The sequence below is a fragment of the Anas acuta genome, chromosome Z, assembly GCF_963932015.1.
Source record: "Anas acuta chromosome Z, bAnaAcu1.1, whole genome shotgun sequence".
Lineage (NCBI taxonomy): Eukaryota > Metazoa > Chordata > Aves > Anseriformes > Anatidae > Anas > Anas acuta.
Genome location: NC_089017.1, coordinates 20964591 through 21108769, shown reverse-complemented (window position 1 = coordinate 21108769; position 144179 = coordinate 20964591). Strand labels below are relative to the sequence as shown.

General features: G+C 36.3%; 1 protein-coding gene across 3 annotated transcripts; it reads left to right on the top strand.

Annotated features, from left to right (window-relative positions):
- The first annotated feature begins 25178 nt into the window (after nucleotides 1–25178).
- SV2C (synaptic vesicle glycoprotein 2C) lies at nucleotides 25179–131999 on the top strand. Of its 3 annotated transcripts, none has more exons than XM_068667216.1 (13): nucleotides 25179–25351; nucleotides 49754–50445; nucleotides 72900–73080; nucleotides 80543–80694; nucleotides 105849–105982; nucleotides 106201–106290; nucleotides 111594–111704; nucleotides 113337–113425; nucleotides 114179–114343; nucleotides 117552–117685; nucleotides 119276–119479; nucleotides 120352–120511; nucleotides 130007–131999. In XM_068667216.1, exons 2-13 carry the CDS (start codon nucleotides 49866–49868, stop codon nucleotides 130188–130190), a joined length of 2184 nt encoding a protein of 727 aa, XP_068523317.1. In that variant the 5' UTR covers nucleotides 25179–25351; nucleotides 49754–49865; the 3' UTR covers nucleotides 130191–131999. The 3 variants fall into 3 exon arrangements, with proteins under 3 accessions (XP_068523317.1, XP_068523318.1, XP_068523319.1); XM_068667217.1 differs by lacking the exon at nucleotides 25179–25351 and adding an exon at nucleotides 25374–25515; XM_068667218.1 differs by lacking the exons at nucleotides 25179–25351; nucleotides 49754–50445; nucleotides 72900–73080 and adding an exon at nucleotides 66933–67092.
- Nucleotides 132000–144179: the final 12180 nt, after the last annotated feature.

Below are 144179 nucleotides of genomic sequence, written 5' to 3'. Positions count from 1 at the left end.
GTAAAAGCTTGTCCTTACCTTTAAGACACTCTTTTATCTATTCTTTTGTGATATGTAGATTAGTAGGGTAATGAAGTGACAGAAATTGCTCTCCTTAGACATAATGGGATGGGCATCAGTATAGATAATGTCCCTGCATACAGAAATAGGAAAGTCTTCAGTGAGAATGTAGGAATGATTGCAAAGATTTGCCTGCTCTTGCCTGAAGTATAAGCTGTTGTGCAGATGTGCAGCAAGCAAGAGAAACTATGAAAAGTTAGCAAAAGTTATCATTGGAAAATTTCTTATATCCTTGATCCTCACAATGCATTGTAACAAAAGGAAGAATTCTTCTCTATGCCATGGTGTATCTCTTGGGTATGTCAGCAGACAGTAATCTGAAAATCTTCCAGTCGTCTATGCCACACTGCAGATAATGTTGGAATGGCATGTAAATACTGTGGTGGTCAGTGCATCCTAAAGAAATACTAGCCAAATGCTATTTGATTATTAGGGTATGCACAGTGAAGTTCAGGAAGCCACTGCTTCAAAAGACAGAGCCTTCCAGAAGCTGGAATTGGTTTACTTTGAAACCATTGATGTTCTATTTCTTGTGTAGTTTTGGTGGGCCTGATTTCTGCTGTGTCTGTGGCTTATCCTAGTGTATGCGTCAGTTTTTATGTTAAATGAGACAATTAAAGGATAATGGCAGAATGTGCTGAAGGAAGATTGAAAGCAAGGTGCAGATCTCTGATCAGTAATACCAGTTCAGTGACAAATTAGCAATTATAATCCCCGTCTGCTGTATTTTGCATAACATATATAAAACTAATTCATTTTCTGCTAACATGCTGTATTTTCAGACAAAAGCCAGGAAACTGGCTTTTTATTTTGATATTGATATTCATGAACAAGTAGAAAAAGCACAAGAACCTGAAAATGGAAAAGAGGATTAAAAAGGCCTCATAAATTTGTACATTCCTTAAATGTCGATTTTATTAAATACATATATATATACATATATACATATATGAGTTCCATGAAGTTTGAGTTAGTCACTAGGAGAAAGAAGGTAATGGAGACATAGGCCATATCCTTGTGATTCATTGTGTTAACTTATTAAGTTTTCAGAGAGTTTTGGCAGACATAATGTCAAACTTTAGTAATCACAATAGGAATAAAATTAAGTTTCTGAAGAGGTACACTTCAGATTTCACTTAAGATTTGCTGCAGTCACTTATTTCTCAACATGTTGCTGATTACAGTCCTCTAATTCAGAGAGGACTTTTAGGTTTGGAAGACCTATGAACTCTGTTTCCATGGGAATTTTCCACGGTAAATGGAAAAAAAAAAAAAAGTGAAAAAGTGATAAACAGGATGATGCACATTTTTTCCTTATTTTGAGTGTATGGAGAGAATATTTTCCCCAGCCCCCACAGGGGCTGTTTTTTAGATTAACATATTTATTATATATTTATGATGATTAAACCAAATCCATGCAAAATCTAAGCTTTCTGAATGTGTATAAGAGAGATGTTGAAGGATTAATGCTAATATAATAGGTACTGCCAATTTCAAACAGTGAATAGAATGCAGAATGTTGATTATATCTATAAATGTATTCTCTAATTAAAAAAAAAAAGATAAAATACAGGTGATTAACTAGAAAGTTAGTGAAAAATACCTTTTATTTGAAGGTATTACTGAAGCAATTTTTGCATTCATCATCAGACAGATATACTCTGAACCATTGGAGGAAGAGAATTTGGAATTAATTCCTTTTGCATTTTTTACAGCACTTGAATAGCTTGTGAAATAGCTCTGAAAAGATTAAATGTTTCTTGCGAGTAAACTCTAGCTATTTACATATATCATTGCTTTTTCTATTACCAAGCATCTACATAAAGGAGCAACTGGCAAAGATATAATGAAGCTAATTTCAATTTTGCTTTGTGCATGCTTGTTCAGAAAAGCACACTGGAAAATTCAATTTAGATTTTTTATTATATTCTTCTCAAAAATTCAATGGTAGGGCAACAGTAGGAAAGTATAATGTCTCCTTCATTGTGACTTTCTTGGTTTTCCAACTCTGCTGTATTGGTATTAGCAACAAGACCTCCAGAGCTATGGTGATGAAGTAAATCATAATGACATACTGTAATATGCAATTGGGATGGAATGATCTTAGGAGCTATTCCCCACTTCCAGGTCTATACCCTCCTGCCTCCTGATGGAACACTGGGAGGAGACCTGGATGGGAGATGCCCTGTGCCTGCCTGATGTTTTCCACGGAAAAGCCTCAGACAAAGAACTATTCTATGCTCAGACAGTACCTTCATTGTCTACCTCGGGGCCAGCAATGCTAAACATAATTGCCTCACAATTTTCTCTTAACTTCATTTTTTTTGTTGTTTTGTTTGTTTGTTTGTTTGTTTTTTATTAGTAATAAATGATGCAGCAGACAAGTGATAGCATTACTATCATTATTATTATTAATAATACTTACGTTGCCTGGCAACTTTAGTCAAGGATTAAGCAAGAATGCATTAGTAAGTATTTTGAGTCTTATTTTGAGATGTAGGGGATGAAGAACCTGATGTGTAAAGCATGAACTCTATTTGAAAGAGTGGGCTAATCTGACATAGGAGAAAAATCCAGGTAAACTGTCTTAAATAAATGGAAAACCAAAAAAAAAAAAAAGAAAAAAGAAAAAAAAAAACAAGTAGGGAAAAAACAAATAGGAGCTACAGTGAATAATGGCAGGTGGTAGGGGTAGTGGTATTCTTGTTTTCCGTGATGTGATAAGTCTTAAGATTATTAATGATAAAGTGAAATTTTGTGCTAAGATGGGTGTGATGACATTATGAGGAAGGAAAAAGTCAAAATATGAGTCGGAAAGTAATGCTGTTTTCTGTGTAAGTCCTTCCTGTATGCATGACACATATAAGTGCCTCTTTACAGTGCCACAACAAGAATTCCCAGTATGACCTCTTCTTCAAAAAACAGTTGGACAGATTTGAGAAGGAAACATCTCTCAAAGCAACCATCCACAAAAAGGCAAAAAGGCAACCTCTAATTCAAGATGCCTAAACCACAGATGGCTTAGAGTGGGAATTATCTTTAAAAAGGACATATAACCATACTTTTGTATATTGCTCCCCCACAGAATCACAGAATGGTTGTGGTCAGAAGGGACCTCTGGAGATCATCTGATCTAACCCCACTGCCCAAGCAGGGATACCCAGAGCATGTTGCCCATAATCACATCCAGGTGGCTTTTGAAGTTCTCCAAGGAGTAAGACTCCACATCTTCTCCAAGGAGTAAGACTCCACATCATCTCTGGGAAACCTATTCCCATACTCAGTCACCACACAATTTTTACTTAAAAAAATAAACAAAATTTCTAAAGTTCCCAAGAGTCCACTTCTAACCACTGCCCAAATTAGTGGGTTTAGATGCATCTTTGGTCTGACAATTACATATTCTGCTTTGTTATGTTTTGTGATAGATTTTTTCTTTGCAGTGTAAAGAAAAAATACAACGTGTTCAAAGAAAAAAAGAAATCTCTACAGAGTCTTCTAATCAAAGCTCTTCAGTACTCTAAAACTGATCCTCTTTTTCTCATACATCATGCTGCCCCCTAATCTTGAATGTCTCTGTGATATACTGTGTCCACCTTTTCTCTCTTGCATGCGATTTACAGATCAAATACAGAACTGTTTGTTTATTTATTTATTTATTTATTTATTTCAAACTCACTATTAGCTTATCAGAAATCACATTTTAGAGCAGCTTTTTGGAATAATATCAAATTGTGTTTAATACTGCAATAATCTGATACTGTGGAAAAAAATTGTCTAGACCAATAAAGCTGCAACTTCCATGTATAAATTGTGCATACAGTTATACGTACATAGAATATTGAGTTACTGTATCTGTGATAACTATGTAATACAATTTCACCAGTTAAAACTGATAAAAGAGGCTACAATTTCCTTTAGCTTCCTATAATCTTTTTCTCATAAATTATCATGACTGTAAACAAAACTATCAAATGCATGAATATAGCTTCAGTTTAATACTTCAATAAATCACAGTTCTAATAGTTCTCCAATGACATAAATGATAGTTCTGTTGTAAGCAAGTAGCAAGTTAGGAAGGTCTCTTAAGTGACCTACATCTTAGAGTTCAGAAACCAGCTTTTCTTCCTTATATTTCCAGCACTAACCCTCCCCACTTTGACAGTAAAAGATCATTAGCAAGTATGAACTTTTTCAGTTTCTGTCATTGTAGAAACCAATCAAAATTCTGTTCTTCACGACTCTAATCAGTGCTTACAGTTTAATAGTAAATACATGTGGCACTCTCTGATGGATAGCAACCCCATTTAATCAGTGCTCTTGTAATACTTTGGGTTAATGCGTTGTGACAGTACTGCTGTTGCCTAACACTTAAAAGCATAAAATCCAATTGAAGAGTGACTATGCAGAGTTGGCAGCTTCTTAGATCATCTCATCTGCCCCTTCTGTATATTCTGAGTTATAACTTCAGGCTTTAAATATTAAGATGTGTGTTCTTTCCTTTTTTTAACCCACTGAAAAGAACATAAATAACATCATTGGGCTTTGCATGGTTTTAGGTCTATCAAGAACATTAATGAAGGGCAAAAGAAGAGCAACTGTGTTGTGTAGCTGTGAATATTTCTGATGATGATGATACTGCTAGTGGGAAGACTACAATCTGCCTCAAGGGTTCAATATTTTTATAGCCAGCATTGTCTATGTATTATCTAGGCCTTTTTGTTTGATTCATAGAACATTTATTAAAGGCAATTAGAGGGATGCAAGAATGACCCCTTTGGTTTTTGATTGTTGTACTGTTTTTGAAAGCCTGGTAAATTTCAAGTATACTGCAAAATTATTGCATGTTAAATGGAGGGCCCAGCAATAGTGTTTATACTCTAGTTCTGAAAGTCCAATGTCAATGACTTTTAGTGATTTCCCTAGAGTGCTTCACAGTACATCAGACTTCATTATAAATTTAAAAAGATCAGGCTAAATGTTCTTTTCTGAGTTCTGCATCATTGTTATAATTATCATTCCTCTGCTTATGTATTACATTATATTATTTTTATTTTACTTCAGAATTATATTATTTCTTCCAGTATTTGTAATCTGGCATGGTGTTAGAGGTAAATACATTTTCACAATTACATAAAATATTTTTAAAGCTGAATTGTTACAAAGTTTAAACTCTTTTTGTATGTGTTTCTGCAAGTGTTTATGCAAGTAAGCTTTCTGGCCATAATGTTCTAGAAAGCAGCAAATATTAAGCAAATATTAGAAACTATTGGCAAAATGGTAATTCTGATTGTACGAATTCAGAAACCTTTACAGAAACACAACCCAGTGTACTTCAAGTCAGAAAACAGAAGTTTGTTGTGGTGCTTCCTCCCTGCATTTTGATTTGTGTTTTAAATGTCAGCTATAGGAAAATACTGGCAAAAAAAAAATTAAAATCAGCATTACTGGGAAATATTTGGGCATATCAGTGTAATTTCAAGTACTAGAAGGGAATGATAAGCTCAGTGCAGAATTCCTGCAGACAAAGAAAGACTTTAAACTGGGAAATTAGATTCATTGAAATCACTTTACCTATTTGTAAAACTAGTTGACCAGACCACAGCTTTAGGGCTTATACAAAATTGGTTTAAATATGTATAAATAAAAATATTTATGCATTTACATGTATATATGGGTATATTTGTATGAATTATAGAAATACAAGACACAAAGAACAACATCAAATTACATGTAATTAAAAGCAATATATTTGTAGCTACATCAAAACATGTCATTCTGAACCCAACACCTCATTTGTTCTTAACTTTTCTCTGTTATATTTACCTAATTTTCTAGTTACTTTTGTATAGCATACCAGCTTGGGATGTATTTTAAGCAGATTTATTGTTTAATGGTAGGATAGTGAAGCCCTCAAGTAGCTTTTGTGGACAGTATGAGGGTCAATGATGGTCTTTATGAATAAAGTAGACTTAAGTGGATATTTCACTAATGAGATAGGTACAATTGATTCTGATCTATGGTAGGCAAGACTCTTGAGGATGCTTTCAGACCTCCTTTTCTAGATTTCCGAACTACTTTTTGAGTAAGCAACTCGTCTCTGCTATCTCTGAGGAAAAGATTACGTTTCTATTTGTATTTAGTAACTTTGGTTCATTTAACAAATAAATAAATGACATTAAAAGACTATCAAAATGGGAGCTGTTAGACTCAGAAAATGTTATTTGTTGCAGAAAAAATAGTTTTTATGATTAGTTTATCATGAGCAACATTGACTGCTGTCTTCTGGAAAGCAGTATCAAATTTATTCAACTTTTAGTGAGAGCAAAATGAAGTGTGATGAAAATTTATCCTTGTAGTGTTCCTCAGCACACTGAAATTTCATATCAAAGAAAGTGCCATTGAAGCAGGCATGGGGGAGAACATGAAGTTTACTTCATTCTCAGTCTGTTCTAGCAGTTATTAACCAAATTAAATGAATGTCACCTTGATTGTCTCTATATTTACGCTCTTAAAATGCTTCCAGTGATTCTGCCCATTTTGAAAGTAAAAAACAAAACAAAACCCCCAAAAATAACAGTAATGTTTTATTGTTATATTCATATTAAGTGGTGATATTATGTCAGTATCTTTCTGCTCTTCATTATGAGGAGCCTTAAAATGAACATACTCACTAAAGTTCCTACTAAAGCTACTTCTACTTCAAAGTATGAATGACAAGGTTTTTGAAATGTTTAATGATTTGGTTATGTCAATATTTTAACATTCAGCACTTTCTAAACACTGGTCCTATTTATGGTATTTCAATACACAGATATTTATACTCAGTATGTGGTAACTCTTTTGAATGCCATTATGTTCATCAAAGATGTTTTATGACAGGACAGAAAGTTGGTGGTTACATGCAGTCATGTAAACATAAGCAGATTACCTTCAGCAAAGATTGAAGAACATGTACACACACCTGTTATATGTGTGCTCAGTGCTTGCAAAAAAAAAAAAATAAAAAAAATCTTAGACTGAGGAACATGATATTGATGACCTGGAAAAATTGATGGAAACTAAATGGTTTCCTGCTAAGCCAATTTAAAAATATGATCTATAATTTTAATTGTTGTAGAATTATTATTTTCCAGACAGTCTGCAAATAATACATTGACATTTAAAATATATGGCATTGTTTTTACTGTTTTATTTTCTTTATAAATTTATGTTATTCAGAACCTTTTAGAAGACGTTCAAGGTGGGCAACATTAGTTATGCTGATTCTGATTTTAAAAAGAAGTCTCACTGCTTATTTTACAGTGGTTCACTATGTTTTCTTGAGAACAACAGTGTTACTGCATTCTTTTTGTTGTTTGTTTATTTTTGTTTGTTTCCAAGAGTGTGAGTATTTCTAATATTTTGGGACCAAACTTCACTTCAACTTAATGCATTAGACTGAGTTTCTGGAGGGCAAGAATTTGAAAAAGTATTGTGACAGTGCTTTGATATGAACAATTCTATGCAAAAAACAGTGAATGATCATTGAAGGAATACCATAATGTTAAATTAGAGTGTGTTGATTTATTCTTGGTGTCATCTCAGATATCTATCAGCTTCTAAGACAGACCAAATAAGTTATTGATATCTTTAGGAAAAGACGCCTACAGAATGAGCTTAATAAATTATGAAGAGTTGTTACACTTGTAATTAAGTTGTAATTAAGAGTCAAGTTACCAAGACCTTAGTAGTCCACAATGAACACATCTGTTTTGACCTAGTTGCCTGGTGACACAAAAATTTAACTACAGTTAAATTGAGATAACGTATACCTTGAATATCCAATGATGCTTGAGTTATGTAGATGATTCTGAGGAGATGAACACAGCATGTGTCTGGGCATAGGTAAGCTCACTGTTTTATAGTAGAATTACATTTTTTTATTTTTATTTTTTTTAATGGATTTATAAATGTTCTGTTCTCCAGACATAAACATATTTAAATTACAGTATTTTCCATTGATGTACATGTAAGTATAGGTGTGCCCATTCTCCCATACACCACTTACTCTATATCCACAAACTCTGCAGCTTTTCTTTATGGATTTTACTAGATTGCTTTTACTGCAATAGATTATTTTTTTTCTACAGGTATGTATAAATATATAATATATATGTTGTATATTGTATATATTTATATATATGCATATATATATATAAAAATATAAATGTCTTTGTAAACATTACATAACATATTCAGTAGTTAATGTTTCTTTAAGAGTACCTCTGGATGATATGTTAATAGCTATTAAATCTGAGTAAATTTAGAAAAAAAAAAAGTTTTTTATTCCAGCAAAAGTGTAAATTGGAAGGTGGGTTAATTTCTCTGCTGTGAAAAGTGCATGATCTTACCAAAAATAGGGTGAAGTAAGAAAGATCCTCGGTCTGTATTTGGCTTCATTTTTTTCTCAAAATTTTTTTCAATATTTTTTGTTCATAAATGTAAGGCATATGAAAATAGCAGTCTTCAGCATTACATAAGAATAAAAGATAAAGCTGCCAATAATAGAAAAAATATGATTTTTTTTTTTTTTTTTCTCAGTACGGTGTCTCTAAATATTCCAAAATGAGAATAGGAGTTGACTATGCCTTTTATAATCCATCAAACATTGTTTCTTTCTGTGATGAAGGCACATACTTTGCATGTCCAAAGCTAGTAGATTTGTTAAAGCTGTACAAAACAATTAGAATCTGGTCTCGTATCTTCTGTCTTATACAGCTCATATTTTGTGGTATATGGGTGTCTCAGTCATTACAGCACCTATGCTTCCTCAAGTCTCTATTCTGGAGGCACAGAGTAGATAGGAAGACTTGTCAGGTACCACAGAGAATTTGTGGACAGGGTGATTTTTATTGTGTTTCTGAAACTGGATGACAAACCTCAATTCTGTAATCCATTCTTTTGCAGTGCCCCCAGGTCTCATCTCTTCCTTTTCCTTCTGCTGAAATCCTTCTCAAAGAAATGTTACTTCACATCCTGGTATTTGGGTTTCTCAGGGATTTGCATGTATCCTTTCCACTAACTTACAATGGTCAGCTTCAAGGCTACTAACATTAAGATCTGAGTTAATGGAAAAAAATTTTCCCTTGGCTATCATAACCACTGTCCATTTGGCAAACGGTAAACAACAGAGGCAGACACCACTGAGGCTGGAGAAATAAAATTTAAAAAGATGTTTAGAAACATCAGAAATTCAGACAATTTACACATGTGAGACCTTACTGGCTATCTGTGAAACTGTGTGTGGTTGAATTCAGTGCTCTGAACACAATCCAGTTGGCTGTGTTTTTCTAAATTCTTCAAGAGACACTTTATGTTATTCTATTTTTAGTCTAGAAAACATGCTTGATGCCTTTTGTTATAAATAACATCTTTCACAGCCATTTCCAAGTCTTAGCCTTTGTCTTTCTTTCTTTGATTTCAACTTCATGAAGTTGAAAACGGCAGAAAAAAAATGTAACCAAAATTAAATTTTAATACGAGAGATTCTTTAAATACACATATTCATTTTAATTACATGTATTTCTGTCTGTCAAACTTTTGAATTCTATAACAGTTTGAAAGCCATTAGTAATGCTTTATTCTGTTTTTGTTTCTTCTTTCCAGTTTCTAAACAGAGTATGTTTAGGGAGAAAAGATCACTGTCACAAAGCAAATAGTTGTGATATTTTTGTCCATGTTGAGCTAATGTTGTACTTACAATTATAACATGCCTACTCTTCTACAATGCCTTACTAATTACACTTAAAGGATAGCTTTCCTCTTTTCTGATGGTATATTGATCGTTTCTTCACAACTCTATAGTTTTATGCCAGTACTGCCAGATGCTCCTTTAAGCTTCTACTTGCAAAGAACTCATATTTTCTGTGAAATGTCAAGAAATGCAATTAACCTTGCTTTGACCTTTCCTCCTGCTTAAGGATACTGCTTTGGATTCCATGTATAACAAAGGGTTGACTTCACATTGTAAAAACATTTAACAACTTTAAATATTGAGAATAAACCTCAACACAAATATGTGAGTTTATGGATGGATATGTGCATGTATACATGTATGTGTACAGGTCTGAAAGTACAACATATAAAAACATATATATTTATGTATTTATATTCATGTATATGTAATACATGTATAATGAACATAAAGATGATATCTATCACAGTTATAAAAACTGACAATATATTCTTAGTGTCTCTTACTAGAGGTAAGTGTGCTTCTGAAATGTCTTCCTAAATTGTCCGTGTCTGTTGCTGTACACATCTTTTTTTTCACTCAAATGCATATCCTACAGTGATAAGGCCAGTAGATCATAAGTGTATTGGCAAGAGTTTAGTAGCAGGGGAGCTTCGGGGGTGGCCTCTGTGAGCAGAGTCCAGCAGCCGCCCCATGTCAGATCAGAGCCAGATCCAGATGCCTCCAAAAGGGACCCACTGCTGGCCAGAGCCGAGCCAGGGAGTGACGCTGGTTGGGCCTGTGGGAGAATTTAAGAGAAAGGAAAAAAATGTGCAACAGCAGCTGGGAGAGGGGAGTGAGCACCAGCCCTGCAGCCCCCAGGTGAGTGCGGCAGGAGGGCAGGAGGTGCTGCAGGCAGGCAGCAGCAGTTCCCCTGCGGGCTGTGCAGGGAGAGGCCCCTGGTGGAGCAGGCTGTCCCCCTGCAGCCCATGGGTCTCCCATGGAGCAGATCTCCACGCTGCAGCCCCGCCATGGGTGGAGGAGCCCCCGGTGGAGCAGGTGGATGTGGCCTGGAGGAGGCTGCGGCCCATGGAGAGCCCCTGCAGGAGCAGGGGGTCTGGGGGGAGCTGCCCCCACCCGTGGGGGACTCATGCTGGAGCAGTTTGCTCCTGGGGGATGGATGGACCCCGTGGTATGGAGCTATGTGGGAGCAGTGCTTGAAGAGCTGCTGCCTGTGGGCAGCCCCCACAGGATCAGTTTGTGAAGGACAGCATCCGTTGAAGCATTAGGGACTGACTGCGGCCCCTTCAATTTCTCACTGTTGTAGCCTGCTTGTGATAGGCAATAAATGTTACTATTTTCCCTGTGCTGAGTCTGTTTTGCCCCTGAGAGTAACTTCTCAGTGATCTCCCTGTCCTTATCTCAACCCTTGAGCCCTTTCCATCATATTTTTTGCTGCTTTTCTTTCAAGGAGGGGGAGTGACGGAGTGGTTGTGATGGAGTTTGTCCGCCCAGCAGGGCAGCCTTACATTATAAAAGATGAAGGAATACACCGCGTGCGGTAGGTTACTATAAATCCCACTTTCCTGATATAGAAATTAGGTGCTAGGGACCTGAACACACCCTTCCTTCTGCAGGGCTTGGCTGCTTGGGCTCAGGGACAACTTTGATCATGCTGCTGCCTGGCCTTGCATCAGGAATCTGTATGGAAATTGCTATGTAAGAGAAAAGCTCTGAAAAGTGAGACTTGGACCCCAGAGTTTGGGAACTGCTTTCAAGCTCAGGCTTCATCTCTGCTGTATCTATTGTGGAACTGTGCCCAAGCCTAGCAGTGCCTCCCTGACCCCAGACCTGACCTGCTGACCTGTCTTCATCTCAGACCTGCTTATCTCTGTGGGCTTGTCTGGTTGTCACTGGGCTGTGGCTGATCTTGTTTTCTGTCTCCAAGTCTGGTCCTGCCACTGACTTGCTGACTCAGCTTCCTGGCTTGACCTTGGACCAGCATTATGGCTGTGGACTTATTTGAGTATTGGGACTCTTGGCTGAGCCTCATTACAATCAAAGAACCTGTTCTGCTCGCCTTGTTTTAGTGCTGTGTGCCTGTCCTGCTTGTCAGTGAGATCACTGCCCTTGCCTGCAATGCTGTGACACTTAGCTTCCTCACTAATCAGCCTGCTTCTGCTGGTTCCCCGGCAAGTAATAATTCATTATTATTATTATTGTTATTGTTATTGTTATTGTTATTGTTATTGTTATTGTTATTGTTATTATTACCATTATATCTGGAACTATACACAGACATAATTGACCTTAATTTGGATTTGTGGATGCTTAGTCTGATGATCAGATTTCTGTAAGCATTTCAGTTTGGGTATCCAAACATGGGAAATCCCATTTAGACCAAGTTCTAGCCTTTAATATATCTGAAGACATATGTACTCAAACTTCTCAGATAAATTCATAGCAGGATATAAATCAGGTAGTTAGAGGCATCGTTTTGTCTGTTAGTCATTTCATCCTCCTTTTCCACATTTTCCACATTTTCTTACAGTGGCAGTCTCCGCATACTCATGCAATGAGCTCTTGAACCCGTTTACAACATGTCTGCCAACATGCCCAATGTTGGTCAAAAGTCCCTTCACCTTTAAGTCATAAAATTTTGAATGGAAACACAGAGGTGCTCTCTTTAGTACCTTGGGAATCAACATCTGGCATTAACTAAATACCGGTATTTTCTATCACTCTCTTCTCTGACATCATCCTATTTCCAGATAGGTTACTGGAAGATAACAACCTTTTGAATGATATTTCTGTGGGTTTTCTGGAATAAATTGTTGGCTTAGAAATATATGAGGGCAAAACTAGTACTGAGTACATGACTTGTAATAAATACATGTAGTAATAAGAAGATGGAGCTCTAGTAAATGAGGCAGCTAGGAGAATAGTTTGTACGCTGTTCCTAGCAACCCAATACTCAATTTGGAGGCTGTAATCATTACATGTATTCCGTAGAATATCATTAGATGAAGAAACAAATCCTTTCATCTTATAAAAAGCAATGGAGAAGGACTCTTTACTCAGGTAGATAATGATAGGACACGGGGTGATAATCTTAAGGTAAAAGAGGATAGATATAGACCATCAAGAGGAAATTTTTCACTGTAAGGGTGGTGAGGCACTGGAACATGTTGCCCAGAGAAGCTGTGGATGCCCCAACCCTGGAGGTGTTCAAGGCCAGGCCTTCGCCAACCTGATCTAGTGGGTGGCATCCCTGCCTATGGCAGGGGGTTTGGAGATAGATTAACTTTAAGGTCCATTCCAACCTGAGCCTCTCTATGATTCTGTAATTCCACTTGTTGCTCCTAACAACGCTGGAAGGCATGTCCTGTGAGCAGAAGCTGAGGACACTTGCGCTTTCTAGTCTAGAGAAAAGGAGGCTGAGAGGCAACCTCACTGCTCTCTGCAACTTCTTGAGGAGGAGACGTGGAGAGGGAGGTGCTGGTCTCTCCTCTCCGGTCTCCAGGTCTTATGTGGGAACAGCATAAGTTTGCACCAGTGGAGGTTCATACTGGATATTACGAAAAAATTCTTTACCATGAGGATGGTAAAACACTGGAACAGGCTTCCTAGACTAGCAGTTGATGCCCCATGCCTGTCAGTACTCAACAGGCATTTGGACAATCCCTTCAGCAATGTGCTTTAAATTTTGGTTAGCCCTGACAAGGTCAGATAGTTGGACTAGATGATCTTTGTAGGTTCCTTACAACTGAGCTGTTCTAACCTAATTTGATCTAATCTAAGCTAGTCTAGTCTAGTCTAGTCTAGTCCAGTCCAGTCCAATCCAATCCAACACAAATTTCTTCTTTACATCTCTTCCCTTGTATTCTGCTATATTTTATATATTTGATATAAGGCAAAATTAAAATTAGATCAATAACATTTAAATTGGTAAGTAGAAGATAAGATGAAATACAGCTACAGTTCTTTGTAGAAACAGTGATTAATTTATATGAAAATATTTAATCACTTATACAACAGTGGAAGTCAGAAATCTTTCAGGAGAACATTTCCTATATGTCTATTTCTGTCCAAATTTTTATTATTTTGCACAAGTATTTTGATGTACTTTTTAAAAATAGAGACATCTGTAAAATTCTAGTGCTCCATTACAAGTTGATTAGTTTTGGTTCTTAAAGCTATGTCACCCTAATGGTAAAATAAATGTGGTTTCTGGCAGGTTTTTTATGCATGTTGTCTCATTCTGGGAACTAAGTATTCTTAATATTAAAAATAATATCAGAGAAAGAAAATGAATTGAAGACCTGGAAAGGACAATTGGAAAAAAATATTCAAAACAAACATAAAAGAAATGATATTGCCCAGAGAAGAGAATAATCTTTATGCACTTATTGTGAATATTGTGATAAAGTTAACAAACTGACATTGGAAAAGGTTTGCAGAGCATTTTTAGATTTGTTTTGCAAATTATTTGACTGGATATAGTTTTATAATATAGATACAACCAGACATCAGGCAGAATGAAAAACAAACATCCTTTGGAAAGCCTGTGTGAAGTATCTAGTCATGTTGGTGAGCTGTTAGTCATGTGAATATTTAATTACAGCCCCTTATGTGAATAACCAATCATTGGGAGGAACTGGGTGTTTTAAGTCTGGCCTTCAAAGATTACATGATAATTGTGGGCTTGTGAGTGTTTATAAATCACCAAGATAATATCCCTTTGTGCGTAGGTGTTAGGTATAGTTAATTCAAATACTAGGATAGGTGGGAAAAAAGCCAGAGTTAGACTTATGCCTTCTCCAGCTGTGGCCACATTTGCTTCATAACAGAGGTTATTTGAATGTTTTGGATTTATATTGGTGACTCATCTAGAATTTTGGATAAACCACTAGATCCCACCTTTTTCTATGAATCATAAGTAGCTTAATGGATGGACACTACAGGCACTTAGAACCTTACTCAATTTTGAAATGTTTAATAAGATTATATATTTTAAATAAGACAGTTTTTTGGAACATGTTATTTGCATACACAGCCACCCATACACTTTAGTAGATTTACAGCTCAAATCTATGCCTGCCAAAATGCAAAATCTCTGCTAGTTTCAGTGAAATCAAGATTTGGCTCCCTATCCTTAAGTATAAAGCAGCTCAAGGGTTGCTCTCCATTACACATAGCCTGCTCATAATTTAACAGCAAACTGATGTGCCCTTCTGGCTTGCTATAAAGTAGCTGGAGCAGGAGCTCATGACTGCACTTTGGATGTTTACAAAGTGGCTATAACATACCAAGTAAGAAGGATAGCACAAAATCTCCTACTGGGAAGGATGAAAATTGGATGCGATGACCCTTGCTTACAGCTTCATTGTGATTTCAGCCTTTACTTATATGCATAAACATTCAATGATAATTTGGCTGCTAGACTTGCATTAATTGCACTATTGTGTGCATTTTTTTTAACTTCCTTTTGTACTGAGAAAATAAGAATGATTAAGGTCTATAAATACTGTCAGTTACAATGCAGAGTTAAATGTCTGTTTTAAGTAGTCACCTTAATCTTATATCTGGAGATCCTTAACAAAATCTTCCATTCTTTTCTGTATCTTTTGACTACTACAGTTTGTTCAAGTATTGCCATTAATTTCAGTGTGAAGAGCCATAAGATCCTAGCCTTCATGAAATTGCCTCCAGTTCCAGATGATAAATAGGTCTAAGGAGAGCAAGTGATTTTTAGTTCTTTGGACGAAATGAAGAAAACCTTTTTTACAAAAGCAGTGTTCAAAGAAGATACAGTCCACTGCAGACACACTGATCCTAGTTTCTCCTTTGTGGACCAGTGTGAATCGGCTATTCCTCTGGTATCAATGGAGATACTCCAGAGGAAATTTAACTTAAATTTTTAAGAGCAAAAGATTTTCTGTGGTCCGTTGAGTGACCAGATGGCCCAGTCACAACATACTTGTGATACTCACTAACCTCATGAACTCTATTTTTGTTTTGTTGTTTCATAGAGTATCTTTTATTTTAAGTGTTAATGTTTTTAAGCTTATGAACAAGTAGAATATGTTCTCTTTATCAGTACTGTTTCTGACTCTTAAAAACATTGCAATATAATATATGCTTTCTCAGTGTTAGCCTTTGGTAAGAACAGAAGAGAGAAGAGGGAGAATAGATTATTAATTCTTAAAGCATCAAATAATCATGAAATTATTTGCTTTCTGATTCACATTAGGTTGCCCTAATGAAAATACTTCCCAGAAGGAAGTAATATAAATAAGTAAGTAGATAAATAAATAAATAAACACACAAACAAATAAATGAAAATATCCAGGAACTACAATCTAGAACTTCGCTTCACTGAAGAAATAAAAAATAATAATAATAAAAAAGTACTAAAAAGACTTTATATATGATTTCTTGAAGGTTCAGAAAACATCCAGCTGGTGCTGGAGGTAGAAAATGAGCTGGGCTGTATTTTGAATTTTTTTATGCTTGGTGTTGAAAAATCAAGGAAAGTCTCCTAGAGTTTCTGAGGTGATTACAATTCCAGAAAGCAAACAAACAACAACAACAACAACAACAAAACATGTTCTTTAAATTAACTTAAGCCAGAATGAGAAATGCCTGTGTGAAGCATATTTGGCATATTTTCTGATTTTTTTTTCTTCCTTTACTTATAAAAAACCTTTATTGTATTCCACAGTTAGTCACCTACTTGCACTAATGTGTTTTTTAGTTCAGACCTACCTGTTAACACTCATTATTATTCTGTCTTCAGAATTTAAGTTTCTTATAGCTTGTTCTGATCCCTGATCAGATTATACACAGCTTCAAAGAATACAATATTTGTAACAAAAAGAACCGCAAAGTCTTCTGTGGAATTTTTATTGTTCTCAGGATTAATTTGTTTTCTTCCAGAAATTTGGTAGGACAAGCACACTTTTACTCTTGCTTGTTTTGAAAGATTTCAGAAAATAAATAATAAATAAACATCACTTCAAATATAACCCATTAAACTGGTTATTGTTCCACAATTCTTTGTGAAAGTAGTGTATCAGCTCACATTTCTTGTGTGATATGTTCCAGTTTTGTACCACAAACTATGCCTGTAAATCTCTTCAGGTGCTCAGACAGGACATAGGAAACTTTCAGTGATTTACAGAGTTTGTCATTATTCCTTCAATATATACACAAGGTTCAACACTCTGGGATATCAAATGTTATGTGGTTGTGATACCTTCAGGAGAGCTCTGATTGCATGACTGAATGATCAATTTATTCAAACAATTAATTTACAGATTTTCAGTTGTAAGAGATACTGCTGAGGATATCTTCATTTAAAAGGTATTCGTGGCATAATTTCATGTCCTTTTGTCATTTATCTAGTCTCAAACAACACACCTCAGAGACTGCAAGTACAAATGTGTAGCTACAGAAATATGGATTTGTTGCACATTCCCTAGACAATTCAGCACTGGCTGTCAGGGAAAAGAAACAGGCATGTTACAATTTTTCTTGAGATGGAAACATGGCATAGTTTACGTGCTATATCATAGCTGAAAGAACAGCTCTAAAATTGGCTTTCACCAGTCAGACATGTCACAACAGAAATTGCTTTGGTTTTGTTTTGTTTTGTTGTTGTTTTGTTTTGTTTTAAGGAAGCAGATATGTGTAAGAAACAAAGCTCTGATGTTCAGAATAGAATACTTAATGTAACATCCTAACAACATAGGTTACATTATAGTAATTATTGCTATTCTGGATCATATCACCATGCTCATAATAGATTATTATCCCAATACACACTAACTTGTATTTCTCAACTTTTACACTCATGTGGCTTATTATCAGCCAATAACTGAAAGTTGAGCAATATACTGTATTTTTAACAGCTATCTTTCACTTTTATGGTTTTGAATAACTCACCCTGCTCTGAATTAAGTCATATTGGAATTCTTTGGTCAGTAAATTTCCTTTCTAGTATCTGCATGTCATCTCCAATACTGGGGACAGTGCATTTCAGTATAGTTTGTACTTTAATATGGTTTGTGCTGTGGGACCCTAATAGAACAATCTTCTCCAAATGACAACATGGCAGCATCAGAAATCAGTTTAATGAGAGTAATCAAACTGATAAGTGATACGATGTTTGAATGAGAAGCAAATTTCAATTATGCTAAATTTGATTAAGAAGTCATCTCAATATCAATGAACTAGAATATGTACATAAACATACAATGTATATATACATAAATCTATCTGGTTAGTAAAACAGTTTTATTTCTTTGTTGCTGTGAAGAACAATGGAATTTATCTTGTTGTATATTTAAGCCTGGATCCAGTAGAGATTTACAGCACCAGCTGGGACTGTTTTGTCTAAGAAACATTCCCCAGGGCTTCAAATGGAAATAGTGCTTAGTTAAGATCTTGTAGTCATCCAGTAGAAATGTTCTTAGTATTAGTTTTAGCAACAGAGATGTATCAACTACAGTTCTAATTATTCATAGAATCATAGAATCATAGAATCATAGAATATCCTGAGTTGGAAGGGACCCTTAAGGATCATCAAGTCCAACTCTTGACACCGCACAGGTCTACCCAAAAGTTCAGACTATGTGACTAAGTGCACAGTCCAATCTCTTCTTAAATTCAGACAGGCTCGATGCAGTGACCACTTCCCTGGGGAGCCTGTTCCAGTGTGCAACCACCCTCTCTGTGAAGAACCCCCTCCTGATGTCAAGCCTAAACTTCCCCTGCCTCAGCTTAACCCCGTTCCCGCGGGTCCTGTCACTGGTGTTAATGGAGAAAAGGTCTCCTGCCTCTCGACACCCCCTTATGAGGAAGTTGTAGACTGCGATGAGGTCTCCCCTCAGCCTCCTCTTCTCCAGGCTGAACAGGCCCAGTGCCCTCAGCCGTTCCTCGTACGTCTTCCCCTCCAGGCCTTTCACCATCTTCGTAGCCCTCCTCTGGACGCTCTCCAACAGTTTCATGTCCTTTTTATACTGTGGTGCCCAGAACTGCACACAGTACTCGAGGTGAGGCCGCACCAGCGCAGAGTAGAGCGGGACAATCACTTCCCTTGACCTACTAGCGATGCCGTGCTTGATGCACCCCAGGACACGGTTGTCCCTCCTGGCTGCCAGGGCACACTGCCGGCTCATATTCAACTTGCTGTCTACCACGACCCTCAGATCCCTCTCTTCTAGGCTGCTCTCCAGCGTCTCATCGCCCAGTCTGTACGTGCAGCCAGGGTTTTCCCGTCCCAGGTGCAGGACCCGCACTTGCTCTTATTGAACTTCATGCGGTTGGTGATCGCCCAGCTCTCCAACCTATCCAGATCCCTCTGCAAGCCCTTTCCACCCTCATTCGAGTCCACAACTCCTCCAAGTTTGGTGTCATCAGCAAACTTGCTCAAAATACCTTCTATTCCTACATCCAGATCGTTTATAAAAATATTGAAAAGTACCGGCCCTAAAATGGAGCCTTGAGGGACCCCACTGGTGACCGCCCGCCAGCCTGACGCAGCCCCATTCACCATAACCCTTTGGGCCCTGCCCGTTAGCCAATTGCTCACCCATCGTATGATGTTTTTATTTAGCTGTATGGTGGACATTTTGTCCAGTAGGATCCTATGGGAAACCGTGTCAAAAGCCTTGCTGAAGTCCAAAAAAATCACATCAGCTGGTTTCCCTTGGTCCACCATACGGGTGATCTTATCATAAAAGGAAATCAGGTTAGTTAGGCAGGACCTACCCTTCACAAACCCATGCTGGCTGGGACCAATGACTGCTTTGTCCCCCAGGTGCGCCTCAATAAGTTCGAGAATCATCTTCTCCATGATTTTACCAGGCACTGACTGTAGAACTATTAGTTCTACATGCTGTGTTACACCATCATTCTTCATGTCTAAGGATTTAACATCTAAGTAAACAAGACAGGCTAAGAAAAATAAAGAAAGCAGTGGCTTTAGGAGATGATCTGTTCAAGCCAATGTAGCAAGTCAGCAGAAGACCCTAAACTAGGATTTAGGAGAGCTGTGTTAAAGGTTTCCTTCTTGTCCAGGAAGCCACTCATTCCTGCCAATCAATTTTTGCAATTTAGACACCAGTGAGACAAAAGAATTCTATGACAAGAAGGAGAGAGATGATGATGATCATGATGATGATTTTACTGAATCTGTATCATGACCAGAAGGATTCAGGTATTAGTTGTCTTGCTGTTGGTTATCAGCAGATTACGTTGCTCTTACTCACATAATGTGAAGATTTATTTAGTGACTCTTTATCTTTAATTCTAGCAGAGGTAAAAGATCTTTTGATGAATGGCAGCCTTTACCTGTCACAGGTTTTGTTTTATGAGGCCATAGGAAAGCATGGTCTGAGGTATTTTATGTGTATGAGTCAGTACCATACATGCTGATTTAAAAAGGGAGTTTTCATTTGTAAGAAAGAAGCATCAGATTTTTCCCTTTCAGTGCAATATTCTTTTTATTTGTCTAACACTTCCAATTAGGTGAGGTTAAATATTATTATACACATTCTATAGGGTCAAATTCATAAAAGCATCTTGTGTATATTTGAAGAAAACCTAACTGGAAATAAAGAAAACATTCTTCTTTTTGTCTTTTTTTTTTTTTTTCTTCTTTTCCCTTCCTGTCTCTGTCACCTAAAACTATAGTGAATTCCTTTGGTATACTGAAGTGCAATTTTCCTCCTGTTACTTATCTGAAATGAAGGAGTGCCCAAATGTCTCACTCAGGACTGGGTCCTGCTGTGTTAGATCACTGTGCATGCATGTAGTCTCAACTGTTTATGCACTGCATACAGTAGAATACTGAAATGCTTCAGGGGCTGAAGTAGGCTGATTGCCAAAGCAGTTTGAAGATCCCAGTGGGTTCCTGACCTCTTGCTGAGAATTAGCTCATACAAATGTTAATTTCTATGCATTTTACATATATATTTTCTTCATTTCCCATAACCTGTCACATTTAAGTCAACAAAAATACTTGCAAGATTGATTCCATAATAAAGATAAAACTTGTACAGGAGGAGCACATAATAAAACCTCTATTCTATGAAACTTTTAACTTTGATTCCAAGAGAAATAACATAAATCTTTGCTGGTTGCTATTGTTAGTCATGGTTCAGTAGACATATGCAATTGTATTTGTATCCTGAAACAGAAAAGGTGAAAAAATTAAACTGATGTTTCACTGATGAATATTTAAAGTTCAAGTTAAAACAAAATCCAATCAAAAACAAAACAAAAAACACAACCAAACAACAACAGCAAAACAAAAAAGCAACAACAAAAACACCATCAAAACAAAAACAGACACCATCCTGCAATATTTTGTTACAGGTTCACAGACATTTATTTGCCTTGTACTTTTAAAACTAGAATAGAACAGGTAACTGGAAAGATTATAGGGTCTGCCTTTTTCAGTTCACTTATGAACTAATGTTTCCAATGTTTTGTTTGTTTTCCATCCTCCTAGAAACAATGTCTTTGCTTTGTGTCCAGTAGGCAGAGGAATGTAATGCATACATGGTAATATTCCAGGATCATTTGCTAGCAGAATACCTTGTGTTACTGGGTCTGTGTTAGCTGTAAATGAATCTGTCCAGACGTGTCATGTACTCACTGCAGGAAGCTGACAGAACAGCAGATGTCATGAGCTTAATTGAATATGTAGAAAGAGTAAATATTATGTATGATACAAAAGAGTACTCCTGAGGGCAAATTCAGGAAGCTCTAAGACATCAGATCCAGGAGCAAGGAAGACAGAGACTGTGTGAAATTCTCAGGCTTGAGAGTTGTCATTTACATCAGAGATGCCTGAGTGCTGGCCATTAACTCAGGATGTCTTTCATGCTGGTGGGGATGTAGACCTGCTTCCTGCCAACCTGAAATGGGGACACATTGCTGATAGGAATTTTCTACTGTCATACAAAAAAAAATACTCCTCATGCATAGAAAATAGACCAAAGAACCACTAAACGTTTTTTCTTAAATGGTGCCTCATGTTCCCACTAAAACCTTGCAAAACTCATCCAGTTATTCCCATACACATGATGCTGCTTCAGGATCAGCTTAACCTGGTTTGAGACAACTGAATCAGTTACTGGTCCTACTGAAAACCCATCATGCTTTGGTGTACTTTACTTGGATTTCCAGGATTACTCTTGAGTCAGAGCAACTCACCAAGCCATCTTACACTGAAGCCACACAAATAATAAAGGGGATGCTAAGAAAGAGGCAGAGCATGCAGAAAAGTGGAAGAACTATTCCCCTTAATACAGCATCACTTCAGTATAATCCAGTTATGAAACTGCACAATCCATGTGGACAAGGGAATTGAGTGCACCTTCAGAAAGTTTGCATACAACACCAACCTAGGAGGAAATGTCGATCTGATGGAGGGTAGAAAGACCCTGCAGAGGGACCTGGACAGGTTGGGTCGATGGGCAGAGGCCATTGGGAAGAGGTTCAACATGGCTAAGTGATGGGTTGTGCACTTTGGTCACAACAACCCCACACAGTGCTACAGGTTTGGGGTGGAGTGGCTGGAAAGCTGTGCAGAAGAAAAGGATCTGGGGGAGCTGGTCAATGCTCACCTGAGCATGAGCTGGCAGTGTGCCCAGGTGGCCAAGAAGGCCAACGGCATCCTGGCTTGGATCAGGAATAGTGTAGCCAGCAGGAGCAGGGAGGTGATCATCCCTTTGTACTGTGGTGAGGTCACACCTTGAGTACTGTGTTCAGCTTTGGATCCCTCAGTACCAGAAGGACATCAAGGCCCTAGAATGTGTCCAGAGAAGGGCTACGAAGCTGGTGAAGGGTCTCGAATACAAATACTTTGAGGAGCAGCTGTGGGCACTAGGGTCTGGAGGAGACTCAGGGGAAACCTTATTGTTCTCTACAAGTACTTGAAATGAAGTTGTGGGGAGCTGGGGGTCGGCCTCTTCTTGCAGATAACTAGTGATAGGACTAGAGGGAATGGTCTCAAGTTGCACTGGGGGAGGTTCAGATTGGAAATCAGGAGACATTTCTTTTCAGAAAGAGTAGTCAGGCGTTGGAATGGGTTGCCCATGGTGGTGGTGACATCAGCGTCCCTGGGGATATTCAAAAAAAGGTTGGACATGGTGCTGAGGGACATGGTTTAGTGGGTGACATAGGGGTAAGGTGATGGTTGGACCAGATGATCTTGAAGGTCTTTTCCAACCTTAATGATTCTGTGATTCTATGTTCCAAATAAGCCCAGGTCCCTGGTCTTCTGCCTTGGTCATGTCATGACCAAGAGATTTTACTTCTGTAGACAAAAACCTTGTGTTTATTTTTTAGTCTACCAACCTGCCTGTTTCCTATGAAATGCCTCTAAACCTCTCCTGCAAACCTCCCTTTCTCTAATGCAGATGGTAAGGAAGAAGGTGGCTGCTGTAGTAGCTCTTTCTTGGTGGAATCTTAAGGTAAACTTAAAAATGTTCTTGAATCCATCCTTTGTGATTTAATTAAAATGATTTATTTTCTTTAGAATTGTAGTCCATCTGCTCAAAACCTGAATGTGACTGGTTTTTTTTTTTGTTGTTATTTGTTTGTTTTTCAGAATAAATTTGTGTTTTTACTCAAGAACTCACAAGGGACATGTTACCTTTCCTAATCAGTTCATTTCAATAAAATATAGTTGGGATACTTCAATGTGTACTTGTGTAGTGAAATGTTCCTATTTTAATTAGACAGTCAACATTAAATTGATTTTTTTAAAGAGACATTTTGCTATCATTCTTGCCTGGGTTGCACACATAGCCTTTTATTTTGCCATATGATAATTTTTTAATCTTTGTTTTCCATGTGTATTGTACACATCCAGTTTAGTTTATTAGCAAGAAGGTGCTGTTTTCTAACACAGGATGCGATTTTCTAACATGAGGATTACTGAAAGGGACAGAAAAGTAATAGGTATTTCTTTTCTATTCTTCTGTTTGCGTTTCACACTTGACAGCACTCTATGCATAGTTCATTCTGGTTTTCCCCTGGGTCGCTAATCAATAAGTCAGTTTCCCTTGCAGTTTGAATCTTTTACTGAACAACAGAGGAAAATAAAAGCATTTTAGAGTGTAGGAAAACATGTATATAAACTCACAAATATTAACAGGAAGACTTAAATGCAGGCAACCTGTCAGAAATCACTTACAACCCTGCAGAAGCCACACACTAGGCATGTGCAGAGTACAAGGCCAGGGATGGGGGCTGGCTATATCTGCTCGTTACCCCACTTCCTTCTATGCATGGGTAAAGTTTGTAGTTTAATGCATTTTGGAGAGATAAACCCAATTACGTTATTCATTGGTAGAACTGGTGGAATATTTGCTCATTTTGAAAAGTAATTTTAATACAAAGCCCTATCTACTGTCTTCACCTTCTCTCATGCCTTTGCTTTGGTAATACCACTGTATTTGTCACTTTGCACATGAGCTGCCAGTGGAATTGCTTGTAAATGTGTAAAGAAGTCATGAAGGAGGAGCTCTTAATGTTCTTTGTTCATTAGTGGGTATTAGCATCTAGTGCAGCAAAGAAATAATATCACTTATGGTCTTTGATGCCACAGCGTTAAAAGTGTTGGTGATAACAGTAATAAACATGGTAACCTGCTACTATTCATAGAATCTAAGTCCAAAGAAAGAGTTCAGAAGAATATCTAGTTTATCCATGTCTCCCAAGACAGAGCAATTGTCCTGAAACTGATTTTTTTCTGGCTTTTTTCTTAAAAGGAATCAATGCTGGGGATATTGCCGTTGCCCAAGGCTGTCTATTCTGATGCTTCGCTGTTCTCATAGCCAGGTATTTTTGCGCTCCTGAAGGTGAGTCCCGCCTGTGAGCCCCCCCTGCACCCACCGTATTTTTTGCCACCTCGATACATCAACTTGCGGTCTCTGCATGCAGAGCGCACGCAGCCTCGCACTGTTTTCGAGAAGTGGTCAGGGCACACGCTACGGGAGGACAGCAAGGAGCAAGGATGCCGTGGTCCTCGGGCGGCCACGGGGCCTGCTGCAACCCTTAAGAAACACACCATTTCGCACATCCTCCCCTGTTGCCTCTCCTGAAACCCCATCTTCTGGAGCAAAGTGCGTGCGGGGGTGTCACTCCCTCCCTTTCCCCCTTCTACCGGCAAAATGGGGCTCGCCCCTACCTCCCTGCCACCTCGCCCGCGGTGTGGGGGGGATTCCCGTGCCACCCTCTCCCCCGGGCCAGCCTGCTGCCTGCAGGGGGGTCTCCCCCTCCCCGTCTCCCCCACGTCTTCCACCGCCGGCGGAGGCTGCCGCCCGCCGCGCCGCGCCTCCGCGCCGCTCCCCCTGCCGCCGGCACTGCAGCACAGGCTGCGCTGCAGCGCCCAGCTCCATTCCGCCCCTCCTCCGGCCCGTCACGCTCGGCGGCACCTGCGGGAGGCTCCTGGCTCCCTCCCTCCTTCCCTCCTTCCCTCCGTCCCTCCCGCAGCATCACACCGCCAGCGGGAGGCAGGAGGCGGCGGGCAGCGAGAGGAGCCACCGGGAAGAACCGGTGAGTGGTGGTGATGCTCCGGGCAGCGGGACCGCTGCAGCTGCCGGGCAACTTTTCCTTCTCTATTTAATTTCATTTATTTTATTTTACTATTATTATTATTATTTTTTTTTTTTCTTTTCGCACGCTTGCGGCAGGGGAGGACTTCAACTTTTCCACAGGACGTAAGAGGGGGTTTACTTGCCTGCAAACTGGGACTGGGGGGAGCTCTGCTTTGGGCAGGTCGGGTGTTAAAGGGAGTGCGGGGATTCCTGAGTCTTCCTGGCTGCCGCTCACTTCAGCTGTATCCAGAGCTCTCTTGTTTTTTTTATTTTTAATTTTTTATTTATTTTTATTTTTATTTCATTTTATTTTTGCACAGAGACCTGGTCGCACAGATGTGAGGCTGTGTGAGTATCTCATCTCGGCTTTTTGAAGCTGAGTAACATATTAAGGCTAACACAACTTTTACACACTAGGGGAGCAGAAACCAGGGAGGTTTAGGTTTGCAGATACTCCAGATACTTGAAGAAAACAAGCCTGCAAATGTCCTAGTGGTAAGGATGGCAAGAAAAATCAAAGATGCAGGGGGTGAATAGAGATTCCAGCTCCTTTGGAAGCCAACTCTTTCTAAGATGTGTTTAGGAGGGAAGCGGGATGGTTTCAGGCTATGCAACAGAAAGGAAAAAAAGAAAAAAAGAAGAAAAAAAAAAGAAAAGAAATAGTTTGAGTGCTTTGGAAAACTATGTTCCTTTTTTTTACTGTAGGCTGCCTGTAAGGGTTGTGATTGACTACGCTGGGAAAATAGTTTAGCACTCAACACCCATAAGGGGAAAGGGGGAGGGCTCCCTTCCTTACAGCTTCAGGAAAGGAGTTTTCCAAAGCATACAAAGTTACTGCTTTTCTACCACTTTGGGGATTTAGATCCTGAGAGGTGTCCAGGCAGTACATGCAAAAGAAGCATGGAGTTTGTTTCTTGGACAAAATCTATACTGAAGTGCAGGTCCTGGAGTTAGGATGACTGATGGGATAGTGAGGGCTTTTGAGGGGGACTGCAGGGAAGAAGAGCCTGAGAGATACAAACAAAAGAAGAGCTAGTCTGGCAGTCTGAGCAGTGACAGGACACTCCAGGGACCTCAGGGCGAGGAGACACAGGGGTAATTGAGCATGGAGGGCAATGATGAGTCTTAGGTGCCTAAACTTGTGAAGCACTGTGGGTGCACAGTACATGGGGGCGAGAGTGGGAGCTGAGTCATGGGGCTGGGGTGGCCACAGCACATCTGTGCAAAAAGGGGGGGGCGAGAAGAGAAGGAAGAAATAAGGAAGATGCATATAAAATAGGCAGGGAGGAGGAAGATTGTCTCATCAAAAGATGTTGAGATCATCCAGAGTCTCCTCAGTGATTCATAGTATCCTGCTCTCCTTCCCGTAAAGAGCTAGGAGGCTGCTGAGTGTGTATCTCTGATAGGGATGGGGGGATTGCAGAGGTTAGTACAACACAAGGGAAACCTACACAGACAAACACAATTGATACTGCTGGTACTTGGGCTGCATTGCACTGCAGTGCAGGGAGCTCACAGCAGCCTTAGGAAAGAGGGGGAGAAGCTAAACTGATCTGTAGAGGTGGCACAAACCATGCCAAAGACTATTGAGAGAATTGTGGATAGTCTTAGAAGATGAACCATAAGGAGATTTTGGAAGGAAGTTCCTGATGAATTTACAATTAACCACAAAGGATTTCAAGAAAAACAAACAAACAAAACTAAAACCAAATAAAGTTCTCCAGTTAGAAACATTGTGAATGGTATCCTTACGTTGGAAGTGTTTTTCTTATGAGTTCTCTAAGGGAAAGAGCCCTGGTTTACTATGCCATATGTCCTTCTGAATTACTGAAGTTTTACAATGGATTTTCATTTCATGGATTGAGGACCTTGCAGGAAGGAAAACTATCATTATGATGGTTTGTATAATATTCATAATTTTCTCTGTAACTAAGCATTTTTTTCAGCATTTTCATAAAGAAGAAGGAACCATAATAAAGCGGAGACTCCATTCCTTCCCCCTCACCTAGTCATTTTCTGTAATTTTACTGAATGATAGCTTGCCTTAAACCATTTCAGTGATTATTTTGCATGTGTTTTCCTTCCTTCTTTTTTTTTTTTTTTTTTTTTTTTCTTTATTTCTTTCTTTAAACATCTGTTTTTGTAATGTGAGAACAGGAAACATTTCTTTTCTAAATTCCACAGGAATGTAGAATTCTCTAAAATATAGTCATAATATGTTCCAAGTGGACTTAAATGCATGTATTTGGAGGAAAGCTTACCATAGGCCAACTACTGACAAAAAGACAGTCTGTCAATTAGTGTTATTGACATACATGGTGCCTCCAAACATCTTTAAATGATGTTAAAGAAAGAAAGAAAGAGAGAGAGAGAGAGAGAAAGAAAGAAACCACACACAATGGTTCAATGTCTATATTTCTGAAGCTGTATTCCTATTTTTAATTCAATAAAGATGGCCCTGAATATCAGCGACGCAGACAAGACATAGGCTTTCTCTAATGGCAACTCGATGCAAAATCACATGTCTTTGCATTCTGGAAGAATAGATTGTTATTTCGCCAAATGAGGTCAAGACAAGTGTAAGACAAGTGTTCACTGATTCTATGTTTCAGAACTCTAGTTAATTTTTAATAATAGTAAAAGACTAGTAAAACACAAGAATGCTCTTTTTTTTTTTTTTTTTTTTTTTTTTTTTTTTTCTCCTCAGTTCCTAAGAGTATGCAAGAAAGATGTTTGCAACAAAGGAAGATCTCATGAAGCATTCAGTTATATGTGTAAAATACAGTGTTATCAGTGTTATCATAGGTGGTAATGTGAAATTTGTAACTGAGATTTTATGTACCTGTTTATTTACATAAGATTGCGTAAGTTGCTTGCACTAATGCATGACGTCAAATTAATTTTTAAAATGATGTGTCCAAAGCACAGAGGACAAATGTTTATCCACAGTAGTCCTGATTCTCCTTGTTAAAATTAGCGTGAATCACGTAGTAGATTTCAGTTGGAAACCGAATGAATCCAGCTATATAATAATATAATATGTGTTGTATGAAAATAGTATTAATGCATTTTACATCCTCAGATATATAAAAGTTGTTTTAGCCTCAGTGACAGATCACCTGGGCTGCATGTTGCTGTGAATCTTTGCAACCCGTATGCGTCACAGGATGCATATCAATGTGTGCTTAAACAAAAGCTCATCAATTAGATTAAATGTGTTTGCAAACCTATGATAGGGAACCCACAGCTGCTGCCACCGCCCTTGTATTATGTAGTGCATAATATTTTCATCTTAGAATAGATCAGCATCTTTTTAAAAGTGATACAGAGGGTTGAAGGGCTGAATTTAGAGCTTGTTTTCTTTTAAATGTTTTTAAGCAGCTAAATGAAAAAAAAATAATTGAAAGTGTGCTCAAAGTATTGACACCAGTAAGAAAACAGATATTTAAATTTCACTTCAAAATTAGCAGTGTTTAAGTCTTGAATTAAATGTGATAGATTCTCTATTATCTGCATTACAAAACATGATTGACCTTTTTTTTTTTTTTTTCTCATATTCTCATAGCTGCAAAAACAACTGTAACAGGCTTTTAATTTACCCTTGATTTTGTGTATCACTATGTTGTTCTTTCAGAGACATTCCAAACATGCAAAGTAACTATTCTCCTGTAAATACATAGGTTGGCAGCCTGTGATGCGCTAGTCAGGCTTGGTCTCAAAATACCATTTTTGTGTCAGTGAGAGATAAATATGTACACATTTAATACCATCAAAAGCTGATTTCTTTAGTATTATTGAAATGTTCAATTTCTAAAAAAAATTAAAAATAAAAAAAAAACAGGGTAAAGCAACATAAAACATGTAATTTCCTTCTCTGTGATTTGAACTCTCAGTCAACTTCCCCACCAAGAGAGGCTACTAAATGTTTAAACGCTGCAGGCATAAAAGTTGAGTTCCTTATGGCGTAATACAGTTTACTAATTAAGATATTGTAATACTGTTTCATTCCCAAGACTGGACCCTTACCTTTGTCTGCATTTCTGCAACGCATCTGCTGTCAACGAAGCCTTGATACTGGTCAATAAAACATCAGATTTTCATGATTAGATGGGCATTCCTTCCAACTGAACTAAAAATGCACAATAGCAAAAACATGAATAATACCTTACATATCATGTTGCCATTCTAGTATGCAGGGCATATAGCTCCATATTGATCTGAGATTCATGAAAAATATGGTGTTGCTGCAGCTTCATGTTAGTTTGCCAGAAGCAAGATATTTTTAAAACAAAGCATCATCCCTGTAGCTGGCTATCTCCTTATTAGCAGACTGTTTTTGTGGTCATGGACCTGTGGTCTAGTTATGTGCTTTGCTCTAGGACAGGTGTCTGTGTCTCATAAGCACATGTAGGTTTTTGACTGAAAATACAAGTTACAATGAATGCAGTTGGTAGTAGCACTAAACCATCCTATATTCTTTTTTCCCCATTAATACCAATACAAGTTGTATGTAGGGAAGAGTTCTGGGAAACACATTGTGGAAGCTGATTATTTAGAAATACAGGTAACCATGAATCCCAGAGGTGACTTTGCTTGCAGCATGTTATATTGCCTCTGGGTCTTTAAGTGGCACCATTTTCATGCCATGTAAAGCTGGAGGACAAACTTTCCTTTCTGTAAGAGCAACAGTGCTCCCAAAGAGCTGTTTTTGGTGACTGTATTTCCCCCATGTCAGCCAGACATTGCTGCAGCCTTACAAAATAAGTGGTCCTCCCAGCCACTCCTAAGGCAAAGAAATGGGTGTTTCCTTGGAACAACGCTTCAAGCTGGAAGTCGCTGCTTTCTGACGTAGGTTTCTGTTGTTTCTTTTTTATCTAGATGGGTTCTTTTAATCCTGCTTCTTTGTCAACTGACTGTATGTCTCGGATCCCTGTTTTTAAAAACAGGACCAAATTCATATTTATTTTCATTAAGAAACAAGGCACTTGAAAATTCCATCACAAAATATATCCAAGCACTACTAACAATAAAGATAAGATCAACAGTATATTTTTTTGTTTCCTGATCATGTTAAAAGATCCCTGAAGGGCCTTTGTAATTTCTTTTTTGTGTAGATATGAAGGAAACAGATGCTATTTTGATTTTTGCTTTTTAACACTCATCCAAAGTAATTTGTTTGGTACAGATTATAGAAGATCCGATAGCACAGGCTTGTTAGCTCTCTTTGAGGGGATTTATGGATCTCTGAATGATTGGGGTGCTTCTTTGCAAGGCAGGCTTTGTTGGTCCTGAAAAGGAAAGGTAAGATGAAGTATTGCAATGGTCTCCTGTGGTTATAGAAAATGCATGTACTTTACTTTACAGAGCAAAGTTCTCTCTCTCTCTCTCCGTGTTTTTTGTTTTGTTTTGTTTTTTCCCTGTTTTTAATCAACATATTAAATTCTAAATGCAGTGGGTAAATGCACCTAAAGTCAATGTTAAAGTCACATGTCCTGGCCGTCTACTTATCGTATCAGCATATAGATATGCAAGTGATGATGACTTTTGCTTTTGGACAATATCGTGGGTGTCTAGACATCAGCTCTCATGACCTGGACTCACTGTCTTTCTTGAAGTGTAGCTGGTCCACAGGCTGCTGCTAACACCAGATTCACTTATCTTTATAGCATTCATTCTCAGTGCATGAGCAACATCTGATTTTCAAGTAACTTAGCAGTTATTTCCTTTCAGTTTTCTTAAAAAAAAATAAGCTCTGATGATAGGGAGAGCATCAAAGAAAACTGCACATAATGATGTCAGACAAATGACCAATACTCTCATTACTGGGTCTGGAAATCTTGTAACTGTGATCTGTTCAGGATAAAACAACAACATTAACAAAGAAGGAGTATTAAGGCTTATGAAAGCCTCTGCTATGCATATGGAGCCTGTCTTTCTTTCCATCTGTATGGCTTCTCATCACTGGCTGCAGAATACTATAAATGAAACAAAGATGTTTACAATAGCTGGTTTCTGTTGCAGTCTAGTACATCAGTACGATGCTCTGAATGAATCACAAACATGACTGAGATCATCGTACATTGTGGACTGGGATGCAGGTAGATTACCCTTCATTCAAACCTATTTTAACATTTGCAAGAGATTTTCTGCACAGTACTACTACAAACAAACAATGGAGTAATTCACATCTGAAGGGACTCCTTGTGGTCATTTTGTCCAGCCTACTTCTAAAAGCAGCGGCAACTTTTATAGTTAGATAAAGTTTCTCAGGGCATGTCCAGTCAAGTTTGTGTATCTCCTGGAATGAGAAACCCAGAGCTTTCTGTGCAGCTGTTCCAATTCTTTACCACCTTCACTGTGAATTTCATTTCTATTACAAAGTGGCAGTGGTGAGAGAAGCATAATTTTCTGTACTAATATTGATGTAATTTTAAAGCAGAAGGGAATAATTATTGCTGGTGAAGCTGTTGATAATACATCCTGGAGCATTGTTATCCTTCATCACCATAAGGTTCACAATAGCAGTCTAAGTTAAACTCGGGTCCATTTTGTCATAATACTGGCATTGGCAAAGAGAGACCTTTAATTTTTCTTCTAGAAAACATTTTCTCTCTTACAAAGATGTTATTGTGCTTGATTTTTGGAGTGTATTAATCCATGCAAAATATTTTGGGACATATAATACTGAATGCCTGTAAACAGCATGAAGAGAAGTGTGCTAACAAGTGCGTATAAGGGCTCAGTGTCAGTTTCCAAAGATGTCCTCTACAGCTGTTTGCATCTCAGTTGTGAGAGGAGGAAAACAATATGAAGTTATTACAATTCTATGTACATACATTTATTCACTAACTTAAGCCCCGACATACACCTCAGAAATTCCAACAAGCTGAACAAAATGACATTCTGTGTGAGTTTGGCTCAGAATCTGTCAGTATAGAGATTTTGTTGGATAAAAAGAGCTGTATAAATTAGTGATACTTTTTCTCTGGTAATTATTTTCTCTTTGATCCTAAATAATGTCTTAACTACTTTGAGAATTAATCATTTGACCAGAAAATGTATATCCTCCTAATATTCCATACACTAAGAGATACTTAAAACTTGCATTTAAACAGAATTTACATGGTTAGCCATTGCAGATATTGTCATGTTCGTAGTCACAGAAAAACTCAGATGGGTGTGTTTCTCAGTACAATAAATAATAAATAATAAAAAACCACATTGTGTCTATGGGTCTGTATTATAAAAACTTATAAAAGTTATTGCAGCTTTAAAGAGGAAACAATATGCTTTCTATATGTCCCTTTTTATCCTTTTGTATCTGTTTATTACATCTAAAAGAATAAAGTTGAAAATGACCAAAAGAAGAATGAACTTTAGAGGAATTAAAAACCTTTTCCTGTATATTTTATTATTTGTGCACTATTCATATATAGCTATTTTCACAGAAATCTTGTAATTTAGAAACATTCTGCATTCACAAAGATCTGAAGTAAATGTAGGAGAAAAGCATTAAAAAAAAAAAAGTGATATATTGGCAATCACTTTCAAATGTTTTTAAAAACAGAATCATAGAATCATAGAATATTGTTCTCATGGATGACATACCTTTTGTCCCATTTGCCATGATAGTCTCATGTGGCCTTATTAGAATTTATGAGGTGTTACTCCTTTTGCTTGCATAATATGACTATTTCTAGGTACACTTTTTACACTTTTCCATATAGCATAATCACTACACAGATTGAGTAGTGGAAAGAATAAAAGTTTTGTACCATAGCAGTCATTTTTTAAATTTAAGAATACACAATGTAAAGAAGGAATTTCATTTGATTTGTACATTTTTATATGTCGTTACTGTGTAAAAAAAAAAAAAAAAAAAAAAGAAAATATCAAGTCAAATCACTCTGACTTAAAGAAAATGCAGCTTTTGTAAGTGCACAACATTCAAATTTTTAAATGAATTGAGATGTCCACATTTGCATAAAGAGGGAATGGTTCCTATGGTTGACAACAAGTGAAACATATTTCATTCATAATACATTCTTTGGTGTTCTAAACTATCAAATGAGTTTCTGATTAAGATACCAGTACTTGAACATCTTAAACCAAACGATAGCAAATACACAGAGATTAAAAGACAATTGCATCGGCGTTGTTCTCTGTGTTTGCTCAGATAAAGTACAAGGCCAGAAAAAATAAATATACCAATCATCCAAACATAGTTTAGGAACCAATATAAAATAACATGGGTGTTAATCAGCTAAAATGAGTCCTTGTGAAAGAACATTATTTATCTGGCCCTATGTGGAAACAGAGTAAAACATGCTTCTACCTTGAGAAACTTAATCACTAAAATCAAAATCAACAAAGCATAAACATCTCCTACGTTATGTGCTGCAGTTACAGCTTGGCTATTGGTTCTCTGGCCATGCAGTTGTCTGTTCATGGAGAAAACCACTGTTCAAGATGTGTTCAATGTGCTATTTAATATTAGTCTATAAACAACCCTAACACTAGGGTATTGGACAGCTCACATCTTTCCCTGGTTTTGACTGGGATAGAGTAAATTTTCTTCCTTGTATCTGTACAACACTGTGCTTAGGATGAGAATAATGTTGCTAACATGCTGATGTTTCAGTTGTTGCTGAGAAGTCAAGGACTTCTCAGCTTCTCATGCCCTGCCAGTGACGAGGCTGGGGGTATACAAATTGCTGGGAGGGAGACACAGCCAGGACAGCTGGCCCAAACCATATGGCATCACGCTGTAGCATAAAATAGAGGGAATTGGCTGGGGAGGCTTCTGTTGCTTGCGGACCGGCTGAGCATCGTCAGCTGATGATAAGCTGATGGTATTCTGCATCTCTAATTTTTCGTCCCCTTCTTTAAACTGTCTTTATCTCGGAGATTAAAGGATAATGACATGTATCCTTTCTCTTTCTCTTTCTCTCTTTCTCTTTCTCTTTCTCTTTCTCTTGCTCTTGCTCTTGCTCTTGCTCTTGCTCTTGCTCTTGCTCTTGCTCTTGCTCTTCTCTTTTCTCTCTTCTTTTTTTTTTTTTTTTTTTTTCTTCTTCAATTCTATCCCCTATCCCACTGCAGGAATGAGGGGTGAGCCTTTGTAGTGCTTAGCTTCTCACTGGGTTAAACCACAATACCCCTTCCAGGAAGTTTTATTTGGAGTGCTGATTTATTTTGGACTGACTAACTTTGTAGAAATAGTGAGACTCCCCAGAAATTCTCTGGTTCACATTTGTTTAGCATTTAAAATTGCACATTGCACTTTAATTCTGTTGTAAAACAGCGTTATAATCTAGATTAGAAAATGGAAGAACTTTAACAATTTTCTGAGACATCTTTTAAATGAAGTGACTAAGGAGCAATTCAATAATAACCCATGTTGGTGCCTTTTATTGTACTAAAGCCTTTCTTTGGCTTATCAGTCACTTTAGAAAATATTAAGGTAGTCATACCTTTGACTTTTCAGTATTTGTGTAATTTCAGGAAATCTTGCTCAAATCCCTTTCTGGGACTGCAATTCATAAAAACAACAACAACAACAACAACAACAACAACAAAAACTCTGAGTAATTGTTATTTCTCATATTTGTTTCTCTATTTTGCTGAATTCTATTCTCTTTATAAGGAGAACTGAATTGCCACTTGTGTGATGCTCCTTTTCTGACATGGAAAACTTTCTATGACTTTGTAATAACTTACAAATGATACATATAATCTATAAAGTACTTGGACAATCTTACCATCTGAGATACAGTGAAGATTGTTGTAGAGATGATACATAAGTGTTAGTAATACTGATGACAAACTTTGCACCTAGTAGGGTTTCTGTTTAACCTCCACTCCTCCCTCCCTCCCTCCCTCCCTCCCTCCCTCCCTCCCTCCCTCTCTTTCTTTCTTTCTTTCTTTCTTTCTTTCTTTCTTTCTTTCTTTCTTTCTTTCTTTCTTTCTTTCTTTCTTTCTTTCTTTCTTTCTTTCTTTCTTTCTCTTTCTTTCTTTCTTTCTTTCTTTCTTTCTTTCTTTCTTTCTTTCTTTCTTTCTTTCTTTCTTTCTTTCTTTCTTTCTTTATCCTTCATATGTTCTTGCAGCATAATATAGAAATTTCCTTGTTGTGACCAGCTCTACAAAGTAATTAAGTAGAATGGCACTCTGTATAGAGAAAATATTTCTTCCAGGGGAATTAGGCATCTCTGAGAAGAACAAATGCTTGCTAATTTTTGTATTTATAGTAACAAATGTGTTTGGTGAATCCCTGCTCTATAGTCCAGAGGAAGCAAAGCTATTTCCATTATTTGAGAAACTGTTGTACAAAGTCTTTCAAACTGTCAGTGTTGTGACTTCTCTCAAAGTAAATGTTCCTTATAGAAATCACCAAAATAATTTTACTCAGTATATTTGCTGACACATGAATAGCTTAATGGCGTGAGCTGATAAGTATTAATATCCCACTTAATGTTTTAAGGGATATGTGTTATTTTGGTAGGATAGGAATAAAATGTTTGCTGACTGTTCTAGGCTCTTCTAGAGCTTAGTCCATCTTGGTCTTTCAGAAAAGAACTGCAATGTCCACACAATGAAGAAACACACTGACAGAAACACACATTTGTTTAAGTATGAAACTCAATTTTATTTAATAATCTGAAACAGTTGAACTAAAAAATCTGTGTTGCCATTGATCTTCAATACTTTAGTAATGTGTATTTTTAATTAGGAAACCTTTTAGTTCACTAAAACTTTCCAAGAATTTGTGTGGCATAACTGGAGTATGGTGGATGCAATGGGAACTGTGGATGTACTTCATAACAGCTTTGTAAATATCAAGAATTGTTTTTTTAAAGATCCAGGCAAGTGTCAAAAGCACAATTAAAAAACACTCTTACCTGTTGGTTTAGTAGTTCTGTAACAACACAGAGTGGAAGGATTATATACTATGGCTGTGAATTTTGCTGTTGAGTGGAGGTCAGGAGGTAAAGTGTACATGCAGTGGGCAGAAAAAGTATGTTGATTCAAATGCCTGTAAAATTTTGAATTAAATTAAAAGCTGCCTTTCCTTTACAGGAATGCCCCTTGTTCTCAGGGTGCAAGCACAGAGTATTGACCCAGCATTACTATTTGCATTAGTATATAATTATTTTTTTTTCAGTGGAGGCTAATACACATGCATTCAAGGAGCTGAGCACTTAATCAATGTGATGTATATCCTGAGGCCACCGAAATGTGATGCTTTTAAAAGCTAATTGTAGGCTATAATCAAGAACTAATTGGGTGATGAAGCAAGATTTTTTTTTTTAATTTCTTTGCTTATTAAATTTAAACATTTATGACATCTGATTGCTTTTTGTATGTGGTTTATTGTTTTTGTTGTTGCTTTCTGAAAAGGAAAAATTACTTTTAGAGCTTGGTTGCTGCGTTTCAGTGGGACTTAATTTGTTTATTTTGCCTAAATTAAAGTTATGCATCTATACAAACACAGGTGAATTGTTTGTTCTTATACTCTCTACAGAATATTGAGTATATGCTCCTCCAGCCATGGAGTAGGTAAGAGTACTGCTTGCAGCAGGAAACCAATTTCCATTATTAGTCAGCTGGCACTGGTAGTGTATGAAACATTTTCTGTCTTTGAATCCAAAAAATTGATATCAGTCATCTAGGTGCCCTCTTGTGGGTGAGTGAGGGAGTCTTAATGTCTCTTTGGAATACTAAAAGTGATAATAATAGACCAAGCCTGAAAAGAAGAAAGATGGAAATACATTGGTATTAGTAATGTGGAGCATTTAAGTACTTTGCAGCCCAAGTGCTAGAGAAGACATCAGATGAGCCTGCCAAGTGTGACTAGTGGTACTTCAGTGTACTTTGAGAGTGTGTGTAATTGAGGTGTTGATAAGGAGATGGTCCACCTTATCTGTGGCATTCAGGAGACATTATTGATGTGGCACTGTTTCCTTGATTTACTGATACTAGCAATGTCTTTAGTTACACTGAAAGCACAAGTGAGCATGGTACCACTAGGCAGTCCTATATTTGAGTAACAGCTTGAGTCAGTATTGGTTTCATTCAAGGGCAGTATCAGTAAAAAGCCGAGGTGCAAAACAGGGATAGCAATTAATTGAGTTGGAGACAGAAACTCAAAGTAAATGTCTTCAGACTGCAGCTCAGCCAGGATGGTGGGTGCTTTACATTTTAGGTGTCAGAGAGCAAGAACATTGTGGCTATAAATCTAGCACAGATAAAAATAACTTGGTGAAAACCTTAGAGAAATTTGGGGAATGCATATGTTTTAGGGATTGAACCACTCTGAGGATGGATTTCAGGAAATTACCAGATAGTTTTTATTTTGTAACATGTATTCTGGGCACATGACAGGCACATTAGGTGCTCAAAATACTACTGATACTCCATTAAAAATAAAAAATAATAAAAAAAATGGAGGTAACATGAAAAAGCAAACAAGCCTGCTGTGTATTCTCTCTCCTAAATGTTTGTTTTATCTAATTATACTGAACCTTGCAGATTAGAAGGGAATCATTAAAATGACTGTCTACCTCTCTGTCTACCTAAGGTACTCCAGTGCACATTGCTATAATAATGATTCAACCAATTGAAGATTTATGACATCACCCCTTCCTGCCCTTGCTTTATATGTGATAGAATATCGTATGCTTTGATAATATTTCTAATAAGTTAGTTGAGTGGCAGCACAGGATATCAAACCCATAGTCCCCAAGTGCACCAGCTTCCCAGAGTTATTGTTCATTCAGCCTTCTGTTCTTTCAAGAGTTTCCTTTCAATTATGTTTTTCTCCTTATGTATTCACTTATAATTTAAAAAGGATGAATGTTTACAAATTCATAATCCCAGTTAATATTAAGGGTTATGCAGATTTTTTTTTTTTTTTTTTTTTTCTTACATGTTTTTAACATGTGCTCCTAGTAAATATTAAAGATATTAGTTCTATAAAAGGCGGTACATACTCTGTATAAATCCCAATGGTTTCATTGAGAGCATTTTAATTAGTTCTAATCCAGTCCCAAATGTTCACCATTATCATTCCTTGCAAACAGCCTTTTCAGACTTGAGGAGTGTGTTGCTGCTTTATGTGGCGGAAGAATGAGATCACAGACAGATAATAGAAGCTTGATGCTAAAACTGGCAGTTTGGCAGCAAAAATTGCAGCGTGTGTTCCCCATGTCTCGCCAGAAAGGAGAACTAAGGCAAAGTCTGTTTATAGACTAAATTTGCTACATATGCCAAAAGTGAGCTTTCTACTAGCCGTTCTGATAAGAACTATAATCAGCAATTACTAATGAAAAATATTGTCCTATTATCCAATGTTTGCCTTTATCTAGTTGTTACTGGAGATTTTGTGGATGGTCATTTTGGTCACAAGAAACTTCAGACATCATATATTTGAATATAAATTTCTGTATGTATATGGTACTTTTCAATCTTCTGGGGTTTAGAGAGGCCTACAGATTTTCCGAGAGAGATAGGGATCCCCTTGTTGAGAATTTGTGCCTGGAGGCAGTAGTATTAATACTTGCTCTTAGTGAACTTTGACTGTCTAAAGTGTGGTCTGCAAGTCAGGAACATACTCTGAGTCTCTGTGAGGACCCTGAGTGCCCCAGTAGACTTTGTTTGCCCTCCCATGTCTCACCCAGACAGCTCACTGAGGCAATGTCTGCTTAATCATCCCAGAGCTCCATTTAAACTCAGGCTTCAGTGTTTGTGATATCTACCAAGGTGCAGGAACCATGACGCTGCTCCAGGAATAAGGACGAGGCATAAGCCTGGGGGACCACAGGTCAGGCTGGGCAGCACCATGACTGGTGGGATATGGTGCCTGAGCAGGGTGAGGAGAGGTGGTGAGAACAAGTTTCCCATCAACAGACTGGTGCCTACCAGACAAGGTGAAGTTGTGTTACATCCAAGATCTGCCAAAGATGTCCAGTCTGCAATTCAGGATCAGCAGGGGCAGAAGAAAGGTAACGTCGCCTGTAGCTCAGGCACAGTTGGGGTGGCCAGGTCTGAGATCTCCTGAGCACATGTCAGAGGTTGTGAAATGAGTGTGTGGGGAGTCCCAGGTGAGGCTGTTCAGGGTCACTAAGGCCTATTGGGGCACTCAGGACTCTGCCAATTTATATGACCTAGTCAATTAAAACTCTCAGTCAGAAGAAGGAAAACCAATTACAAAGTAGAGAAACTGCAGGAAGATGGTCAGCTTTAGTTTTGGGTATCGAGTCTTTCAAGAACCAGACTAAGAATTAGGAAAAGAATAAATGAGAATATTGAAGATCTCAGTGATCAGAAGTGCTGCGCATGCCTTTAAAGCACACACAGAAAAATGTCAGGTGTCATTGTGCTTTAAAATAAAATAAAAATGGTTCCACATGGCAAAATTTATTTCTGAGATGCTTCAGCTCACCACGCCTTGTTGTTGTGAGTAGTTAAACACAAGGAACAGAAAATTTTTCAGTCTACTTTCCAAATAACCTGAAGGAAACTTAATGAAATTAAAAATATATATATCTACCAGCTCTCCTATCTTTATTTTCTGCCTACTCTATGCTTTAAGTGACAGAGCACTGTGTTTGTTCAGTTGTGCTGTCCACCTCTACATATACCACCCAAGGGGAGAAAGCCACACTGAGGTAGAGTTCTGATTACATAATGCACTCTAAGATGCAGATAGATCTTGTTTTAACAGGGGTATAGGTTGCAGAATCTGTTTACAAGAATTTTTTTTAAAAAAAATTTACAAGAAGGGCCGGAGGGCTGACCCGGGGAACTACAGGCCTGTCAGTTTGACCTCAGTGCCAGGGAAGCTCATGGAGCAGATCCTCTTGGTAGTCATCACGCGGCACTTGAAGGGCAAGCAGGCGATCAGGCCCAGTCAGCATGGGTTTATGGAAGGCAGATCCTGCTTGACGAACCTGATCTCCTTCTATGACAAAGTGACGCGCTGGGTGGACGAGGGAAAGGCTGTGGATGTGGTCTACCTTGACTTCAGCAAGGCTTTTGACACTGTCTCCCACAGCATTCTCCTCAAGAAACTGGCTGCTCTTGGCTTGGACTGGCGCACGCTTCGTTGGGTTAAAAACTGGCTGGATAGCCGGGCCCAAAGAGTCGTGGTGAATGGAGTCAAGTCCAGTTGGAGGCCAGTCACTAGTGGCGTCCCCCAGGGCTCGGTGCTGGGGCCGGTCCTCTTCAACATCTTCATCAATGATCTGGACGAGGGCATTGAGTGCACCCTCAGTAAATTTGCAGATGACACCAAGTTAGGTGCGTGTGTCGATCTGCTCGAGGGTATGAAGGCTCTGCAGGAGGATCTGGATAGGCTACACCGATGGGCTGAGGTCAACTGCATGAAGTTTAACAAGGCCAAGTGCCGGGTCCTGCACCTGGGGCGCAATAACCCCAAGCAGAACTACAGGCTGGGAGATGAGTGGTTGGAGAGCTGCCAGGCAGAGAAGGACCTGGGAGTGATGGTGGACAGTCAGCTGAATATGAGCCAGCAGTGTGCTCAGGTGGCCAAGAAGGCCAACGACATCCTGGCTTGTATCAGAAACAGTGTGACCAGCAGGGCTAGGGAGGTGATCGTCCCCCTGTACTCGGCTCTGGTGAGGCCGCACCTCGAGTACTGTGTTCAGTTTTGGGCCCCTCGCTACAAGAAGGACATTGAGGTGCTTGAGCGGGTCCAGAGAAGGGCGACGAAGCTGGTGAGGGGCCTGGAGAACAAGTCCTACGAGGAGCGGCTGAGGGAGCTGGGCTTGTTCAGCCTGGAGAAGAGGAGGCTCAGGGGCAACCTTATCGCTCTCTACAGATACCTTAAAGGAGGCTGTAAAGAGGTGGGGGTTGGCCTGTTCTCCCACGTGCCTGGTGACAGGACGAGGGGGAACGGGCTAAAGTTGCGCCAGGGGAGTTTTAGGTTAGATGTTAGGAAGAGCTTCTTTACTGAAAGGATTGTGAGGCATTGGAACAGGCTGCCCAGGGAGGTGGTGGAGTCACCATCCCTGGAAGTCTTCAAAAGACGTTTAGATGTAGAGCTTAGGGATATGGTTTAGTGGGGACTGTTAGTGTTAGGTCAGAGGTTGGACTCGATGATCTTGAGGTCTCTTCCAACCTAGAAATTCTGTGTGATTCTGTGTGAATCTGGAAAGCTAGGGACTACTGCCTTCCCAGTATAGAGTGTGTTCCTCGGTCCTTTATTTTACTCTTCCTGTGCTCACTTCTGGCCCATAATCAAGACTACAAAATAAAGGCTTATGATGTTTAGTGAACCAGGTAGGGATATAAAGTATAAGCTCTAAAATATTAAATCTGCAAGTTAATGGAAGCTATACATCTACAAACAGCTAGATTAACTATTTACTTTAGGACTTAATTTTTCCTGTAGTTGATGAAAAATTGCATGTGCTATATGGCACATGTGTACTGTGCAACTTGCAATAATAGTGTGGTTCAGGTTAACTAACTGAACAGACCTAATTAAACATGTTCTTAGAAGATGATCCATTTTCAATGTGGGTAAAATCTGAGTTTATCAGAATCTTTCGGAAGTCTTTATTTTCCACAGTGGACTGCAATAATGTAAACAATTTGTATAATTACAAATCAGTGAAGCTTAAAATTATGTGAATAGATTTTTAGTAGCAACACTTTTTTGTCAGCGTTATAGAGAACTTGTTATTTCTTGTCTGAAGGTTAAGACCAGGAAGCCAATGAGTCAGACTTAATTGTAAAAGATTTTCCACCTGAAACTGTTAAATTTTCCCCCAGGGAGAGGTAAAATTTTATGACTGTATGAAATCACTTTTTTTCAATGCAATGGTACTACTACACTATTTAGATAGCACTTTCCATAATCTTTAATGTCTGAGGTACATCTGAAGCATCTCTGATGTACCTTACTGCAATCATGGGCTTTTAATACACAATTTACTGGTTTTCATTAGCTCACAGGCTAAAGGTAACTTTTTGAAAAATGTTCTTTTTGAAAAATGTTCTTTTCATTTTCTTTGATGAAAACGTTCTTTTCATCACAAAGGTTTTCTGATAATGACCTTAGAAAGAAACATCCTAAGTCTCAGTCTGATCTTTGGAAGTGTCTTTAAAGGCTTTTTATTTACAATGTTCTGTGTTTACCTTTAAAAATAAAGTGTTGAAGGAACAGGAAGCTAACTGTTGGTTTGCCTGGAGAGGGCTTCATTTACTCAAACAGAAAAACAATGGATGCATCTTCTGCTTTGTGTTGATTTACTTTCATCGGGTTTCCTTTCTTACATATATTTTTTTATGTTTATTACACATATAGTCACTTCCCAGAAAGACTACTGATATGTATTATGCTGTGAATAGTGAGAATTAAACATTTTGGGGAACAATATGATTTCTTGTTAGTTTATGCTTGCAATACTTGTGTCATTTATGGTAATTTACAAATGTTTTCCTACCACAGCAATTAAATCCTTTATGCAGAGATTTGCTGACAGTACAAGTAATACAGACAGTTTGCAGACATTGGAATCAAATTTTAAAATGACTGATGCTTTTATATTTTACTTTACATTATGAAACAAACTAATCACATACGGTAATGTTGCCATTATTTGTCTTGAATTGTAGCATTTGCTTTGGGAATAATATTGTTAACTCCTTCCAGTCAGTCTGCTGGTTAATTTCTTTCTGTGTTTGTTTGACATACATCAATGATATTTTCTGTGTCATTTTTTATTTTTTGCCATTTGAATATCAGCTTAAGATGTTACAGTAAAAACAGTGCATGTGACAGAGTAGCCAGCCGAAATACAGGAAACAGTCCTAGGAAAACCCTGAAATGAACAAGATTAAATATGAGAGGTTACTGTACATTATTTAGAATATGTACAGTTTAGGTTTTTCAACCAAAGAATTTACAAAGTATCTTATTATTTAAAAGAAACAGAGGAAAACTAAGGTGGGTGTGAAACCAAATTACTTTGCAGAAGAAATTTAGCAGTCTTGCTTGTACTTGCAAAAAAATGTTTGGGAAGAACTTAGGCATGCAAGCTATTTTTAAAATAAAATAATCTGTTCAGTAACCTCCTTCCTTTCTTTCAGGTATATTTGCTGTTTTAGACCTAAGAGTCTAGCAAGTAAGATAACAATCTGTAATGCTCCCATCAACATGTTAGAATTACTATTAGAAATGGTATGAAAATGATGAAAAAGATGACATTTTAAGACATTATCAACTTTTAATTATTTCAGATTTTAAATCAAGTTAAAAGTATACAAGCTTTGAAATTGAATTCATACTGAAATATACAGGAAAAAAAAACGCTATTTACAAATGTATTTTTTAAGCACTAAAAATGCATTTTGCCAAGGTACCTGTTAGCTGTATATTATCAGACTTTTTTTTTTTTGTTCATTGCAATCCTCTATGAATGTTCTTCATGTCATTCCTGATCATAGCTGATTTCCCATATTGATGAATCACCATGTCACAGGCTCTGAAAGTCATTGTTACTTTTTATGTGCAAGTACACTTCTTACCAACTGTGCTTTTTTTTTTTTTTTTCATAATGATCTGTGCCTGATGTTTTCAGATTTTTCCTCCATAGGTAGGTAGTTTACTGTTTTAATTTTGATTTGGAATTGTATGCCACCAGCAAGTGTGCAGAATAACACAAAGAAGAAATAATCTACTATTCAAAGAGAAATGGGGGACACTACCACATATTCATTTTAAGACATTTTGATACCCACCCATGTCAAGTAGAGCAAGTGACCCAACTTTTCTGTCTCTTCTCTCAGTTTTCACTACTTCAAAGCAAGAAAGAGAAAATAAATGATTAAATATTCTGTATTTGATTAATTAGTTTGTCTAAGGTATTCATCTAAAAGTAAATTCTTTTGTTTCTTAACATTTATAGTCTAAAGCATTTGTTACATACTATATACCATATTGTATATCCTAATCCATTTTCAACAGCTATGCTTACTAGCTAGCTTACTAGAGGCTATATGCCATCTAATTTTGCTTTTGGAAACAGAGCTAAAGTAGTAGGTATGTTCAACCAAACTGAAATCACCAGAGATCAATCTTTTGAACTACAGCAAAATCATAATAATGTTGCTAGTCAAAGGCATGTGGCAGGGGAGTAGCAAATACCTGATACATATTTAATTACTCTTCAGATCTGATATCATTTCCAAATGCTTCTCCAAGACCAAATTAGTATAAAAACTGAAGATTGTTTTCATTTTCTTATAAAGACAATGATTGTTTAAGCAGTTTTAGCTAATCCTTTAGGCTTTGTGACCTCTTGGTATGTATGTGCTACCTACACATAGTATATATATAATATGTATTTATTCAGAGAAATATACATATCTATACATATGTATGTATGAAGGCTTTTTTTTTTTTTTTTTCCCCCCCTAGATTCACTGTAGCATTTCATTCTCTCCATCCAGGCTCATTTAATTTTACTATACAGCGGGAAATCTTCCTCTTTTTCCCTCTCATTATTTAGGTCAAATTGATGAATGCTCAGTTTCTCCTCAGATTCCCACAGCTGAAGCAGTAAAGCAGTATCCCACCAGAAAAGCATAGTATTTCATTCTTGCTTTTATTACTGGTCTGTTTTTAAGAGATATTTTGGCAAGAATACTGGATGAATACCAATAAAGAAATGGGCTTTCAATCACAGAAAACTATATAGAGAGCTTATCACTTTTTAAAAAATTATTATTATTATTATTTTCCCAGGCAGAGACAATGCAAACACCTTTCATTCAAGGAGGAGCAGGTTAATGTGCACAGCCAGGACTCTGGGGTTCGTTGGACCCGATGATCTTTCAAGGTCCCTTCCAACCCCTACAGTTCTGTGATTCTGTGATCAGTCTGAAGTTGAGCTTGGGAAAGAGAAATAAAATTGAAGTAGTGAGTTCAGTAACTTCCATGATGAAAATATGGCAAAATAAAATGTTCAAGAAATGAGAATTATGAAATCATAAAAAGGATTTTACATGTATTTCCCAACTTTTTATATTCTGTTACAAACTATGAAAAGTAACATACAATAATAAAGATGAAAAAGAATATGCACATTGAGAGAGTTGCAAAATATCTGGAAGGGTTAGAAAAACAAGGTGTTAAAATATTAATTAACATTATGCCAAGGATGCATTACCCTCTTATTATGGTGTAGTGGCAGCAACAGCTGATTCCCAAGGAGGACAATATGAGGGCAAGCAACAGAGATGGATGGAACTGGCAGATAGTGTTAACTCAGAAGTGAGGGCAGTCTGGGAGCTCAGATGTGTCCATCTCAGGGGCTATGCGCCCCTGCAGAGGGACACACAAGGCTAAGTCTTTTCAAAATGTTTTTCGCAGTGGAACTGAGACTGTGACCTTGTATTTTCTCCTGAAATGTAAAGAACTGTTCCGGGGCCAATCCCAGAACTCAGTTGGTATACTAGCTTTCTGCTGTTTCCTCTCCATTCTCTACTGAAATGCAGGGTGATTGTTTTCACTTAGTTCTGACACCTGAAAATGACAAAAATTATGGCTTGTGCATGCACTAATTAAGAAAATGAGTTTTCAAGAGAGGTATGAGGAGGAAGATAACTCTTGGCTCAAATAGGAAATACAATTTTCTTTAACTGCAGAAGTCTGAGAAGTGCAAAATTATATTTAAATATGCTTGGTTAAAATAAAAAGTTTGAAAATAGTGAAACACAACTTTTCCCTAGGTTTGAATAATCATTTCAAGTACTATGGTACAATGTGCAACTTCATCACTGAAGAAACTTGGTGAACTGAACTAATTGTTTTAAGGAGTTAAATGGCTTGGTATTACAATGAAAGAGCAGATAAAATATTCCTTTGCTGTCAATAATGAAGAAAATAGTTCTATGTGAAAAGTGAGAACAAAAACAGCTTAATGAGTGAGGGTGGACCATAGATGAATCCTAAATCCACCCTCTTACCTTAGATGGAAATGTTGAGCAGAGGGGATTAGAAGCCTGAGTATACTTAATGACAGCCAGCTGAATTACACATAGTTATATTATTTCTTTAAATGATGATGATGCTCATAAAAACTGTTTTCCACATTCTGTCATTGTTCAGGATATTCTCTGAAACATGTTTAGAACATTGAAATAATGTAGGGAGGAGTACTCAGAGCAAGTATAAAATGAAGAGTGAGCCACCTCCTAAACTGGTCCCAGCTTTTGATATTGCATGTAGCACAATAAGTACCAACTGGTAACCATACCACTTAATGAATATAATAGAATGAAAATAGAATGAAAAAAAAAATAGAGCAACCAAATAATTTGTTTTGTTTGTATATGTATCTTTGAATGTTTTGAAAAAAAAAAATATTTGCTAGTATTACTTGAAACCACTGTTTTCCTAAGAAACATTATCATTATTGTTAGAATTAAAGGAATTGAATTGGAATGTTGTCTTCAGTTAAACCATGCTGGCTTTTTAGGTAAGATAGTGCATACTAACAAGACTGTCTAGGCTCTCAGATATGCTTTAGCTGCTTAATGTTATCAGATAGTTGTTAATCCTCACTCTTTCAGACTTTCCAGATGCTTATTTGTAATCAATCAGTCTGACATAATTAAAAGGGTGGGGAGCTATCATGCACGATCTATAAATAATTTCTCTATATACTTCTCACCCTTAGGACAGGGATTTCAGTTCATTGAGAAAGCGAAGTTCTTTAAAAGAGCAGTGTTCCAACAAGATATGCTGCTTGGAAAGTTGGAACGATAAAATAGAAATTTTGATTTTTACACTCAGTATGTCTTTTCTGTCTGGCTAGGTAGAAATTTGACTTAGTCTATGTATAGATTTTTTTAGCTGGCAGAGTTAGGCTGTTAATGAGTTTGAACAGGTATAAATTCTTATTGACATACCTGCTCAATTGTAAACTACAGAATAAGCTCAATTACTTTTGAAGATTTGTGTTTTCAGAGTGTAGTCTGCTGAACTCATGAGGTCGGTGTACTGTAGAAGCGCAATCACTGTTTTGCCAGTTTTGGCATTTGCACTTTACTTCTATTGTAAACTTAAACTGTTTTACCTCCATAGACAGACTCTACGGTAAAATTGAATTTGACAATATCAATATCAGCTGAAAATCTTTAAAAGAAGGCTGTAACTGCTGAAAAAATAAAAATCTAAGAATCAGAGTTGTTCAGAGTTTACGTTAAATATACTACACCTGTACAACCTAAAATAATCTAAAATGACCAAAAATAATCCAAAATAACCAAAACAATCTAGTAACACTTTGTAATCATTCACACTCAGAAGAATACCTATTAGGAACTCATTAAATTCTTGGTGGTATCTGTGGGAGTCTACAGTAGACTCAGTGAATGTTTTTATGCATTGAATGTTCAATAACACCGAGTAGATACTGCAGTCCACACATAGGATGAGATGTCTAATTCAATACTGACTGTGACATCTGAGGAGCACCTTGAAAACTGAAAAGCTGCAATTAGAGAAATTGCCTTAGCATAGACAATTCAGTGAGATGACCTACTTAGAAGGATCATCATGTACCTAAAAGCAGGCTACAGTTTTCAGTTGTGAATATTACATAGTGTTTTTTTCTTTAAGACTACATTTCTTTCCCAGTAAATGTTCCAGTTTGCTTTGAAAAATTGAATAGTACCACCACACCTGATTTCTTTGACAAACATTCAGGCTGTTTGAAATTAATCTAGAGGAAGAAACTGAAAAGAAAAATATTATCTAATATAGATGAATTTCTACAGTCATTGTTAAACAAACAAGCAATCAAAAAAGCTAGGGAAATATCTTCTGGCTTCTTAAAATATGTTACCTGCATGTTTGTGTGATGTTTCAGTTTGGTTTTCTTCTAACAAAAGGACACCACGCTCTTAGTTTATGTGATGCAGTCTGAAAACTGATGTCTGAAATATACTTCTGGGGACAGTGTTTTCAACTGAATGAAAGCTTCTCAAGGCTCCCATGGAGCTCACAGGACAGATCCACAATACCTCAGGAGGAACAGGATTTTCTTCAGAAATCTGCAGCCATTTATTCTTACTCCTGTTTTACATCCCACTGCCTATTTAGTATTACAACTGCATCTTTTTCTGAGGTTATGTTGGAAAATGGATCATTAAAATTATCATAGTTAAAAATAACCCCTTCGCCAAGCTGGAAGCAGACAATGTTTTTTCTGGAACCACTGATACAGAAATTTATGCCTGCTTTTTCCCAGAGGTGAGGCTTCTGCAGCCCTGTTGCAGTGGCCAGATTCATCCTCCCCTTCCCTCAAACACATGAATAATGGTACAGTTCTGTAATCAATTTCAGCTGTTCTAACTATGGACCTTTGCCAAAGAAGGAGTCTGTATTTCTTTCGTACCTCTGCTTGCACACTGCCACTATTTCTTTCTACTACCCTTAGCAATTGTGCAGTCCCCTAGTGATTGTACAGATGCGTGATGAGCCAAATTGCCTTGCTGATATGCCTGAGGTCTGAGCAGAAAGAAGGAAATGGTTATGTCTTCAGTCAAGTAAGGAGGATGCTTCTGTAGCTGCAGGATCACAAATGCTGACACAGAGGAAGAGATGGAAAGCTACAGCGGGGGAGCAGGAAGGGTGGCCAGGATGAAACATCCTGGTGCTTTCACACGGGTAGATTGGCATGAGCTCATACTGGACTAACACTGTTGGGTGTATTAGCTGAGGATATACATGTATAATTGCTCCAAACTGCCTCTCACTATGGACACGGGAGAGTGGGATGTATCAGCCATGATTTAGGGACTGGAAATTGCCAAAGTGTGAAAAAGCCAACACTTAAATGTACCTATCTCCTTGTATCTCCCTTACTGTAGTGTGAGGTTATACCAATAACATTGTTAAGTATTGCTCAGTGTAATGTATTAGCCACGTTCAATCAACTTTGGGATGCTGGGTGTATTTCTGAGACTTAATAGCAACCCACTGAGAGAAAAGCTGATATTTTTAGCCTTTTATTATATAGCAGTGAGCTCAAATGAAGAAGAACAGTGGAGACAGAGTCAATGTGAAGTATGGCTTATGAAATTGCTTGTTTTCATTCAGGACAAAACCCAGTGTCCACTGAAAAACTAAAATGTAATAAATCTTACTCTGAAAACATGTAGGTATGTTAGATTTTTCTTTAGAGTATCTTCCTTGTAACATGGTATATTTGCATGTTTTTGTACTATGTTTTTGTATGTTTTTGTACTGAAGTATGGTGTCCAGTGTGAAGAAGAAAATGAAAAGAGGCAAAGTATAAACTTTTTTTCTTTTTTGTCTTATATTTTTCAGGTAGTATATTACAGCTTCACATTTTCTGCTGATGTCCAGTGCACAATAGATTTTCTGAACAGTGTTTGACAGGTGCTTCTCCAGTAGAACAGCAGTCTTTCTTTGAGACAAGATGGAGGAATCATACAAAGATAGGACTTCTTTAGTGAAAGGGGCAAAAGATATTGCTAAAGAGGTGAAGAGGCAAGCAGTGAAAAAAATGAATAAAGCTGTTGACAAAGCTCAGGACGGCTACACACAGAGGTCATACAACCGATTCCAGGATGAGGAAGATGATGATGATTATTATGTTCAAGGAGGAAATTATGGCACAGAAGCTAATGATGATGAAGGGTCAAGTGAAGCAACCGAAGGGCATGATGAAGATGATGAAATTTATGAAGGGGAATATCAAGGAATCCCCAATATGGGGCAGGGCAAGGATGGCATGGTGGCCTTAGGGCAGTCTATGCATGATGAATATAAGGATCGTCGTGAACTGGAAACAGAGAGGAAAGCTGATGAAGAAGAGCTAGCACAGCAGTATGAACTGATAATACAAGAATGTGGCCATGGTCGATTTCAGTGGGCACTCTTCTTTGTTTTGGGAATGGCCCTAATGGCTGATGGGGTCGAAGTTTTTGTGGTTGGATTTGTGTTACCCAGTGCTGAAACAGACATGTGCATACCCAATTCTGGATCAGGATGGCTTGGTGAGTGAAACCTTTGCTCTGTGTTTGTGCTATTAAAACTGTCACTTACAGTATGCCTAAATATGAATTATATTAATGTAAATGCTTATATACAGATATTTTGTATTGAATATAAATCAGTATATCACATTAATAGCTAATACAGATAATATGAAGCTTATAATTTTATTTTTTAAACAGTCATTTTCTTCTTCAGTAAGTACATATAAATAAATCAATGAGGCAGAAGACTGCACAATAAAATTTAAGAGCAGAAGGGTGTGGTATTTTTTTTCTTGTTTACAAGACTAGTTATCCAGATGTATTATATTAAAAACAAAACAAAACAGAAAACACAAACTGTGAATTACTAGAGTTCTTCAAGATTTGTGCAGGTGTAATAGAGAATAGATCACACACAACTGTATGGGAGCGTTCCCAATGGTGAGGTGGTATACAATATAGGGAATGCGGGAAATCCAAGGAAAATGCTGTCTAGATTTTTTTCTCCCTTTTGTCTCGTTTTTTTCCTTTTCTCCTAATGACTGTCCTCTAGCCCTCCAAAAAGTATAAGATTTATTTTGAATCATGGAGACAGAAGCCAGAGGGACGAATGGCTGAAGCTGCACATAGGTTATGCATTTTGTGTCTGGTAGGTTGGTGGGGAAGGGCTGCATCTCACCCTGTTGCCTCTTCCCCTCGGGAGGCATAATGAAGAAGCAAGCTGATCCAGCCTTGTGGACCTTGGTGAGAGCAACAGCAATGCAAGTCAGTCTCTACTTGTGCTTCCTGAGTATGCCTCAGTACAGCAGATAAAGCTAAGTTTTCATAGGGCAGAGCACTGAAGAGACAAAGTAGAAGTGTTTACCCTAGGAAAATGGGAGGTAATACCGTAGGAGTTTTGACATGGCAGAAAATAAAATATATGTATCATACAAGGGATTTGGATCTGAAAAGGCCCAGGCTATTGCAGAACAGATGATCTTCATCTAAAATTTTTAAGAACCTTTGTCTTATAGCAGGTATACTGTTCATTTCTGGTAGTTTTACAGTTCATGGTTCTTTCACAACACTGTCATTTTAACTTAAGCTTCACTTTTCTCCTCTTGGCTCACAGTCAATTGTAAGGACCCTAAGATGTCAACTGTGAAAAAAAGCAGATTCGGAACTTTAAATAACACAAACTGGCAGAAATGTTCCTGGTAGGCAATTAAGCCCATGTCAGATTGGACTCCTGACATATTTGCAATTTGGCTCTATCGGTTTAAATAAAGTTGATTGTATTAGAATCATAGAATAGTTTGGGTTGGAAAGGACCTTAAAGATCATCTAAATCCATCTAATAACCCCTCTGCTGTGGGCAGGTACACATCCCACTACACCAGGTTGCTCAAATCCTCATCTGCTAAAGTCATTATAAATTATCCCTGGAGCCTTCTCTTCTCCAGGTTGAATAACTTCAACTCCTTCAGTCTGTCTTCCTAGGAGTAGTGCTCTACCCGCTTGACCATTTTCATGGCCCTCCTCTAGACTCATTCTAATACATCCATGTCCTTCTTGTGCTGTGGGTCCCAGAGCTGGGTGCAGGACTCTAGGTCAGGTCTCATGAGAGCAGAGGGTGAGAATCACCTCCCTCACCCTGCTGGCCATACTTCTTTTGATTCCGCCCAGGATACCATTGGCTTTCTAGGCTGCAAGTGCACATTGCTGGCTCATGATGAGCTTCTCACCCACCAGTACCCCCATGTCCTTCTCCTCAGGGCAGCTCTCAATCCATTTGATTGAGATGCTTGATTGACATTCTCCACCCAGCCTATATTGGTGCTTGGAATTACCCTGGCCCAGATGCAGGAGCTTGCACTTGGCCATGTTGAACCTCATGAGGTTTGCAGTGGCCAACCTCTCAGGCCTGTCCATATCCCTCCGGATGGTATCCCTTCCCTCCAGCATGTTGACACAGCTTGATATCATTGGCAAACTTGCTGAGGGTGCACTCGGTTTCACTGTCCACATCACCAACAAAGATGTTAAACAGTGCTGGTCCCAAAACAAACCCTCGAGGAACACCACTCATTACTGATTTCCACCTGGACATTGAACCATTGACCACAACTCTTTGAGTTTGGCCATCCAGCAAATTTCTTAGCCACTGATTGATTCATCTTTTTTATCTATGTCTCTGCAACTTAGAGACAAGGATATCATGGGGGACAGTATCAAATGCTTTGCACAAGTCCAGGTAGATGATGTCAGTTGCTCTCCCCATATCCACCAATGCTGTAGCCCCATTGTAGAAGGCCACCAGATTTGTTAGGCATGATATGCTCTTAGTGAAGCCATGCTGGCTGTCGCCAATCACCTCCTTTTTTTCCATGTGCCTTAGCACACTTTCCAGGAGGATCTGCTCCATGATTTTGCTGGGCACAGAGGTGAGACTGACTGGCCTGTAGTTCTCCGGTCTTCCTTTTTTCCCTTTTTAAAAATGGGGGTACTGTTTCTCCTCTTCCAGTCAGTGGAAAAAATTACTCGTCATTTATATTTCTAAAACCCCCTCCATGTCAGAAAGTCATGAGTGGAAATAAGTGCTGAGTTCTCACCTGTCTGGATGCTTCAAGAAATTCCTTGCCGTTTGATAATTTCTTGTTAAAAACAAACTGTTCCAGTTATCTGTACAATGCAGTGATTGAAATTCCACTAAAAGAAATTAAATTATCTAAGTTGTTATGGCTAAAGAGGCTGCATGCAAATAATTTGTTTAGTACTGCTTGTTTACACAAACTCATAAACATTACATTTGTCATGCTTGGACCTGTGGGTTTTCAGATCTACTTTTTACAGAAAGAATATAGGTCTATTTACATATATATATATTTTTTTTGAGCTCTATAAACAATTCAAAGAGAGAAAGAAGAGAAATGAAAACAAACCAAAAAAGTAATTACAGATAAATGTTACTGTGTCGGTGCAGATTATAACACAGAATACAGAATATGGTGGGAGAAACATTTTCTAAAAATTGCATTTTATTTAAACAGTTGCTGTAAGAATGGTGGGATGTCTGTGACTGAGAATGGTGAGTATTGTCCCATGAGTAGCAGGTAGCCATGAGGGTTTTCCGATGTTTGTTAAGATGTGACTTAAGAGTAGAGGATTCCAAAATCACTAGACTTCTTATGATGTTGTCTTGAAACATATTGGAATGAATTCACCAGTGATTAAATGAAATTCAGTACAGAAGCTGTTAAATCCCTCATGTTATATATATGTATATGCAAATATTTTACTTGCTGACGAAATTAAGGAAACAACTCTGGAAGCCTTAGGTATGCAAGCAATGTCTCCTCATAACTGAAATATGGAAACTGTGATAGTTATCCCCATTTCTTATTTTTATAATAGCAGAACACTAGCCTCTGTGTTAGGATATTAACAAAGATATAATTCTACAATAAAAGATTAAAATACAAAACTAGGAAAAAAAACAGAGCTAATCAGTCTTTTTTTTCCGATAGTGTATTGAAGGCATGAAAAAATGGTCATTTTATCAGCAGTTTCACAAAAATGATATTATTTGCCCATTGCTGATAGAAACTATAATTTGAAATCCTTCTGTACGGTGATGACTATAATACTTATAACTAATATAGATATGTAGCCCTTGCAGATACATAACCATAATTCCAGTGATACAAAATATTCATCAGGATGGTGAATGTTTATTGAAAGCATTTTAATATGATCATAACTAGGTCCACACAGTCATGCATTTCAATTACTTTGCTGTTGTGATTTCACATCATAATTACATCCTGACTGGGGTCTTCTAGACAGGCATATTTTTTTCATGATTATAATTCCATGATCTAGAGGGCTTTAATGTTGTTAAAATACAAAAATCATGAGACCAGTGCTAGGAGTTATAAGGTGGAATTGGTACACATATGTAATATTTATTTTTAAGGTATTTTTCTAGACTATTAAGAAACAACCTAAAAGCACCCTAATTTGTCATTGATAAAGAACTCACTGGCTCAACAATTAATTGTAAAAAATTATTTCCCATACCTCATGCCACAATGGCTTTACAGGAAACATGAGCTGATTAAAAGCATGTGGCAATATCCATAAAACCACCTTGTTGCATTTTTTTTTGTTTGTTTTAACATGCAACATGGCAAATTTCCAAATTCCCTCCATATCAATCGTTGTATGAGCTTGAGATTTCGATTCGTTGATCATTGTCAGCACTTCACAGCCTGTAAGGTTACACGACGGAAGTTCTGACCAAAATCATGATTCATTTTCTTGATGTCTTTGGTTTAACTGCTTTTTTTTTTTTTTTTTTTTTTTTTTGTGGTTGTTCTTCAAATAGATGTTTCCTTAAAAACAAGAATGTGGACTTGCTTAAACTCTTGCAAGATTATAGTGACTTGTCATTAAGTGTGAGAATATGTTTCCAAATATGTATCTTTGTGTCTTGTATATATCTTTGAGTATGTATCTTTGGCCCAGAACTGAATACAGTATTCCAGGTATGGCCTCACCAGTACTGAGTAGACACTGCTGACTCACGCTCAAATTAATGTCCACCAGGACTCACAGTCTCTTTTCTGCAAAGCTGCTTTTCAGCTGGGTGTACGGGATAGCACAGTAACAAAAACAGAAATAATCTTTATTTGTAAAACGTGTTTTTAGTCGGTTAACCATACAGACATGGTTTCCGCTATCCAAAAAACTCAAGTATCATGTTATGTCACTGGGCTGATATTTCAGGTATTTTGAATATGAATAGCAATAGACAACTTACTTTAGGATTCAAAGGATTTCCTGACAGTCTACATGTTTAGTGTCATTTATTGCCTAGATGTATTTTTTTCTCAGATATTGTCATAATGTAATAATTATATTATGAATAATATTTGCAGGAAGAAGGGCGTCAGAGGTTTTAACTCAGTGTACTGAAGTAGTTTTCAGTTTAGGACAACAGGCATGTACCTAACACTTCTGCATTGATTACCAGTTTGCATATTAGGCAGTTTGGAGAAATGTTTTATGCCTCCTGTATATCTACTAAAACCTACTCAACATAATCTAACACTGTTTCAGACAGTTATTCCTCTTACATGGGAGGAAGTGCCCCCAGAGCGCTCAGTAGTTGGTGTGAAGTGCTTATAAGCTTTGTTAAACAATACTAGATTATTATTGAAAATTGTTTCCTCATAATTTAAAAGAGTATTGGTCTTGCTAAGTCTTTGCTACTTAGTAATACACTCTAATTTCATTGTCTGATTTTTGTTTTTGTTTTTGTTTTCACTTCTCTTTTGGAACAACTTATATATACATATATGTATATATATTCACCAACAAATACATTCTCTAGAATTTATTAATGGCAAATACAAGTCCTACACCTTAGACAGAATGACCCAGTGACTGGTACTGACATGCTAGGTACCTCTAAAGAAAAGGGGCTTTTCCTAGCAGAAAACAAATGGGACATGAATCAGCAGTGCCTTGCAGTGATGAAGGCTAACTGCCTTCTGGACTGCATTGGCAAGACTGTAGAAGAGGTAATAAAGGGAAATGGTTTTCTCTTCCCAACACTGACGAGACTTCACATGGGTACTGTGTCCAGCTGTGGGACAGCTTCTACCACCTGGTAGAAGAGAAAAACACATGTAAAGCAAGTAGAGTAATGCACCACTAAGGTGTTTAGAGGGCTTGAATACATAGCGTAAAAGAAGCAGCTAAGGTAACTGGTCTTGCCTAGCTCAGAGAAGAGAGGTCTAAGAGGCAAATTGACTGGAGTATTCAGTTATGTAATGGAGGGAGGGCATAGAGAAGGTGGAGTCAAACTTTCCTTGGGAGAAACACAGGTCACAAGTTGCAACCAGGAAACTTCTGATCATATATAATAAAGAAAGTTCATGTGTGGTCAACCCCTGGGAGAAATTGCCCAGGGAAGCTGTAGGATCTACTAGAGATTTTCAAAGAATTGACTGTAAATGGCCCTGAGCAATGTAATCTAGATATGGAGGTAGCCCTGATTTTGGCAGAAGTGTGGACTAGAGACCTTCAAAGGTCCCTTTCAACCTAATTTTTTTATGATTCTAAAAAACATAACTGCCTGTAAATGCATCATTACTTACAACACTTTTATCTGTCTATAATAAAAGAGATATTGCAGTTGTTACATTTGACTAAAAAATTAAAGGGAAGGTGGTTCTGAATTCACGGGTTGTGCACAGACTTGCTAGTTTATACGAAAAGTAGAGCCTAAGTTCATTTGGACAAGACCATATACCTTGAGAAAATTATTTTCTTCCTGAGCCTGTATGGGTTTTCTCTGGTTTTGGCAGAAATCTGAAGTGTACAACTGTGAATCATAAATAAAGGCCTGCAGGAGCCGGGTCTGAAAGGACCATTTTCTAAATATTCATGCATCTACATGCCAGGTGGATTTCTCCAAAGTGTCTAGGCATCTCACTAAATCCATTGACACCCTGTAAATATCCTTAGAAGAATAAATACATGTATATGTACAGATCTGGAATGGTATAGTTATTCTCAGACTGTAGTTATTCTCAGACTGTAGTTACTCTTTAAAAGGTTTGGGTAGCTTTTCTTCATGTAACTTGTTGCTGAATGAGCAAGCCTCTGTTTTACAGATGTTTCTCTTGCTGTGGAGATTAGACTAAAATTCACTTAAACAGAAATTTACATCGAGTATTCTTTGATCTTCAGTGCTCGTGGTATTCTTTTGTCTTCCCAATCTGTAGTAGCAGCTATATACACCCTGTGTTGGCCAGATACCTGGTGACATTGTGATTTGTAATTTAGTATGGAAACTAAAAATATTGACTTTGCTAAATGACAGTTAAGTAAGCGTTTTATCACAAGATTTTTCTTTTTTGTCAATTATACATAAATAATTTTTAAAGCTTGAAAAAAAAAAGTGCATGAAAATTGAATGTATTGATCTTAGTGATCTGATATTACTCCTGTCTGTTAATTCATTAAAACTGTTTTTACCAGCCTTGTTTATTCTAGGTTATGTTACATGTGTTACTTAACTGAAATTCTGTCTTCAGGGCCAAGTCCAGAATTCAATGACCAAACATTATGGAAGTGTAATACTGATTACCTGATTTTGTGTTTTCCATTTCTTAAAATTCAGACATACTGTTTTTCTGGCTGAATATGAGAGGACAAATCTTTACTGTGAGGGTGACAGATCACTGAAGGAGGTTGCCCAGAAAGATTGTGGAGTCTCCTTCCCTGGAGATGTTCAAATCCCTGTTGAATGCCATCCTGCACAATGTGCTCTAGATGATCCTGCTCAGCAGAGAGGTTGGACCAGATGATCTCCAGAGGTCCCTTCCAACCTTGGCAATTGAGGTTGCCAGAGGTCCCTTCTGTGATTCTTGGCCATCCAGTGATTCTGTGATAACGATATATTTCAAAAAACATCTTCTTCAAGTATCATGGTTTTCTCTTGTCTACTCAGTTCTATTCCAGTGCCAGTTTTGACAACATTATTTCTCCATGTGAAAGACAGGAAGGCTCATTTGATGTTTATTTATTAAAGAGCCTGGATTTTCCTTACAGAGCAGTTAGTAAAATTAATTCCTGCTGCTCTAAGTAGGAAACTGCATATAGTACTGTTCTCTCTTATTGTTAAATATTGTTATAGGTTAGTATATACAGGTGAGAGTTATTTTGTGTTCCTGCACAGAACACAGTAGGAGAAGGTAAGTGAGCATCTTCTGGTTATGTATAAGTTTGTAGCAGGTTATTATTGATATAATACCAGATAATATAAAAGACTGCAAGTGATGTAAAGGAAAACCAGGCTCTGCTACTCTATATTTTACTGTTGTGTGCAGCTACTAGATATGTTCCTATTTCGTTGAAACTTACAGGGGAATTCATTTAGTTTTATTACGGAGAACATGTTAAAAATATTGTTATAATTTAAAAAATAATAATTTTTAGGCTTCAGGGATAAAGGAAGAGATTCAGTTCTATTATTATTGTTATTATTATTATTATTACTACTTACTGTGGACTCTTTGCCATGGTATAAATTTTACTGAAGGTCACACTGGTGTCAAAATCGTAGGTATTTATAAGTGGTTCCAAAAATTGCTGCACTCACAAGAAGTGCATCTAGGTTAAGAATAGTTATTGTAACCATTGTAGATCTCTGAGCATGAGAAATCTCATTGAAATAACAGCGAGAGTCCATTGCACTTACAGTTAATAGTAGTGATAAATCTTTACAGCAATATAAATATTTGAAAATAGACCTGCAGTCATTGAAATGTGCACTAAATATTCCAGAGGAAGGCAAAAACTGGCTTATAGGATTAATGCCTTATTTCTTCAGAAGAAGATGTGAGAAATACAAATGCCATCATGCATGTTGTTCACATGCAACTTCAGTTCCCTTACAATGTCATTGTTGAAGTACTCCTATTGCCACACTTATTCTGCTTGCTTTCCAAACACAATTGTTTGTGGGTGGAAAATTAAGAGACTCATTCTTATCTGTTATAACCAGCTATACTATTTGGACTACTGTAGATGGTGTTTCTGTATGTTTTGCTTTTCTGAGCAGAAGGCAGTTACAGTGGAAAGTATGCTGTGTGATTTTTGTCTGTTAGGTACTAGGCTAAATGCATATTACATGGAATATCACGAGCTGGTCACAAGACAGGCGAGGGAATGCAGGTTTGAAACATTAATGAAATGCAGCATATTCGGTTCTTAGAGTGGTTGCAGGCTCCTGCTACACACCAGCAATTTAAGTGGGTCACAGCTGCCCTCCTTTTCTGAGTGTGATTATCTCATCCCCAGACCACCCTGTTGAAGACCATGCTAACAGGGAGAACAGCACCATGTCAGCCATTTTTAAAACTGCATGCAGATTTACCAAGGACTACAAACTGCTGGATAACATCAATTTACATGTGCACTCTTAGCTTTTAAGAGGTTCTCCATTTAGGAGGGGGTTAAATGCAGTATATTATTGGCTCAATAATCAGTTTCAGTTATGCAGATTCAACTTGAGCAACAAATCCAATAAAAGCAAACTTAAAATTACTGCATTGCAGAGCTGTTGTACAATGCATTTCAGTACAGCCAAATGCTGTTTCAACTGACTTGTCTTCTAAGAGCTCTATAAGTAAAATAGTACTTTTTTTTTTTTTTTTTTTTTTTTTTTAATAAATTAAAAGGACATAACTATTCTTACATAACTTGGAATAGTGCCAAAGAGATAAACCACTGTACTTACAGCTAGCAAAGTAGAAGGCCACGTTTTGAGCCATAAATTTGTGGCAATACTATAGCATTTCTTTAAGGTTTAAACTGTGCTTGCTTCATCTGAATCAAATGAGCACAGTCAATATTGGAAAACTTTCTTTTATTTAAATGATGAAAATAACAGCCTGCAATTCGGATATTTTATGTACTTGTGAAGATTGTATGACTAGCAATTAAAATATTTCTGTATTTAATTGATCTGTTATAAACATGCTTCAGCAACATGTGCAAATATGCCTATTTTCAGATATAAATAAAGCTAAATAATGATGTGCTTGCAGTTATCTTGAAACCTTTGTCTGAACAATTGATTGTGTCTAAAATAGTTATAAATTACTGGGCTGCTTTTTTGGGATGCTGCAGGTTATTTTCTGGCACTGCCTGTCCAATCACAGATCTGTGACGTTACCATTCATGTCACACACAGATTTATAATCATACAAAAATTTCCAAAAGAAGGACATTTTCCTCCCAAAGGAAAAGCCTGAAGGCCATGGTGATTTTGCACATTTAATTTAACTGTCATCACCACTTTTTCTTCCCTCCCTCAACTGCTCTACCATCTCTGGGTGATTACACATCACTTCTTAAATCAATGTGTCAAATACAGTCTTTTAATTAAACTGAACATTTTAAGTATGTTGGTGTTCTTTCTTCGAGGTTCCTGTTTGGTTAAATCTGCAGCATAAGTAAGTTATGACCCACAAGCTTTCATTTATTGAGATGTATAATCATCTGTGTATTTGTAGCTCTGAATTTCACATCTCGTATAAAATTTTAAGCTGTGAAGTGAAGAGGACATATTTCTTCTTGCTGAGGAGCTCCTATTTTCACAAAGAACTTGTTAATGAACTTCATTAAGATATAGAACAAATATAATCTAATGACTTAAAGGTTGTATTTTGTGCTTAGGGACATGGTTTAGTGGGTGATACTGGTGGTTGGACCAGATAGATGATCTTGGAGGTCTTTTCCAACCCTAATGATTCTATGGCTCTGTCACAGCTGGCTAAATTTCTTCCAATGCATTTTATCCATGCATTTAATCACTGAAGGATTTTAGAACCTTTCCAAAATTCTTACTGGGCATTTTATGTTATATTATCAGTATTGAAAACTATTGGAAGCCACTTTTATGAGATGTATAAGATTTGAAGTAACTACTTATCCCAGAGCTTTAGCGTGTTTATGTGAATGTCACTGATGAAAAGTACTGGATGCAGTTAACCTTTTCATCTACTGTGGCTGAATTTTACTGCAGACATAATACTTTCCCTGTGGGTACATCTGTTCTCACTGTCTGCACCTGTGTCCCCTGCTTGAAAGAGTAGTTGGCTTTGTTTTAAATATCTAGAATACCACCACTTTCATAGCCATTTGCAACAATAAAACTCTTCTCCTCTTTCATGCCACTAACCATACAATGCTCATTGAATTGTTCACCAGTTCTCTTAAACTGATGACCCTTTTAACCAACATCCACTGGTCTTTGTTCCAGTTAGTGAGAAATAAATTTAAGAGTTTTAAATGGCACATTACATCGATTAAGTTTTTTTTTTTTTAACAAGAAATCTTTTCTTAAGATAAATATGTGATGAAATTTAGTTTATGAGGCTGACAGATATTTTTATCTATCCATTGTGCTGATGCATCTCCCACAGCATCTGACAACAGACATGGTCTTTATCTCTCAATCAACATTATGTGATTGAAAAAGGAAATTTCCTTGGCTAACAGTCCCACTTCTTTCTTTCCAATTTTGCATGGCATTTGTCAGACCTACTCATTTTAATGGTGCGCAAATATTTTCCTAATCTACTAGGATTCAGTGAAATTCAAGGTTAGTTTTGAAGTTGCCATGAGCAAGTATTTTTAAGTAGAGATTATGAACTGATAGATACAATCAACTTAAACAATTTTCCATTTAAACAGTATAACTCTGCTTACTGGCCTTTTCAGCATCACTGCAGGTATATTGGCATTCCACAGAGGATTATTCTGATCTATTATTTGTCATTCTGACATTGGATTAATTAATCTATTTCATTGACTGTACATGAGAAGGCAAAAAGTGGTTTAATCATGAGCAAAAGGAATTCCCTTTTTCGCTAATATGTTGGTTGTATTCTAGCTGAAGGAGATTTTGTCCCTTGTCAGATGCTCTGGGAGACGTTTCAGATGCTTGCTAATTTAGTAACAGCGAGTTTAAACTTAATCCAAGTTCCTGATCATTTTAAGATTAATCCAGTGTCTTTTGTTGTTTGTTTGTTTTGTTGGTTTGGATTTTTTTTTGTCAAGCCCGTGTAAATCAGATATTTTGAATGAATGAATGAGGGTTGGTGTTTTTTGGTTTGGTTTGGTTTGGGTTTTGGTTGGTTTGTTTTATTTAGTTTTTGTTTGTTTTGGGTTTGTTTCTGTTTTTGTTTTTCAGCTTCTTTTTCTTCCCTCCGATGTTTTCACTTCATTGGAAAAAAAAGGTGCTAACAGCTGCTGCATAGGTGAAGAGAAATAAAAAAGATATTTACTCCCATTTACAAGGAAAATATTTTGCATAGGGCTGGAATATAGTTGCAATAAGGAGCGTTAATGGCTGATTAGACACTGAAGAAATATCTGACAATTAGCTTTAATGTTGTACATATACTTTCACTAGGAGCATAGTCTTACTGATCAGTTGTTAGTATCATGTATATTGATTTGTTGTGTTGAATTGATCGGTTATTAATATGGATATATATACTTTGGGCTTTTTGTTTTTAGTTCACCACTAATTATCAATTAGTGGTATTCATGGACTCCTCTCTGTTTTGAGTCAGAAGCAGGATTAGGCAAATAAGAAATTAACATTCAGGCAATAAGACTTGTAGCCGAAATGAAGTTTTGATACAAAATAAGATAATGTAGTTGATTGTGAGGGCAATTTAAACTTTAGTGTAATTTTTTTTTTCTTTGAAATTTAATTAATCAGATTGGCAGATTGTGCAGTGAGTGCAATGCACCATTCAGACATAAGAAGCATTTACAATCATTCTGATTCTCACGATTGCCATGGAATTGTGTTTCAAATTGCACAGTGACAGTAATTTCTAGTGTGGCAGTGTCAATTCAGAGCTGGGTGAAGAGAGCGTTGAAGTTAGAATCTAAATCAGAGCAAAATCTGGAGGAACCTCCACTGTTGCAATGGAAGACAACCAGGAATTAGGGGTATTAGAACAGCTTAAATAGGTGTGTTTTATCTGAGCCTTGTCTGTTAAGATCTTCTCCCTAATGCCACAGGGGACTATTGGATTAAAGAAGAAGGTAGCATAAAAATCATATGTTCACCTAGGAGATCTGTCAACAGCTTAATGTCATCACCAGGGTTTTTGAAAAAACTTTGTATATTGCATATTGGTAATAGCTGTCTTTTAAAAATGCTCCATATATGGGAAGAAAAATGCCACATATTGGCTGGTTTTTATACTTGCTGTGTTGCTAAATGTAAGTGCTGATCAATTATTTCTGTTGTGAGTATCAGGAAAAGAGTGCATTGTTTTTTTAATCTATAATGCATTATTGATTTAGCTAGCCAAGTAATAGTAGCATAAAATAGCAGTGTGCTGTGTTTTGCTGCAATAACCACTACCAGTACTCAGTTTGTAAATGGTCCTAGTGAAGAAAATGGAATAGCTCTGACCTGCTTTCTATTCTGAGAAATCTGTTACAGAATTAATGAAGTTATATTACCACCTCATAGTAGTTTGTATTTTTTTAAGAATCATTGGCACAATAACATCCATAAACAGAAGTTAACAATTAATACATGTATCATAATGAAATTTGTGCAAATTTGTTTTGTACATTTGATTTACATGAGTGATATTTCTGGTATAGCACTGGAAAAGCTTTAGTAAAATCTTTCCGGCTATGAATTTTCATCTCTGTAATCCCCAAGGTGAATACATGCTAGAGTAGATTCATGATTTGGAAATGTATACAAGTTGTTTTCCTGGGCAAACTGTGTGTGTGTGTGTGTGTCTGTGTGTCTGTGTGTGTGTGTGTGTATGTATATATGTGTGTTTGTACGTATGTATGTAATTGTCCTCACTTCTCTCTTCCTCCCAAGGAAAATAATTTTTTTTCCGGTCTCAGCCTTGAACTTTGTAAGTGCACACTTGGGTGATGAGTTTGGGTAGCCATACTGCAAGACCCGGCAGCATATTTTAGTTTCTGTGTTTAGAATAGAAAACACAACACAACACATTACAACACATTACAGTACAATACAGCACAATACAATGCAATAGTTCAGTTTGAAGGGGACTTCAAAAGTCATCTAGTCGATCTACCTGACATCTTCAAAGAAAACCAAAAGTTAAAGCATATTATTGAAGCTGCAGTCCAAATGTCTCATGAACACTGACAGACGTGTCAGTGCCTGTCTGGGAAGCACGTTCATGTTTTACCAAAAACATTTAGCAAAAACTTAGGTTTTTGGTCTAAAATTTTATATCATCAAATTTTGTCTTGTATTATGTTCTTTCTGTCCTATGACTATACCTTGAGACATATTCAATTATATCTGGTTGCCTTCCATATATTTGGAGGTTCCCTAGTGTGTTCTACATCTACTTCCTTTTCTGAATTCAGTTCTCTGGCAAATTTGAACTTGATCATTTTGGAAACCACATTATTTTTTGTTTTGTTTTGTTTTGTTTGTTTGTTATAATTACCATTTAATATTTTATGTATTTTCACTGTTTTATATGTGTTCTATTTGTTTTACTGTTCAAGCATTCATGATATTTCTCTTATTCTCTCTTTAAAGGTACAGTACTTGGGTACCTCATGACAGTTTTCCTCTGATTATTTCAATAATCAATTTCAATCATCAGTTTATGCCTGTCACAGCATTATGTGTGCTTTGAGTTTTCTGGTTTTCTGATTTTTTTTTTTTTTCATAACACCTTAGAGACTGCAAACAACTGAAATTAGAACTGATTAGAACTGTACTGTTACTTGTTCTTTCAGTTTCCCACCAACACTGATTAACTGGCTGTGATCTTTCTTTTGCTTAGCTTTGCCTTCAGTCCTATTTTCCTGACTTTCATGGCTGACTTCCTCTATCAAATACTGCAGATCATCTATATTGTCTGAGAGCAGGATCATTTTGTCTGTGAACCAAATATGGATCACTTGTTTTCTATTTATGTGAAGTTTCTGGTTTGGTACCAGACTGAGTGTCTTCAGATGTTTTGTAGGTATCTTTAAAAGTTGTGTAAGGAGGTAGTCTGTGCTTGTTTTCTTCTTTCTATTGATGCAGTAGATGGACTATTTGTTGTATTTGTTGTACGATTGGATAGACTATGAAATACATACTACTTCTTTTTCATAGCCTATATATAAGAGCATTTCTCTGAGCTGTTTTCCTGTGTAAATACTAGGAAAACAGACTTTTAGAAGTTAATAGTTATAAAAATTGGTTTGGATTGAAATAATGGTTCTTAGTTATCTTCTTCAAAGAAAACATTGACATTTCTCTATTACTCAGAATGTTTCAGATGAGGAGATGAGGTTGTCCTTTTTTATTTTTATTTTTTTGATGTCCCTGGCATTCAGCATTTTCCTTCCTATCAGTGAGTGTAAAATTCCTTTAATTGTCACAGAGATAAATTGTCCTTTTTTATTGACTGAGAAGGATATCCATATTGTCTTATTTAAAAAAAAAAAAAAAAAAAAGAAAGGGGAGGGGGGAAGAAAAGAGCTAAATGATCTGTCTTGTATGACTTTTCACTTAGGAAGTAATTATTACTATTAGAGTAATAATCATACAGGTCACTCAATTGCAAATCCCACTCCAAATCCAAGAATCACTAAACTGTGATTGGCACTATGTAAACTTTTGTATTGAAACTGAAGAGCTTCAATGTTCATTTTACATTCATCTTCATATCTTTCATAAGTTTAAACAGACAAATCCTGTTACTATGATCATTATTAAAATAATTCTAATAATTTAATGGTAAGAAAGAACTGACTGTTGCAGACATGTAGTAAAAAGAATAACAAAAATTTTCAAAATGAAATTGTAATTGAGCATCTTCACTACACACTACGAAACTGCAGATTGAAGTCTGTCTGCAGGTGTCTGGAGAGGAAATGCAGAAGGAGTGGATTAGTCTGCAGAGCAGTAACAAACCAAGAGCCTGATATCACAGAATCACAGCATGGCTGAGATTGGAAAGGACCTCTGAAAATCATCTAGTCCAACCCCACTGCCAAACAAGGTCACCTACAGCACGTTGCACAGGATGGCATCCAGTCATGTTTTGGATATCTCCAGAGAAGGAGACTACAACCTCTCTGGGCAACCTGTTCCAGTGATCTGTCACCCTCACAGTAAAGAAGTGCCCTCTCAGTATGTTCTGGCATATGGAGATTTTCATATATTGCATACTGTTAGGTTAAAAAAAAATAACCGTCTAGCACCTGAAGTTAGGACACAAACTAGCTTTTGGATAAAGGAAATCATGTCTGTAGAAGTTCTGAACTTGCAAAGGCTTGTGCAAATTTTTCATTTTGTTTAATGTGGTCTGCTAGCTCATTTGTTTGAAAGAAGTGCCTATCATCTTCTCCAAATGGCCTAACAGTTAATGTTTTGCTACTTTAATCATTTAGATCTAAACCTTATAAAAGTACCAGTCCATATACATATACCTTGCTATTCCACTACTTCAAGCATTGGTTAGATAAAAGAATTTATTGTTATTCTTATGTTGGATCTTCCTTAGGTTGACATTTATAATATTTTCCAAAGTATGAAAAAATCCTTTAATCTTATTTTTGCAGTTATTCAGTTATTTTTTCACTACTTTTTCTAGTTCCATGAAATGTATTCCTCACTCAGACAAATGACTTAAACAACAAACTAGAAAAACAAGCAAACAAAACAAAACAAAACAAAACAAAACAAAACAAAACAAAACCCTTCTTCAGACTAGTTAGATATCTACTTGTCCTGGTTTCAGTCAGAACAGAGTTAATTTTCTTCCTAGTGGCTGGTAGAATGCTATGTTTTGGCTTAGGATGAGAAGAGTGCTGATAACACCCCAATGTTTTAATTGTTGCAGAGCAGTGCTTATACTAAGCTAAGGATGTCTCAGCTTCTTGTTCTGTCCTGCCAATGGGCAGGCTGGGGGTGCAGCAGGAGCTGGGAGGGGACAGACCCAGGACAGGTGACCCAAACTAGCCAAAGGGGTATTCCATACCATCTGACATCATGCTAAACAATATATAGGGGTAGCTAGCCGGGGGAGGAGGGCCAGACTGCTCGGGGTTAGGCTGGGCATCAGTCAGCGGGTGGTGAGCAATTGCATTGTGCATCACTTGTTTGTACACATTATTATTAGTAGTACTATTATCATCATTGTTATTATTATTATTATTGTTATTGTTATTATTATTTTTCCTGTCTTATTAAATTGTCTTTATCTCAACTCACGGGCTTCACTTTCTGTTTCTCTCCCCTATCCCAGAGAGAGAGGGGGGAGGGTGAGCGAACGGCTGTGTGGTGTTTAGCTGCTGGCTGAGTTAAACTATGACACTGCTTTACCACAGGTGTGTTAATGCAAAAGATGAACACCATTGAGTCCCATAGCTTGAGTCTTTTTATTGCAAGGAAGTCTTACTTTATTTTTATTGGTTTCCTTTTCCCAAATGAAGGATATGTACAGACTCCTTTTTTTCAGAACAGTTTGCCTACCATTTAAATACTAGAATATGAACTACAACAGGTCATTCCAGTGTTGTGACAATACAAGGAGTAAAATACTGTTTAACAGCTGAATATTGGTGACTGGCCATGCTTGGATTCCAGGCCCATTGCTTTAAATTCACCATAGCTAGATGCTGGACACTGAGGGATTTGTGGGTTGGCTGCTTTGTTAGTTTTAACTGTTGACAGAAACTTGTTGACAGAAAGATGCTGTGTGCACAACCTTTTATGAAAATTCTAGCCACCTTGTAGCCAAAATTTGTACAAGGTGTCAACCAATTCCACTCTCAAGTCCTGTCAGCTGTCATAAGCAAAATGAATGATCATACTAAGTAATTTCTTTTAATAGATGCTTGCTTCATTGTCCTTTCTAACAACCAGTGTCCTAGAATAAAAATTGAAATATTTTTAGAAAAGTTTATGCTTGGGCAGTTAGCTGTTATGTTGAAAGACAGCTCCTCATCTGAAGAGGAAACACTTGTGCATCGTGTACATTTGTACAATGGAAAAAATCATTGAAGTATGTAGAAGCTATATTGTGGAAGGAAGACACAGGATTTTACAACTTGGTAAAAGAACAATAGAGGAGAATATACAGTTTAGAATGGGATAAGTTTCTTTTCAGCCAAATAGCTGTTCTCAGCAGCTTTCCATCAAATAATGGAGTTTGCTGAGATTACTCATTGCTCATGGGGGAAATCAAAGACACCTGTTACAGATAGCATGTGTCTCTGTATTTTAAATTAAACTTTTTTTATTTCTTTTTTTTTTTTTTTGAATGTTTCTGTGATCATGCTGGATCTGAAAATACTGTGTGTGCCTCGTGATGTGTGAGCTAATTTCTTTAGACACACCTTTATTTTAGTATGGTTTATTTAAAAGAAAAATAAAAGCAGCTAGTTTTGTAATCAGTAGTAGTTGCTGAAAAAGGGATGAGCACCCTCAAGCTGACATGTCACATTAATATCTATGTTTGTGTATGTATATCCATACAATTACTGTTTTAATCACCAGTGATAAAGGTAATGAGAAAGGAAACAAGGTGTGCCAACAAGAGGCTGTTTAAATTTATGTATTTAGAATTGGTATTTTTGAAATGTGCAAAATACAATATGTGATTTATGAAAGGCTAACTAATTAATTAACTTATTAATAACATTTTCCTTATGGGATTTATGTTCTAATTAGTGGCATGGCATGATAAGAGCTACAAAGTTTGGTAAGGAGGGGATGATGAAAGGTAGATGAAGGGACTTTAATATCACGGGTTACTTTCATTTTTTGAGTGGCTATTCATTATTTCAACTGTTTACATTTCTCCTTTTCCATTTGTCATTTTTATGGTTTATTGTGAATATTGATGGGGAAAAAAATGGTCTTAAGGAATAACTAAAATGTTGAGAGTAGGGGAAGTATATTTATAGGCATTGAATAGAGGTAAGTTCTGTATAAAGAGAGACAGAAGAGAGGAAGTGGAAGAAAGATGGGAAAATACACTGAAACAGGTACATTTAGTAGCTGCAGAAGTTTCAAGATGGAAAGAGGTTGTACATCCTTAGTGAGGGAGAGGAACTGTGGAGGATCTGCAAGACAATTAGGAGAAAAATTCAAAGATAATATTATGGGAAAGTATGAGTTTATGGTAGAGAAGGTTCAGGTTCATTATTTGGAAAAGATTCTTCATCAAGAGGGTGGTCTGGCACTAGAACAGGCTCCCCAGGGCAGTGGTCACAGCACTGAGCCTGCCAGAGTTCCAAGAGTGTCTGGACAATGCTCTCAGGGAAAAGGTCTGATTTTTGGGTGGTCCTGTATGAAGCCAGTAGTTGTACTTGATGATCCTTGTGAGTCCCTTACAAATCAGGATATTCTTTGGTTCTGTGGTTCTATGTTTGATAGGAAACAAATATTATTTATTAACTGCTATATTTTGAATGTTATTCAGGAGAATTATGTAGGTATAAGAGAAGCCAAAGCACAGTACAACGACCAAAAGACTTTTAATCACAAAGAAAGGTTAATATTTTTAAACCCTCAAGATTTAGAAACTTTTTTAATTGCTCAGAGTGTTTTCATATTTCTATACATCATGAGGAATGTAGGTACTTGGTAAATTAAGGTTCTGTGTATAAAGTATTTCAGAGATATCAATGTATAGAAATATCAATACATTTTTTTGGTCGTTGGTGAGTATTTCTAAAATTAGATTGTTGACTGGGAGAGCCCAATGGCTTTTATGCAGGTCATTTTCATTTTAAGATTTTGTATCAGCCATTTCATTTGTCTTTCCGAAATTGATCTGCTGTCACTTCAGCTATTGAACTATTTCTGCTAAGTTCTTTCAACTAATATTGACAAGTGCCAGATCTGCTGGGTATAATTTCAAAACTGCTTGTGAGTACTGGCCAACCTGAAGTGTGGTACAGTGGTCCTGCCCACAGGAGAAATTTACAGCAGTTGAGTGGTTATGTCAAAAATGACTAAGCTTTGTATCTTTAGGACTGGAAAATGTACAAAATGCATGTACTGTAATAACCCAAGTACTGTATTTAAAATTTATAATCAGAATAAAGCAACTATCTGATAAAGGTCTGCTGCAAAACACCATTAAACTAAAGAGAATATTGTAGTGTCTTTGTCCTTCAGGCACTGAACTGTAAGATGAAAGACAACAAAAACATTGTAGGACTTCTGCAAATTCTAAATTTACCCACATTCTCATCCATATGAGAATGGAGTTTCTAAAGGAGCTTTTAGGTCTTGCTTAGATAAAGAGATGCTCCTATGATGAGAAACAATGAATCTGTCATCTAGTCCTTAGGAAATCATGGAAAAGACAGTCTAGAAATATCCTGTTCTGATTCTGTATTAACTAAGAAAATAGCTAAAGAAAAAAAAAATATTTTCTGGTATTGGTTTCAACTGATGGCTATCGGAATAGTTGTCTTCCAATACCTCAAATTACCCACACTGATGAGTGACATATATTCATATATTCAGATATTAGTCCAGCCAACTGAAGCATGTGGAATTCATTATTTGAATGAGAGACTTTCATAGGTGTTTTGTTTGTTTGTTTGTTTTGTTTTAATAAAGAAGTTGACAACAGACCTATGAAAATAATCTGCTCTGGCTATTGCTTCTGTATATGAAGTTTATACATACATACATAAAAGTATGTGGGATTACATTTTACATGGTGGAAATACTGCTCTCTCATTTCAGAAGATATCTGAATCATGCAGAGAATGAAAAAATACAAATGATAGAAATTTGGCTTTTGCTTTTAAGTATTTTTTTCTGTTAATTTTGAGATACACTGTAGATGTTTCATGCTCATTCATATTTCTAAATTACTATGCCTACCTGCTTCTCAGAAGAGGAGAATATTCCATATAGTTTTTGACTAGATAGGCTGCACATACCTTTTACAGATCACATGTAAAAGAGTTTTCTCCATATGGTTGTACAAATCTTTCTCAGTAACTGACAGTTCAAAATGTAAAATTAATACTCAGAGACAACATCAGAGACAACCATCAGTCAGGTTACTGTGTAGGGACCTTGAATTTACAAGAAACTAATGGATGTGGATCATCTTTTTACTATTGTTTTCTGTGTAATAACTGAAATATAAATACCATCATTTTTTATTACAAAAATCTTAAAACATAAGAAAGCCTTCAGGGAGTGTAGTCCAACATTTGTATATCACTGAAATATCACTGAAATATCCAATGTGAAGCTACACACAGGAATTTAGTTGTGATAAATGTGCTAAAATAAATATGATAAATAAATGATAAATGAAATAGTATACTTGCCTAGCTGAAGTATAACTCTGCTAATATATATTTATTTTAATGTGTGTTGTATCAAGTGTTTTAACATGGTGTCTCATAAGGAAACAGCACAGTGGAAACTATTTGTACAGAACCTTAGAGAGTACAGGGGGACATTTTGTGATGCATGAGACAGGTGTTAGTACTTCAGACATTGATATGTGGAATTGCAAGCAAGGAAATAGTGATGAATGACCTCTTTGTTCAGTTAACAAAGGCCAGGCATTTTATTTATTTTTCTCAGTTTTACTTACCTTCTGCAAGGCAGAGGTGAATCTTCCTGAGACCATAAACAGAGCAGCTGGGGAAGCTGTCAGTTCTTATGGCTGATAGAAAAGGGTCACACGACAAGGGCTCACTCATATTTTAGCTGTTTCCAACTGCCTTATACTTAAATCCTTCTTAGTAGTAGTAGACTTACAAGACTTAGCATTAATTAAATTAAAACTCATCTGGGAAGCTCAGAAAGAAAGTGGGTAGAAGAAGAAACAGGAACTGTGTGAAACAAAATATAAATCTGGTTGGACCTGCCCAAAGCTTGGGAACTACTCCTGCTTCTGACAGTCTGCTCAGTGTGTTGTGTTTCCTCATGCATTGTCCCATGGAAGAGTTGTCCCTGGAATAGAAATAATATATAATACGCTAAGAAATTAATGGTTAAATTGTTAATTATTCCAGATTAACCTTCCATTGGAAAGTATTTCACTTTTAAAACATTAACTTTAGAGAAATCACCTCAAAATAATAAGTCCTCATCTCATTCTAATGTATGATGTATTGTAATGTATGATTAATGTAAAGCTAAACTGTCATGTCTGTGTTAAAAATTCTTTGTAAATAAAACTATTTTTTAGTGTTGTATTTGTTGTTGTTTATTTACTTATTTATTTTGTATATGGGACAACACTATTTAAAATAAAACTATACAGTGAAGCAGAAACAGGAGGAAGAAAAAAGACAAAGCTGGACACCTTCAGTTCTGTAGATCTCAAATGGAAATTGTCCATTGTTTCATAATCAGTTTCTTTTAGACTTAACACATCTTACTCCCGGTGATTAATCCCCTACAGGATTGCTTATATTCTTGTAATGTTCAGACTCTTTCTCTCTGTAAGGAAAGTTTTAATTTTTGCAGTATTTAACCTGAATGTAGTCCTGTTGCTGGGGAAATGGTGACATTATTTCTCTTATTCAGTCTTATTTGCTTGTATTTTAATTGTTTTAGCTAGAGGCATCTCATTTAATAGTTATATTAAGCTTCAGTGTTTCTGCTAGCAGATGACACAGAAACAATAGGAAATCTTTCTCCCTAGGTACTTTTGCAAAGCTATGCATACAAATTCTACTCACTGAAAAAGGATAAATTAATCTGTATATTACTTATTTTGGAAAGAGAGATGATGGCTGAAACCAAATCATTTAAATACATACAACTATTTTTGGTGTGGTCAATTGTGGTCAGTCTTGTAGCTCACAAAACAACATCTTTTTTTTCTTTTCTTTCTTTCCTTTTTTATTTTATTTTATTTTATTTTTTTCTTTTGTGTGTATTGCAGGTAGCATAGTGTACCTTGGGATGATGGTGGGGGCATTCTTCTGGGGAGGCTTGGCAGACAAGGTGGGAAGGAGACAGTCACTCCTGATATGCATGTCTGTCAATGGATTCTTTGCCTTCCTTTCATCATTTGTCCAGGGGTATGGCTTCTTCCTCTTCTGTCGATTGTTTTCTGGATTTGGGTAAGCTCCTCTGGTTTTGTTCATTTCTACAATTGTGTGTGCTTTTATTAAGTCTTTTATTTGCAAAAGTTCATTATTTAATGCAGGAATATAGCCTGTGTCAGGGGTGAGGAAATTAATCAATGCAGCTACTAAAATTGTAAACAAAAACTAGGAGGAGAAGAAGAATGACCTTAGGAGAAAGATGCAGACGGAAAAGTGTGAAATTGAGATCTGTTCTCATTCTGCAACAGACTTGCTTTGGGAATTTGCTTAACTTGCTTAACTGTGTTATATCAACTGTTTTATATCTCAGCTTCTCTATGTATTGTCTGTTGATTAAGCAGTATAATACTCCCCTCATGGGTGTAAGATTTCAGTAATATTTATAAATTTTCTATTGCCTTTGTGTGTCAAATATTTATAGCACCACTGTAGTCAAGACTGTCAAATTTAAAATTGGGCCTTATATCTTGCCAAATGTTATTGCTCCTTCCATAAGGAGAAGGTTTGTGGCCCTGTGGCTTTACTTGTCTTTTAATTTAAATAACTTCTTACTTGGTGAAAATGTTTAAGATATTGGTCATGGTTCATTAAGTTTGTCATTTTAAACTTAAGCTGAGATTGAGATGCCCAAGCTAATTAACATGACATACCTTAATTGTACCTTTATTACACTCTTGGATAATGAAGAGTTTTGTTCTGGAGTAGTTTAGCACTTCTGGTGTTTACATGATTCAGATCAAAAACTCTCATTTATGATTCCATTGCTGGCCACTTTCATTCTTTAGAATGCTCAATGTGAAACAGCTAGGAAGAGCACAGAACACTGTACGGTAAAACTGTGCATATGAAGTCCATTTTTTGTATGGTTTGTTGGCTCTGGTTTATGTAACCATAGTGCAAAAACATTATCGTATGGTGTTTGCAGTTTCAAAAACCACAAATGGTCTGAAGCAGGGTAGATCTAGACAATGACACCAAAATACAATTGCTATAGCACTAAGTACTGTTAAACTGGTTCAAGAAAGAGCCTAAAAGGGGGAGAGGATTGAGGGAAGGGATGTGGGGCGTCCTCTTGCCAGGAGAGTCTAACACCAAACTTTTAGATGTGACTCTTCTTAGAGTCATGAGGATTCTACTTATTTTAAAAGAATAATAATAATCCCACCCAGCTTCCCTACCTGTTTTTCCTTTTATAGGTCACTATCACTTCTAGATTTTATGTTATGACTACCCAAAGTTCTGCATTTTCATCAAAACCCTGACACTTTTTACAAAGCTGTTTTCACTACAGTAAGATGTTCCTTGTTCCTATATCTCTGTAGCTGATTAAAGGACCTTTGTTCTGAAAAAACAACCTTTGACCTTGTTGAATGACACTTTCACGATCCTTTCAATGTCCAGAAGATTGTTGTATTCCTGCTTAGTCTGCCTAGTTCATGAAGTCAGCACTTGACCTTTGTTGTCCATACTGGACAACTTCTGATAATGAAAAGTCAATTAAATATTAAGAGCTATTCATGAGATACGAAATCATGAGATGTAAGGTGAAGGGATTTTAAACTGCTCTTCTATCTTCTAGAAAATACAAAGATATATATAAATATATGAATAAGCATGAACAATAAAATCAGTATCTGATATAATAATTTATTTATAGAAAATAATATAAAACAGATTATCCTCAGATTCTCTTGTAGACAAAACATACTTACAGAAGTGAACTGATCAGGAAAAACAATCAAACAACAGCAACAGCAGCAAACAGTCCACCTTCTGATCATGTTTTTGCATCTGAAAAACTTGAAACTATTAAAAGTTTTGCATCTCCCCCCTCCTCCCAAGAAGAAGAATTATTTGGAATAAGAACAGTGTAAATAATATTAAGATACTGCTTGGTACAAGGTGTTGAGGGATATGAAAGTCTCAATGGTAAACTTAAGCTGGTGAAAAGACTAAAGAAATGTTGGGTAGTCTGCAACATCATTTCCGTTTGTGGAAAAAATATCATAACTGTGATTCCTCCATTGATTAATCCAAAATCTAAAATCAAAAGGAAATTGAATCCCAAAGTCAGATAAAGGTCTAGCAGGGCTTTTGACATGGTTTCCTACAATGTAGAAACAGCTAGACAGGAAGCTGTGAGCTGTATTCATCATTAGTCAGTGGAGAGAAGGGGAGGAAAGGGGGAAATGTGCTAAAATTATCATCAAAAAGCACCTTGTTAGATCTATCTTTGAAACTGTCAAAGTAAATTTTCTCTAATACCAGATTATGACTCATAATATCACTACTACGTTGAACGGAAAGGGAGCTGTTGCCTATCCAACACTGGCACAGTGAAATACTAATCTCAACTAGAGAATTTTATCTAATGTCTATTACAGAAAGTTATATTTTTTTATTGATTTTATTTTTTGGGGTGGGGGGGAGGGGGAAAGGGGGTGCTTTTAGGTAATTTTAGATAGAGTTTTCCATGTACAACAACTTAGTTTAGAATAACATGCTTAAAAGTACTCTATACTTTTGTATTAGCCCAGCAAATTTCATTTAGGTTGCCTTGAAGTAAACAGAGAGATGATACATTTTCCCAAACTGTATTATACTTATATAGCCCAAATGCTGCTTCTAAAAGTAATCAAAGTTTTCATGTTGTATAAAGGTAACTGAAATAAATATATATCCTGAGGCCAACTACAGTTTAAAAATTATTCAACCAACACTGAAATGATTCTATTACATGAGGGAACTATGAAAGGTTAAACAAACATGTCATAATTTACAAACCAAGCATTATGTCCAGAATATAGAGATTTCTTTTAATTTGCTATAAACACTAGTTTGACCAAATGTCTTCTTAAGATCCACAGAAATATTAGTAAACTTGGCTTAGATGTGGTGAATTTATATAACCGAAAGCCAATAAAAAGCCTGTCATACCCTGTGAGTCTTTCTCAATATTTACTATCATATAGTATATATGTTCCACGAGATGTTAGACTAGACTCACCTTCAGACAGCCTTTTTATCCCTTTCTCAGAAAATCTCTCTGCAAAGCCACCTGCAGTAGTCCTTCTACATTACTGGGATCTAACATATAAAGAACTGGTGTCAATGCAGTAGCATTAAACTCATCATTTAGATCTTGCCAGAATCCCTCACATCTTTGTAGGGACCAACAGTTACCAAAAATTCAGATCTGTAGATGAGATTTCTTGTAACTAGCAATTTTTGAGGTCACCAAGCTGACATTTACTACCATTTTTGCATGTTGTGTGTAGCAGCAAATAACTCCTACATTTATACCATTTATACCGCCCTTCTCTAAATGACCAAGACAGGAAGGACAGCTAGTGGTCTGTATGCATAGCAACTTTCAAAAGATTCCAGCAGAGATATGGGCCATGTGAACACAGCACAGTTGCACAACACTACTATGCAAGCAGTTGCTGTCAAGGACTTCAGATCTTGACCAACAGGCAGCTTTTATAATTATATGCCATTAGTATTCATTATTATGCTGTACTTATCTTTTACCTCTTTACGCTTATTTGCTCTATTTCTTTCTCATGTGTCTTCTTACCCTGAAAGGGTTGTAATCCTTCTGACTTTAATTCCTCTGCAAACTCCAGCTGCCTCCCACCCATGGCTATCCGTAGTTGTACACTGAGAGCTAATGAATAGCTCTGCAGGTGACTGGCTTCAAAGCTGATAGTGTATGCCAAAAAGGCCAATATGTTTCTCAGGCAAGCCAAGGAAACAGTTGGCAAGGTATGAGCTTTCCAAATAGCTTTGATTCCAGGCCTTTCTTCCTCTTCTGTGGTTAAAGGTTGACTGACGTAAACCTGACACAGCTGGGAGAAAAATGGTCTATCTTAAGACTGTGAAGACAAGAGGACAATATTTTAATGGGAAAGGAAGCTTATATGAAAGAGAAAGACTAGAAAAGTGAAACACAGAAATAAGGTAGAGCCTATACAACAGAAAACTCAAAAGAGAAAGTAAAAACTTGAAAAGAGAAATGAAAAAGAGGAAGGAAGAGATCTGCAAAAGACCAAGAATTCATAAACAATCATAGAATTGAACAACCCAGGCTGGAATGGACTTTGAAAGATCATGTCCAACCTTAATGGGAGAAGGGAGATTAGATGAGATGATCTGGCACCCTGCCCGTTCGTATCTTGAAAGCCTCTGATGAAGGGGATTCTATCATACCTCTGGAGAGGTTGTTCCAGTGACTGATTGTTTTCACTGTAACAAATTACTTTCTTACATGAAGATGAAATCTCTTCCAGTGCAGTTTGTACCCATTATCCCTTTTCTTCTCCATGTGGATCCTTGTGAAAAAGATCCTTCCTCTTTGTAGTCACACATTAAGTACTGTCTGCCCTTCAAGTACTGGAGCACTGTGATAAGATCTGCCCTGAGCCTTCTTTTCTTCAGTGTGGAAAAATCTAACTCTTCAGCCTTTCCTCATAAGACAGGTTCTCCAGACCTCTGATTATATTTGTGGCCCTCCTTTGGACACTCTTCAGTCTGTGTCTTTTTGAACTCTGGGAACCAGAACCTGACACAGTGCACCAGGTGTGATCTGACAAATGCTGAGTAGAGTGTGATGATCACACCTGTATCTCTGCTAGTAATGTCCCTGTAGATGCAGAAATGATTCTGTGCTTGCCAGTGCTGGCACATCTGAAAGCAGCTTATCTGGCATACCTAACTGCATAAGTACGACAAGCAAATTCTTTGCAATTATATGCTTGTATTTGACATAAAATTTGACTTGTCTTTTTTTTTTTTTTTTTTAGTAGTGTTGGAAAAATTTGTGGACTTAATTATTTACTCATCAGTTTCCTTCAGAGCTAACAGTATTTTAGAGTTCTGTAAATAATCATACATGAGTCTATCACAGGGAGTCTCACTATTGGTAGCATACAAGTCATGTGTGTACCTAGAAGACAATTTCTCTAGCTTGCATAATCCAATCAGGCACTTGGATTTAAAAATAGGTGGAATGATCAGCAATGCATAGCCTACAGCATGCTGCTGTTTTGTAGGACTTATCCCAGCAGTTTGCAAGGTGAACAAGTTGATCTGGGTACTTGCTTTTGCATATCTTGCCAATCTAGAGGAAGTTCTGGGAGGAAAATAACAAAGATGTTTTTAATCAGACTTTTGGAAGTGAAAGAAGAAACTGTTTAAGAAGAAGAGGAAAAAGTAGATGCAAGTGGACAAAAGAAGGTGGGCTACTTCCAAATCTCATGAGCATAGCAGTGAATCTGTGTTTAGAACTCTGATACTTAACAAATCACCAGTAAAAAACTTGCAAATGTCAACGCACAAACGCAATCTTTACTCTGAGTCTAGATCTCATCCATATTTGTAAAAGAAGAAGACAAGATATTTCAGAACAACATTCTGCCTTGTACAGTTAGTATTCTATATGGTGGTGTGGGTTTTTACATCCCCCCTTCCTTTCCACTCCATTGTGTCTCTTCCTTATATACTTTTGCTTTTCAAGACACTTTGCTTAGTGTATCTGCCAATAAGCAAAGGCTCTCTGAAGCCAGAGGCTCCAGGATGCTTTTTATTTATTTATTTTCCATCTGTCACACTGTGCAGTTACCAAAATCTGTTTTGACAAATCATGGCTTCTAGGGTAGATTTGCAGGGATTTGTTTGTGACAATATAAGTGCAAATATACTGTAGTTTATTTTATTTTATTTTATTTTATTTTATTTTGTAGTTTCATTAAAATTCCGTTCTCCTAGGGTGCATCGTTTAAATCTCTTTTTGATTTTCCTCTCCCAATAAGTTCACAGAACAAATTTGTATAGAAAGTGTACAGAAATACATGTAACACTATAAAAGCGTGGCCTGAGCCCTGGAGGGTAAGAAATAATTGCTGTAAGCCACTTAAACCTTGGGAACTGGAGAGCCTACAGGTTCTATAGCACCACTAAGCTAGTAGGCCTTCTTCATTGCAGCAAAATGAGCTGTGATTCCACCCTCAGCCATGCCTCTCCCACTGTTTCTCATCCTGGGCCTCCAGGACAACCTCTCAGGACAATCTCCCTCATTGTGAGAGAGCAATACCCTGGTGAAACTTTTTAGAGTTTTTACCCATGAGAAGAACACAAGATACAGTCCTCACGTGGGAACTCTATCCGTACACCTAACAAGAAATCACAGAGGTGCGAATCTCTGCAGAACTTGCAGAGAATGTTAGCAACCTTAGCTATGGCAAACATTAATTTTAAAGGTAACTGTTGACTGGCGGTACTTTGTGTAGAGTTGTCTAGAAGGAAATGACAGAACAGCAGTCCCCTAAACAAATTAACTTTTCAATGCAGTGTTTCATTGCAATACCTGAGGATACCTTGAAGTAAACAATATTGCATTGACATGGCACTGATTTCTCCTAGCACTGAAATACCATTTCTGTATTCATCTTTTACTTTCTATATTTGTTTTAATCTGTTCTAAATTCCTTCTTTTTGCTCCCAGTTTGGCAGTCACTGAAACAGCAGCATAAATGCACATTTATCTTTAAAGCTGAGTTAAAAATTTCAACCATGAAAGTCATTACTTCTTTAAAGGATTTAATCTTGTGTATCTGAAGATCTGTTCAAACTTCACAGGTATTTTCTTCAGCAGGAAATTAAAGCCCACAAAGACTTAATCTGTTGTGGAACATTTGACAGTTTGCATTGGTAGTGAAGAGTTAAAGACACTAAAAGATTATTTGAAACCTAGTACTGACAATGATACAAAATTTGAGTTATAATAAATTTTGCAAAACCAAGTTGAAGTTTTTTGTTCAATTCTTTTTAAAAATTATTTATTTATTTTACTCTGTGAAGATCTGTGGATATTTTATGAATGCATAGGCTCTCCCATAAAAAATTTAAGCCCATCATGGGCTTAACAAATCACATGGTGCAAATGAATATAACATATTTTTAATGGTGCAAATGAATATAACATATTTTTAAAATATGCATGAAATAAAATATATTAACAACATACTTGGAATTTTGTCCATTCCTATTTAAGCACTGAAACACTGGAGTTTAAACTTAGAGAAATATCTATTATTCTTTGGGAAAATAGCTAATATTTTCAGTTAAATTGAATGTATTTTGACATTTGTCATTAGATTGCTATGATTACAGGATTTTTGTAGTGGTGAAAGTCAATGCATTGTGTTGGTTTCTGTTTCAGCAGCCAGCACATTGACAATCCATTTGAATCACTGAATAAGTTGAATTGTATATAGAGTTTTCAATGAAATTTTTGACAAAAATTGCATCCAAACCGGTGACAGTTTTCTAAATAGCTCTTCAGTACATCGTGCTATTTGTGAAAAAAACAGTCTTGCTAGGAAAGCTGCTTGTAGTTTGGGTTTTAAAAGACCTTATCCAAACTTTAAATAGTTGTTACTTTCTCCCTTAATGTATGGTGTATATTTCATTTTAGGATTGGTGGAGCTGTGCCAATAGTTTTCTCCTATTTTTCGGAAGTTCTTGCTCGGGAGAAACGAGGTGAACATCTGAGTTGGCTCTGTATGTTTTGGATGATTGGCGGTATCTATGCATCTGCAATGGCTTGGGCAATAATTCCTCATTATGGTAAGAAAAACAACTTGCATTTTTTCATTCTTGTACTGTGAAAGTAAAGCTCTTCAATTAGAGTTTAAACATGGTGCTATATGTCTGTTCTCAAAATGTTAACCCTGATATTGAGAAAAAATGATTCCTTTGTGGGAAGTTAAGTGAACTGATCATACCCTAAATAAAAACATATTAAGAAATTAATATATTAATACAAAAATTACCTAATACCCTTGCTTAGTCAGATTCTATAAATTTACTAGAAACATGGACAAATAGAAGTATGAGTAACCTGGGAGAGTGGAATGTATCCCTGCCTATGATGGGTGTGTGTGTGTGTGAAAAATTAGATGACCTTTAAGGTCTGTTCTAACCCAAACCTTTCTATGATCCTGTAAGTCTATGATTCTATGGTTACTGGTATGTTTTTGAAACTGGAGAAAATAAGTGACATGGATAAATTAAAGAAATTAAAGAGGATAGTTTTTAAAATGTTGAGTATAAAAGTTCTGCAGCTTTTTTGTTTGTTTATTTGAAACAGAAATTAATTGTCAACTATACACTTGAGAAAAAAGTGTAAGGATCATCTTAATGTTTGTGGTGGCACTTCTAAATATAAATACATATTGAATGTTCTTAGTGGATCTTTTTAATGATGTAGGAATACAGAAATCAAATAAAGTGCACATAATAAATACTGTAGGGATGAATGAAGGCAAATAAGACAAAAAGCTTACAGTGATTGAAATTATATGAACATGCAATATATACTGCTTTGCAAAAGAACTCTTTACTGCCCTGACATAGTCAAACATACAGAGATACAGGTTTGAATCAGTCTCCTGGGCTTGTGTTTTGAAGAGTTAAGTGCTCATGGGTTTCCAGGGTGGCTGAGACTGCTCAGTGTTTTTTAAAAATCAGGCTCTGTAAGCACTTGTTGGTGGCATTCTTCAAAACAAATAGAGCAACGTCATGAGTTAGCTAGCATGCAGAGCAGTATTCTTAAGCTAGGCATTGATATTTATTGAAGTTGGATTATGCAAAAGAGGAAAAATTCAGAAGGTTTGCCCAAAGTGATTGGAACATTTAACAGACAGTAAGACCCAGAAATAAATTATAACCATGCACACTAATCAAATATCTAGACTGTAGCATGAAAACTAATTTTAGACTGGACATACAGCCTGAATACAACCTTGCCTTTTGGCTTTGAATTCCTGAAATCAGAGAGGAATCTTTGCTGGCAAGGCATGATGTGGAGATATATATATATTTGATTAGTCGGTTGTTCTAGATGCCTTTTTTTTTCTTTCCTTTATATTTTTATTTTCTTTATATTTCAGGGGAAAATACAAACATTATGACAGATTGATTTGAATAATTTGACCATAGATTTCATAAATAACTCTACAGCCTTTAATGAGGTGCTTTCAAAAATGTCACATGGCAATATATCTCAATGAATAACAATACACAGCTTTACATTAAAGTAGTGACACTGGAGGGAATAATTTTCTTCTTTCTTTAGAAGTGGACAAGTATCAGCAAAAAAAAACAAACCAAAACAAAAAAACATGCTGTGCTGTTTTGGTTTTGTGTGTGTGTGTTCCTGCAAAAGTATCTAGGAAATCACTTCAGACAGAATAACACAAAAAACAACTTTAAAAGACTGTATTCTTCATCTTTAGCAATATAAATCACTCTCCTTGCAGTATATGAAAAAAAATAAAAAAATAAAAAACATAATAGCCAAAGGGAGGGCTAAAAAAGGAAGCTATAAACAACAGACACAATTCTTTCCCACAGGAAAAGAAATAAGCTTACACATGAATTTGGAAAAATTAATCAGAATATATTTATGGGTTTGAATGAGGTCTTTCATAATTATTTTTCCTTTAATTAGACCTCTTCTTTATGTTGTCAAGGTTAAAGTCTGTGTCTTACTGCCTGGTACAAGTGTGGGATTGTTCTGCTCAGGACCAGTCATAAACTGCTTCATTTTCATGATTGCATGCTGAGTTTCCAGGCACTGCCAAGTGTTCCCAGGGCAAATGCTGCTCTGGAACTGGGGAGGATACATTAACACAATACTGTACCCTTCTGCAAACATTCCAGGAGAGGTTAATGCAGGCTCTGGTCATTTCACCATTTGTATCAAGTGCATTCATGAGGACTCCTTTAAGACCATTTTCTCCTTTAGAAATTCTACATGGTTTCCACATGATTATTTTGCCAAAATTACGCAAAGAGGTATCTTTTTCTCCAAACCACTTTCAGTCCTTCTCACCATTCATATCTCCACTGGCCAGGAAGTAAAACATAATTATAAACAAAGCATCCACTTAATTCTAAGGTTCATAGTGCATAGGAAATTCTGATGTCTTCACTTCTCACTTGAGGAGCAAACAAGAGTTTGATTTCCCTAGCTGAACACTGAAATTACTCAAAGACAATAAATGAAGTTGTATCTATTGAAGAGCAATAAGCTGCCATTGAGCATAGTGGAATTATTGTAAATGAATGGAAAAGTACCAGATCAGCGGTATAGAATCATTTTTTATTTTTTTGTTTCCTCTCTCTGTTAACGTACTTTAAAAAGTCCCAGATTTGCAGCTGATACACATTACATGTATCTAGCTCCAAGGCAGGCAGTGAAGCTATACTATTTCACCTGTTGAAGATTTATTCTTATTTATATATATATATATATATATAGTTATTATTATTATTATTGTGAGAAAATGAAGACTACATTCCCTACATGTTACAGTTTATCTGTTTCTATTCAAACAACATGGGAGTGACTGAAGCCTGAGAAGAATCAGGATGATGTAGTGCTGCAGTGACTACATACTGGAAGATTAGTTTTATCTGGAAGGCAAGCAAGTTTCAGAGCTTCTTTAAGTCTATGGCTGTTGGCTTCTGTTTAAAAATTGAAAATGGATGCAGACTTGCTCAGGGTTCTTGAAAGAAGAGTTGAGGTCATAGAGAATCTATTAGAAGAAACATCTGCAGAGAAACACTTCTAATTGCAGCCAATTAACAAAATCCCAGACTAGGCTGCTGCAAATAGATGGCTTTATGCACAACGTAGGTCAGGCTTGATAGGAAGGATAATTACCATGTTATAAACCATTTTGCAAGTGCAACTTTAAATTTAGCATAACGCTTCAAAGTGGATTACTTCCAAGACTGTCAAATGCATCAAATACATTATCACAATGTTTTTTAAAATATTCATTTTCCAAACAATGAAAAATCTTAACAGTGAGAGATCATATTTCAGTGTAAAATCCCAATAGTGATATATTACCCCTTCATTACACTTTTTGTTTCTTCATTCAAGCATAGGAACCAAGGATTCATCCAAGTTTTCCTAGCCAATTTTATCCCGTCATTGAAAAAAAATAATTATATATATATATATAATTATTTTGTAAAAAATAATTATATATATATATATAATTATTTTGTAATATATATATATATTATATGTAATATATATATACATATATATATATATATGTAATTATCAGTTCTCTGAAAAAGTATGTTGCCTACCATACATGATGTTATTTTTTTAAAAAAAAAAAGGTCAGTATTTTGTTGTGTCATATCTCCAAAATAAAACCAGGGGATGTTGGGTAAAGCTTTCAGTTTATTTATGCTGTTAGTTTTGCTATTTTGTGCAGTTTTATGTTTGGCATATATGAGGATCCTTTTCTGACTTTATAAACACCAGAAAAAATCCCTATATTTTTTATTTATTTATTTTTTGCTTAGCAACAGACAACTGTTGACTTCACTGAGTTATAGATCTTATTACTGAATAAGAGAGCAAACACATGACCTAGATTGGAAGGAAGAGAAGTGGAGATGATGGGGTGTCTGACCAGGATGGTGCAGGTATCAAGGTTGCTGCACATAAACAGCAGTTTACATTTCAAGCTCAGGAGCCAAGGGATTATGTGACAGCAATTAGAAGGAAGCAGCAGCATGTATAAATGAGTTGTTTTTTCCTTTTTTTTTTTTTTTTTAATAGCATTTGTAAAATAATGTTATTTGCTTTTGCTGTTTTAAACATCAGCAAAGCTAATCAAATATTCATAATATTTTGAGTACATTTCTAAATTATGGGAAGGGGCCTTCATTAACATTAATTGTTACTAGTTTTTACTTAGTAAAAGCAAGTAAATCTAATTACTAGTTGCATTTTACAGCTTGACAGAAATGTCTACAACCAGTTAGCTAGGAGCTAGATTTGCAAGCATATATGTGCAAGAGCAACAGTATTCACCACCTGATTAATTTGTAAATTCAACCCTCTGTAGTGGAGAACCTGGATTACTCTACTGACTAAGGTCATAAAGTCCTAATAAAAGCAGGATTTGAGACACATGGGATTTTTCATTTGCAGAGTAAACAACTATTAAAATCTCATGCTGGTCTAAGGGCCCAATACCAACATGGGTCTAATTACTGTCATAAGTCCTTAGCCCCAAAAACTCTCTTTACAGTTGTCTTTCTAAATTGTCTTTCTATGTATTTGGGATGAGTTCAGGATATGCTTTCTCACACACTAGCCACTCACTTCTGGTGTTTACCGGGGAGAGAGGAGACAACAATATCAAGCAGTTTTCATGTATGACCTGAGAGAGATATCAGTCAAATTCCAATTAAATTAGTGTAAATTATCCACTAAAAGACTATGAAATTACTCTATTAATAATACAGAATCAAGAAAATAGGAAACAACTTTCTAACACTCGGTGCAAAAACTCAGATATAATTCTTTAGATTATACATTTTATTTAGATCAGTGTCTAAATACCTAACATCTGACCATTAATTTTTCATAAGTAGAATCTTTTTTTTTTTTCTTTTTTCTTTTTTCTTTTTTCTTTTTTTCACTTCACAAGGATCAGCCACTTGTGTTTGTAAGAAAGGTATTTAGCACCATTGTGGAAATACAAATTTGAAGGAGAAAGAAGTGAAACAAGAAATCTAAGAAATAAGAATTTAAGTTCAGAATGTAAGATTTCTTTTCTAATTGTAATGTTTCTCCTTAGGTGTAAGCAGGAAAAAAAAATAAAGTGTTCAGCAAATATTTCCGTTGCATCTGTAAAGAACGGATAACCTGTCCTGTGAATAAAAGGGAATAAGTATCTCTACTCCATTTACTAGATTTTTATTAAATTCAGAGAGCAAATTTTTGCAGAATACTTGATATATATAATCAAGCATATTAAAAATATACAATAAATATAAATGCTATAAGCATAGCAATTTATATATATTATATATAAAGATACATATTTAATTTTTAGAGAATCACTGTTTTACAGTAACATAGATCTAAAAAATGCATACACAGAAGTCTTCAGATTAGGGACTCAAACCTAAGACTTGTAGAACATTGAATTCAGAAGTTTAACTGTAACTTCTATACATAAAATAATTATCTCTCATACTGAAAAAAAAAATGTTTTCTTTTCCTATATTATAAAATACATTTGCTCCTACTTTACTCTGAAGATCTTTGCCTTTTACTTTTCTTCTGTCAATATATTTAAATTAGTTTAAATGGCAGGAACTGGGATTTAGTTTAGATAGGAAAAAAGTTAAGTCTCAAAAGTTAAGTGTAATAAAATTCTAACATCTACTGTCTCATGGCTGGAGACCTGTTGAACATTCATAGCTGTACTGATACTGAAAAGTCTTTTCATGGGCACGGGAGTCCATAAATAGCATTTATTTCAAGTTGAATGTAATTGTTACTATACTGGACACATCTATTTTGTTTTGAGTCAATGGCTTGTGAAGTGGTCTGAAAAATATCTTTGTTCATAGCAAAGATTGTGGAGGTGAAGCAGATCTCCTCACCTGAGGAGATTAACATTACTGACAATTGAAAAGATATTTTATCATCTTTTTGATAGGTGTATTACAGTAACTTCTATAATATTTTCTACTGTCGTACTTGCTTTGTTCTTCTGTCATCCAGGTGGAGTTAAAAATGGTGAGCACACACTTAAAACTACAATAAACACCCCTTATGTATGAAGGTGTTGTGAACAATATTGTAATAAAACAGACTAGAAGGTAGGCAGAGCTGGATGCTACTGCAGTGTGGATGATCTAAAGTCTCAATGTGCAGCTCACAGCATGCACAGCACCAGGCAGTGGTAATGGAAGAATCAACCTGCCAGCATGAAACTAAACTGAGGATATGATGGACTAAAATTATTCATTGGCAATGAAGAAAGAAAATCTTTTGACTCCCTTCTTCAATCTTTCTAGGGGATTAAGCGTTAGTCAGTGACATATGGCAGCAGTGGTATTGGGATAAAAAAACAATTCCAGTGTTATATAGCCCCCATGGAATTATAGGGCATGCAAATGCTTGAATAGCAATAAAAGCAAAAAGATCTTAGTGACCATGCAGGTTCTTGCACTTCTGATGAACAGCCCTGGATCCTTCTGAGAAGTGGCAACTGCAATAATGGATGTGCAGAGATTTCAGTCTAGCCTGCTGGACTCCTCGCTTTAAGAGAAGACAAATGTCAGTGCATGTGGTTCAAATTATACCTATTACCCCTTGTCCTATATCACTAATGACCACTAAGAGTTTGGCTGCATCCTCTTTACATTGTCCCCTCACTTATTTATAGAGATTGATAAGATTCCCTCTTATCAATCTCCTCTTCTCTAGGCTAAACAGGCCTGGCTTGCTTGGTCTCTCCTCAAAAGACAGATTCTCCAATCATCTTCATGGCTCTATGCTGGACCCTCTCTAGAAGTTCTACATCCCTCTTGTACTGGTAAGCCCACAACTGCACAGAGTTTTCCAGATGTGGCATCACCAGAGCTAATTAGAGAAGGAGAATCACCTCTCTTGACCTGCTCTCCACACTTCTGATGCAAGCTAGGATCCCATTGGCCTTCTTGGCTACAAGGGCACAGTGCTGACTCATGGTCAGCCTGCTGTCCACCATGTCTCCCAGGTCCCTCTCTACAGAGCTGCTCAGAAGGTCAGCCCCCAGCCTCTACTGGTGCTTGGAGTTATTCTTCCCTAGGTGCAGGACCCTGCACTGGCACTCATTGAACCTCATGAGGTTCTTCTCTGCCCAGCTCTCCAGCCTGTCCAGATCCCACTGAATGGCCACACAGGCCTCTGGTGTCTCAGCCAATATGCCAAGCTTTGTATCGTCAGCAAACTTGCAGAGGTTGCACTCTGTCCCTTCATCCAAGTCACTGATGAATAAGTTGAAACTCTTCTGTTGTAATATTTATTCCAAGGTGAATTCCAAGATTGTTATACAGTATTGAAATGTTATATGGTATGTACTTTAGATAATATAAGAAAAAACAGAGATGTTCCTTCTTTTCAGCATTTATTTCCAAGGGAATGGAAATGCTGGGGGGATCTTACCAAGCCACCTTTTTTGCTAGGTAACTTGTATGGGCTACATTTTCTTTTTCTTCAAAAATAACCCATGAATTTGGGTATTCTTTGGGTTCATTTCCAATTAAGTATTTGGGAGTATGCCTGGATGAGTACAGCAAATTATTGACTACTTTGAAAAAATTAAAGTTTAACTTCATTGTTACTTGTCTGTACACACACACACAAACACACACACACAAAAAAAAAAAAAAACAAAAAACTGTTATTTGCCACATTGAGATTAATACCTGTAAAACAACTTTGTCTGTTGAAATCTATAAACTTCAATGTGTCAAAGCTAATGATTGTGCTGTAAATAAGTGGCCCTTACTTCATAGATATTGCTGCTTTTCAGATATTTATTGTAGCATTTCTGAATTCCAAAATATGCATTAGATGTGGGTCTGAACATTAGAGAAACAGCTTGGTTTCTCTCATACCTGTTTCATCAGCGTTTTCTTCAGCTCCCAGCATTTTATCAGGAGCAAGTTGCAGAGAACGTTGTAAATGTATTATAAAATCATGGTTTTGTCTTCAACAAAGGATCTTCCAATAAAGGAGGAAGTTTCTTCTTTCACCTTTCCTCTGTTGTAGTCCGCAAAGGGGAACTTGACCATCTCTGATGCAGTGCACCTGTCCAATCAAAAAATAGAATGTACTTGCATGATTTATAACAAAATGAGCCACGCTTGACTGATTTCATATTGCTGCATTACTGCAGTGACTGCAGCCAAAACAGCTAGGGAGAAAAATATACTCTGTAGTCACATCTACAGAGATGATTTACTGTAGTCCATTGTACATCAACATCTGATTAATGTGAACTGGAAATAGGAAAAATAGTTATGTTTGTTCAAAGCTGGAACGTGCTGAAATAGGATGTCATAGCTGATTTAGACATGCAAGAGGTGTACCAGTGATGTCTTCTCTAATCTTGCAGAAGGCAAATAGGAGAAAACATGATTAGCTGCAAAGGGAAAAAGGAATGAATGACTCATAGGTGATAAGACAAAAAGTAATGAGCTGAAATTTCTTTAAAGGAGAGGTAGTATAAAAAACAAAAACAGCTTTCTAGTGGTCTGTTAATAAAGTATCTGACTGAAAGTCCTGTGGAATATTAAAATCTCAGTCACTCTAAGTGTTTAAGAAAAGACTTTAAGAAAGTATCAGTGAAATGTATTCTGACAATATTGTAGGAGCCATCATTTTTTCTAATCTGGCGTAAATGGATACTCTAAATATCCCCCTCAAGGTACCATCCACCCCTGTTTTCATAGGACAATTAAATGGATACTGTTGATCCAGAGGGTATGGAAGAAGGAAAATGAAGAAAACAATGAAAAAAAAAAAAGGAAAGAACCTCAGAAATTAAATGCAATAAAAGAGATTTGTTTATTTATTTACTTACTAATAAAAGAGCAACATTTGATATTCCAACACAAGTAGGGAACTGCCTGTTTACCAAATTTTTTAACTGGTGGCTCCAAAAGAGAAAGAGGATTTTTCTGCTGAATAAATCTTGAATAAACCTCCACTGACTGAAAGATACGTGAAAAAGTCCATCATTTTCTATATTAAAAATCCTGGACACTTAGTTAAAAGAAAAAAAATAATCTTCTCAAACCTTTCCATCTTACTCTACCTTTTCATGATAGGTCAGAACAAAACCAAGCCATAGCAGCAGCTGTTCTGGAAAAAGCTGATACCAAGACTCATTTCTCTGTTATGCAGTAGTTTCTGTTCTTTGCATAGGATCTCTTCTCTGCAGAAGATCTCTGACTTTTATTAGTAGTCTAAAAAAAGAGATGCCAAAGCAGATGGCTTGGAGAATAGGTTCCTGTGTCTTTTCTCAGTAGTAGAAAGTCTGTGAATGCAATAATGCATCTGCAGAATTTTAAATCAATATATATTTTTGTTTGTTTGTTTGTTTGTTTAACTCAGAAAAAAATCCAAATTCTAAAACAAAGAGCATCTCTTCAATTTTACCTTCTTCATACAACTGACTTTGTGATACAAATTCTGTCTTAAGAATCTGTGAATCTATTTCCACCTTAGCCAGTGGAAAACACTTCTGAGTTTTAAAAGATGCTGGAGCTTTGCTAATTTTGAATCTGCATTTGCTATGAGACTGTAATGCTGCACAAATGGAATAGATCAGACATAAAAGCATGTAGTATATAATGCAACATCTGTTGATCTGCTTAGTATTCCACTAGAGTCAAAATGATCCCCAATGTGCTGTACTTCCCCCATACTTAGTGCCTTTCCATTAATTTTGTATCCTGCAGGCTGAAACTATATCTATACTTCTAAAATCTAAGTTAATTAAAGTGGGTACAAGGCAGTTTTAATGTTAACTTGATTTATCAACTCCTACTTATGAATAGCTCTCTGTTTGAAAAAATCCTATGAAATTAGATTATACTAAATGCATATACTGAAAAAAAATCTTAATCTCTGAAAGCAACAAGAATGGCAGAACACTGCAGAATTTGGAACAGCTGCTTATGCAAATCCAGCTAGGAAAGCAAAACAAATCACTTTGTTTATCAGTTTGCTATTTTCTGTGCCCTAATGCAGGGTTTGATACGGTCATTTAAATGTTTATATTCACAAGTGTTAGAAGCTTAAGTAGCTTTTAGCACATCTACTTAATGAGCACTAAGGATTCTCATTAGTGAGCTTCAAATATAACGTAAGCTGGGCTGTTTAGGTTGTCTGTGAAAGAGAAAATTTGTTTATCTGGAGGTTCAGTAAGAAAACTAACAACATGTTTTGTGAGCTGGAAAGTTACAAAGCCTAGTTTCCTAGTAGTTTCTGCCCATGTTTCAGTTAAATTGGTTAGCTCCTTTCTCTCCACTACTCCCCTATATCCTTTACAAGAGATATCACAGAATCACAGAATGGGTTAGGCTGGAAATAACCTATGGGGTTCATCTGGTCGAACGCCCTGTTCAAGCAGGGACACCCAAAGCATGCTGCCCGTGACTATGTTCAGACAGTTTTTAAAGATGTCTAAGGAGATGCTCCACAACCTCTCTGGGCAGCCTGTTCCTGCACTCAGTCATCTGCACAAGTACTTCATCAGTGTTCAGGACAGAACTTCTTGCGTTCCAGTTTGTGCCCATTACCTGGGCACTGGGCACCACTGAAAAGAGCCTGGTTCTATCCTCTTCCACTCTCCCTTCAGATATTTATAGATGTAGATAAGATCCCCCCCCAAGCCTCCTCTTCTCCAGGCTGAACAATCCCATCTCTTCTCCAGGCTGAACAATCCCATCTCTCTCAGCCTCTCCTTATCGGGTAGGTGTTCAAGTTCCTTCAGCATCTTCGTTGCCTTATATTGGACTGACTATTTCCAGTATGGCCATATTGTACTGGGGAGTTGGGGGGTGGGGGGTGGAGAGGGGGAAGGCAGAACTGGACACAGAACTCCAGGCGTGGCCTCACCAATGCTGAATAGAGTTGCAGCTTTCCATGCACTCACCATGTTCACCTCTGTGTTCACCTCTTTGGCTTAGCTGCCCTTAGGAAGGAGGTAGCACCTTTGGGCTCAGGTCAGACTTGTGTTAGTGCCAGAGCTGGTGGTGTGGCAACAGTGCAGTCATGGCATTCAGTGTGTGTGGACTACTGACTTGAGCCTTTTTCTCCCTGCACTGACAGGGTCCGTCCTTGCTGCCTGGCAGCATATTTCATGCAGCATTGGGGAATGCAGTCATTTTTGAGCCTATTTCTTCCTGTCAAATTTAAAGAAAGTAGGTTAATGGCTTTAAACATTTTTGCTGGAAGAACTAGCAGACAGATGAACAAACCTCATCCATTAACATCACTATCTATGCCATAAACATCATTTTCCAAAGAAGCCGTAGTTGCAGTCAGTCATTCTTAAGAAAATAAAACAACAGCATCTTCTCAGCCTAGATTTTGCTAAAACTTATTTCATATAATGAATTGGCCTTGATTACAAATTAAGAAAGATGACTTGAAATTAATGAAACTGCCCTAAAAGTCTGACCAGTAACTATAGTAGTATAGAAAGGTCTATCGTATTAGATGTAATCCTTGCTTTTCCTTTTGCGAAATTAATGAGGTGCTAGCTCTGATAAGATTTCTATTGTTCAATTTATTTATTTTTATATGATAAAGACAAACAGCTTTCGTTGTTGTTTCTGCAAATTGGATGCATAACATATCAGTCTACAACAGAAGAAAAATTCACATAATTTGTACAAATGGGCAAAAGAAGTGATTGTTGGTTTTGCTCTATGATTATTCAGGTTCTTAAATATATTCATTTTGTCTTTAACACAATACAGCAGTACAAATTTGTTCACCATACTTCCTTATTATTTGTCTGGCTCAGAGAACTGTTTGCTCTGATGAGGTTAGTGATTGTCCTTTTAGCAACGGTTCCTTTTCTCTTCAATAATATATTCTGTCTGTGGGTTTTATATGCAACTGGAAGATCATTTTTCAATTTACAGTGAAGTTTCATTTATTAATAATATAATCAACTGCAGAAAGGCATTTCAATTCATTTTCAGGAATTACGTTTATATATTTTTCAAAGAAAAATACTAAATACTGTTTTTGGAAATCACAACTACTTCACTGAAAATAATGCCATCAAGGGGCATTTGTGAATATATGAATACCTGAATAGAGCATCTAATTCTATTCTTTCTGCTCATATTTTTATGGTAGGGATCCATACAAAAATAAGGGAATAAAACCTTCTCTGTTTCCCATATAGCATTTGTGGGAGTCCTAACAAACATGTATTTTTATGTTTTCCAAGTATGCCATCAGAAAATACTACAAAATTATCAAAGAGAAACAGCAAGATTTGGTAGTGAGGACTGTCAGCTCACTACCTCAACTCCTCAGCATTGGTACTGACTGAGGTGAGAAGATTTTTACCTCCCTTGATTCCTCTCTTGTTTTTTGAGTGTGTATTACCTTGTTCCCTTTCTAGAGTACAAGACCTACTTGTTTTGGGGAATTAAATGTTTTCTCCACCATCCAGCTCTTTTGTAAGGTAGTAGTACCATATAAGAAAAAAGACAGGAATCACAGCTAAAGAACTCAAAGTAAGGCTGTTAAATTCCACCCTCACCCTGTCAGGCAGAGAGGAATCTTGTGCATTTCAGTCTGACATAATCTGAAAACATCTGACTTTTTCATGATCTCTGAGAATTCTAGACTTTGTAAGGAAGTCATAGAGTTTTATAAAACAAACAAAAAAAATGCAATACAATGCTCTGATTTTTAATATATTATATTTTCCTTGATTCTGTTGATAACCATATTTTAAATATTTCAGCTGGCTCTCATAGGCAAAAATCTCCTCTTGACTTTGGACATCTGGGCTAGACTATAATTGGACATCATTACTATTTAATTTATGGGGGCAAATAATATTTGTGTAGAAGTATCAGATCAAAGTTTGAAGGTAGGTCTTACATTGTTCATAGTAGGTGCAGAAAGACTCCATGTAGTCAGTAATTAGCTGTTTAATTGGTTGCTGTCAGATTAGAAGAAAATTCCGAAAATGCACATTGGATCGCATTATTAGATGACATAAGTTGCCTCTCTCTTAGTAATAAGACATTGTTCCTTTTTTATTTGTTTGTAATTAAAAAAATAAAAGGTAATAAAACATATATTAAATAGAAAAATAGGAAATGTGAATGACTGCAATCACAGCACTGAAGTGCCCTTGAAAAACAAAGATTTTTCTTGCCAAAACTTCATAGGCAAACAGAATATAATAGGGTTATATTTTGAAAGAGTTTTTTGAATTGTGTGGATGCTGTGTTTTTACACTGCAGCAGAATACAAGAGGTGTAATGCATGTCACTGGTAAATGATCCTTCCCCTCTTCAGAAAATGTTCCAGCCTTTCAATGATTGCTTTGTCTGTAAAAGTTAGACTAGATAAATAAGACCCATTGTCTTTTCATAAACTGCAGTCTTTTATTGTCTTTTTTTTTTTTTTTTTTTTTTTTTTTTTTTTTTCTGATTGTCTTTTGTGATTAATTACTTCTCTTTTCTTGCTCACCATGAGCCCATTGTTTAAATATCCTTAGTCCTGATGCACATAAATCACTGGAAGTCCCAGACCAGGACTGGAGCACATACATTTTAAATTAGCGCCCACATTTAACAGATGCTGTTAACAGCGTCTGCAACAACTTCTCACACTAAATATAATGTTTAACTTAATGACAGTTTTTACAACTCCACAGTAAAGTAACGCCAAGTTTTGAATAATGTTTTTCTCAGTGATTGCACACACCAACCAAAGGCATATTTGAAACATTTTTTTGAGCTTAGAGCTATTGACTGGGTATGGATGGCACTATGCAAAAACATGGAGAGATTATTAGAACTGTTTTACATATTGGCCACCATTGGTCATATTGGTCAAAAAGTCACCATTCAGCTACATTGTCTGTCACAGGCAAAAATCTCAGACTCAGTTCATAGTGATGACTTCACAAGGCATTTAACAATTTTACATTGTCAACTTATAAAACCACATCTTCTGTTGATTTGATTTTACAATACTTACTAGCACTGGCCAAACAGATGTTTCAAACCTCTTATGCAATCCATTTATCAATTATTATTAGGTGTAGCAAAATAAAATAGTGGAAAAATCTAAGTATGTGCTGAAGATTAGAGAGAGGTATCTTAACAAGAAATCAAAAATGAGGTCATACAAACAAAATTTGAAACACTTTCTATTGCCTTTTGATTGAATAGTCTCAGAATGTATAATGAACACCGTATTTTTAAGCTCTGACAGCAGCTTCTTTTAAATGTGCTGACCCCCTTTTCTTTTTAACATTAGTTGAATCTGCTTGATCTGTGGTCTCTGGAAAGCCTGATATGGCCTTTTCTTCTTAGAAAGACAAGATTCTAAGCTACAAGAGAGGTTCAATATTGAAGTTGCCCAGGCTGTTTTCAGAGACATGTGTAGCAGATTTTACCTCTTTGTCTGTTCTGTGGGTTGTAAAGTGCCTGCACAGAGCCACACTCAAGTACACATAGAGGGTTGTAAAGTGAGCAGCTGCACAGAGCCACACTCAAGCAAGGACTTCACAGAACAACGTGAGTACATAAATCTCTGGGGTCACAGAGTCAGTCAGCCAAATAGCCAGATCAATTATGTGCCACAGTGCTTGTAATGAGATTTTTGTTGGTATCAGCACAATATTAACCCTTGGTGGTCCATTCTGTTTTGTCTGCTTTGTTTTGTTTTGTTTAACATCTGCCTAATTAGAGCATCATCTTTCCAGTTACTCAGCCTCCATTCTGATTTGAACCATAAGGTAAATGCAGCGTAACCGTTGACTAGATCTTACTCATATTAGAAAAATATACTTCAATTTTTATATTCTCTGTTTGTCTGGTTGTTAAGCTAAGAAAATTCTTAGATCATTTAGTTTTCTTTCCACATGCTGTCAGCTATAGCTGTGCTTTTCAATAACGGGCAGTTCATAGACAGCTTCTAGGTGATATGCCTGTTAAAATAATTAAGACAAATACATAAAATTAAGACAAATAAATATAGTTATATATAGAACTCTGCACATCCATTTGAAAAATTCATGAAGGTTGCAAACCACTCATCTACTGCATCCCAGCTATATTTTTTATTTTATTTTTTGTCTTGTTTTGTTTTGTTCTTTTGTTGTTGTTGTTGTTGTTTTGTTCTTGTTTTCTTTTTCTTTTATTTTCTTTATTTTTTTACTCCATAGCACTAACAGAACATTGGGAGGATTGCAAACCCCAACACTATGTATGGAAGAATCTTAGATTAAAGCACTCATAGCAAGGATTGGTTTCCACATGACTGAAGAGGGTACCACATGAATGCTACTATCTCTACTTTTAAGTAGATGTAGCTCTACATAAAAGCTTAAATTGAAAGGACATTATCCAAAGCCAATTTAAATACAGAAATCTGATAAAAACAATAATTTACAGGAATGTATAGGAAAATTCAACACTTGTCCTTTTGATTATGTGTCACAGCTCTTTTCATGCTTTCTATCTGAACTGTGAGCAAAATTTGACCTGTGTCTATCTACATTAATTTCTAGTATTTTCAAGCACTTTTCTCTGAATAGGGGAAATAAGTGCACATAAGGGACGTACACGCACATTATAACCTGGAAAATGCATACTTACTTACATAATGATTTCAAGAGATAAATAGTATTTCTCATTTTAAATTTCAGAAACATGCAATTAACAGGTTTTAAGAGAATTACTAGTGATTTGAAAGTTTTAGAAACATCTGATTTACGATCTAAGCAGAAAATTACAGGTTCCCCTAGAATATTTTCAAAACCTAGTTTTATTATCCACAGACTGTAATCAGTGAGTACACATGCTCTTTCCAAGGACCATAATGATATTTGCTTTCAGAATGAAGACTTAACAGAAATTATTCAAGCTTGATTCCTGATAACAGAATCATTGAGTGGGTTGGGTTGGAAGGGACTTTAAATATTTAATAGTTAAATAGTTCCAACCCCCCTGCCATGGGCAGGGACACCTCCCACCAGACCAGATTGCTCAAAACCCCATGCTACGTGGCCTTGAATGCTTAAGCATCCAAAGTCTGGCAGGATGACTCAGGACAGAGCCAACACTATTAGTGGTGACCAAAGTCTAATCACTTCACTTCTGTATAGAAATGCTTTGAGACTGAATAAATTCTAGCCCTATAAGGTGGTTTGTATTCACACTTGTTAAGATGCAAAACAGAGTCTTCCATGATGGTGGCCAGGTAGAGAAATTTACTGCAGTGCAACTTTGGAACGTGTATTTCCATTATTTCTCTGTAATATGGAAAGAGAAAATTCTAAGCAACCAAAGATGAACAAAGAGAAGTAGGGAACTTCAAGGTTCTCTCCACTGCTTAGCTGGGGTATCCTTTTTTCCTTTTCCTGAAGTATCGTCTTGATGGATGGGATGAGATGAGTAACTTAAATTAAGTTATCTATCTAGAAAAGCTCTGTGTGATGATCTCACTTTAGCTGAGAAACTTTCTGGGACCAAACAGATAACATGAAACAACCCTAAATCCCTTTTGAAGGAAGTGCAAATATATCAAGAAACAGTGTGGGCTGTTTTGTGCAAAATTAATGTTTATATTTTTCTTTCTTCTTGCCATAAAACCATAGAATCATAGAGTCATTTAAGTTGGAAAAGACTCAGAAGATCATCAAGTCCAACCATCACCTAATACTACAAAGTTCACCAATAAACTATGTCCTTAAGTGTACAAGTCTTTTAAATACCTCTGTGGATGGTGACACCATCACTTCCCTGGGAAGCCTGTTTCAATGCCTTTGCATGAGGAAATTCTTCCTAACATCTAATCTGAACATCACCTGGTGCAATGCAAGTCCATTTCCTTATCTTATCACTTCTCACTTGAGAAAAGAGACCAACACCCTCCTTGCTGCAACCTTGTAGACAGCACTGAGGTCTCCCCTCAGCCTCCTTTACTTCAGGCTAAACAGCCGCAGTTCCCTCAGCAACTCCTCATTAACTCTTCTTTTCTAGTCCCTTCACCATTTTCATTGCTATTCTCTGAATGCACTCCAGCAACTTGATGTCTTCCCTGTGGTGAGGGGCCCCAGATGAACCGAGTGCTCAAGGTGTGGCCTCACCAGAGCTGAGTACAGAGGGAGGATCACTTCCCTGTTCTTACTGGCCACACAATTTCTGATGTAGGCTAAGATGCCATTGACCTTCCTGGTCCCCTGGGCACACAGCTGGCTCATGTTCAGATGGCTGTTGACCAGCACTATGAGGTCTTTTTCTGCCAGACAACTTTCCAGCCAGTCCTCCCCAAGCATATATCATTCCTTTGGGTTGTTACAACCCAAATTTAGTACCTGGCATTTATTCCCTGTGGAATATCATACTACTGTACGTTGCCCATTGACCTAGGTTATTCAGTCCTTCTGCACAATCTTCTACCTTCAAGTAAGCTAACCTTTCCATGCAACTCAGTGTCATCTGCATACTTACTGACGGTTAACTCAATTCTTTCATCAAGAGCATTGATAAATATGTTAAATAAAACTAGTGCCAATACCGAGCTTTGGAGAATACCACTTGTGACCAGTGAGATTTAATTCCATTGATAATGTTCCTTTGGTCCTGGCCATCCATCCAGATTTTTAACGAGAGAGTCATCCACCTGTCCAAGCTAGAATCAGTCGGTTTCTCCAGGAGAATGCTGTGTGAAACAACACCAAATGCCTTGCTAAAGTCCCAGTAAACAACATCCATAGCCTTTTCCTCATCCAATAAGTGGGACACACTTTCACAGAAGAAGACTCTGTTAGTCAGGCAGGACCTACCTTTCAGAAACCCACTTTGACTGGGCCTGGTCACTTGGTTGTCTTGTATGTGCCATGTGATAGTACTCAAGATTATCTGCTCCATGACATTTTCTGGCATCGACTGTCAGACTGACAGGCCTGGAATTCCCCAGATCTTCTTTCCTGCCCTTCTTATAGCTGGGCACCACATTCACTAGAGACCCAGGAGTACTGATAAATTATTGCAAGTGACTTGCTGAGCAGTTCTGCCAGCTCCTTCAGTACCCTTGGGTAGATCCTACATGGGATAAAGGCCCTGCATCCCATAGCCATGTCTTTCTTTCTGAATTTGGACAGTACAGTCTTCTACCAACCTAAGTATATTTTGGCTCTGATATTTTTCGTCTTGTTTTTGTGCTTCTTCAGTTTTCCTGAGAGTTTCCAGCACTGAGTTAGTATTTAACCTGTGTAAATGCTACTGTTTCTGTTTTATATAGGACAATGTTGAAGCATATAAATAGACATACAAAAACACAATAAAACTCTACAGATTGCCAATAATTTGTCATGTAATTGGATGATGTTAGGAAGAGTGGAGTGTTCGAGATTAACTGAAGTGAGTAAACAAAGTTGTATGTTTCTGTATAAAACAATGTAAGAAGGTCAGAAATCTTCATCTCATGTCAGCTGGTTTGCTATCAGTTAACTCTTACAGCTGCCATTAAATCCAGAATGTTCCCTGTAAAGTACAGTTACTCAAGGTATTTTTTTCCCTCTCTTCAACAAGTTTTTTTTGTTTTGTACAGATAACCATTGAAATCTATTTGTTGCAGCACTGCTTTATATGAAGAAAAGGTTAATTTGTCCATCTCTGAAAAGTGCACAGGAATCCTATTGTTTTCCTACTTTTCTCACTTATTAAGTACAGAAGAGGCAAAACTAATTCCCTTTTCAGAGATGAATTTCTTGTCTTTATTTTTTGCTGTGAGTCACAGCACCTTGATCCACTTGGGACAACGGAAATTTAGATTTCAGACAGACCGTTGCAATCCACATGTGCAGTGCTTCCTTTGGATCCTTGTCCATCTCCACCGCCACCACCCTTGCTCTCCCCTCCTTTGCTCCCCCCTTGTTAGATATTCTGACTAAAAAGTGTTTTTGTTTGTGCTTTGTTTTCAAGTGTTTAAATGTTTATTGTATCAGGTATGCTATCATTTCCATAGCAGAGAAACAGAAAATTAGTCCATTCATAGGTCCATGTTCTGCACACACACACATATATAAGACTGACATATGTAGGGTACCTACAGAAAAGCTGGGGAGAGACTCTTTGTCAGGGATTGTAGGGATAAGACAAAGAGAAATGACTCTAAACTAAAAGAGAGTAGGTTTAGAGTAGATATAAGAAGGAAATTCTTTACCATGGTGAGGCACTGGAGCAGGTTTCCCAAAGAAGCTGTGGGTGCCCTATCCCTGGAAGTGTTCAAGCCCCAGGTTGGATGGGGCTTTGAGCAACTTGATCTAGTAGGAGGTGTCCACACCCATGGCAGGGGGTTGGCATTAGATGATATTTAAGGTCTTTTTCACCCAAACTATTCTGTGATTTCTATGATTCTGTAGAGGCCTACAGTACCATACAGTGGATAGAGAACTTGTGTCTTTTGTCATTGGACAGCAGATGATTTTCTAGGTGAGGTCAGCACTGCTTGTAGCTGACCTGGGGCTTGCCTAAATGGCACATAATGTTACCAGAGAGACTGGAGGCCTGATAATCTCAGGTTTTCAGACGCTAGCACAGGCAAGTGAAGAGTGTCATTGCTTGACAGTCTCATCCTCTGTGGAAATGTGTCTTTAGAAAATGCCTTCTTCCTTTTAATCACAGTCTTAAGTGACAGCAGTCCAAGTCTAAGTTTAATATGTCGTAAAATACATTTGTTTAACAACATTACTTTCTTTTTTTCATTGAACTGTTGATCCTTATGACTCTCAAGGACTAATAGCATTGACAGGAGAGCCAGGCAGATGTGGATGAGAATTAAACAGTCTTCTAGATGCATCTCTGTCAAGGTAACTCAATCATGGCCTGACACACTTTAGTTACTTTACTTTCAGAATTCTTCTGCCAAAATTATTTGCTGAGCCAGTGGATTTAAAGTATATCTATCCATACAGACTAAAAATATGCCTTTCCCATGTTATATTAATAATCTAATCAAATGAAAGGCAAGAGTTCTATTTTATATTGCCAGAATTTCACATCAATATACTTACAGAATAATTTTGAGAGAATTATTTCTGGTTTTGTTAGAAAGCATATATTTCACCCAGGTTCCTAAAAGTGTCTAACTGAGATTCCTAAGATGTATAACTTACCTGAACTTGCTTTCTTCAGTTTCGGTGATGTTTTACCATTATTCCAATCAGTACCGCGAAGATACATGGATTCAATCCTAGATGTCATTCGCAGTTAAACGTAGTAATGTCAGGACATACTAAATGTAAATTCAGTAACAGTGCATTTCAGTTCTGCCAGCTGCAAAAAATTCTAGTTCACCTTATAATTTTGATTTGGCTTAGAAGTTGTAAATACTCAACAAAGAAAAACAAACAACAGCAACCAAAACAAAATAAACAAACAACAGCAACAAAAGCAAACATTTAATAAGATCACTATTTGTGCAGATTTTTTAAGTGATTATTGTACTAGGTGCTGTAGCAGTGCCACCAAGTGGCATGCTAAATCAATCACACATTTACTGGAAATGTCTCAAATTCAAAAGATAAAAAAATGAGGCAATAGAACTGAGAGGTGATCAGTGAACAGAAATAATATTATAAAGTCATAGAAAGGATTCTGCAGAAGAATCTATGTAGAATATGAATTCCTGTAAATTCCTTGTCTATGTTTCTCCTCTAGCCCTAGTTTTAAGGATGTTCTTGCTTTACTCCTCTGTACCAAAAGTGAAGAGTTTATGCAAACTTGGCTTTTGATGATTTCTGTCATTGTCATCAAATTTCTCTAACTCCTACCTTCTGACTAATGAAAATTAGTATTATGACTGATCAGACTTTAGCTAACCATGACATAAAATCCCTATATTAATTTAGGATTTCTTTGCCCATATAAGTATCTTTGAAAGATGCTCCACAACTTTATTTTTCTCATATTTAGGAAACTTCTCCTTGCATGTCAGTATTTGTACAGATACTGTAAGCATCTGCCCTTCTGCTCTCCTCCTCCCCCCCCCCTTTTTTTTTTCATTGCCTACATTGCACTTTATTGATCTGTAGTGAACTAAGTTCCCTTTCAGCTCTCATTTTGAAAAGTTAAGCAAACTATATCCCTTAGTCTGCTCTCATAAGGTGGACTCAATCATCACCTAACCACTGTAAATGGTATGGTATGTGGCCTTGAAAATACCTGCTGTTTCTTAGGTAACATGCATTGATAAAATTCAGCTTAATGTGCACAGGTTTACTTCTATGTATATTCAGAAAGTCTATTAGAGAGTTGTTCTTTCTTTAGTTTGGAGCAAGAATCTATTTGTAATATCCTTTTCACTTATTATGACAATGGAGTAGAAGAAATTCTTTGTTGAGAGGAAGATATTGTTGACATTGAACTTAACACATTAATTGGTGGTTGTATATAGATAGCATCTTCGCACATTTTGCTTTTGCTCTGCTACATGCTGCTGTGGCTCTGTAATCAGTAATTGCCATGTCTGTGATTAGCTTGGTCTCTTCAAGTAATCAGTACAGTGAGAAGGTAATATTCAGCAAGAAGGCTGCTGCAGTGGCTTTGTATTATTGCAGATTTCATGTCACTCTACAGTGAATTGTTCCCAAGATGCATTTGGGCCAAGTGTTTCAGCAATTCATAAAACATTGGAGCTTGGCACTGTTTTCAAAATTAATACTCTAATCAAATGAAAGGCAAGAGTTCTATTTCAAAATTAATACCTATGGAATAAAGCATAGCCAGGGAACAAGGGTGAAGCTGAGCTCTGGGCTCAGAGCTCAAGGGCTGCTGTGCAGTGCACTGAATGCGTCTGAGTACTGAGTAGAGTTCCTCCATCTTTGCTATTGTGTCATAAATCAGGGAAAGGAGAGGCAAACAGCCAAGAACACACTTCCATCTGGTTTCAAGACTTACAAATAGTGGGAATGAGAGCCACTTTAAGAGCTAAATTCAGAACTACTCTAATGTGTCCATTTTCTAGATTAGCTCATGATCTAGGAGAGTGGGATGGTAAACATAAGAATAAATATAAACTTACTCTGCATTTAAAATATATGTTTGTTTTGCTGATCATGGGGTGGTGGAACAGAGAGGAAAGCAAGCTTAAGAAAGCTGTGTTACAGCTGGTACTTCTTCTACAAATTCTTGTAATTCTCATAATCACTGTTATCATTAATTCAGCAAACACAATAAATTGTGAGATTAATTGCATCAGCTAATACAGTGTTAAAAGATGTAATAAGAGCAACAGAAACCATAACGAACATTTCACTTAACAAGCTCTCGGACATTTTGAGGAATAAAAAAAGATATTTGCAGGTTGTGAGGATGACAGCAGGATGAACAGTGCAGTTACTGCTTTTAATTAAGGGTAGTATGGTTCACTTACATTAATAAATCACACTCTAAAATAAATTATTACCATAATTTTTTCTGGCTACAAAGCACAAGATATTGCTGTTGTTTTACAACAGGTATAAAGCCAGCTTAAAATCATTTAACACAGAAGTAATATTTGAGCAGTTAAATCACACAAAACACAAGCCATAGTGATAAAAGGCAGATTGTGTAAATATAGCTATGCCTGTGTTTATTTTTGGGACAGTCTCAAATGACAAGAGCTGCCAGTATTCTGACTATCTTGTTCTAAAAGATTAAATCATGTTTTCTTTATCTCTTTTCTGGTGAAATTAGCTGGTGGAACTGCTCTCTGATTGGTCTGACTGAAAGTTAACCAAAATAAAAGGAAATAGTTTTGAAAATTCTATATCAGGTGGTTTTGTATTATACTTTAAAATATATAATGAAGAGTATATTTCTAATTATTATGATACAATGTGTACACAATACCCAAAACACAGTTATATTTTCTAATGGCCTCATTATCTCACCCTAAGTTTTTCCTAATTTATTTCCTTCCTTTTCCCACTATGGATGAAAAGTATGCCTGTACTATTTAAGTTATGAAATTCTATAGGATTGGAAGTTTTTGTAAGTCAGTACTTTTTAAATGCACTTTTACACCTTTTCAGGTTTTGTTTTGTTTTTAGTCTTGATTTGTCATTCATATTTCTATTTTGGAATAAAAATTAACATCAAATTTAGCTTAAAATTGTAGACATATTTTTGCTGAAGGCAATTTCCAAGGGGGGAAGTATAGTTATCTGGAACCTTATAAAAAAATAACATGTCATTCAAAAATTATTCCCAATACTGCCACCAATTTTACCCCTGTCTCTCTGGGATAAAGATCTCAGGGCTAAATGGGTCCGTAAAGCAAGCTGACATTACTTCTGAAATACAGAAAATTTGAAGGAAATGAGAAAAGAGGTTCCCAATTCTACAACTCATTTTCACAGAGCTGTTGATGTAGGGCAAAAATACATCATGAGTTTTCATATTGTAACATATAAGTACTTTAATAGCAGAATGCATGTGTATGTATGTATGTATGTATTTATAACTTTTATTTATAATCCATGGCTTGAGATATTTAAATTCCAAAATGTACTGAGTGTTTAAAAGATTAATACCTCATTTGAAGAAATTTTAATAGGATGTTTGGTGCTATGTCGTATCAGTTGCTTAGTGAAATGTAGAAATATTTGATTTCATGTGTATTTTATCCAGAAAAATCAGGTAACAAAGAATTATTTCACATGAATCCAGCATCAGGATTTTCATTAGCCAGGTTTTAATTTTCTTCTGATAACCACTTAAATTATTATTGTTACTATTAACTACTACTCTGCTTTTAATGATCTTTTTTCAAAATGTTGCTTGAAATATTTTGCTGTATTGAAGCCAGAATGAAAGGCCAAATAACTACCCAAATCATATTTTACTTTTTCTTAAGATTTTTTTGTTTGTTTGTTTTCTTAAAATTCTACAATTTCAATAGTCCCATCATAACAACACCCAGTCAGATATTTTATTTAAAAGCTGAACTACCAACCCTGCATTTTAACATAAGTTTTTTCCAGTTATGCAATGAGGGTTGAGGGCAATTTACATTCAACAGACTTGACTGGTATAGTACCGTGGAACAAGATGAAAATAAAAGTTAGGCACTGTAAATGTCTTATATGTTGTACTATATTACAAGACACTGTTATGAAGAGTACAGAAATTAACTCCTTATAGAAAAAGCTAATAATAAGGACAGAATTGCAAACCTTGAAATTCTACTTGTTGTATCTTGTAATGTAATAGATAACTAATTAATATTCCTACAATATTCATTTTTATGAAATAGCACAGTGAATACCCAAACAAAAACAACTCTCAAAACTCTGAAATACCAATCATCCACGCATTAAGGAAACAATGACCTCAACAATAAACACAACTAATAGAATGCAAACTCTAATTCAGAAACATCTTGACAAAAATAAAAATAAAAAATAAATAAAAAAATAGGTCAGATGTAAATCATATGCCAGTACTTCAGTGCTGTGTTACAGGATGCTTATCTAAAGAAGGTCCAAGAGCATAGAGATTATGAGGTATTCTTGTTTTAGTTTTTCCCCTACTAGCAGTCTAAAAGCATGCTGCTGTAGACTTGACTGCATTGTTGCCTGAATGCTTTTCTCACATTTTTGTTTCTTCTTTTCCTGTTGATTTCTAATGATTTGAGATGAGAATTCAATACCCAGTATTCATTAATACTTAAAATAGATTCTAAGAGAAAGACTTGAAGAAGCCACTTACATTTTGATTTTGTCAGTGTTGGTGAAAGGTGACAGATTTTTTCATGGATTTTTTAGTCTTCCATTTAACAGACACACTGATGCAGCATTTGCAGAGTTGTAAAATTCCATAAAGTAGATCTTCTTAGTATTTATAAGAGACTTTAAATTCTCCCTTCTTCCAGTATTCAAACAAAACTATTCCTATGTTTAGTGTTATGTGTGATGGTGGTGTCCATGTTTGGTTCATGTAATTATCTTTATACAGGTGTTGCCAAGAAGCTAGACAAATATTTTCATGATGCATACTACAAACATTTTCCAGAATGAGTACTCATTTGCAAGAGTACTCAAATTCAGTTTTCAAATTCAAAGCATAAGACTCTTTCTGAAATCATTGATATTTGTGGGAATACACCATTTCTTGAATTTCTTCTTTCATAGGATGGAGTTTCAGCATGGGATCTGCTTATCAGTTTCACAGTTGGCGAGTATTTGTGATCGTCTGTGCACTGCCCTGTGTCTCTTCTGTGGTAGCCCTCACCTTTATGCCAGAAAGTCCACGTTTTTTGTTGGAGGTATAACTTTCAAAAATTTTTTTTTCTTTTTTTGGGGGGCGAGGGGGGGGGGGGGGAGGGAGAGGGTGTTAAAATTATTTAAAATTACTAAATAATTTTAATTATTTACTTAATATTATACATCATGACATCTGTATAAGATCATTACATCTGTTTTAAAATTGTTCAGTAACTATCTGAATATATGTTTTGTTTAAATACTTTCATCCAACTTTTAGGTTGGAAAACATGATGAAGCTTGGATGATACTCAAGCAAATTCATGACACAAACATGCGAGCTCGGGGTCAGCCTGAGAAAGTCTTCACAGTGAGTATTACTCTTAAAGCTTAGCACACTTAGCACATCAGCTGCATTGCTGACTGGTGAGATCTTGAGCACTTAAACAATCATTATTATTACTCCGCATGACAAAACAAATCATTTGCACTATAAATAAAAGAACCAAAATCCTACTGAAATTGCTATATATTGAGCAAATTTTAAGATATTTTTTGAAATATGCTTTTTTTGCATATTTTTGAATATGCTTTGACCAGCATATTCAAGCTTTGGCCATCATATCCTTGAGCATACAAACCCATAGTGTGATAATTTTCTCTGTTGTATGGAGATAATTAATAGACTCCAGCTCTATTTTTTAAGTTTACTTCACCCTGAAGGTTTTGTCTTCAAAGCTTTTGAAATTATCATAAAAAATACAAAAAAATAATGATCCAATCATCATTAAAATGATTATTTTAATAATTTATTTTCATTTAAGCTAAATATTAATTTTACATACATTTAATTTTCTCACAATATCTTGCAAGCTAAACTGCATCTTCTTGTTAACTTGCAGTTCAAAAGATAATACCATATTATACTGATGGATTGTTTCTATTTGGAAGAGAAATTTTGTGTTCAGCTGAGACTTTTTCTTGTATTTACTTGTATTTCTTGTATTTATTTACTATTTATATTATTTATTTATTATGTATATATTATCATTTATAAAGAATATACAATTTTTTTTTTGTTTTGAAATCTTGTTTCCCTTTCCAGTTTGTGCTGTGCCATGGGAATGCTGGTACTCTGTTACGTCTCAGAACCATATGTGGGATTTTATTCCTCTTCCTTGGATTTTTTTTTTTTTTTTTGCACTAATACATATATAACTCAATTAAATATCTTCTTATAAGTTCCACATTTGCAGGCAGTCTAAGGAATATCTGACCATATAATTTTATTCCATTGAGAACTGCAACTTATTGTTTGAGATGTAGTTTCCATTGCCTATGTTTATTTATTTATTATTTTTAACATTCTTTGTTAAACCAGCCTTCCTTCAGGCTGAATTTTGTAGTTCTTGATCTTCTTGCTACAAAATTCAGCCTGAAGGAAGGCTGGTTAGCACTTAGAGCTTAATTTACTGGTACACCAGTAACATAACCCTAATAATATACAACAATAATAATATTATTTAGGTTATCAACCCCCACTCCTTTGCCCTCGTGAGACCCCACCTGGAGTATTGCATTCAGTTCTGGGGCTCCCAACACAAGAAGGACATGGAAGTGTTAGAATGAGCCCAGAGGAGGACCACAAAGAGAATAAGGGTCTGGAGCACCTCACTTATGAAGACAGGCTGAGAGAGTTGGGTTTGATCACTTTGGAGAAGAAAATGCACCAGGGAGACCTTAGAGCACCTTCCAGTACTTAAAGGGGGCCTACAGGAAAGCAGGGGCGGGACTCTTGTCAGGCAGCGTAGGGCTAGGACAAGGGGGAATGACTTTAAAATAAAAGAGGGTATGTTTATAGTAGATATAAGGAGGAAATTATTCACTCAGAGGGTGCTGAGTCACAGGAGCAGGTTGCCCAGAGAAGCTGTGGATGCCCCATCCCTGGGAGTGTTCGAAGCCAGGTTGGATGGGGCTTTGGGCAACCTGGTCTAGTGGGAGGTGTCCCTGCGTATGGCAGGGGGGTAAAGTTACATGATCCTTAAGGTCCCTTTGAACCCAAACCATTCTATGATTCTATGATTTCATTTTATTTATTTATTTATTTTAATTTCATTTATAAGTAAAGGGATTTGCCTTTACTCATATTGTACAATTACAGTGTAATTTCACAGTTGACTCATGCTGATCTGAGCTGCTGTCCGAAGTACTGCTGCTCCCTGTCACCTTTTGGTTTTCTTCTGCCAGTGTGGATTTTCATTGATTTATTGGACAGTTAGCTATAGCATAGTTTCTGTCCACCTATGACATTAGTTCAGGCACTGGGAAGACAGAAATGTGCTAGGATTACAGATATGAGAAATGATTTACTGTAGTCTCACATCAGCTTGACATATTCATGTCCAAATGCAGCCACAAAGAAGAAAACAGTGATCTAACAAGTCTTTGTCTCTGTGGTTGTTAAAAGGTAGCACTGAACCATGTTAAACTCAGTGGTTTATTTATAGCTATTTTTGTTAAATTTTCACCCATGAATAAAGCATGACAGAACTGTTTGGTGATTTTTGCCAGCTTCTGCCATGAACATTGAGCAAACATGACACCTAAAGGATTAGAAATAGTGCATTGTATGTCAAGGTTACACGTAGATAGAAGTCCCTATGCTCCCTAATGTAAAATTGTGGTAATATGATTGCAAATACATTGGACAATATTAACACTTTATCTTACTAAGTCCACAGTGTAAAAAAAAAAAAAAAAGAAGAAAAAGAAAAAGAAAATCAATCAATCAATCAAACAAACAAACAAAAACACTTTTGCATATTCTGTTTAGGACACACTCCTCCCCTCCTCTCATTTAAGCCATTTAAGTTAGAAATGGATATTGTGACTTTTGTCCCAGTAATTTACTCACTTAGCTCTTCTGTGCCCTACGGCTTCAGCTGGTGTCTGCCAGTAACATTCTGTCATTTAAGTGTTAATAATTTCCTCTGCTTTGTGTTACTAGTTACATCAAACAGATATACTTTGATAGTATTCTTTCTGCTTCTACAGCTGATGTAACTTTTTCTCTGTTATTAGTATAGTTTCAGTGTACTTTTATTTGATATATTTTCCTAATTATATTGATATAATCTTACCCTAGAAGCTTTCTTTCCAAGTCAAATTTATTCTTATTAGTCATTTTATTGAGGATTTTATATTCAAAACTATCGAATAGAAAATAAAACAATTGATGAATCATTGGTTTAAGAGTTAGAAACTCCAAACTGTATGTATTCTAGTGACAGAATTGTGGAGGTGATTGCTCTTAATACTTCTGAATATATCTTCTGAAAGCAGTGGCAGTAACAGAGTTAATGTAAAACGATAGTATCTTCTACTATGGGACTACTCATGTTGAACATTTATGTACATGGTTAATTACCTTTCTGTGTCCTTAAACTATATACATTCATTTGATCAATTAGTTTAAATGTTAAAGTTAAAAAAAAAAAAAAAAGAAAAAAAGAAAAAAAATAAGAAATTGCACATAAAACCAAAATTCTGTCCACTTTCATTGCTATGTACTAGCTATGTACTACATGTACTATGTACATGCCTTGATTTTGTAAAACCTTAGATATCACATATTTCTAGCCATTGCTACTAAGCAGAAATTAAACAGAAGTTCCCTTTTCATTTAAATACTTTTTTTTTTTTTTTCATATATTGACAGCTAAATTTGCATGGTCCAGATGGACCATTGTCCTGGTTCAATAGGACCTTTATTATGTTAAAGGTCTATCAAAGCCATGGGCTTTTTGTCCCCAGTCACATGCAGTGGTCCTGGACATATGTGATTGCCCAACCTCCACAGCTCCAAACAAGCCAGGTGGCCAAGACAATTAAAAGGTTGCAGCTCAAAAGGTTGCAGCTCAGGCAACAAGATTGGTGCCTGCTCACACAACATGATTCAAAAAGCATGTCCTTTATGCTCAAAGGTGTGGCATATGTGAGGTTGTCTGTAAGTACAAGGTTTTAAATAATCTTGGAGGACTCAGCTGGAAATCTCAATCATCTTTTGCAGAACACATTTCATTAAAAAATAAATAAATAAATAAATAAGAAAAGTGTAAAATCAAATGATGTAAACAGGGTTGTGCTGTTGGAAGAGGCATTATAAGGTTACAGGCTTTTGATACATTTTCTCAAGACAGTAAGCCTTAGTATTTAAAAAAATGAAGGCAGTCAGATAAAACTATTTAGTGGGCTTTTCTCTGTTTTTTTTTTTTTTTTTTTTTTTTTTTTTCTGTTAATGTGATGCAGCTGCTGGTCTTCCATAAACAGGATATATTTGTAAAAGCAGTGGGCTGAAAACTAGACTTTGTCACCAACGGTACTATTGCCTATTTCCCTGTAGTCCATTCTGATACATATATGAATAGTGGTGTGCTCAGTTTGTTACAAAAAAACAGGAGCTATTGCTACTTTCAGAAACAGCAGCAGCCAAACATTGAAGGCATGGACTGTTCCTTCTTTATGTGTCAGTCCCGTTCTCCATTTTACTTATTACCTTTTCATTCTCTTTCTATTTGTCATCTTTTTAAATAAACTATGGATGAATACACTGCCTTTTGCTATAATTCAGAGAGAGGAAACCAAAAGCATACAGTGGTATGTTTATCAGGTCCTGAAGGAGCTAAGAAGACCATACAGCACATTCTTGTTCTGCCACACACTATTGCGCAAGTGATAACTTGCAAGATAGACAACATCACCCTCTCCGTCACTGGTATTTCCATATTTTTCCTTTATATCTGTTTATCTCATTTCACTTTAGATGAAGTAGATGATCATTCATAACAGCAATAATGTGTTGTAGTTCCAGACCATTTCACCTATTTTTTTTCCCTCCTCATTAGAAAAGATAGTTTAAATCTACATCCAAAACACAAGGAGATTCCCTGTCTATTGCTACAAGAAAGAAGAAGAAAAATGTTATTTAGCTATTAATTCTTGACATTTCAAATGCTTCTATTGTCATTATTGTATTTTTAATCAATAGTCTGTCAATAATGTGGTGATAGGAAGTCAGAAAAGAAAGGAAGAGAGAAAGGAAGAGAGAAAGAAAAAGAGAGAAAGAGAGAGGAAGAAAGAGAGAAAGAGAGAGGGAAGGAAGGAAGGAAGGAAGGAAGGAAGGAAGGAAGGAAGGAAGGAAGGAAGGAAGGAAGGAAGGAAGGAAGGAAGGAAGGAAGGAAGGAAGGAAGGAAGGAAGGAAGGAAGGAAGGAAGGAAGGAAGGAAGGAAGGAAGGAAGGAAGGAAGGAAGGAAGGAAGGAAACTCTGGACATGCTTAACTAAGGTTTTAAATAATGTTTTATCTTTTGTGGCATTAGAGATGAGTACAGCAGCATTTGAGCAAAACCTGCCAGTATCAGCTTGTTTTGTGCATAAGAAATGGATTTCCCACATGATTTGAAACTAGAGTTTTTTCAATACAGTTGCCTCCATAATGAACTTTGTTATTAAAGTGTTTATATTCCTTCAGATATAAAACGTTCATAATTTAGACAGAGGTTTAATATCTGTTCATTTTTAGTTATGGTATTTATTAAAAGATTCTAATATGTCATAATATGCAGCTGAATGCTTCAAGAAAGTGCAATTATTTGCTGTTTTGTTTTTATTTCTAGGTTAACAGAATCAAAACTCCAAAGCAGATAGATGAGCTCATAGAAATAGAGAGCGATACAGGAACTTGGTACAGAAGGTGTTTAGTTAGAATTCGCACAGAGCTATATGGTGTAAGTAAAAACATCTCTGTTCTGCAATTACTTTTTTTTAATAAGCATTCAAAAATGGGATGGATTTATTGAGCTCACGATGACGATAATTGCAATGCTACTTGGCTATGCAACTGGAAGATTCAAGAACCAGTGTAAGATTCTAGTTTTTGAGCAAAAGAGGTGCAGGTGAATCACAGACAGTTGGTTTCAGCTTCTGAGGAGAAAAATGTTGCATTAGCATTTACACAAGTAATGGTTTACAGTTATACAGCCATATGCCCAAGCACCACAATGCAGTCTGTACTGAGAATACATATTGATATCTACCAGTGTAAAGAGGTGACACATGCAGAGTTTAAAAATTATCACCAGAAACCTGAGGTGACCACTTTACACACAAATCATAAAGTAGTGAATAACATGTGTAAATGAATGTCAGTATAACCTTTACAAGGCATTGAATCTGCATGTCTTGTCATCATTTGACATCATTAGATGTCAAATGTTTTACTGCAAAACTACTTTAGAGATATTTTAAAGGGATTAAGACAAGTTCACTGGGACTTTGCTCCACATTTTTTTTATTTTTTTTTTTTACTTTTTTTGTAAAATCAAAAATTATGCAGTACCTTCAAGCTGTTCAATGAAAATTGAGCTAAAGCTTATTCATGATGAAAAACAAACAAAAAACCTCACCAACACTAAACATGTCAAAAGAAGGTTTTCACGACTGTTAAAAATCTGGCAAACAAGCAAACAAAAAAAAACAGCAACAACAAACAACAAATAAAACTGTGTTGTAAAGTAAGTTTTGCCACATATTTCCAATCAAAATTGATTTTCTTGGAAAAATGTTCTCTTTGTTATGAAAGATAAAACAAAAGTGGAAGTGTTTACTTTTAAACTTATTTGTTCAAAAATGGAGAAGCTGAATATGGAAATGTTAAGTTTTGGCTTTGTTACTATGGCAGCTTTAAAGGAAGCACAACTTGGTTGTTTCACATCCTTGTTATTACACTGGACTAGCCACTGGGCCAGAGTCTCCCTGTTGCATGATGTATGCTAAAATTTCCTAGGACATATGGTCTCTTGTCTTCAGTGTGTGGGAAAGGGGTGAGGGTGGGGAGATACCATTCTCGGTCAGCTCTGTTGTACCATCTCTGACCTGAGGGTAGTCCCAGCTTTTCCTCATAAAGTACCAATTTCTGCCCGTTATAGATTATGATGGCTTATACTGCACAACTCCCTGTTGAATTGTGGAATAAGATCCATCTAAACTCAAGGCTGTGTAATACTGGGAAGAGAGAAGGAAACACTTCTAGGAAAGCCTTCAGCTGGTTTATCTGAGAGAGCGAAATGATGTTGCCTAGAGAAGATGAAATTTTTATGTAGTCAGAGTACATATTAATTAATGGACACAGTGAAAAGAAACAAGGAAGGTAAAGAATGTGCACAACCTGGTTATAGTCAAAGGCTAACAGACTTGTATAAAAAATACAGCTATTAGGTCTATATCAAGGAGATGGCCTGCTCTCTCTCTCTCTCTGATTCCCTCAAGAAGCAAGCAAATCAGAATCAAAAACCTTGTATCATTTGGCAAAACTTTTCAAAATACAATTTAAAATAAATTTATTTCCTAACAATTTTCAGATTTGGTTGACTTTCATGAGATGTTTCAACTACCCAGTGAAGGATAATACCATCAAACTTACAGCTGTGTGGTTCACCCTGTCTTTTGGGTAAGATTTCTTGAGATCCTAAACCATTTTTGATGGACTTGACAGAGAGAAGAATCATCTGCATGCAAATCTCTTTCAATATGATTACCATTTCTCTTTGGAAAAGTTTTATTCAGTATACTTACACACAAGTATAGTATTTATCACTTAGTCTATTCTTGGCTACAAGCGTCACTCAGAAATAACTGGTTCAGAATACCAGCATCTTCTGGTGTTGGTGTCTTCTAGTATTTTTATACTAGCAACTGGGAAATAGAGAGAAAGTGTTCTTGCCTCACCATATTAAAAATATGAACTTGGTGCTCTATTTGCCTTAACTTGAACAGAAGCTCATATTCTGGAAGTCTTCAAATTAGACTTAACTTATACTCTGTTTAGAATGTGTTAGTCTACCTGTCTGCATTTAAAAGCAAAGTTTAAAGCAGGCATTAGAAAAGATTTCTTTGCAGCTCCCGCAGTCTGCCATCTAGGAAGAGATCCATTCTTCATGCCTGGGTGCCACAGGTCTTCCTTGCATCCCTCAGGGCAGGGCCTGGCATCTGGGCCTGTACCAGCACCCCAGCCAGGAGCAGGGCAAATAAGGGCACCACCCTTTGGGACAGGGATGCCGATGGGGGACAGGGACAGGGACAGGCCTAGACATCAAGCCCATGGCTAGGCAGGGCAAGGCTGTGGGGAGCTGGAGACTGGTACTGCTATGGCCTTGCTGTGACAAGCCCCATGAAGTGACTGTGCATTTTCTGTTTTTCACAGCTACTACGGCTTATCTGTCTGGTTTCCTGATGTCATTAAGCATCTGCAGTCAGATGACTACGCGTCCCGAGTGAAACATTTCCGCAATGAGGAGGTTTCGCATTTCGTCTTCAACTTCACATTGGAAAATCAAATTCACAGCAATGGAGAATACATCAATGACAGGTTTAGAGATGTACTAATATCCTGATGGGGCTGAAATAAATAAATGCATGTGTTCAAGCAAGTCCTAATAATCTAATATTTTCCCTATTAACTATTAATGGATAAGTGTTGATTTGTTAGTTTGTTTGGTTTTGTGCCTTTCTTTTTTTTCTTTTTCCCCATGGTAATTTGTTTCTATCCTCAGTTCGTCATGACTCAATGTTGAATTGTGCCCTGCAGAAGTGGACTTATATATGCCCTGGTGGCCTCAGTGCTAAATTCCTTATGCAAACACTACTTCCCTCCTGAAAAAAAGATCTAAAAGTCCAAAATAATGATCCTTCTTTCCACAGTGGGATACAAACAGACTCAGTGTGTGCCATAACATTGCAGGGGGTTGAGGAAGGATGGACTTTCATCTATGTGTTCTTTTTTTTTTTTTCTTTCTTTGTATTTATTTAATTATTTAATACACTTCAATAAAAATGTGAGACGTTGAAAGGACAGGGTCACGGAAATATAAAAGTGAGATGCTACTGTGAGTCAACAAAAAGCACAAAGAGCTCTAAAAAAAGAAAACAACACCTTGGCAATATCAATCATGTTTTTTAATGAATGCAGATATATTAAGTTCCTAGCTAGAATTTTACAGATAAATAGATAACTAAAGGAAAAACTAAGAACTGCTTTGGGTGTCTGGTTTCTCTTAAGAGATATTGAGAACAACCGTCTGAATTGTCTCCTGAATAACATTGTGATAATTTATTATTATTTCCATATGAATACATATATCTAAGTGAACAAAATCAATGATTTTGGTAATACAGGTCTCTTGCATGTGAACATTGCTTGGTTAAGCATTGGAACAGGTTGCCTGGGGAGGTGGTGGAGTCACTGTCCCTGAAGGTGTTTAAGAAAAGGTTGGATTTGGTACTAAGCCACACGGTTTAGTGGGTAATACTGGTGGTTGGGGGACAGTTGGACCAGATGATCTTGGAGGTCTTTTCCAACCTTAATGACTCTATGATTCTATGAACTTGAGCTTGACACAGTTTATGTATTGACAAAAAAAATGAGCAGTTTTGTCATTTTTATACTAGCTATTGCTTCCCAGGTAAATTTATTTTCTGGAGACAGATGTTCTCCTAAAAGCAAAGAACCACTTACTGTCAATAAGTTTTAGATGTTTTATATTCTGTCAACCAAGATTTTATCAAAGTGAACTGAAAATTACTGCAAAACACTAAGTCTAACACTAATATACTCTAAAATACTTTCAAATATGCAAATTCAATAGGCCTCTAGGAGTTATTTGAGATTCACAAAATTCTGTAGTAATATCAACTCTTTTGATATTCTTCTTTGACAAATGTTTCAATACTTCACTCACCCCTAGTTTCACTGTTTCCTGCATGTTTTTTCTTAACCGGAAGATACATCAATACTTCACTTTATGCTTCATTACATTTCTGTTGGGTTTAAATTCAAATCACTGCAATACCATTTTTAATCTAGTCACAACATATTTCCTGTTCAAAGGTGAAAAGTGCATCAGGAGAATTTAGTACATATAGTCTGCCTTTTCTATTACAACTGACTAATCCAATTGCTAAATGTTCTTTGCTCTCCTCTGAAATTGAAGTACTTTTTAAAATGGGGAGTCTTATATGAAAAATGATAATGAGTTGACACAGAACACCAGCCTGATTTTAATCAGAGACTGTCAGAAATGAGAAATGATATAGTAACTAAAACTAATAGACTGAGGACACCATTTTATTATTATTATTATCATTATTATTATTATTATTGCCAATACAGGAAAAGAATTCATTAGCTAGTAATTCTTTTCTTATGATAAATATAATTAGCATTTGTTCTACTTTCTCATAAAGATGTGATTCTATCAACTGTGTTGCTGAGAGAATAATTTCTACTATTTGAAATATAGCATATTTTTGTGTGTTTCTATTCCTACTAACAGTCTTGTATAAGAAAAATAAGCAGCTAAACATATCAGGTTTGATTAGAGTAGAGCCAATCCGTGTTTGGAAGGCTTTGCCATTTTTATAGTACTTATTGGCATGTAGCAATTAAAGCACTACTTTCCAAAGAGTTATTCCTTTTGTATGCAGTCTGCCAGCAAAACTGCCCTTCTTTATTTACAGCTTTTTCCATACCCTTATGTGAAATCTCAAATGGTGTAACATCACAAAATTGCTGTTTTATTAATTTTATTTTTATAGATTTTAAATTTCATTTATTCATTGTTTTGGTTATATTTGTTTATTTATTTATTTAAATTTATTATTTAAATGTGTCTTTTTCTTGTTGTTGTTGTTAGCATAATGATATCTGTGTTAAGAGCACAGTGGAAAGAGTTTACAATATCGCTTTAGCCTAGTAATGTTGAGGTAGAAAATTACTGCTAGTAATATACTTTGTCCTTAACTTTTTCTATGAATGACTTCATTAACAGCCATGATCTAAGACCTAGGAATTAAATAAAAGTCAGTAGGAATAAAGATGTTCAGAAATAAGAAAAGTTAATGACAATTCATTTGCGCACATTTTATGTACACAGTATTTGCAATTGCATCCACAAACACAGGGCTAGAAAAAAAACATTCTTCCTGTTTGATACCTAGCTGTATAACTGCCAGTGTAAGTGTTGTGATAATGGTAAAAACAACTAAAAAATAATTTTTAAAATCTTCAAGCAGTTTCTTTTGAATTTGAGCCTGACACAGTGCCCAGTGTGTTTTCATATGGACAAATAAACATTCTTTGAAAAATTCTTTCTTTCCAGCTTGTTGGTACCAGCAGGTGATTGTTTGTTCCAAGAGACTGGGTTCCTGGAGTCTGAGCTCTCAATTTATGACTGTAATGTCAAATTATGAGTTCTGGTCATTTTACAAGGCTATTCCATGGATGTTATGATGTTGTTTTTGGTTGATGATTAAAGACAAGTAATAACTGAAATATTACCACAGAAATGGTATCATTGGTTATGGCCAGCAGGTATGTGTCTTATTAATGCTTTTTCTGAAAGAGTATTCCAGAATCAGCTAATCATTAATCATGTCTCTGGAATGTCATTAAGTGATCACTGTTTCTGTGGTTGAGGTTCTTCAGCATACCAAATAAAACTATAAAGATTTATCAGCTTGACCTGTTGCTGTTTCTAACCTGTGAAAGTAGAGTTACAGAAATTATTTGTATTTTACAGGTTTATTATGATGAAGTTTAAATCAGTAACCTTTGAAGATTCCCTTTTTAAGAATTGTGTGTTTGAAGACATTACTTCATTGAACACATACTTCAGGAACTGCACTTTTGTGAATACCACCTTCTACAACACAGGTATTACATGAAAATTCCTGAGTACCAATTTTGCATCTGCATGTTATCATCTGACTGTTGTCAACTGATTATAGATTCTGAATTTCTAATGAAGCATACAGGAAGCCTTCTTCAAGGGAACACAAAGCTATAAAATCAACAACGTAATACCAGAGAAGAGAAAGGATCACTTTTCCATTTGAGATACTGCAGGCCTAGTATTAACTCAGATAATAAATGTTTCTTTCATTTAAACCATACCTTAAGATATTCAGTCTTGAGATGAGAAATTGGTTGCTTTAATTAGGTGTATTTTAATTTGGTCTAAATGGGACTATTCTATTCTTCTTACAAAGACATAGGAGGTAAGTTCAAGATTCATGCTTCCTCATCTATAATCATTCCCAATCTACTAAGTATTTTACCAGAAATAGGAATTTGTGCTTTCACATGTTTAAGCAGAAGACCTGATTTGTTTATGTCATTGTTATTGTTTTTTGTTTGTTTGTTTATTTTCTTTCATTTTAAAAAAATGTAAACTAAGATTGTGTCCAGAGAGATGCAGCTCTTTTTACTTCTTTCCTGTAAATGAAATAATCATATTAGTTACAGAGTTAGGCTATACCTAACAAGCAATGTCCAGCTTTCAATATTTCTGAGAAATGAATTTAAGGCTGATGGAAGGAACAGAAATAAAGGGGAAACTATAAGGAGAGATCTCTAAAATGTTATTTGAAATAGAATGGTCCAGACTGTTACATATAGTAATTCATCTACATCCCTTTTTAATAATGAATGCATGAAAATGTCACCATTGTCAAGATACGTTGGTGCCAATATCATACCAGATCCTAGCAAGATCTGACTGATAATTTTCAAAATGATTAGATGCATAATTATAAAAAATGGAAGATATATCTGTGATTATTTGTGCTTTAATGATAAATATTAAAACAGACACTGAGTTTGCAGAACTCACAATTGGTGAAAAAGTTTAGAAAAAAAAAGAACTTATTGCATTTCTAAACACTGGGTCAGATACATTTCTTAGTATATTTTTTCAGACTTGTACTGAGCTGAAGACTGCTTGCAGTCTGCTCAGAAATGAAAATAAATTAATCTGAATTCTGAATTCTGTGTGAACATTTCCCTTTAAAGGAAGTCAAACTGAGCATGATCAATAGTCTCATCTGAAAGGCTCTCTGGTATGGAAATAACTAAAAACAAGTCAAAAAAAAAAAAAGTCTAACACTGAGCAAGACATAGGAACCATAGGAACAACAGCAATGCTGGCTGATAAAAACTTGCAGAAATCCAGTGCACAACAAGCCTGGTATGAGAGGTTTGAACCAAATAGGATCCAAATAGAGCTGAAATACATTAATATAATCTGCTTTATTTAATGTCTTAGTTGCTCTTTATTATAGCCTTCACATATTTTTCTCTTAAGATAAAAGGCTATCAGAAGTAAAAGCAATAAGTAGTGCCATTTATGAAGCAGTAAAAGCTCCTAGTTGTCATCAAGATTGCATAAACTTCAGAAGTTTTTAATCAAAACCTGCACATGGAGTCAACTGTTAGCTGAAATCTTACTTTTTCTTCTTTCCACAGATCTCGAGCAATATAAATTTGTTGACAGTGATTTTATAAATTGCACATTTTTCCACATCAGGACAGGATGCCAAATTTCTTTTGATGATGACTACAGTGCCTACTGGATTTATTTCGTTAATTTTCTGGGAACTTTGGCAGTGTTACCAGGGAACATTGTGTCTGCTCTTCTGATGGATAGAATTGGACGTTTAACAATGTTAGGTATGGACTTCACTTTAAAACAGAAAAAAAAAAAGAGAGAGAGAAAAAAAATTCTTTCTTTCTTTTTTCTTTCTTTCTTTTTCTTCTTTCTTTCTTGTTTCTTTCTTCTTTCTTTCTTTCTTCCTTCCTTCCTTCCTTCCTTCCTTCCTTCCTTCCTTCCTTCCTTCCTTCCTTCCTTCCTTCCTTCCTTCCTTCCTTCCTTCCTTCCTTCCTTCCTTCCTTCTTTTTTCCTTCTTTTTTCCTTCTTTCTCTCTCTCTCTCTCTCTTCCTCTCTTTCTATAAAAAAAAAAAAAAGAAAGAAAGTGGGACGTGTGCAGGCGATCCTCAGCTACTAGAGTATCTCCTAGGAAAAGTTAGCAGTCCATTGCCTGCTATCTATTTTGCAAGGTAACACAGCTGAAAGACACCTACTGTGGATTATCAGCAAAGACAGATAGGTTTTTGTTTTACTTAAGTAGCTAAATATAGTCCATCATATTCATTTTCTACAAAACTGTATATAAATACATTTCCTACTCCATGTTCTTATTACCACATTATATGAATGAGTTTCATGTAATTCAGATGTTGAGGAAGAACAGGGATAGTTTTCCTTGCAGTTTCTTTTGGGAGTTCAGAAAGGGTTCTAGCTTAATACTTTATGGTATATCCACAAAGAATATAAAGGAATTACATTTTTTCCTCAATATCCTTCTAACATTTGTCTGCCTGAATGGTCTACTGGCAAAGAATGTCTCTTCATTTTTTAGCTCAAGTATATGGGTCACTTATTTTGCTTCACTGTGTGAATAGAAATGTTAGACAAAACAAACAGTAATCATTCTTTTAAATTCAGCCTCACTTAGCACTCATTTTGTCTGACTCTTGCATAGGTGGTTCCATGGTTCTTTCTGGCATAAGCTGTTTTTTCCTGTGGTTTGGGACCAGTGAATCCATGATGATAGGTATGCTGTGCCTCTACAACGGTCTCACCATCTCAGCTTGGAACTCTCTTGATGTCATTACTGTGGAGTTGTATCCTACAGACAGAAGGTATGTGCAGATACATCTCTGTTAATTTTTTTGACTCCATCTCTCTGTACCACCAGATAGAAATAGTTAATGCTGTATTGTTTACAGAAATAGTGAAGTTTTAGGTGAGCTGTACTCATAGTTTGTCTTAAGAATAGCAAGGAAAAAAAAAAAAAGAGAGATTTTTTAACCTCTTGGGTTTATCTTTCTTGCCAAATATCACCTAATCAGGAAAATAACACAAATGTAGTTTCATATGAAAAGAAAAAAAAAAAAAAAGTTATAACTGTTGCTCTTATTTAAAACAATGAAAATAATCAATTTTTCTGAAACTAGTTGAAAATAGTAATAGAATATTTTGGGGTTTCCCCTAGTGCAGCTAGCTATTAACTATGAATTTGGTCCAAAAATAGAAACATTGTTACATTTGTCTTTTGTTCATGGAATGGTAGAGATGATAATAAAAATCCCTCTCTGGAGCTCAACAGCATCTGCTATAAGAGATTTAGGGCTTGAACCACACTGAGCTGTTATTCAGCCTGCAGCAAGTTTGTATTCAGGGTCACTAGGAGTCTGTACATACAGACTAGTATCATACATAGACTAGTATCTACATTAAACAGATACATAAGTGTCTCAGGCATTGCTCCTGACCCTTTCTGCAAAGATGCTCTGGACAGCTTTGATGCTGTCTAGCAAGCACTGCTGCTAGAAGACATTTTTCCTCTAATGTTAAGATACTCTCCCATGATGACTTTATGCCACTGAATTAACAGAAGGAAGAAGTGTAGAAGGAAGAAGTGTAGTTCAACAGCAATATGTCAGAGGTAAAATCATAAAAGCCACAACCTATTGAATAGACTTGTATCTTCTTTTTTTTTTTTTTTCCTTCCTTCCTTCCTTCCTTCCTTCCTTCCTTCCTTCCTTCCTTCCTTCCTTCCTTCCTTCCTTCCTTCCTTCCTTCCTTCCTTCCTTCCTTCCTTCCTTCCTTCCTTCCTTCCTTCCTTCCTTCCTTCTTTCCTTCCTTCCTTCCTTCCTTCCTTCCTTCCTTCCTTCCTTCCTTCCTTCCTTCCTTCCTTCCTTCCTTCCTTCCTTCCTTCCTTCCTTCCTTCCTTCCTTCCTTCCTTCCTTCCTTCCTTCCTTCCTTCCTTCCTTCCTTCCTTCCTTCCTTCCTTCCTTCCTTCCTTCCTTCCTTCCTTCCTTCTCTCTTTCCCTCTTTCCCTCTTTCTCTCTAAAAAAAAAAAAACAGTAAAACTGCCCTGTTCTCTGCTAAGGTATGGAGTGTCTCTTCTCTATCACAGTGCTATTTCTTATGCCACTCAGTGGAATCTTCAAATACAGTGAAAAAAAAAAAAAAAAAAAAAAAAAAGGTCCAGAATTTTATAAATGTCTGATGAATGGCTGTAAAGTCTTAGTTTTTGGACACAGATTCAACTAAATTTGGTACTGTCCATTAAGACAGAAAGACAGTAGACTGGTTGAATATGCTTTCTTTTCATATTTTTTTTTTAAATAAGTGCTTCTTTACAGAGTAAACTGTTATGGTTATATCCATTGTTGTGGTTATATCAACATAACCATACTAAGCTACTCATGAATCTAAAGCACTAAGGTTTAAGCACTACAGTTTTTATTACACCTCAGAAATCTTCTGGCAAAAATTATTCCGTCAATCAAATGCTATTATATAATTCTAATAAATGTCCTTTATAAGTAGTTATTCTATTGACATTCCTGAATGTACTAGTCACTGTTTTTGTTTTTTTGTTATTGTTATTTTTATTGTTTGTTTGTTTGTTTTGTTTTTTTTAATGAAAAAAATAATTGGAAAACCCATCGGTGTTAATGAAAAAAAAATCATCACTAGGAATGATTAAATTATCAGTATGCTACTGATATCTGTTTTAGGGTATCCATATTTTCAGCTGATATTTTTTTTTAGTAGTTTCTGCTAACTATGTGATTGTAGAAAATTTTTCTTTTTTTCTTAAAAAAAAAATAATATGCATGCAATAATCACTATGGAACCAAATTACAAAAATGAACTTGCAGCTGAATTTTTGGGGTATTTTTGCAACAACTCAGATAGAGAACTTGTCATTTCATATTATCTATGTAAACAGCCTGATTGGTCAAGTCATCTTAGTTCAGGACAAACATTGCCGGCATATACTAAAGATGAGTTTTCCAAAAGTTCTGGTTCCATCATAGCCACTTTTTGCCTTTTGGGATTATAATTCTGGAAGTTTGTTCCTTCCCATAATTTTTAAGGTTGAGGCAAAGGTGCATCATTCTTTTATTATTCCAATAAATAGTTTTTGCTTACTCACCAGTGAAATGACCACAAATAGAAGTGAAATGAGTGAAATGAGCAGCAAATAGAAGCTAGAGTCTGGGCTGAAAGAAATGTGTGTGTAAGGAGGCCGGTTCATACTAACACGCACAAGAGATCAGGCCGGGCAGCCCCTCCTTTTCCTACCACAAAACTCCCCTTGGAATCTAGCCAATAGCCAAACTGCTGGGGCTTTGACAGTAATTTGCAGGGGAATACAGAAAGTGTTTCATAAGTCGTACCCCAGGTTATTTTTGGAAAATCATACTGGCTTTCTGTCAGGTAGGGGTGTGGTGAGAAACTTGGAAATGCATAGTGTATGTGATACACAGGACACATTCTGGTTTCCTCTTCATTAGCTGCCCACAGGGCAGAAGTAAGGTTGCTTCAAAATCTTAACAGATTTGGGCTTCAAATGCATTCAAAATCGCCTCATTATTTATAAATTTTATAAATTTATTTAACAATCTAATATCTGTATTTGAAGTAATTCTGTAGCTTGTCCTAAATTCTTGATAAGTAGAAAGCTGATAATGGGACTAAAACCAAGACTTACAAGGAGTATCTCAGGGAATTGGAATTGCTTTGTCTAGAGAAAAGGAAACTGATGGGAGACAGCTCTGTCTACAACTACCTGAAAGGAAGTTGCAGTGAGGAGGGTGTTGTTGCAGCAACGAGAACGTTCATCTCTTTTTCTTGGGTGACAAGTGATAGGTTGCAGGGAAATCACCTCATGTTGCATCAGGAGAAGTTTAGATTGGCCATTAGGAATAATTTGTTGAAAAAAGTTTCCCAGGAAGTCATGGAGTCCCCATCCCTGGAGGTGTTTAAGAGACATGTAGACATGATACTGAGAGACATAGTTTAGTGGTGGGACTTGCTAAGTCATATGTGTTTTCCAACCTGGATGATTCTGGAATTCTATATTTTATGCCATTGTCATTTGTTGTTGTTTTGTTTTGTTTTGTTTGTTTATTTGTTTTGTTTTGTTTTGTTTTATCTAAATGTTCTTTAGAAAACCTGAGTTGATCTGTGGAACTAATAAAATAAGACATGTTGGAGACTGTATACATGTCAAGTGGTTTTCAGGGAGAGGAAGTTGCATTAGAAAGTAGAAAATACATTACAAATCCTGGTTATAGGTATGTTTCAGTCTTTCACATAAAACATTTAGTAATGAACAATCATTGTAAAACAGTATTTAATTTATTACTTACTTTTCAATACAAAGATTTTAAAGGACACTGGTGATGAGCAGTTATAAGTAAGCTCATTTCTAATAAACCAGTAATTTAATCCTGTTCTATAATACAAAATAATAATAATAATAATAATAATAATAATAATAATAATAATAATAATAATAATAATAATAATAATAATAATAATAATAATAAATACTAGTATTATCTCATCTTTTGTCCTTACCCTTTATCTTGGCTTTTGTCTATCTTCTTAATGACTTGTGTGATTCTGGAATGCTCAACAGTCAGCAGGTTCTGAGAAGTTTTTGGTCGGTTGTGGCCCTCTTGAGAACCAAACCAAATTATTTCATGTATTCGAAAGCTCTCTTCTAAAGAAGAATTATTAATAATCTTGTGAACATTTTTGAGTGTTTGTAGAGTGATTTTCTACTCTCATAAACTTTCTGTATTTTCAGAGCTGTTCTATTGAGGGAGGTGATGCAGGAATTAAGGCACTGAGGAAAATGATAATGTTGTCAAAAATGATGTTAGGTGCCTAATTTATTTCATGTCAGACCTGGAATCCCAATCACTGAGAATTTCAGAAGAGGGAATGGGCTAAAAATATAAATTCCACTGCTCAACACTTCAATGACACAAACCTGAAGGTGCTAAGCTGAGCAGACATAAAATGTGAATTACATACTTCATGACTATTTAGTTAGCTTAAATGACTTGCTAGCATCATATAGAAATTCTGTGATGGGAATGGGGTTTGTAACTGTTCTTCTGACAGCATTCAACTAGCTTAATCATGAGACTCTGCTTTTTCATCTTGCAGTCCCAATCCCATCTGTGTACCTTCCAAATTCTGCAACATATGAGGGAAACCAAGTTTCCTTCACTACATCATGCTTTATCCCTCAAGCTGTCTTTGTTCTGTGCATTGGCAGAGTAATGTGGAAAAAAATATATTGTATGATGATGTAATTACAGATTGTGTTGTAATTTTTGTGCCAAAGGGACTTGAAACAACATTGCATAATTTTCTAGCTATGCCTGTAATACAAATACGAATAGAAGAGAGTTAAAATTCTCTGAAAAAAAAAAAAAAAAAAAAAAAAAAAAAAAAAAAAAGTAACAATAGATTTTTATGACATTTAAATGGAATTTTTACATTTCTATAAGTATTAAGTGTCTTCTTGTGAGCTAACTTGGGAAGAACTGACTTTATAAGCAAAGACTCTTGTCAAACAATGGTTACAACAAATAAGCCAAATAAGCAGAAAGTGGAATCCTTGTATCTCCCGCAGAGTAAATCAAAATCAGATTACATCAGATAACCAACAATTCTTCAGTTTTGCTAAGGCTGCCAGGCATCAGGGTTTGAAACATGGCCAGGAATATTTAGAATTCAAGGTGTGCTATAAAATGATTTCATTCTGTTTTGCCTTTTTTCATACCTTTGAAAGAAGTTCATAAAGATTTGGTCATAATTAAGAATTAAGTCACCTATCTTCAGTTCATTATATTTATCTTCTCCTCCTCTTTCTGAGTCCCCAGAGTAATAAAACCTATTCATAGGTTATCTTAAATCCAAGTTTTTATTGTTGTGGCTGTCAGAAGAGAAGTATTCTAGTCGTTTGAGTCATGACAGCAGTCATCAACTTATAGTAGACTTTCTGGCAGCTATTTTCTACTGCCATCCTGTGGATGCAGTTCAACTGCACTTTGCTGAAATTGCATGCTGGTGTTTTAAAGGCATGAAATACCACACCTATGAAGTTTCTCAAGCAAGTCTAAGGCAGGAAGGCACATTCTCTGATTTTACTTGCACATTATATGGTGTAATTGGCAAGACTATGACCTGTGTATTTATTTTTGAAAAGGAGGATTAGAAAAATTAATCCTCAGGCGATTAGAAAATTATCCATAGCACATTCAGAAACTTACTGTTTTCATAGGATTTGCAAGTCATCAAAACCCACAAAAATTTTACTCAGAGTCTTTTGTAAAGTGCTGCTAGTTTAGCACTAGGTCTAGCAAGAGAGATATCAAATGACTGTGTTACACATTCAGTAGAACTCTACAGCATGAAAATGAAGTTATGAGGTGCTCCATAAGCAACACAAAAGTGGACCCGAACTACTTTATTTAAGAATACAAGCACCTGGTCTAAGAAGGAGCATATTTGGCAACTAGGAAACAAGCGCATTTAATCTAAAGGCTTGGATAATCCCTTTATTTTTAACTATTTGGATTCTTGCCATTTGTTATGTGAGACTTGGGTGAAAGGAAGCTCAGTATTTCTCTTTGTCACAGGTTTTCTAGCACCAGTAGTAAAATACTGGGAAAATTCTTTTTCTTTAACACTCATCTTTCGGTGAGACCTGGCACTTTTATAGGACTTCAATATTTTTTCCTATTAATACTAAATTCTATAGCTTTTTCTATTTTGTTTTGTTTTGTTTTGTCTTTAAGGCAAGCCCACAGTGATTCACCAGGACTGTCTTACTGATTTGCCCAAAGGGTTTATTGACATCCTCTAAAAGAACAAGGGGTTCTTTCTACTGACTTTCTTGCCAATTATTGCCAAAGATTTTTGACAGTCAGAAAGATATTCTTATGCCAGTGTTTTGCCCAGTAACTGATGAACTTAGTGTAGATCAGTGTATTTAGTAATGGCCTTGCACTTCTGTGTTTTTTTCACTTAACTCATTTGTGATGAGTTAAGTGAAAGTGCCTGAGATGGCACATTCTAAGTCCTTGATCATTTGCAGACTTCCAGTACACTAGCACTTTCCCAAAAACTGTAGCAAAGGTTTTATTAGAGTTGTAAGAGAAGACTCTGCTCTCATGTTTGCGTATTGCAACGTATATATTGCATGGCTATGCATCAGTCTTCCCTGTCAGGACCTTTTTCACATTCTGGTCAGTTTTTTACAGGTACACTTCTGATGCTCAGCTTAGTCTGCCTGGTAGTACAAATCTGTCTGTGGTAGACACTTGACCACAGACTTTGAAAGATTACTCCAGTAGGATGGCTCTTTGCTACTTCCTTCAGTACATTTCTCAGTCCTTCTTTGGCTGGACTTCTCCGAATGTCTTCCTAAAAGTTAATCAGTCCTCTTCTGAGGAAACATTTTCAAGGAATTACTGCAAATGTTTCCCTGACAGGAAGGCTCTCAAGAAACTCTTCCAAAGGTCCCTCCTCTGGTGCTCTCAGCAGTGCACTCTCAGACAGACCTCACTGGTCTGCATCATCAGGCAGCAGAGCATGTCGTTTTGAAGATATTCACCTTCATGTGCAAGTTTACCTTTTTAGGCCCTGAGTATTATGTAAGTAATGCAGGTTTAATCAAACATAGAAAAAAAAGTAGCCATTTGACCATTTAGGACGCATATTAGAGACCCTTTTGCTATTTTTTTTTTCCCCAGCTCATTTCCTGGGTAGTTTCTGCTCTGCTATCCCGGTGACCTGTCTCTCCTTCCCTAGATATTAATAATGTTTCTTTTCATGCAGTATCTGCATGGGTACAACATATTGCACAAAGAGGAATTATGTTTACTCAAAAAATAAAAATTACTTTATACCATTACTTCAAATGATTCTGAAGTTGACCCTGTTGATTAACTAGATTTCAGCATCTAAGAACAAACCAGAGCCAGAAATATACGGAAATAGACCAAAAGGGTACCAATCCACCTTCATTATTCCTTTGGTGCAGCATCCTCAAATGTAACAGGACCAGTCCTTACCTTCTTGTAGCGAGGGGCCCAAAACTGAACACAGTACTCGAGGTGCGGCCTCACCAGAGCCGAGTACAGGGGGACGATCACCTCCCTAGCCCTGCTGGCCACACTGTTTCTTATGCAAGCCAGGATGCCGTTGGCCTTCTTGGCCACCTGAGCACACTGCTGGCTCATATTCAGCTGACTGTCCACCATCACTCCCAGGTCCTTCTCTGCCTGGCAGCTCTCCAACCACTCATCTCCCAGCCTGTAGCTCTGCTTGGGGTTGTTGTGCCCCAGGTGCAGGACCCGGCACTTGGCCTTGTTAAACTTCATACGGTTGACCTCAGCCCATCGGTGCAGCCTATCCAGATCCTCCTGCAGAGCTTTCCTACCCTCGAGCAGATCGACACATGCACCTAGCTTGGTGTCATCTGCAAACTTACTGAGGGTGCACTCAATGCCCTCATCCAGATCATCGATAAAGATATTAAAGAGGACTGCCAACAGCGGTCTGTTCTATTTTTGTGAGGTCCCACTTGGAGAGGTGTATCCAGGGGCTCCCAGCACAAGGAGGATGTGGGTTTATTAGAATGGGTTCAGAGGAGAGCTATGAAGTTAATCAGAGGGCTGGAGCACCTCTCCTATTGAAAGAAAGAAAGGCTGAGAGGGCTCGGGCCTGAAAAGAAGGCTCCAGGGCCATCTTGTTGCAGTTTTATATACTTAAATAGGGCTTATAAAAAAGACGGACAGCAACTTTTTGCTCAGTCAGACAAGGTGGAATGGAGATTTAGGTTAGAGATTAGGAGGAAATTCTTTACTCAGAGGGTGGTGTGTCACAGGAAGAGGTTGCCCAGAGAAGCTGTGGATGCCCTATCCCTGGAAATGTTCAAAAACAGGTTGGATGAGGCCCAGGACTACCTGATCACCTGGGTGGCATCCCTCCAAGTGACTGGGAAGTTGGAACTAGGTGATCTTTAAGGTCCATTCAACTCAAACAATTCTATAATTCTATGAGCTACAGTAGCAGAAGTTCATCATAGTTACTTTTGAGTACAGACTGTATATGAGTATAGGACCTTCCATTCCTTTACATAGAATTTCACTACAATAACTAAGTAACCTCTTAGTCACCCAGTCCATTAGTTTCTCTGTCAATTCTTTCTGTTTGGACTGGGGAACTTTTTCCTTCTAATGGCAATAATTAATATTAACAATAAAAAAATTGTTTGTTCTGAAAAGAAGTTTATATCATTGTGATTCTTTTTATTTTGTCCCAGTGAGCTTCAAACAGTTATTCTCCCTTTCACTTCCTAGAGATTTGGGAAATGTTAAAGACTTTGCCATTTTACAGATGATTTTGTTAGGACACTTTTGTTAGGACAATTATTTTTCTTTCAATTATGAATCATACTGTCACGTCAAAACACATTTAATTGAAATTTAATTCAATTCAATTGAAATTGAATTTAGTTGGTTTAGTGGGGACTGTTAGTGTTAGGTTAGAGGTTGGACTCGATGATCTTGAGGTCTCTTCCAACCTAGAAATTCTGTGATTCTGTGATTCTGTGAAAGGGTAGCAGTTTGCATAGTACATCTATGTGCTCGCTACCAAAAATTATACCTCTAAAATAATACCTCCACAGAGCATAAGCACCTCTGAGTTGCTCGTATTGTGTTTTCTGTTGGCAATCCCTTTTGTCTGAAGTTTCTTAGTTATCTCTTCTGCACCAAGCAGGGTCTTTTTTGTTTTTTGTTTTTAAAGCCTCATTCTCTTTGCCCCTAAGAGACAGACATTTGTAATTATTAAAGGTCTTATAACCCTTTTGAGAAAGCATTGAACATGCATACCATCTGTAAGAAAACAATTTTTATTCAGTACCCCATGATGCTCATCCTTATATTTTGGTGACCTCCTGATATCACTATGTAGTTCTTGAAAGATTTCTCACCTCCTCTCTACTGATCCACCATTTTAAATGTTATTGAATTTCTGTTTGTAGGTCCTTTGTTGTTGTGTGAAAGTACAAACTTGCCTGTTCACTTATTCATTTCATATTTTTGTCCCCAAGTTAGCAGAATTAATTTGTCTCAATAAAATGCTGTTACAGTAGAGTTTTGATTTCACATTATAAAGACCAAGTACAGAATCCTTGTAATAAATTCTCTTTAAGATAGAGGACTATACTGATTTATTCCCACTGAGGATTTGTTTCAAAGCTTTTTACTCTTACATTCATTTTAACTTTATTCTGTTTTTTCTTCTAGGGCAACAGGCTTTGGCTTTTTGAATGCGCTATGCAAAGCAGCAGCTGTACTTGGAAACTTAATATTTGGTTCCCTTGTTGGTATCACCAAAGCAATCCCTATTCTCCTTGCTTCTACTGTTCTAGTATGTGGAGGTCTGGTAGGACTTCGGCTTCCTGACACGAGAACACAGGTGTTGATGTAACTGGAAAAAGCCATTTACTGTTTATTTATTTACTTGTAAAATGTGAGCTCTACTGTTTGATGGTGCAAAGGCTTCAGATTCTCAATGCTTATCAGAGTGCTCTGATGACAGAAATCAAACATGGAAAAAGAGTGGCAGAGATTTAGAAAATACTGTATGAAAGTTTTAGATTTCACTTTCATTTGCTTGCATACTTTGCTATTTAAAACCACTTCACTTAACTTCAAACTGCAAAGCTACCTCTTAAAACACTTCCAGTGACATGTCCAGGAAGACAAAAATCATACTGATAATTAGATATTTAAAATGCAAGTGGTCATGTTATTAAAAAAAAAAAAAAAAGTTCAATTTGGTCATGGCATTATGAGCTTTTGTAACAGTGCAGACATACAAGTCAAATACTTAGCAGTATTGGTGCAAGAAATATTGTTCTTATATGTATCAATGCATGCAGCATTAATCAGGAAACTGTATAGACTGCATCAGTACTCTTTGTTGCTGGTCCTCAAAAAAAAAAAAAAAAAAAAAAAAAAAGTTTTCTTCTCCTTTGTGACATCTGGAATATTTTTGCCATTTTAAAACTGTGAATGTGTCTTGTTCCAGGTGTAGATCAATACAAACCAGTGTTTATGTTATTGTAAGTATGAATAAGGGAAGAATCAAGCCAGTAGACTCTATGAAAAGTAAAATGCTGTCAGAGAAGCTTGTTCGGTACATTTTTGTTTGGTATTTACAATTCTAATATACATTTCTCTGTCACAGAATGCCACCTATTGAATTTAGTCAGGTCATAACTTCAACATAGAGTATAGTGTAATTAAAATCTCTCAAAACGTTTTCTAAACAATATCAAAACAAAGAAAAGCAATAATAAAAACCTGAATTATTTTCATAGTTTATACATTCCTTCATACAACCATTTACTCAGCTGATTTTTAATATCATAGAGATATCTCACCATTTTCACCATTTAACACTTTCAAACAGCTCTTGGAAAAGCCATTAAGAAACCATGCCAAGGCTGTAGGCAGTGGTCATATCTTTATGAGACCAAGTGTAAGGATGGAGAGTAAATGTTAGTATATATGTTCCTTCTAAGCCATATGCTATGAATTGTCATGGATTGCAATAAAGACATCCCCACCTGTCCTACTGCCCTGTAAAAATGTTATTAGATCTCTTTAAAGTGTTAGCATTAAAAGTTAAATGTAGATACATCTATAAAATTATTAGACAAAAGGGACAGATCTGCTGATTACAGAAACTGGCTTTGCTTTCACTGAAGCTAAGACAGTCTCTATCAGCTGATGATAGAGTTTCAAGTTTTAAAGAAAAAAAAACAAAAACTTTTATTAGGTGGCTGAATTATTACCAAAGAAATTAGGCTTTCAGATAAAGTCAATGTATATAGTAAGATAGATTTTTTCACTTTTGTTTTCTCTTTCTCATATGTAAGAACTACTTACTTTTGGGTAGTAATATCTATCTCTGCATTATGTCAGTTGTCATTTTAGTTGTGTTGAAAGAGTCAGTAAAAGACAGTCTATACAAGATGATTTATTACATTTAAGGTTCACTATTTATTTACTAAATGTGGAAGTTACGTTTTTTGATTTTGAACAAATGCCTGTGCTATATATTGTAGCATAAAAAATTAACCCAGGGTGTGGTTTCTAGTATTAACAAATGAGAAAACGGGCTAAATTTAAAAAAGCATAAATATTGAAAATTACTAGGCATTTTTTGATGTTGATAAATAAAATATGGTAAAGAAACAGAAACAAAAACAAAAACAATTAAAAAAAAGAATGTTTAAGAAGTATGTTTATTTTACAACATAAACAGTCAAAATGTCTGACATAAAATATTGTATATCCAACCATGATTTAAAAGATGTATTTTAAATTTCTAAATGATATTTAAAAAAGGGGAGGAAAAATTATTTTTCGCCAGGTTCCAGGTTAAGAATAAAACATGGGCCTTACTTTTGCACCTGTCGCTTTTGTCCACTAGTCAGCATCTTATTATTTCAAGGCTGTTTTCCCTAGTAAGAACCGTATTTGACTTTGGCCCCACTTCTCTGTGCCATTCATTAGTTGTATATGTCCACCTCCTTGTGTTTACTTTACATCTTATTTTGAAATCTGAAGCCTCTGTACGTATCCTGAGTGAAAATCAACAGCAATGGTAATATTACATTGTCTTGCTGTGTGCACTGTCCACTTCAAGTAGCATAGTCTGTCCAACTCTGTATATAATATTGAAGAACATCCAGATCCAATGCATTGTGCCACCTGATCAGTGTGGAGGTGGTCCACAGAACAATAAGACTCAACTCTTGAAGGTTCTAGTTCAAGGTTAATGCACTAAAATCTCATTACTTGTAAAATCATGCTGTTTGCAATGCTGGTTCTTATCCTAATTCCTGGCCACATCGTAAGTATATGATTAAGTCTGTATATAGTGAAGTGAGCAGCCTGAAAACCTGCATTGTACTTGGAATATAGCAACAGAGGAGATTAGTAAAGACAAAGTGCCCAGCAATGTGGACCTTGCATGGTCCAGGATTAGAGGGAATGTTCTAAGGTAGGAAAATGGATTAAAGAGAATACTGGTTAGGAAAGAGGAGAAAAAGTAAACAGAAGAGAACAAAATGAAAAAATCCACAAATATTTCCACCATATTAAAACTAAAACTAGAATCTCAATAATTGATTAGCCAGTTGGCTCAACACATTTGAACTGATGTGTGAGCCAGCATGAAAGCTGTTTGAACAATCAAGTGGTTTGGGCTTGAATGCAATTAAGATTTATCCCATAAAGACAAAAGAGTGAATGTGATTTCAAGTTATAAATACTTGGTAAGATGCTTGTACTCCACAGTCTGAAACAGAAAAATGTGATCCCTGGAGATCTGGATGCAAATGTTATGTAAATTATAAGCAGAAGTGAGCTGTCTGGTCTTAAGGGAATGCATCTTTTTTGCAGCTTCTGAAGTGATCTCAGGTAATACACATTGGACAGTAGGAATTTCACTTCCTTTCTATGTCTGTTCATTTATATCTCACACAAAAAGTCACTTAGTGGCCTATACATACCCTTGATGCACCTATAATTAAGAGGTCATTTGCATATACCTTCAAAAGAGAATACCATATACTGCCTTATATGGCAACATAACTGTGTTATATACACACAGAGAACTGAACTTGATGGTATTTGTGTATCAGAGCTAACAACCACACATAATTGACTGACCTCTAACAGGAAAATTAGTTCAGTCTAAATTGAAGTCAGACACAGGGTCCAATGCCCTTCTCCTGTAAATCTGAAATAACTCATGCCTGTGACAGCAATGAAAAAAAGTACAATATACCCTAATGACAAAGAAACTGGATAGCATTTATAATGGTACTTACTATGATGGTTTTAAAACTGACAGCAAAACAGACCACATGTTTTGATTTTTGCCAGATTTTATTTTTATTATTTTTACTCGAGACAGGTTGATAGAAAATCTTCACTTACCAGACTTTTTTTTTTCCTTTTTTTTTTCTTTTTTTTTTCTTTTTTTTTTCTTGAAAGCATGTTATTCGTTGTGTTTGCACCCTTTAACAAGGTTGGCTATAGTCGTGTTAGTACCTTGTCAGTTAGGAGCCTGCACTACAACACTTGGCATGCATTGCATTGATTGCTGAGTACAGATTCCTAAAAAGGGAACCAGGAGTTTCATGGTTTCTGGAGTGCTCAAAGGAATTACTAATGGATGATATATGGGGAAGCCTTCTTCTTTTGTGTTTGATTTTAGCTGGTGCCCTTCTAAAGGCATGTACCACAACACTAGCTACAGATGAAAAATCATTAGACTTCCTTCCTGATGGATCCTCTAGTAATCCTCTCAGAAGAGTGGGGCAGCCATGGCTGCTAAGTCAACCTTTGCTACCTTTCTTCTCTTGCCATTACATTCCTTTTATCTGAAACTGCATTTCTTACCCAAAGGCCAACTACAAATAATTAAAATTCAATGCTCATGCTCTTGCTTCTAGCTTCATAGTAACATTCAGCAATAAGATTTGACACTCACCATTAGGATTTGGTAATCTCTTTTAAAAAAAAAAAAGTGGAAAACAAACTCCTTCAGGCAATTATACATATATATATATATTTTTTTGTTTGTTTGTTTGTTTGTTTGTTTTGAGGGAATGAGACTCCACATTTCCCTACATATCCAGAAGGCTGAACTAATACATGTAGGAGGAATCTCCTCTCAGAATGGTCCTTTTTTGGCTCCTTCAGCTGTTTCAGTTCAGTGAGTAGAAGTATGGAGGAATTTTCTTGTTTGTGAACTTAGCTCAGCTCCATTTGAAGGAAATATTATTCTCTGCTCTTTTCTTTTTCTATAACATAGCCTTAACTTCACATAACTCCCTGGGCCTACTCTTGGAACATTACTGCTAATTCCAATTCTTAGCAGTATAGTATAGTCATCAGCACCTCGAACAAACAGACTCTATGTGCTAGATTTATATTCTCTTCCTTACTGTGAGTTTTAAAATGATCGTCATAAGTCAGGAAGTGATGTTTACATCCAGTCACACCTCTTTACCTAAAAAAGATGATATCATTCTAATATAGCTACAAGCTATGTTTCCTGTTTAGTAACCTGGAAATGCAATTGAAATTTCAATCAGAAGGTTAAAAATGAATCCTTGCACTCAGGGGGTTAAAGATACAAGAAGTGAAAACAGAAATGCTCCACTTCCTCCAGAGTCTTGAAAGAAAACACATGTTCGGTAACCATATTCCAGAAGAAAGCTAGTCTGAAAGACTGTTTTTGCTCTGCATTCCCTGCACTCTTGTTCATTAAACTCACTGTAAAATATTAAGTATTTGCCTGAATTAGTACTTTCCAAGGCTGTTAGTTTTGGAAAAAGAGTATGAAAAGACAGACTTCTGTATGTGGATTGGCAAGACAGGGATCAAGCAGTGATGTGGAATTAGCAAAGACATATTAGTGAATCTGGAACTTAGCTCAGGACCTCAATTAAACAGAAAACACCAATTTATAATGCTACCCACAGATCTCTTTTACCTTCACTTACCTTCATTGAATCACACCATATGATGAAATCAGCCTCACTTGCTTTCTTCTACTCTTATTCTAGTATTCCTTATATATATATATATATACCTTACTCACATGAACTAGGTGATACAAATTTATTTTCTTTTTCAGTTGTTATCTGCCTTTGTTGCCATGGTGAATACCCTATTTCTTCATGCAAAGGAAAGATGCTTCAATATTTAATCATACTCTAAAGCTGTAAGATTATCAGATAGACCGTTGTGCACATTCAGGGCCTTTCTTAGAACTTCATGTGCATTCAGGACCTTTCTTTGATGCAGTGATTTAGTATGTCAGAAACAAGAAAAGGACTAACTGAACATGAAAAATATTTTTTTTCTGAAATGTTGTTGGGTTGAGTCATCTCCAAAGATGTTGGTCTGTAATAGATAGCCATGCTTCCTAGGCCATGGAGTACATCCTCTATAAATAAAAATGAATAAAACATTAATTATTAGCAGTCTACTCTCACAACACACACAAGAAACGTGAGTAGAATGAAAGTACTCCCCAGAATGGGAAAAAATACAGATGTAATTGCTGTCTGTGTTTACAGTGTTAATGACGCTCTTTGCCTGACAAAGACCTAAACCACATTGTTTGCTCCTTACCTATGCACAGTCCAAAAACCAAAACAAAGAAAGAGGCTACTTACCAATGAAGTTATTTGCCTTACACAAAATAATATTGTCCCTTCCACTGAGAATATTCATGAATACACATTTTAATGCCACATAACTGAGAGGATCTGCAGAGATCTCACTCATATGCTGGATCTCAACACCTTCATCTGTCTGCAAGTGAGAGAGAAAAATTTCTGGCAGTCTGTGTTTCATCACTCTTGCCACAGTCCATTTTTTTCTCACTGTCTTACTGTTCAATTCTGGACATCTACCACCTGCCACTCAGTTTTTACCAATAGCTCTGTCCAAGCAAGTTGAAGGTACCTGCTGCTAACGGACAGCACTCATAACTCATTGCAAGCGTAAGAGTTCAGTATCTTACATATTGTCTGAGTTTCATGTTGTCTACAGCTAGATTCGTCACCTTGCATTTATCTCTGATAATACCGCATGTATTCTAACCTATAAAACATGCCCTATATCCTCTGAATATCTATCTTGTAAATATATGCCTGTCCCCCACTGTCTATGTGGCAAAAGTCATTTGTGCATCTTCTGTAGGACCTGTTTTACACATTTAAAATGTGGTCTTTCAAAAGAAGAGGGTGGGGAAAATAATGAAAGGGAATCAAATTGCTAATAGTAATATTTCAAGGTGTAGTGTTCCATTATTTTTTATTTTGGGAAGCTGTTTTCTTTAAGTCCTACCCTGCAGCTCTGTAATACTGTAGACTGTAAACAAGAAGTATTACATCATTAGAGGTGAATACATATGTGGACACACAAGTTTGTGTATGTATACATGCACGCACACACACACACAGACAAAGACAGGTTGATGTAAGATTTATAAACCATATTCTCATCTCATTCTCGATCTAAGTGTTACTTTCTGCATTATGTGTTATTCTTTGAACACAAATAACATTCTGTTCATTTCCTTGTGCAAAACACTTTACTTCCTCATGCATAAAAGTCTTGAGACGCCAAAATTCATCTTAGCTGTCAATTAGCTTTCTAGCATTGGAAAAGAACAGGTGAAATGGTCTGAAAAATAAAATTTGACTTAGCTGTAGCCTTCCTGCAGACACACTTTTCAAAACAGTGAGACAGTACAATTTGCTGTGAGGGTGACAGAGCACTGGAACAGGTTGCCCACAGAAACTGTAGAGTTTCCTTCTCTGGAAATCCTCAAAACTTGCCTGGACATGATCCTGGTAACCTTGCTTAGCAGGGGAGTTGGACTGGATGACCTCCAGAGGTCCCTTCCAACCTCGGCCATTCTGTTCGTCTGTGATACTGATGAACTCTTTTTGTCCCAGTGACTAAGAGAAACAGCACTCTCAGATATTTTAAATCCTGAAAAGCTAGAGTTTTGTCTTATTCAAATAGAAATCCTTTAAAAAGGTCCAAGTGGATCTCAACATGTTAGCTTCTGTGTAACGTATGAGAAAATGTCTGTGCCTTCCTGTAGCATATGCTTTCCATTGTTTCTGCATACATGGCTGCCGTTCTAGTAATGTGGTTATTCAATTGTTTACTGCTGCTCTTATCAGCAATCTTTGACCAGCCTGAAACAGAGCCATGTCCAGGGTGTCTTTTAGTTAATGATTAACATCCCCAAGGATCTACTACAGTAGTTAGTGCATTATAAATTAATTCCAGTTATAATTCAAGTTAATCCAGGCTGAAAATAGCAGCACATGCACACCCATGCGCTCACAAAGCAGTGAGGGTAGACAGAGTTCTTTCAAAAGCTCTGGCATCCACTACATTACTCCTTCCTTGTTTTAAGGACACTCACTCGTCCACATATGCTTCCCCTGGCAGGTATGTGCACACATCCTACAGAACTAAGAAATCACTAGAAGAAAAGGCATATTGATTTCAGAGGAGCTAACAGTGTATATTTCCTATAGGAAAACTAACTGCTTTATAGTAAGATAAATAAACAAATAGTAGGATAAAACAAAACAAAGCAACAACAAACAAACAAACAAAAGAAAAAAAGCAAAAAAAGGCCATGAAGCAAGCAATTGGTGGTGGTGATGATGGTGATGGTGGGTTTGATTGGTTGTTTTTTTTAGTGTGTTCTCTGAGTTAATAAACTAAGCACCAGCCTATATCAAACCTTCAGAAAGGGTATGTGTGAAAGGTGGCAATAGTCACCTAATAAGACTTTTATAAAGTACTGGGTCTTTCCAGAAGCAAAACCTGTATTTAATGAGTAATACTGCAGCATGTGGCTTCTAATAGGCATCGTGAATAGACTGTTTCAAGCAGAAATTTGCTGTCCATATTTAACATAGCAGCAGGTGATAGTACATCATTCTGGAAATTTATACACATTGATTAAAACTAATAGTTCATAAAGAAAAAGAGAAAAAGCAAGATTTGGAGAGAGATCTTACAAAAGTAAAAAAAAAAAAAAAGGCAAAACAAAATAAAAAAGCCAGCCTCCATTCATCTTTTGTGTCCAAACCTTGAAGGTCTTTCCAGTTTCTTTGTGCCCCTTCTAATATGCCCACTGATTCATTAGTGCTTCACTAGTCATAATCAAAGTTTTTACTGACAGTTGAAACAAAAATGAGAACTGGTACAAAATTAGAGCTGCAGGAAAGCCAGCTCATTTTTAAAGAGAAAAATAAATGCACCAAGCTGCTAGTGACTGCGTTTATTGTCTTCCTTGTGTTTTATGATATTACAAACTGTTACATGAATCTAGTGATGTGTGTGTAAGCTGATCCATGTTTAAATCAATATTGTAACTTGCAAGATGGGGATATTAGCTTTCTTAGCTTTTTTCATCAAAAAGTGAATGTATTAAATACATGATTGTGTATACTGGCATGTGGAAATTTATGTTGTGAGAGAAATATGTTCATTTATCTCATTTTTTCAACATGAATAAAGCTATTCGTGTTTAAAAACCCTGGCTTTTCCCTATGAGTGTAACATTTCCCAACCAATAAAAGGATTTTTAACAGCATCCAATGCTATAGGCCTAATGAGTCAATTGACAGCTTATTTTAGCTATTTGCTATAGAATGGTATATTAAAAAATAAAAATGAAGTCTTTCCAAAAATAGCTGTTTTACCCCCAACTGCATAGCAGTGACAACTAAACTGTATCTTTTACTTGGCCTCAAAAATATGTCATTTTACTGTACCTAAGCAGATCCTTTTTAAAGTGGGCAGTTTCTTTCACAGTGTAATAACATACAGAAGTCAGTCTACTGAGAGTAGAGTTCTTCTTCTTCAGTGTAATTTATTGGCATTGTCAGGTTAATGATTTTCTTAAATTTTTTTAGCATATCCTAATGCTGAGCAACAGAAGGAAAAAGTGCGTCATCTCCTAGTTTTTCATGAGCTATTTTCTGCTCCCAGTTTCTCCTGCTAACCTTCCACTGAAATTTCCAGCTGGTCTAGGCCAACTGGGAGTATAGCTTTTCAAACTGTCTTTAGTGTACAAAAGCGCAGGTGTGCTAGTGTGCACGTGTTGTCAAGAAATTCATAACCACTTCTGACATTCTCTATTTCTTCATGTGAGAAAACATGTACATATTTTTTTCTACAGTAATGAGATATTTTGAATTCCCATTTCTACATGTTTACTTTCAGAATCTGCAGCAAGATCTTGGCAATGGTCCTTGCCTCTCTGTTTTTTGGTTGTTGTTTTTTATTTAATTCTTATTATTTGTTTTTCTTTCCTCCTGTGTGTGATCTCCTGTAATGCAGGTTACAGTCATCAATATTTGTATATGTGTTTGCATGCAGGTACATTGATAATTTCTCTTTTTTTTTGGAGTTCCAAATTTTTCATTTTACGTCCCTCTGGTACACTTATGAACTCATCTTTCCAGTATACTCTTCTGTGTCAAATTGTCAACTACCAAAATGTTTGACCAAGTGTTTTAATTAAGTCCCCTGAGGAAAGCTGTCTGTATACTTGTGAAAGGGCGTGCTCTGTGTAGGATGACTGTGTACAGTATAAATCTATAAAACATGGAAGTGTTTATAAATATATCTGCCAATTATTTATCATCCATATTACAAATGAAAAGTTATTTAGTATACACCAGATTAATAAAAGGGCATTTTTTGCTCTGCTATATTAAAATAAAGATTTGTTTGTTCTCTGCAATGAATACACATCAGGTGTGATAACAAGCAGAACATCATTCCTGACTACCCACAAAATACTCAGAACAGTGTTTTTTACTCAGTTTGCTCTTTTATGAAAACTCTTTATGTATCTCATCCTTAGTGTCTGTAATAGAAGTAGAATATGCATTGAAAGAAAATGTGGAAGTTAATAAAGTTAAAGAAAGGTAAAAGACAATTTAAAAAGAGTAGAATTTTCTATGGTTGCAAAAGACAAGGTTTTCCTATAGATAACCATCTGGGATTCACATTTTTAATGCTATATATAATAATATATATTTAGTATATAATTACACAAAATAGACATCTGTTCTTTCACTACATAACTGCACTGCAAGGATGTTTTATTACTGAAACTGTGTGAAAAGCATACTGCCACAATGTATAATAATCTGTGCATCCAAAAGGCCAATAAGAACTTGTACAGTAAACTCTGGTTCTCCAAGAACTTTGCACCCAGCAAAGGAAAAAAAAAAATAGAGAGAGAAAGAGAGAGAGAGAAAGCAGCACTACAACAGTAGTTCTTTATCACATTTGCTCACTAAGAAACTCTGGAAAGCTTCAATTGATCAAATGTAGTATCTATAAAAAAACTGTCATCTCCATCGTTGTATCAGGAATATATTTCCAAATGTAGATATTTCAGAACAGACAATTAGTTTAACAAATCACACGAGCTTCTTCAGCTGTGTAACCAATAGGGAAAAAATAAGCTACATGTGAATTTAAGATTTTTTTTTATTATTATTATTATTTTTTTTTGTGGGGGGGGGGGGAGGGGGCGGGCTTATGTAGAGCACTGTCTGCAAAACACAGCAATAAAGGATATATGACTTTGACAGATTTCTTCTATATGTGGTACAGTGAAGAAAAAAACTTTCCTAATTTATTAAGTATAGCCATATACTGGTTTCTTCTTCTAACAGAGATAAAAGGTTTTATACTTGGGTCTCCTAGTCTCATTCTAGGAAGAAATCAAAATCTTTTGTTCAGACAATAAAAGAACAACCCAAAAGTGAGTGTTGAAGAAGAATTACACATATTCTTCATAGATACCTTTCAGAAACTTCATCTTAAACCTTCATAGTAGGGGAATCTTGTGTCAGCTGAGCTTAGAGCAGTATTGCATATAGAGCATATCACTCTGCATAAAGGACATTTCCGCTTATAGGAGTGCAATTCTTTGATGAATCTTGCAGACTTAAGCATATTCAGATGAAATGGAGAAAAATATACTCCTGGCTGACACAGTTACGCTAGATAAAGGTGACGTTTAATTCAGAGTACTATACAGTTAATTTAGAACAGTGTTTGTATTTGTGCATGCATATGTGTGTATATGCATTGTGTGAGAGAAGTATGTAGAGAACATGGATGCAAGTATAACACAAGAAGATGCAATTTTGTGGTATGCAGCAACAGGAGACAAAATGTTAAGATACCATGCACATCATCCATATGCCTCTCTTTCTGCTAGGGTGTTATCTAGACTATGATTATTATTAATCCACCACAACTGTAAAGATATACATGTGATATACTAGGCCTATGTGAGATCAGTATCCAGTCCAAACCACTCCTGACAGTAATTAGTCATATCTGAAGCTTTTTTTGCAGCACTAAACCTTGAAAACTGAAAAAAGAAACATGACTCAAAGCTCTTCATATACTGTCCTGATAGTCTAAAGCTGAACTGGAAGTTGTACCATTCTGTATGTTTTCTGGTGTTGCTATACATAAACTTTCATAGGATTCAGGTGAATTCACTCTTTCTGCAGAAAATACACAGGTGGATTTTACATTATGTTACTTTTTGCTCTCGAAGTGGACCTAATTGGTCCAATTAATACTGCAGTAACGAGTGTGTCTTACTTTAGCAGATTGGTGTTACATACGCAAAGGGGCTTGGAAAGACACCAAGAACTGTATTACCAAGAGCTCTCCTTTGTATTTATTAGGGTACTCTGCCTTCTACAAAGGGCCATATGATTCTTCTCAGAAAGCTGTATGCTGTTCCTACATTTAGGCCTGGAGACAGAAGTTGATTCTGCCACCACCAGTAGTAATATCCAAAAAAACCTACATTTGGAAATTCTTTTGCTAACCAATCCAGGCAATGTTTTCAACCTTGGAAAGGAGAAGCCAAACCTGTATCAACCTTACCAATCCTTCAATTAAATTTTGTTTTCCATCAGACAAGCCAGGCGAGCACTTCTAACTACAGAATGGGAAATTGTCAAAGTACCCCTCAAGCAAATCATCCCATGCTGAAAAAATACATGTTGAAGAATCATTAGCTACAAGAATGGAGTGTTTTTCACATTTAAATTACATTTCAATGTTTGCTGTAAACTTTTAAAATGTTGATTGGCTTTTGTCTGGCTTATGATCAGATATAACTTAGGCTACAGATCAAACCTAAATTCTCCTACAGGACTTTACAGTCAAATAGCCTGTTTATTTTTTTATAAAATAATGATAACAGAAAGAGTGGGATGATTGCAGAACAGCAGTGATTTTATAAGTGGTTACAATAGCTCTGAATTGTGAATTTTGCAGTTTGTTGCTTTATAATATATTTGTTTTCTTCCTTATTCATCCTCCAGCACTGACAATTCATTAAATGAGAAGATAAATTCATGTACTAAAGGAACAAAGCAAACACACTTGAAAAGAAGAAAGAAGAGAATTGGAGGGTCGAAATGAGGAATTTGTTGTGTTCTTTTCCTCTTGGAGTTCCCTCTTGTCCTCACCCAAGGAACTCTAAACTGAGACTGAAATCATGTAATATTCACTTGACTATTCTGAGCACTAACACCTAAGGCCACATGTTCCCTTCAGGTGTTCGCCTACCCTCCACTGCCTTTAGACTACGACAACCACAAATGTTACCAGAGAAGGAAAATGGTGTTCTTCAGGACCTGTCTCCTATGAGTCCATACAAACTGCAAACCCCATAACAATGGGAATCTCAAGGAGCTCCTGGCTTTAAATTAAAACATTCTTAGCTTTGCAGTCATGCCAGCTGGTGGACTTTACAGAGAGTAGGAATTAGAAATCAGATAAAACAAAGAGTAATTAACCTTCTCCAGCATCCTGGAAATGATGTCATTAGTGCACTCTTGTATTTGTTCCATCATTTGGCTTTAATGGCTAATTGCACATACTCTTCCAATGGCTTCCTTGCAAACTCCAGAGTCCGCCTACAAACAGTGTTTTTCAACCTTGGTGGTAGAGCTAGATCATGTGAAAGGAAATCCTCCTGGTATTTAGGATTACATAGCAGTTAGGATCTCTTTTTCCCAGGTTTATTTCCCATCCATCAGGTCTGGAGCCTTGGTGAACTGTTATCTATGCTTTGTTCACCTGCCATTTTATTCATTATGAGTTAAAAAAAAAATTACTGAAAACAAGCTGAGGCCCCTTGAGAAAACTCAGCAGCCCAGTTCTCAAGAGTACCAGAGGAGTTTGCCTTTTCAGTCTTTAGGTAGAATCACAGCTTTTTAAATCTGAATAAATGGGTGAATCTAAAAAAATAAAAAAATAAAACAAAGCAAAATAAAACAAAACAAAATATTAATATTAATATTAATGTTAATATTAATATTAATAGGCCATTAGCTTTAGCAAACATTGAAATGGGACAAAGGAACAGTAAGATACTGTCATACTCTTCAGTTACAGGTATGTCATTATTATACTGCTAGCATGGACTTTAACCTGTCTTTGGAAGGGCTGTTAGACCATGTTTTGCAAGCCACAATACATACAAAATACATAATTGTTAAGGACACTGGAAGAATTTATGGGCACATAGAAACCACGTGTCAGTATTTTACGGCAGAAGCCAGTAGCTACTGAAAACAAAGCTCCACGTTGATACAGTGCAATTTCCAATTTGACCCACGGGTGGAAGAGGAAAAATTATGAATGAAAAAGATCAGGAAAGATCATGTGAATATTATGCTTGCAGAGTTTCAGCTACCATTGCACAGCTGCAGTCTGAGATCATTCACTTGCAGGTAAACTTAGTGCCTGGTGAAAGCACACTTTGCAAGTGAAATATCCTGAGCCAAGG

What these genes read in the sequence shown, in the direction of transcription:
- SV2C (XM_068667216.1), top strand. Translation starts at nt 49,866, where the DNA reads ATGGAGGAATCATACAAAGATAGGACTTCTTTAGTGAAAGGGGCAAAA. An exon ending in TACCACCTTCTACAACACAG is followed by an intron (nt 117,686 to 119,275) that starts GTATTACATGAA and finishes TTCTTTCCACAG; the next exon opens with ATCTCGAGCAATATAAATTT. An exon ending in TTGTATCCTACAGACAGAAG is followed by an intron (nt 120,512 to 130,006) that starts GTATGTGCAGAT and finishes TTTTTCTTCTAG; the next exon opens with GGCAACAGGCTTTGGCTTTT.